The 144,179-nt window shown below is 43.8% G+C and overlaps 2 protein-coding genes and 3 long non-coding RNA genes across 7 annotated transcripts; 4 read left to right on the top strand and 1 right to left on the bottom strand.

The window, feature by feature from the left end:
• Nucleotides 1–41,306: 41,306 nt before the first annotated feature.
• LOC309341687 lies at nucleotides 41,307–47,540 on the top strand. The gene is made up of 2 exons (XR_014156533.1): nucleotides 41,307–42,006; nucleotides 46,508–47,540. It is a non-coding gene; the product is annotated as an uncharacterized lncRNA (long non-coding RNA).
• A 6,004-nt stretch (nucleotides 47,541–53,544) lies between these two features.
• LOC309342055 lies at nucleotides 53,545–54,984 on the top strand. Its single transcript, XR_014156691.1, has 3 exons — nucleotides 53,545–53,612; nucleotides 54,185–54,226; nucleotides 54,674–54,984. It is a non-coding gene; the product is annotated as an uncharacterized lncRNA (long non-coding RNA).
• Nucleotides 54,985–57,188: 2,204 nt separating this feature from the next.
• On the top strand, nucleotides 57,189–70,198 carry LOC309342034. The gene is made up of 3 exons (XR_014156680.1): nucleotides 57,189–57,391; nucleotides 68,697–68,800; nucleotides 69,783–70,198. It is a non-coding gene; the product is annotated as an uncharacterized lncRNA (long non-coding RNA).
• Nucleotides 70,199–81,411: 11,213 nt separating this feature from the next.
• RPS24 (ribosomal protein S24) lies at nucleotides 81,412–88,767 on the bottom strand. 2 transcript variants are annotated; one of them, XM_081864452.1, is made up of 7 exons: nucleotides 88,678–88,767; nucleotides 87,984–88,049; nucleotides 86,213–86,422; nucleotides 84,447–84,557; nucleotides 83,746–83,763; nucleotides 81,993–82,016; nucleotides 81,412–81,495 (listed from the first exon to the last, which is right to left on the bottom strand). In XM_081864452.1, exons 1-5 carry the CDS (start codon nucleotides 88,678–88,680, stop codon nucleotides 83,758–83,760), a joined length of 396 nt encoding a protein of 131 aa, XP_081720578.1. In that variant the 5' UTR covers nucleotides 88,681–88,767; the 3' UTR covers nucleotides 81,412–81,495; nucleotides 81,993–82,016; nucleotides 83,746–83,757. The 2 variants fall into 2 exon arrangements, with proteins under 2 accessions (XP_081720578.1, XP_081720579.1); XM_081864453.1 differs by lacking the exon at nucleotides 83,746–83,763.
• Nucleotides 88,768–89,771: 1,004 nt separating this feature from the next.
• POLR3A (RNA polymerase III subunit A) lies at nucleotides 89,772–141,654 on the top strand. Of its 2 annotated transcripts, XM_081864204.1 has the most exons (32): nucleotides 89,772–89,941; nucleotides 91,872–92,007; nucleotides 92,783–92,920; nucleotides 93,783–93,954; nucleotides 94,594–94,748; nucleotides 99,029–99,268; nucleotides 100,083–100,245; nucleotides 101,377–101,513; nucleotides 102,270–102,373; nucleotides 103,295–103,436; nucleotides 104,729–104,869; nucleotides 105,368–105,437; nucleotides 106,065–106,192; nucleotides 107,074–107,212; nucleotides 110,369–110,533; nucleotides 111,435–111,607; nucleotides 112,247–112,358; nucleotides 113,481–113,599; nucleotides 116,005–116,142; nucleotides 117,418–117,588; nucleotides 118,543–118,656; nucleotides 119,061–119,096; nucleotides 122,757–122,843; nucleotides 123,341–123,423; nucleotides 128,158–128,328; nucleotides 129,818–129,911; nucleotides 130,024–130,116; nucleotides 133,434–133,598; nucleotides 136,744–136,908; nucleotides 138,071–138,202; nucleotides 139,065–139,197; nucleotides 139,496–141,654. In XM_081864204.1, the coding sequence occupies exons 1-32, from the start codon at nucleotides 89,898–89,900 to the stop codon at nucleotides 139,642–139,644; spliced, it is 4,209 nt and encodes a 1,402-aa protein (XP_081720330.1). In that variant the 5' UTR covers nucleotides 89,772–89,897; the 3' UTR covers nucleotides 139,645–141,654. The 2 variants fall into 2 exon arrangements, with proteins under 2 accessions (XP_081720330.1, XP_081720331.1); XM_081864205.1 differs by lacking the exon at nucleotides 119,061–119,096.
• Nucleotides 141,655–144,179: the final 2,525 nt, after the last annotated feature.

The following is a 144,179-nucleotide window of genomic DNA, read 5'->3' as shown; positions in this document are numbered from 1 at the left end:
GGTAGAAATTTTGGTGATTTATGGGGAACACTGCATTGTAAAGACCACCCAAAAAATGTGAAAAGCATTTTTTAAAAAAATCAGTAAGGCAGCATATTAGGCAAATAAAAAAAATATTCCTGCCTCTTCATATGGGACATCTTTTGATCAACCACCCCCCAAAAATCAACTCATCCCTAATCAAACGTTATGGTATCCAGTAATGATGTGCTGACAGGTTCTCTTTATTATGGTGAAGGAGCTGTACTTCTGCATGGCTGAAGGCAAAAGAAAGAACGAAAGTAACTTACATTATTTAAGGAAACTGGAGCATAAGTGGTGGACATTAAATAAAACAAATATAAAGTTTCATTTTAACAAACACATATTTAGTACAGATATTAAATGCTGCAGCACAATGATTTAAAATCATGACAAATCTATGGCCAGCATAGTAAATGTACTTACTGAAACGTGGGATCAAGCCAATCACCAGCAATTGTTTGATGTTTTCCTATTGAACATAATAAATAATATGTAGAGTCACCCAGGGGAGAAACCATGGTTATTAGCCGGGGCTTCAGCTTCTACAGATGTGCTGCAGACACAGAAAGAATATAAACAACAGTGGCAACATATCGTAACCGCAGCCTTGATGGGATAGCTGTTTCACATTAAATAGAGAATTGTTATAAAGGACAAGTAACTAAGGAAGTTCGCCAAACCCCAAAACTAAAAAACCACATCAGACCCTTTGATGAAATGCCCTGTGATTTCTCTAACAAATTGTTATTATCCACTCAAAATCCAATAGTCCAGTGGGAATCCCCTCGGGGATGTACTTATTTTAAACATGGTGTTGGTGGAGTGAGCAACTGGTTTTGCACATTCACAAGCAAGGGAGCAAAGGCGGATGAAAACTGCGGCCCTGTGCCTACTTACTTGGGAGTAAGTTCCATCAAACCTCACTGGGATTCACTTCTAAGTATACATGCTTGGAAGCAAATTGCAGGATTTGAAAAAGCCAGGCTATGACTCTCATATAAAGAGAACATATAAACCTATAAGGAGAACTGCAAACTCTGAGAATGTTCATTGCTTGATCCCACCTCGAGCTTTGTTCAAAGCCAGATTATCAATTAGTTATTGATTATTATAAAGCAGGGTGAGCCCAGAGGTAAGAAGCACTGAGAGATCCAAACTACAGTCTTTTCTTCCCCGCTCTCTCTTTAAATCAGATTTTTAAATTAAAAGCAAAATGAATTTATGGTGTATCATTATTCGGAGACCTTATGGGGTGTATATACTTTACTGCCTACAGATCCGACCTCAATCATATCTTAGCATTAAGCAGAGCCAGTGTCCCAAAGTGCCCTGTTTTCTTCATCCTTTTAAGAAAGGGCTCTGTTTAGGCAAGAGGTCAAAAATTGAGATGAGCTGCATGCTGCTCACAAGTCCCTCATCTGCCTATTAAGGAGAGAGCTTGAGCTTTATGGCTGCAAGGCTTATGTCAGCCAGCCATCATTAACCTAATTTATTTTGGGGGTGATGACTGATACGATGGAAACAACTTATAGCTACGTTGCCCTGACAATACCGTGTGTGTTTATTAAAAGCAAACCTGCCTCATTAAGTGCCTTCATAGTCCTCTCTCTGTGGATTCACTTAAGGAGGCACAGCTACTTGTTATCATCCCCATGATCAAAACTTTCCTTCTTAATTCTTCCAGCTTGTCTCCCTTCACAGTCTATTCTGGATCAACCACCTTTGACCTGTGTTCTTTTCCCTTCTGGCGCAGACAGACAATAGCTTTACAGAGTGCTGCAATGAGGTTAATAGAAGCAATGTTGCCTTATAGAGGGTGCATATCACTTTGGATACACAGATTTTTTAGGTCTTTGCAACGTTTTACAACTTTTCCTGTCTCCACCCCCCCTGCCCGACTTTATTCCTTCTTCAGAGGACGTCAGAAGCTTGCCATTTCAAAGCTCTTCCTTCCACTGGACTATTGGAAAGGATGTTCTGAGCTGATAAAGGCTGGAGACAGAAAATGCCTCTGAATACCAGATGCTGTTCTTATATTCTGGATCATCAGAACATCATGATACCTATTCTCATGACATATCCAGGCAAATATGTAGAAGTGGCAGCAGGATCACAGCTCAGTTGGTTGTCTGCTGCGTGAGGTTTTCCCGTCAGAGGGAAAGAGCCTTTCATATGTACAATTCTACACTAGTAGACTCCATGCAAACATTCAACTGAGTGCATATAGGAGTGGCGTAGCTTGGGTTGCCAGTGCTCAGGGCAGCGTGTAGTGGGGGGGGGGAGGGAGACAGAGTATGCATGGGCATTCAACCGCCTAATGGAGTCCATGTCACCCAGGAGATCGCAGCTACAGAGATAAGAAAAGAAGAGTTGCTCCATTGTCTAGAGAGGTCACTTCCTGGTTTGTGAGGAGAAGCCATTTTCAATGGAGCCCAGCAATGAAACCGCTCGGCTGTATTAAGGCAGCACTGGGTGTTGAATGTTTGCGCCCCTAACAATTCTGCGCCTGGAGCAATTACCCCTGTGACCCTGCCACACACAAACACACACACTATGCCACTGGCATATAGACATCCCCTCCACCATCTGCATTTATCCACTCTATCCACTCTATGACAATAGAGTTTTCCAGACAATGCTGCATTTCCTTTTTCCAATAATAGCTTGAGTGTTGTTTTTAAGCACAGGACTGTTACAAGGATCAAATGCAGTTTAGTGGGTTAACCGTGTAGGAGATCGTTCTGTTCCAGCTTTATGAACTAGCAATGATAGCACAAATATTTTCTAAAGTAAACATGAAAAGAGAAGGTTGAGGGTTTTTTAAGGCACGAAAGGGCAGTTGGGTGCTTAGCAGCCACTGGCGGAGTGGAAATGGACGTCTTATTCACATTGCTTCCTTTGAAAAGCTTCACTGAAATATTTTAACAAAAGGGGAAAATGATCCGCAGAGAAATGTGGAGGAGAATGTCTGCTTTCAGTGGAAAAATATAATATAGGTAGCTACAAAGGCTTCAATTCTAGGGTCACACTGTAGGACTTAATCTAATTAGCAGGGCTGATTGAAAGGGGATACTTGGTTCAAATGGATGCGGGGAGCAGAGAAAAGTCTGCAGGAAATATGTCTGATGGCTTAAATATTTGGACAAAAATGGCAAGCGAGGAAGATCTCCAATTGAAGTTGTAATAAAATAGGATAAAAATAGTCGTGAATCTTCCCTCCCTCCACCTCTTTGCTAACAGCAACACGGAGAGATATTCACAAAGTCCTTGACATGCAGAGTTTGGGCCCTGCACTTTGCAACTGTCACATATTATCTATCTATTGTGGTTTGACCAATTCAGTATTTAGTTGGGGAAGGCAGGGTTCTGGATGCTAGTATGTCCTGCTGCCTTAAAGGCTCCTGCACAGTTAGAGACTTTTCAAAATAATTGCCCTGTTTCCATGCTTTCATGGGTAACCTTGCCCAATAAGCAGAAAGAAGTTTAGTGTTGGGGGATGGCTAGGCGAGGAGGAATGGTTGGAGGCTACAGATGAGGAACCCCCTAGGGAAGCATCAGAGTGGGAAGACTCCAGGCCAAGAGACTGGTGGTGGGATACAGGAGACAGGTCGGAGGAGGAAGGGTGGGGGTGGGTGGGTTGGAGGCTGAGGAAGCAATAGGTTTAAGTGAGAGTGAGGCAGCAGAGGAGGAATAGGAGCCAGAGGCTGCAGCAGGTCGCCAGCAATTTGCCAGTTCCACTGTTACTGTCTCCCCTCTTCCTCTGTTCCCAAGAACCAAGAGGGTGTTAAATGCAGCAGAACAAAAGGCACAGACAGTCCCTCCTCAATGGAGTTTGCGGCTGTTGGGAAGGCGGCTGGGGAGGAGTCTTTAGGAGGACATGGGAGGCTCAGATCCTCAGTTCTGGCAACTGCTTCATCAAGCTAGTCCTGCCCGTGGAGCTCTCTGTTGTGTTTTGTCTCTTTGAATAAAGAACCAACTTCTTTACTGCTCATCTCTTGAGTTGTTGTGCTGAACAGTAGCTGAACCAGCCCTTCCATTTAGCAACCTAGGAGGTGGAGCTATGACTCAAGAAGTCTTCTGTTTGAACGTTGACTCCATCCTCAGTAAACTCATAGAGTTCACCCAAGATGTGCCACACACATTCTCAGCTCTGCTCCCCATCTTCAGTGCACCCAACACCCAACAAAGCAAGTCTTCAGGGAGCTTTTTGCATCACCCAAAACTTCTGGGTTTGCCCCACCTGATGACGTGCATGAAGATTCCACACTTTTCTACTACATATATCTAACTGAAAAGTGTGTTTTAGCTCAAAACGTATCCGGTTTGTCAATAAGCTCTCTCTCCCCCCCCCCTCCCGCCCCACTCTTTCATTTGTGCACCTCTGACTTCCTTTGACTCTCCACCCTGAGTGGCAGCCATGAAAATTACAGCAGCCATGTCAACAGCAGCGAGATACAAGACCCAAATCAGCCTCTGGTTAGATTCTAAATGGGTTCCAGCTCTGACAAAGAAATTTCCCTTACTATTCACAATTACGTCCAGAGATTTCATCACCTCTTGAGCTTTTCTCGGTCTCTCTGCCTCACCAATTTCCCATCTCTTTTCAGATCTCATCAGGAAACTCAGCTCATCCCCACTGCTTAAAGCTCTTAATTTCTCTCTCCCTTTTACCATTATTGCTTAGCCGCAATGGCATTATCTAATTCTACAAAGCCTTTTGAATTACCGTAGTTCCTATGAAAGGCACAATACAAAAACTGTAAGTATTGTACTACGCAGTGTTCTTTCTTTGTCTAGACTGTTACTTGAAGTCCACTTAGTTGTCTGTTCACCAAGACAGTCAATTTGTAATGAAACTTCTGGGGGGCTGGTTCATAGGCAAATTAGCATGTTCATCCTACCAAATCAGGCCACAGAAGTGAACCCTCCCTGCCATACACCATTTATTGTGAACAAAGCCCTCTGTTCTGCATGCAGAATGTCCTGGGTTCAACCCCCAGTATCTCCAGGTGAGAGATACTCCCTCCAGGTGAGGGAAACCCCAAATGAAGCCCCAAGCAGCTGCTGCCAGTCAATGCAGACTGAACTAATGGACCGATGGTTCCTGTCTTTTGTCCAGATTGAGTTAATTGCATTTCATGGCTCCATTGGACCAGCAAGGTACTGTGGGCAGCACTTAGTTCCTCAGGCCCAGGGAAAGGCGTTTTAATATTTAAGGTTTTATGCATGCAGGGAGAAAGGGTTGATTCTGGTGTGCTGTTTAATTTGGGCATGTTTTGTCCTGCACCTGCAGCTAGCAAAGCATGGGAGAATGAGTCAGCAAATATGTGAGAATGACTCAGCACAATCTACAGTGGAAATGCTGTTGCGTTTAAGGCAAGTTTGCGCCTTTGGCCAGAGCGCAACCTGTATCATGTAAGGAAAAACTGTATCTACAACTGTATGTAGCTGAAATGATATTATACTGTCAGTAAAGCAACTGACTCTTCCTAGAACCGTTTGGTGTTTCTCTGTTCTTTTGGCACATTCCGGTGGCAATAAGGTGGGTGCTCTGCACATGTCCCAACTAAGCGTCCATGCAGGTGGACTTGCACTACGGTCCTGGTGCTGTAGAGGCTAGTTCAGCAAGTTGCCTGTCAGCCTCAGACTGTATAACGCCACCCCCCACCCCCGCCACCCGATCACTGGCATCAGGTTCGGAGCCAGGAACCCAGACTGGCTCATTAGCTCATAGCACCGCAGCCTCCAAGTTGGTGCCCTGGTCCATGATGAACTCCAAGCATGATGAGAATTACACAGCGCCCCTGTGCAGCATTAGTCTGTTGGCCAGTTACTTGCAATATACCCCCAAGTGGGGACAATCGGTGGGAGGGGATCCTCTCTGGGGTGTTTAAATTCCCCTGCATTGGACTCTGACCATGCCCCCTCCTCTTGACCAACTGTTCCTCTGCTTTACAAGACCACATAACACCGGTCTTGAAAGACCTACATTGGCTCCCAGTACATTTCCGAGCACAATTCAAAGTGTTGGTGCTGACCTTTAAAGCCCTGAATGGCCTCAGTCCAGTATATCTGAAGGAGCGTCTCCACCCCCATCGTTCTAGCCAGACACTGAGGTCCAGCACCGAGGGCCATCTGGCGGTTCCCTCACGGCAAGAAGCCAAGTTACAGGGAACCAGGCAGAGGGCCTTCTCGGTAGTGGCGCCCTCCCTGTGGAACGCCCTCCCACCAGATGTCAAAGAGAACAACAACTACCAGACTTTTAGAAGACATCTGAAGGCAGCCCTGTTTAGGGAAGCTTTTAATGTTTGATGTATTATGGTATTTTAATATTTTTTGGAAGCCCTCCAGAGTGGCTGGGGAAGCCCAGCCAGATGGATGGGGTATAAATTTATTATTATTATTATTATTATTATTATTATTATTATTAAGCAGACCCATTGGAATGAATGGACGTGGCTAAGTTAGGTCTATTAATTTCAATTGGCAATGGACGGCTGTTGGGCCAGTCAGCCAGCCAGCCACAGCACCAACACGTGACATTAGCAGCAGGAACCAGGGCTCACAACCAGGGTCAGGGCTGAGCCATGGGCAGTGGTCCAAGGTGAGGCAGGAGCTGGGAACCAGAAGCCATGGAACAAGCCAGAAGTTCAGGACTGTCAAAAACCAGGAGGCAGGGGCAAGGAACAAGCCAGACGTCAGCACTAAGAAGCAAGATAGGAGTGGGGGCATGACCAGGATCAAAAAGCAATGGAGGCCATTCCCCCACTAACTTTAGTCGGCCCTCGGTCAGCTCCCACCTCTGCCCCTTCTTTCTTACAACCTGTCAGCTGCCTCTTCTTCCTTAGTCTTCCATGTTTTCCCCCTCGTAGAACGCAGCATGGAGGAGAATGGGGACAAAACTTGAATTACCGTATTTTTTGCTCTATAAGACTCACTTTTTCCCTCCTAAAAAGTATGGGGAAATGTGTGTGCATCTTGTGGAGCGAATGCAGGCTGCGCAGCTATCCCAGAAGCCAGAACAGCAAGAGGGATTGCTGCTTTCACTGCGCAGCGATCCCTCTTGCTGTTCTGGCTTCTGAGATTCAGAATATTTTCTTTCTTGTTTTCCTCCTCCAAAAACTAGGTGCGTCTTGTGGTCTGGTGCGTCTTATAGAGCGAAAAATACGGTAGTTGACTCTGTTTGTGGTTGGCTATGGATCGATCTACTGCGGGCACCAGCCACCACTGCTGAGATGCAAGCGTGAAGTCAGGACCCAAGGACACAGGGACACACCAGAGCTCAGGAAGGCCTAGTTGCTCAAGCAAGACCCATCTGGGAAAGGCAGCCGCTTGATACTTCTCCCTGTGTAGAAAGAGCCAACGGCCTTGCTTAGTGGGCAGACCCTTCACTGCGGGAGCTACTACCAGTAGTTCTGTGGTCTCTACAGGAAGCAGCCACAAAGATTCCTGACACACAATCATCCTTGCCTTCTCCTTGACTATGAACGAGGAACGGGGGCATCCCAGCAAGCTCCAGAAACCCTGCCACAGAAGGGCAGAACAACTGTGTTGATCTGATCTTAGTTCTGCACTATCCAGGTTCAGAAGCTCAATATTTTCGCAGGCATTTTTTTTGTACTTGGCAGGGGACATATTGTTGTCAAGAAATTCCTGAGCAGCGGAATTGTCTTTGTTGTGTTAGCCTTTTTTATTCAAGGACGTTAGCTGAAGTGCACCTCAGGGAGAATGCATGTCCAATAGCTTAAGAGGAAGATGGATGGCCGCTGACTGATGGAGACAACTTTGCAAGCTTTCAGTAGAGGCAGGGCTAGTACCTCCACACACACACACACACACACACACACACACACACACACATTTCTTTTCACCTTCCAGTTCCACATGAATGGAATCCCCCAGTTACCCTTGTGTGTCGTGCAGACTTGTAGTCGGCTTCCACTGTTCCCTTTTTTGCCTTCCTCTGACATCCTCTTCCTTTTTCCTATTTTTGCCAGTCCATTCTCATTCCTCTGCAAGAGACAGATGCTGCCAGGTGCAGCAGCCAGTACTACTCTTGCTGGGTTTGAGCTCCAAAGCTGAAATGACCCCCTGATTATTGTTGAACATCAGCCACCTTACAACCAACTTGGTGCAACCTGGCTCCCACCCAAACTGATAGCAATTCCTGCACTAACTGATAGCAACTTCTCTTCAAGCCAATGGAACATTTCCAGAAGATCTCATGCTCCCAGAATCCATCAGCTCTAGAGTCCAGTACCTGAGAGGGAGGTGATGTTACCTGATCCAAACATGTGAGTACAAGTTGGGGGGGGTGAATCAAGCTATCTGAGGCTGCTCATTTCCCCATGGGTACCAAAGAAGAAAGAGCAGTTCACGGTCATTCAGTGTCTCCACAGTAGCCAGCTCTGATCCAAAGTGCTACTCTTTTACATTCCCTGCAGTTTCATTTGACAAAGAGGACTTATTTTATTTTTTTTAATTTGAAAAGTTTTTATTGTTAAAATAATTCAGCATTTATACACACATATTATGAATATACAAGCATACAAACATACATTTCATACAATCCTTAAGAATATTCAAACATACCTACATTCAGTCCCACAGATAATTCCTTTTCCCATCACCATCCACCACCCCTCACCCCACCTTTGTGTTAGACTTCCAATCTACTCAATTGCAATTTCTTTCCACTTCTATTACTTTCTTTCACACACCTTTAACCTAATTTCATGCTTCTTTTTCTATTACACATTGTTATCCATCTTATTTAGTATTTCAGTATTTAAAACGGAACTTGTTTATTCTAATAGGAGTTCTGATTTTTCAATATGGTTTTGGATATATGGTAGTACTCCAATAATTTGGCAAGCCACTCTATTTTTGTTGGTATAGTACCACTTTTCCAATTTTTCACAATCAATAGCCTTGCAGCTACTGTTGCATACAACATTTGAAAATCAGGACTTAGATTCAGCAGTTCTACTTGCAGATATGAGGGCTTATCATCAGCCTTTTCCGGGGGTGCTCCCAAGTCCTGCAGATCTGGACTCACACATAGTGCTGGTGATGCCATGAAGTTGAAGGAACGTTCTTTCACATGTGGTGGACCTGTAAAAGGGTAAAAGAGTATTGGGAAATAATCCATAATGAATTGGGGGGGAAATGTTTTAAAGTACTTTTCCCCCCCAAAAAAAAACAGAGTCAGTGTGGTGTAGTGGTTAAGAGCGGTAGTCTTGTAATCTGGTGAACCGGGTTCGCGTCTCCGCTCCTCCACATGCAGCTGCTGGGTGACCTTGGGCCAGTCACACTTCTTTGAAGTCTCTCAGCCCCACTCACCTCACAGAATGTTTGTTGTGGGGGAGGAAGGGAAAGGAGAATGTTAGCCGCTTTGAGACTCCTTAAAAAGGGAGTGAAAGGCGGGATATCAAATCCAAACTCTTCTTCTTCTTCTTTTCATTGGGGATAATTCAGACCAAAATTCCCAGATGTCAAAAAAAGGTTATTTATGTATGCCACTATGGTGACCCATGTTTTGTTAGCCCAAAAATGGAAAACAAGCGAGATCCCAACTAAAGAAGAACAACAACTTAAGCTGACAGAATATGCGCAGCTTGCAGACTTAATATATAGAATAAGAGAACAAAAAGAACATGCGTTTAGAGAAGATTGGAAAATGTTTATTGAATATATGGGGGGAATATTGAATGATTTAGTTTTTGTAAAATATGCAGGGATTTATGATATGCAAAATGAACAATGGAAAGAGAAGAAGGGAAGTCATTGGTACTTTAAGGATGTTTAAATAAGTACTCTAAATTGTAAAACAGAAAATTTAATTAAGAAGAGAGAGACAGAGAGAGAGAGAGAGAGAGGGAGAGAGAAATGTGGACACACACACAGTATGCGGAGCAGAGATGCTTACTTGACTTCTCAGCAGGTGAGCCACTGCTGCTTAGCAGGTGGAGGCAGCGTCAGGAGTGACAGATTGGCTCTGCTATTGTATCTACATTGTGCTGCCCTCCCCAATGCCTCATCGCTCCACTTCCTCCCAATAAGCAGCCGTGACACATCTCAGCACAATAGTAGCTTCTTCTCCTGGATAGCTCCTCTATTCTTTCATGTGACCATTCAAGCCCCTGAAGGGGGGAAAAGTGCTGGGAGGATATTCAGCAGCTTTCCACAAGGCAGTCAAATTTTAAGCATTTTCATTTTAACTTTAAACATGATGTGGACAAGGGTTTTACTCTCTTTCAAAAAAATAAAAGTATTGCTGCTGTCTCAGATGGTGGTTTGCATGCTCTCAAGATGCTCTCAACAGCTATGCTTCTGAGACAGAATGCGCCACGTAAACAATGCTGCATTGTGATGTCGTGTCCTGACCAGGAGACTGGTCTCCTGGTAAAAAAAATGGCTGCCACCATTAGCCAGTACTGCTGTGCTTAGTGGCCTGCAGGCTTGAAACCTGAGTGGAACAAAGCACATGAGATCTGCGGTGTTGGGGAAGGTAGCAGTTCGGTTCTAGAGCTCATGCTTTGAGTGCAGAAGTTCCCAGGCTTGGTCCCTGGCCTCTCCAGGCTTGGGTGGGACAGACACCTCCCGCCCTCTAAAACCCAGAAGAGTGGTTGCGAGTCAATGTAGACAATACTGCACTAGATGGACCAATGGTGTAGCTTGTAGAATTGTAGAACTGGAAGGGAATCATTTGCCCAACATGGGGCTCAAACCCACGACCCTGATATTAAGAGTCTCGTCCTCTACCAGCTGAGCTGTCGGTTTTCTCTGTTCCACCTGCAGTTCCAAAGCCAACAAAGAAACCAGGCATTGCAACCTGCTTCCCCACATGGATGTCTCTCTTGTTCTGTGGATGAACTCTTGATGCTTAACCTTAACCTTAACCTTGACAGCGGCATATTCAAGGTAGCTCCCCGCTGCTATCATCATGGAATAAACAGACAGATTCCTAAAAGACTTGCAAGGTGCTCTTCTCATATCCATTTATGAGCTTAACACACTTCACGGAGAATAAAACTCTCCTCCCTGGTCCTTGACGTCTGTAACAGATTGATTTTTATAGGTGCGACTCAGAACCAGTCATAGTTACAGAAATTAAAACCACCTTCTCTCCATCCGAATATGATTTTCTTCCAAATAACCCTGATAGATATTCCTGTCTTTTTCCTCCCTCCCCTTCCCTGCTCTACTGTAAATTAGCATTTTAGGATGAAGGCACCACATTTTTCATCCAGTACACTACACAGAGAACGGGAAAGTCAGCATGCTGGAATTTCAGCTACCCCAGGGTCCATCCGTGGGATGGAGGGAAACAAAACAAAAATAGGGACTTAAACAATTCAAGGAAAGAAGCATATGTACCACAACCCGCTTCAAAAGTGTGTTTCTAGAAATGGCAGTGACTTTGGTCCTGTTTGGGGGGAATTTGGGGGGGTTCTGTGTCCAAATGAACAAATACAATGAGAAACGTGTTACTTGAAACATGGACAGAAAATGTGGACAGGAAGGGTATGTATGTATGTATGTTTCTTTCTTTTTAAACTTCATGCAGCTTTCAGAGTTATATTACACATATACATTGACAATTGCCCCAATGGATTGAACTAACGTTCCATCTTGACCACCATTCTGTTTCTGACATTGACTATCCAAATGCTTCTAGAATCTCACATATCCTCCAGTTGGCCTCTGTTATTTTCTCTTACTGATAGGGAACCCACTTAAGGACTCTATACGCACTCTGGAATACCCCATAAGGGAAAAGGAGCAGTTTTTGTTATAACACCGTGCAAACCAGGAAGTGACCTCTTCAGTCAATGGAACAACTCTTATTTTCTTATCTCTGTGGATGAAATCTCCTGGGTGATGCGGACTCTGTTAGGCAGTTGAATGTGCCTGCATACTCTGTCCGTTTCCCTCCCCTCCCACCCGTCCTCACAGTCCCGGACCCTAGCAACCCATGCTATGCCACTGAGCTGGGTGCTTGTAACTGAAAGTTTCAGTTGAATCAACTCCATGTGGCTGTTCTAGTGAACAAACTAATCTGGGACATAGGTCCAACACTCTGCATGGACAGCCATCCAGCGCCAAAGCAGTGGTGAAGTTGGAACTAGCCAGAAGATAGCACACCATACCATATTGATACTGTCTAAATAACATGTCTGATAAGGGCAAAACCCCTGGCAGCAGTAACTGCCCGACATTTTGGAGCTTGAGTGAATGCCAAAAGCCCTTGACACAACCTCTTAAATCCAAAGGGTGTTTTTTTGTTTTTGCTATTTTGCTAATTGAATTTAATTAGAATGACCACCATGCAAATTGGATTACTGCCCAATAAGTGAGTGAAATGAATCACAAGCATTGAATAAGCTAAATGCACATCTGCTCTCTCCCAGGTGTGCGGTTTTTTTAGCCAGTTTGTTTTGGAGTGGTTGGGTGGGGAGAAGTTCTTCTGAAGGCCAGGTGGCAAGATGTCAGGCCTTGAAAATAAGCAAAAGCCACTCACCAAACCATCCAAAACAAAGCGGCTCCATGGAGATTGACTAAACACTTCACCACCTGAAAGGAAACCTCAAGAACCTATTTCAAAGATGCCAAGCTGGAGGCAAGTTTACTATGGCCTTGTCATATATTTGGAAGGTGTGTGTGGACACCTGGTGTTACGACAGATGAGATTTGGCATGAGCTGAATCCCATGTGCTCTAGTTGCCTGCAGTTGCTTCAGGGAGGCCTGTATCATTGCAAAATGAGTCAGGCCATTGCCCAAGCTGCCACTGAAAACTATGGAGTTTTGAAACCTTTTCAGCTCCATGGGACTCCCAAGGATGAGCCAATCAACTCTTTCAGGAGGCCCAAAAGGACCATGGGAAAGCGACAATCCTGCTCCCACAAAAGTAATGATTCAACCCTGGAAATAAACAAAGAATCAAAATGCCTGTTTGGGGAGCCTTACAAAACAGCTTGCCAAAATGTGTACATTAGTCAAAATTGCATACAAAAAATACTATTAAAATTATTATTAATCATTAATTTTTGTTGTTGCTGCTGCTGCTATCTGCAGTGCCTGCTCTTCCCCAGCAGTCCCCCAATATGGAGAAATTTGCACTAAAACGCTGAGGAGTTTTTACAAGGATTTCTTTTCCTTTCTGCAGAAATGTGGAGAACTGAATTTAAGGTTGGAAAATGGAGAAACTAGGAGAACCAAAATTGACAGCTCCTTCCATCCCTTAATGTAGGAGGGGCTGAGCAGGAACTGCCTTTTGTGTATTGTGGATATTTATGGGTATATTTATCACACCTTTTCATTGGTACCATGGGAAGTACCAAAGGGCACACCGGCACCCGTGGTCGTCATGTTGGTTACCTCTACACTAGTTATTTTCTAAAGGAAAAGATAGAGAGGTCAAGCATAGCTGAAAATTGTACCCCCTGACCTGGAAGACCAGTCCAGTAGTCTCTAATTCCCAGATAATTCTCTCACCCATTTCTTCCTTTCCCCCACTCCGGCTGGGATCGTTATCCTCTCCCTGATGTGCAGCACACCTGGAATCCTGCTTTTCACAAGAAACTGGGGGGGGGGTGGCTGAAAGGACTGGATTGCACGGGGGTGCGGGGGGAGAGACAAGAGAAGCCACTTCTGACTCATCTCCCTACAGCAGCAGTTTGCAGAGGTAATCTCTGGGTTGCAACCTGGCAGCCCTGGAGATAAATGGTAAGTGGTTTCTGGTGAGATAAATAATGCACCGTGAGGGCTGTGCTGCTTCCCTCTGCCAGCCGTGAGAGTTTTGTTACACAAGAGACATTCTGGCACAACCGTTTTCAGAAACGTGTGTCAGGAAACTGGGGGGGGGGAGCCCTGTTTCACCCACCCACCCATCTGCTTGCGTCCCTGAAATTCCCCCATTGTTTCACTTATCGCTTCTCCCACATCTTTCCTCCCCGCCGCCCCTCCCTCGCATGGTGAGCGTAAGTGCTGCTTGTCAACGATAAGCCTGTGGCTCAGAGAGCTCCTTCAAGTGGTCTTTATAAATGTAAGTCTTTCAGATCATCCTCTCCTCCCGCATTCAGCAAAGATCAGACTTCCCATTTAAAATGGCTGATTGGGAGCTGGGTGCGGAAAGGAAGCAGTATCTCCTCCAGACTGGCTCTCCAGGGTCACGGCAGCGAGTGTGGCATTCTATTGTACAAGGAGGGGCAGAGCCGGAGGCTCTTTTGAGCACAGAAGCTATTTATCTGCCAGCCTGTGCATGGCTTGCATATTTGAAAAGCTGCTCTCTTTCTTACAGCTGGCATGTTCAGAGCCATTTATTTCCTTAGAATTTCCCCCCTCAGCATCTCTTTGCCCTACTGAGTTTTTCTCTCCCTCGCACCCCCAAATCCGAAACTACATTCACCCCAACCGCAACAGCTCGTCAGAAATACCAGGGCTGTGTGTGCACCAAACAAATGGCACCTGTGGGTGGTTTTCAAACAATGCCCCAAGGAACTCTGGGATTCCTCGGAAGCCTGGAGCTTCAGTGAGAAGCTTGGTGATGCTGGACCAGCATCCTAGTTGGAGGCAGAGGGCAGCATTCGGCTCTTCAGGAACAGCCTGGCTGTGCCTGTTGCCTCACAGTCCAGGTAAAGAGGGAGGCCTCCCTCGCTTGACTTTGGGAAGGAGGCAGCAGGGCCCCAGAATCCGGTCAGAGCATCACACCTCCTTCCCTAAGCTGGGCAAACACTTCCTGGGCTTGGGGAAGGAGGCATGGTGCTCTGATGGGGTCCAAGAGCCCTCCTGCCTCCTTCTCCCACCCAGAAAGTCCCCCCATAACATTGCATACCACCAGGAAAAAAGCACTGGTTGTAATAGCTCAGGACAAATTGAAGAGGACTTCCAAGAGGGAGCAAGGGAAAGCTTGACCCAAAATTTTCAGCAGCAGCCCTGCGTTCTTTGTAATGGGAAGGTTGGAGTATTTCCTCAAAGGAGAAGATCAAAAATGTACCGTAGCAGCAGTGGGTTCCTGAAAGAAGTACTGTAGAATGAAAAACAGTGAAGGATTATATTCACAAAACCTAATTCAAGGGGAGATTAAAGCATTTGGATTTGCAATTCTGCAGCTCTCCCTGACTTCCTTATCTACAGAGCCTTCCTGGAGCTTTTGCCCTCCCAGACAGTGTCTGCTGCTGGTGTCTGTCGGTGGGCAGGCTGAAATCCCCTTTGACTGACCAGGGCTCTGACAAGGGCTATTGTGATCTCAAGGAACGCCCGGTTCCTCCTCAGGGCTGAGCGAGCTTGCCTCTCCTTGCCCACGACTCTTGCACAACCGTCGCCATGTCAGGCTGCTTTGATATGCCAGTCACATCCCAGTCCTCCATCCATCCAGGGACCACGTACCAGGGACCTGTTAAGAATGCAAGTCACATCGGCCAGCTGGCTGCCGCAGTGAACTGATTCATGCCGGGGACTTGATGCAAATAACACGGAACGAAGGCCAGGAGATGTAGGATCCTGTCTGTACAATACAGGTGCTGTTCTTTTGAGCTGGAGCGCTCAGATTGCTCCCTCCTCTTGCAGCTACGCGGTGTATTATCGACATGGGTTCTTAGCCTCTGGCTGAAGAATGAACCTGTGCAATGCAGGAGGGGAAGCCAGAACAGGGTGGGCACTGCAGGGAGAGAAAACTAGGGACAGCAGGAGGGAATTTAATCATTAAGCAGCTTCAGGTGTGTGTTTTTTCACTGCCGTGACACAGCTCCTTTCTCTAGAAGTGATGTGTCTTCCCCACATCATTGCCAATGAATGAAACTCTTTGAGCTGCCAGTTAAATACGGACCCCGTGGAATCCACTGGGCAGAGTATGCTGCTGCCAAAATAAACAGATTTCCTTAGCATACACCGGGGTAGTCAACCTTTTTAGATGCACTAATGCATCTTTCTCGAAGGTACAATTTCCTTACCACCCACCAGTGCTCGATGAAATGAGGATTCAGCTTGTGCCGTAGAGCCCCCTACTGCCCACCTAGAATACTGAAATGCCCACTAGTGGGCAGTAGGGACCAGGTTGATAAACCCTGGCATACACTGATTTGTTCAGAGTTCTTGTCTACTGTAGGGCCTAAGCCATCAGGAATTTCCCCCATGCAAGTTTCGCTGGTGGAACTATCTCTGACTAAGAACTTTTTGTCAAAAAAGCTGTTCAACAGTGGAATGGCCTCCCTCGGAAGGTGGTGGACTCTCCTTCCTTGGAGGTTTTAAAGCAGAGGTTGGGTGGCCATCTGTCATGGATGCTTTAGCTGAGATTCCTGCATTGAAGGGGGGTTGGTCTAGATGATCCATGGGGTCCCTTCCAACTCTGCAATTCTATGAGTCTATGATTCTATCTGCAACTTTTTATTGAAGAACAGAGACCCTTTTTGGAATATTTAAGAAAAACTATAGTCAAATGAAATCACAAAGCAGGATTTGAATTATGAGCAACGGATTGAAAATGATACAATACTATATAATAATAATTTATTATTTGTACCCCGCCATCTGGCTGGGTTTCCCCAGCCACTCTGGGTGGCTTCCAACAAAAAATTAAAAATACATTAAAACATCAGTCATGAAAAATGTCCCTAAACAGGGCTGCCGTCAGATGTCTTCCAAATGTCAGATAGTTGTTAATTTCTTTGACATCGGATGGGAGGGCGTTCCACAGGGCGGGTGCCACTACCAAGAAGGCCCTCTGCCTGGTTCCCTGTAACTGAGCTTCTCACAGTGAGGGAACTGCCAAAAGGCCCTCGGCGCTAGACCTCAGAGTAATAAATGTAATAGTGGAAATATGTATTAGATATATTTTAACATATAATGCAGCAGAATCTGGGTTGGGAGTGAACCTTCTTCATTTTGTAAGAGGAATGTATATTGAATTGGGAGCTGATGTATGTAAGTTTTCAAAAATGAATAAAATTTACACACACACACACACACACACACACATGATTCTATCAGTGACCTCCCTCTGCTCTATCATCCTACACTGCCAAAAGTTTTCTGCTGTCTTAAGTGACTCTATTACATGACCTTCCCCTCCCCTGCCCTGCAATGCCCAGAACTTCCTGGATCAGTTATGTAACACAATCTCTTTCTCTCTCACATACCTAAACACTCTCTCTCTCTCTCTCTCTCCCTCTCTCTCTCTCTCTCTCTCACACACACACACACACACACAAATATATAAATACATAAGAGCCCCACTGTAGCACACCAAGGGCCCATCTAGTCCAACATTGTTTTCTCCCAGTGGCCAACCAGATGTCTATGAGAAGTTAGAAGCGGGTGGCAACGTGGTCTAAACCACTGAGCCTCTTGGGCTCGACGATCAGAGCACCTGTTGCTCTGTCCCAGCTCCTGCCAACCTAGCAGTTCGAAAGCATGCCAGTGCAAGTAGATAAATAGGTATTGCTGTGACGGGAAGGTAAATGGCGGTTTCATGCGCTCTGGTTTCCGTCATGGTGTTCCGTTGCGCCAGAAGTGGTTTAATCATGCTGACCAGATGACCTGGAAAGCTGTCTGTGGACAAACACCAGCTCCCTCAGCCTGAAGGCGAGAAGAGCACCGCAACCCCATGGTCGCCTTTGACTGGACTTAACTGTCCAGAGGTCCTTTACCCTTACCTTTTACCTATGAGAAGACCATAAGCAGGACCTGAGTGCAGCAGAACTCTCCCCTCCTGTGATTTCCAGTGAATTTCAACTTTAGTTATCATTGCACTTTAACCCTCTTGTTTCTGTCAGTATCACATCAGACTTGGCTTTCAGTCCAGATAGCGCACTGTTTATCTCCAACTCGCAGATCAAAATCTAGAAAGGTTGATGTTCCTTCCCTTGGGATAACAGGAGCCAAAGTTTCCAAGCACTTATTCTTGGGAGCTGCCTTGAAGTTCCATCTGAAAGGTCCAATTTCCCTCTCCCTCTCTCTTTCTGCACTTTCAGTGACTGCTAGCAGTAGCTACCATCTCTCAGCTCTCCATCTGGACTTGCAGTCATGAGCACAGCCTCTGCCCTACAAATCTGGCTCACACAGGCGGTCAGACATATGGAGGAGATCCTGATCCCAGGAACCTCTGGGATTTCCATTGTGCGTTTGAGTGACAAATCTAAACAAAAGCAGCTACAAAAAGAGAGAGAAAGATCTGGGTTTGGGTGGGTTTCTATGCTGCTTTCTTGTACCCCAAGCTCTGGACGTTTTACTATGTAAGAAAACAACTGCGGGTGTCAGATAAACCTTGTGCTTGTCTGCAGTCAAGACCCCAATGAAAGCCAGTGCAGTCCCTGTGCAATAACAGCTCTTTCCATATGGGGCTTTTCTCCATAAGGCTAGATAGAAGGGAATCAACACATTCACAGCTGTTTTGCTGGCCCAAGACACTGAAGTTTCCCACATCTGCATTGTCTCCCACAGCATCGGACCAAAAGTATAGGGGAAATGGCCTCTTCCAGCCAAAATTAAGAGCTGGTTCGCTCATGAATGTGCATTACCTTATTTTTCCAAATGAATCCCAGCTGTGAATCAGTTCTTTTAATCTTCTGTCCATGGTGATGTGCCTGTAATGCTTCCGCACATATGTAAGTTGCCACAGTGCTGAAGTGATCAAATAGTGTACACTGAAGGGTGTGGAACCTGTGGCCTTCTAGATGATTCTGGATTACAGCTCCCATCATCCCTCCTCATTGATCATGCTGGCTAAGGCTGATGGGAAGTGTAGTCCAACTAGATATAAGGCGTCATATTGCTGTGCACACATACATACCAGGTGTACACGCATGTGTGAACAAGCCCTTGGTGAGTGAATATGTTAACTAATTCCACTGAAATGCAATACTTCTGAGGTGGATATGGACATTCTGTCTCTGCTATTAAATCAGAACAAGAAAGAACCTTCCATGTCATTCCATTGCTGCCACTCCCAAAATAAGGTAAGTCTGTCCCAATTCCTGAAAAATCTAAATGGAAAATTGGAAAATTGGACCCCCCAAATTTTCCAAATGGAAAATTGGACCCCCCAAATAGTATTCATCCATATCTCTGTTCCACCATCTACTTATAAGCATATTTAGATATTTAGATAAATAATTAAACTGCCATTGTGTGGAAATTTGGCATTAAAAAGAGTCGTCAACAGGCTCATCACAGCTATCTGCCAATCACCCATTCCCACCACCCTTCTGAGTAATACCCCTCCCCACCTTCTCACTATATAGAAGGGTCTGGAAACTTCTGTTTCAGTGTATCTGAAGAAGTGTGCATGCACACAAAAGCTCATACCAAGAACTGACTTAGTTGGTCTTTAAGGTGCTACTGGAAGGAATTTGTTTTGTTTTGACTATGGCAGACCAACACGGCTACCTATCTGTAATTAAAAATCCAGCTATTGAAAACATGCAAGTAAGGAAGCTACTAGTCCAGAGATGGAAAGAAGGGTCCCTACCAGAGAGGAATGGCAAACTAAGCTGTTAGAGTACACTGAAATGGCAAAACTGACTGGAAAACTTAGAGACCAAGAAGACAAGAAATTCAAGAAAGAATGAGAAAAGTTTATAATTTATTTAGGAGACCATTGTAAGCAGATGAAAACATTAGCAGGATTTTAATCTCACTTGCAATGTAACAAATACTATGGACAATATAGACAGACATAAAATACAGATTATGAAATAATATGCAGTTGAAAATGCTGACATTCATAGAGGGGAGGGAAGGAAGTCCCGAGATTCAGAGCAATCTCTTTATATGGAAGCGTATTTGGTATGGTTATTAATTCATATTTGTAAATTCAAATAAAAGTGATTTTCTACGAAAACATGAAATTAAGATGAGAATAGAATATTCTGGTGCACAGCCCAATTTTCAAGTGGCAGGAGGCTCCACGGATGCCAGCCCTTACCTAGAGTTCTCTTTCTTTGGAATGAATGTCAATGGAGACTGTGGTGCCCATAGGATATATGGTTTTATTTGCACATGTATATAACCTGAGCATAGGGCTTACCTGGTGGAGGGGCTCACAGCATTCACACGCCAGCAAATCTTCCATCCCCATTAGGTTCCCAGGGAGACCCCCCCCCCAAGCCAGAGCTTTGGGTCCAGCAGAGAGCAAGACAGGTCTCCATGTCTCTAGCTTACAGAATTAGCCCAAACTCATACATACTCTGGCTCTTCTTCTTCTGCCTTACATGGTGATGTCGCTTCTAACTGTGGGGGAGGGTCACCTCCATTTGTCGCTAGCACAACTGGGAAACTACTTTGGACATGTAAATGGAGGTACTCAGTGGTTAAGGACATTATCTTTCATAGAAACTGGTCTGACTAGTTCAGCAGCCTCTTCTACTAGATTCTAAACCTTACTAGATATAGAATTGTAGGCCTGGGACTTCCGGAGGCGGCGCAAAACGGCAATGGCGGTCCTCTTTACTCTGTGAAGAGGGGCTCCACGAAAAAGGGTTGTCCACTGCGGCAAAGCGGAGACCCACCAAGAAAAACCACAGGCAGAGTGAGCCTGTGGCCGTGGGACTCGGCGGGCACCAAAAGCCCCCCCAGAAACGAAGAAGGAACCTCGTAAGGGGCTCCAGAACGTGAAAGGGGGAGCGGCGCTGTGAGTTCATCGCTCTTTTCGTGGATGCAAAGCCGCGCTGCTGCTGCCGATGAGCGCTGACCTTTCTTCTTGAAAACATCGAATTTGACAGCTACATACCCGTGAGTAAGGGGTACTAAATTTTGGACTAAATTTATGGATTTTGACTGAAAACGGGAGGCGAGTAACAGGAAGTCCGTCTTCCGATCCTGCTAACTAGATCAAAGCAAGGGCTCTGAAGTGCGCTGTAGCGTCCAAAAAGGATCGTAAAAGCAGAACAAAGGCGCATTGATAGACTTTGTTTTTAGAAGTCAAAAGGGAAATTTTTGTTAAACCTGTGGATTCTATTTTCGGAACTTTCTTCCTATTTTTGAGCTATACGGAGTTAAAAGGGACAACCTAGTCGTCGGGCTGCCAGAGCGTAATAGAGAACTGTCAAACTGCTGATACTGTTGCTGAAGTCTAAACTGTTACATAGACTGAGATACTAACGTTTAAACATTGTTGCTGGGACCATTCTTGACACCTTGTGGCCTTTATTCAAGAAATAGAAAGCCTTGGGAACCTTCCTTTTGTACTCAGGAATTACAAAGACTTAATACGGGGAATATAGGAACTTCAATGGCGGAAAAGAGTTCTCTCCTTTCTTGAAACTCTGAAATACTCCCCCTAGAGGATTGTGGAGACATAGAGGCCTGGGAACTGTACTTTATTGAGACTTCTTGTGGTTTAATTGTTTATATTTTGGACTTGTCTCTCTCATGGAATAAAAGACAATTTGACCTTGAACTGAGGCAGGTGTGGAATGAGCGGCCCAGGGAAAACAAGAGCAGCCAAAGCTAAAGAAAAAGAAAAAGAAAAGAAATCTGTGCAACTTGTTCAAACAACTTTAACTCATCAACGTAGATCATCTGTCCCAACTGTGCTAACAGCACAGGAGGTGGAAATTGAGCAGCCTGCTACAGAAGATATGGCAACTGGAGGATCTGAAACAGTCCTGAAACAAATTTTGGAGCAACTGGCAATTTTAAACCAAAAGGTGGACAATCAATCATCAAAAATTGACCAAGCTACATCCTCTATTAGTAAATTATCTGATCAGGTTTCCCAGCATACTCAGGCAATTGAGAATTTGCAAGGAGCTACGGCTGAAAATTATAAATTAGCTGTGGAAGCCAATCAAAAAGCAGAGCAGGCAAACCAAAAAGTTGATGAGATTAAGGGGGAAGTAAGGCCTCTGAAAAGACAGGTAGGGGAACAACAAGCCTACCTGTCACTGGTTGAATTGAAAAGTAAGGAAAATAATCTCAGGTTAAGGGCCATCCCAGAATTGGAGGCAGGTAATTTAGAGGGATTTCTGATACTTCTGTTTTCCAAATTCTGGGGAATTGAGGAAGACAAAGATTTCAAAATCGTGACGGCCTTTAGACTGGGAAGATCGGTAAAGAAAGATAAGGCCAGAGACTGTTTGGTTATTTTGAGATCAAGAGAGGAAAGAGATAAGATATTAGGCCTACATTTTAAAAAATCTTTGGAGATAGAAGGTAAAAAGGCTGAAATCTACAGAGATATACCCAAACATCTATTGGATCTCAGGACCACTTACACAGACCTGACCAAATTGTTAAGACATAACGCAGTTCCTTATAGGTGGGAGTTTCCACAAGGACTATCAGTTACCTATAAAGGAAGGAAAGTAAGAATCAAAACACCTGAGGATCAGCAGAAGTTCCTACACAACCACGAGGAGGACCTCCAAAAAGGAGCTGCAGCTTCTTGGCCACCACCACCATCGGGACCACCACCAAAACCTACACCGTCTGGATCTGGACCAGCACCACCACCTCCGGGATCGGAGGAAAACCTAGACACCCCATTGTAAGACCCACCAATTAAACCAGGATGTCTCTGCAGCTTCTCAGCTGGAATATAAATGGTGGAAACTCTCCGGAAAAAAGAAGAAAAGTATTTCATATTTTGAAAAAAGAACAATTGGACATTATTTGCTTGCAAGAAACACATGTGACAAGGCTCCACAGAAAAGTGTTAATTAATAAAAGATTAGGCCAAGAATTTATTTCTTCGGATAAAGTCAAGAAAAGAGGAGTGGTGATATATGCAAAGGAGAGCCTGTCACCGAAATTTTTATTTAAAGATGAACATGGCAGAATTTTGGCGATTGAAATTCAGACACAAGGAGAAAATTTTTTGATATTAGGAATATATGCTCCAAATGAAGGAAAATCGGAATTCTTTAGGAAGCTGCATGAGATTATGCTGGACTACTTAGACTATAACAACATCATTATGTTGGGCGATATGAATGGGGTCGTATCTGTAAACATGGATAAGTCGCAAAGTGCTAACATAACGAAAGATGGCAGACTACCTAAAACTTTTTTTGAAATGACTGACAATATGGACTTAATTGACATATGGAGGGTTAAGAACCCCTTAGGAAAAGAAGGAACTTTCTTTTCTGAAGGGTTACAACACTTTGGAAACTAGGTAACATGATAAAATGAAAGATACAATAAGTTTTGAAATAAGTTAACAAATTGCTGATGTTTTGTATCACAGAGAACGCAGAGTTAGGAAGATGTGGGGAAGTCCATTAGATGTGCTGGAAAAAAGGATCATGGAAATTTGCAATTTCTCTACTTTATTTTCTATATCTGTTTTTTATTCTTTTTTCTGTATTTTATAAACTTAATAAAAATATTATAAAAAAAAACAAAAAAAAACAGAAATAACATTTTCGGCAATACATTCGTCTTTATAGCTGCTATTCGGCCCAACAAGGAAAGTTTCAATCTTGACCATATTTCCAAGTCTTTTTTAATTTCTGACCAACATTTCTCATAATTATCTTTAAACAAATTCAAATTTTTGGAGGTCAGATACACCCCTAGGTATTTTACTTTTTTAACCACATTTAATTCTGTTTCTTTCAGGAACTCATCTGTTTCTGTAGTTGTCAAATTTTTTGCTAGAACCTTAGTTTTTTGCTTGTTCAGCTTAAATCCCGCCACCCGACCAAAGTCAGAAATTAATTCTAACACTCTTTTAGTACTAGAGATTGGCTCCTGTAATGTTAATACCAAGTCGTCTGCAAAAGCTTTCAGTTTATATTGTTTCACTCCGACCTCAATTCCTTGTACAGACCGGTCCTTTCTAATCATGTTCAATAGCACCTCCAGGACTGAAATAAACAATAGGGGGGATAGGGGGCACCCCTGTCGTGTCCCTTTTTCTATTTTGAACTCCTCTGTCACCACATTGTTAACAATCAATTTAGCTTTTTGCTCTGAATAAATTGCTTCTATTCCATTTTCAAACCCCCGCCCCACTTCCATCCCTTCCAAATTTTTCTTCATGAACATCCAAGAAATGTTGTCAAAGGCTTTCTCCGCATCAATAAAGATTAAAACCGCTCTAGTATTAAGATTTGTTTGTAGAAGTTCCAAAATGTCAATAATGTTTCTTGTATTATCAAACAAATGCCTACCGCGGAGAAAGCCGGCCTGGTCCCGAAAATGTTATTTCTGTTCCAGGCCCTACAGATCGTGGACAAAGTGGAATGTTTTGGAAAGTGGCAGAAGGATATTTCCAAGTTTGTTTGGCAGGGCAAAAAGCCCCGAATAAAGTTTAAAATACTAACTGATGCGAAAGAAAGAGGGGGATTTGCCCTGCCAGACTTGAGGTTATATTATGAATCTGCAGCCTTCTGCTGGTTGAAAGATTGGATCTTATTGGAAAACACTGATGTCCTAGATCTGGAAGGGTTTGATAATGCTTTTGGGTGGCATGCATATTTGTGGTATGACAAGGTTAAAGTTCACAAATTGTTTAAAAACCATATTGTCAGAAGAGCAATTTTGATGGTCTGGACAAAATATAAGGACTTATTGGAGAGTAAGACTCCGAGGTGGCTCTCACCGGTGGAGGCCAAGGCATGTAAGAGACTTAACATGGAAGCCTACTGGCCCAAATATTGGGAAATAATTGAAAAAATTGGAGACAATTGGAGGTTGCTGAGCTTGGAAAAATTGAAAAACAAGGTGCGAGATTGGTTGCACTATGCTCAAATCCAGGAGGTTTTTAAAGTGGATAAAAAGGTTGGATTCCAGGTGGAAAAATCGAAATTAGAGACAGAACTGTTAGAGCCAAAAAATAAACTACTTTCGAGAATGTATAACTTGCTGCTTAAATGGAATACACAGGACGAGACAGTCAAATCCGCCATGATAAAATGGGCACAGGACTTGGGGCACAACATTATGTTTGAAGACTGGGAAAGGTTATGGAACACCGGAATGAAATTTACGGCATGTAGTGCCTTGAAGGAAAATATTATGAAAATGATATACCGGTGGTACATGACCCCAGTCAAACTTGCTAAGATATATCACCTGTCTGACAATAAATGTTGGAAATGTAAAGAGGCGGAAGGGACATTCTTTCACCTCTGGTGGACTTGCCCGAAAATGAAGGCCTTTTGGGAGATGATTCATAATGAACTAAAAAAGGTACTTAGATTTACCTTACCTAAGAAACCGGAGGCCTTTCTTCTGGGCATTGTGGACCAGAGAGTACTTAAGAAAGATAGAATTTTTTTTATGTATGCTACCACAGCAGCAAGGATCCTGATTGCTAAGCATTGGAAGACACAAGATTTACCCACGCTGGAGGAATGGCAGACGCAGTTGATGGACTATATGGAACTGGCCGAAATGACTGGCAGAATCCGAGACTTGGGAGAAGAAACAATCGAGGAGGACTGGGAAAAATTTAAAGACTATTTGAAAAAACATTACAAGTTGTATGAATGTTAAAAAATGCACTTTTTAGAAACTCTAGTTTCAGCAATTGTAAATTAATGAAATGGAAATTAAGGTACAAGAAGTCAGAGGTGGAATAATGAAATAACTTTATTATGTTTAAGCTAAAACGTATAAGATGTGGGTTACAACACTTTGGAAACTAGGTAACATGATAAAATGAAAGATACAATAAGTTTTGAAATAAGTTAACAAATTGCTGATGTTTTGTATCACAGAGAACGCAGAGTTAGGAAGATGCGGGGAAGTCCATTAGATGTGCTGGAAAAAAGGATCATGGAAATTTGCAATTTCTCTACTTTATTTTCTATATCTGTCTTTTATTCTTTTTTTCTGTATTTCATAAACTTAATAAAAATATTATAAAAAAAAAATAGAATTGTAGGCCTGGAAGGAGCCCATGGATATAATCTAGACTGACCCCCACATTTATAGAAATAGACTATTACTGCCTACCAAAATAATAATTAGAAAATTAAAGAAATTTGCTTAATACAGCAAATAACCAACTCCCATAAATGAAAATGGGACTATAATGAATCAAGAAACAGAAACATATAATGAGATTACAATATAGAAGTAAAATTTAGCAACTGAAATATGAGATTAATAGTTAAAAGCCTTTATTAGCAGTTATAAGATTACAATACTTCAGAGGTTGTATTATCAGTCAGCAATTAGGAGGATGACATGACTTAACTATAGACAAGAGATTTTTGACTTAAGCTTAATTAGAAGACTTTAACTTTAACTTAATAAATCGAGAAAGATTTTTATCAAGCTTAGCCAAAGCTATTTGCATCATAGACAGGAAGTAAAGAGGCAATTGTGTGGCACCTCATAAGATAAGGTGATAACTGAAAAAGGGGGTTGGACTCGATGGCCCCTGTGGTCTCTTCCAACTCTATGATTTCTATGATTCTATGATTCTAAGCTCAAATCCTCCTTAATTCTTCAAAGGCCACAGATGTTTGGGAGATCATGAGACCAGGTAACTAAAAATGCAAGCCTTCCTCAGCATACTACACATGTAAATTAAGCTCCATTAATAAGGTTCTGTTCGGGTTATCAATTTTGTGGACACAAGATTAGCCTCCATTCAGAGCAGGGCCTTTTCAGCAATTGCCCCAATGTCACAAAATGCTTGATGCTCACTTGATGAATCCTGGAGGCTCACTTTGACTCACTGTTTGCCTTTTTCCAGAAGCAGGGAAAACTATGGTGGCCACTTCTATATTGCCAAAAAAGAAGACTAGAGGGCACGGATTTGCATAAAATTTGCACGTACCAGTTTTTTAATATAGGGCTAAATTGGGGGGGGGATAGAAATCCAATACAGTTTTTATTTTTTAATTTGGGGGGGAGGGATACAAATATACCCTTTCCCCCAACCTGAAGACATAGTTCAGATGTAAACAATACTAGCCAAATTTATGCAAGTGGAAAGAGACCGAAAGTTGCTAAAAAGAAGGAAGGAAGAGAAAGATCAGACCTATTGGTCTGTTCTGGCAAAAAAAGAAAAGAAAGAAGAAAAATAAATCCAATACACTTCACCACAGTGGGATAGACTGTGAGCAGGTGCCCTGTGTGCCTACTCAGTCTGCTGTCCGGGATCTAACTGCTAGTGAACAACAGCAGGGTGCCTGCTGTCCCTCCTAGTGCTTCATCATCTTGAGACCAGACTTGGACAGGACAGCCCTTCAAGCAGAGGATCTCTCCAAACAGAGGACAGTCTCTTGATGACTCTCCAGAGAACACTGTGCACTGCAAAGGAGGACACATATAGATGAGTTTGAGGACCCTTAGGAGAAGGGTTGTAGCTCAGCGGTGAAGCATCTCTTGGCATGCAGAAGGTTCTGGGGTCAACCCCAGGAATCTCCAGGTAGGGCTGGGATTGCTCCATCTGAAATCCTATCGGGAGCCTCTGGCAATCTGTGTAGACGATACTGAGCTAGATAGCCCAAATCATGGGTAAGGAGGAACCTCTGGCCAGCTGGCTGTTGGGCGTTTGGGAAGTGCTGCACAAAATGCAAAACCCCTTACACAACAACACTTCCCAAAGGTGCAACAAGCAGCTTATTGTCAGGTGTTTGGGGAGCAAGTGCAAGTTGACAGGTGTCAATCACCTGACATCATTATGGCATTATGGCATCAGAGGATTGTTCAGTGGGTGGTCCCACCCCACCTGTCAAAGTTGGCACAAGTGAGGGAGATACAGGTATGGCCAACCAAAATTATTTCCTGCACCTAGACCAAATAATCAGACCAAATATTATAAGGCAACTTCCTGTGTTCCTATCGGACTCTGTTCTGCTCTGAATAACATTGCTGGGGGGCAACAGAGTCCAAAAAAACCCCAGAATCTAAGAGGAAACAATTTGGGTTTTACAGACCAGTTCCAAGACAGATTAGGGGGATTCTATCCATCACTAGTTGAGATGGGAGTGCAGACTCTATACACAAAATCTCTGACTCATCAAACTGCAGGTTCTGCCATTAAAAAGGTAAAGGGACCCCTGACCATTAGGTCCAGTCGTGGCCAACTCTGGGGTTGCAGCGCTCATCTCGCTTTATTGGCTGAGGGAGCCGGCGTACAGCTTCTGGGTCATGTGACCAGCATGACTAAGCTGCTTCTGGCGAACCAGAGCAGTGCACGGAAACGCCGTTTACCTTCCCACTGGAGTGGTACCTATTTATCTACTTGTACTTGGACGTGCTTTCAAACTGCTAGGCTGGCAGGAGCAGGGACCCAGCAACGGGAGCTCACCCCATCATGGGGATTTGAACCACCGACCTTCTGATCGGCAAGTCCTAGGCTCTGTGGTTTAACCCACAGCACCACCCGCATCCCAGTTTCTGCCATTAGGCACGTACAATTCAGTAGGCTCGGTTCCTGAAGAAGCAGTGACTGTGTGAAGGCCAGGGGTGGGAACATCAAGCTCAGTCAGCTCCCTCTCCTATGCAATCTTCCAGACTGTGTGGAAAGGGATGGCGTGGGAGGTGATTCTGCTAGTATTTTGGGAACAGCAAAGGGGAAACTGGGGAGCAGATGAAGGAAGTCAAGATCAAGCCTGTAGTCTCTCTCTGTCTGTCTCATTTAACATTCCCATGTGTTTTCTTGCAGCTGAACTAATCTCAAACACTCCTATTGTTTTGCCCCAGAACCTGAGCAAGACGCTGACATTTCAAAGAAGTGGACTGACTTGCCACCGCTAGCACATTATCAATGTAGTGAAACACTAAGGCGCCAGGGCAATTGTTAGCTGCTCCGCGAAGCATGACATCAGAGGCCTGCTGATGCTATTTGATCTTCCAGTTTGTGTCTGGCTAATGCTCATGGCATTAAATATCACACAATTCACAGGGACGAGAGCAGAGCAAAACTCCACTAAGTAGACATTTCAACTTCTCCCTGTTATTGACTCTCTGTCCAGAAGCTGGTGTGTGTTGCCTGGTACCCAAGTCACTTCCAGATGACCTGATTATTGACCATTCATCCTGTTTTGTTTGCACAAAGCTTTCAGGGAGGTGATGTGATGTCTGCTGCTCTTTGTTGAGCATTCATTTGGATTCCTTTGTGGGGAGGTTATACCACACGCAGGTCTCAATCTCTGAACACAATGTGTTCTCGGGAAATCATTTGTTAGGCAAGCGTTTGCATGACAAATGGACTGTTTCCCCTGATTCCTAAGGAGAATTTCTAATACATTCCCAATCATGGAATTTTCACCAGAGAAATGTTAGAGGGCATGCTGTCTTCATCCCTCAACTCTAACGGCAAAACCCTTACAGATCTCCATCAGCGGTTCGAGTCTAATGCCCCAGGCTAGAAGAGCAACACCCCAGGCAAATGAAGAATTGGGATTTCTAAGGAAGTCTGTTAAAGCACACTCTTCCCCAGACAAAGCACAAACCTCAGTTTTTCCACAGATGACAAAAAACAGACGGCAGGCCTCTTAGTATTTATCAGTGCTGTGCTGAAAAAGTTTCCTGCATTCTCTCCCCCCGCCCCCAATCCTGGCAAAAAAAAACCCTGCATTCTCCATCAATTAATGAGAAAAGAAATTGCATTGAAAAATTAACAACAGGGAGAGAAAATTTAAGTGAAATTCTTATGGATTGGTTACAGGGGTTTCTTCATGCTTAATGATGATGATGATTATGGTAATTTATTATTTATTATTTATACCCTGCCTATCTGGCTGGGTTTCCCCAGCCACTCTGGGTGGCTCCCAACAGGATATTAAAAACACGCTAAAAATCAAATATTAAAAACTTCCCTAAACAGGTCTGCCTTCAGATGTCTTCTCAAAGTCAGATAGCTGTTTACTTCCTTGACATCTGACAGAAGGATGTTCCACAGGGCGGGAGCTACTACCAAGAAGGTCCTCTGCCTGGTTCCCTGTAACCTCACTTCTCGTAGTGAGGGAACCGCCAGAAGGCCCTCAGAGTTGGACCTCAGTGTCTGTGCTTACTTTACCTTTAAAGGCTCTTTTTGAGCATCCTTGCCTTCATTCTACAAGTCATTTCATGGGTGGTCTGTACTCTGTGACCTTCCTGGGTGCCCACCCTTCAATTAAAAGCCCACAGGTGGACATCATGACGCAACTCTTCCCACAGGGCCTTATTCATATCAGAAAGTACAGACCTGGCCAATCACACGGGGCTTAAGCTTCCCAGTCCTATTTCCTTCTGGCTGAAATAAACACATTCCCCAGGCAAGACCATACTGCATACTTTGGCAGAGAATGCTCCCACGTTTTCCCTTTTCTGTGCAGTTGCCATCATGGTAAAAGTGGTGAAAAGTCACCACTTTTTACACAACATTCACAGGGCACATCACATTGCATTCCAATGTTTTGGAAATAATTCTTAGGGGTGGTTGGGGTTTTTTTTACATTTCTGGTTATTTTGTGTGTGAGATCAAAAGCAACGATAACAGCAATCTGCCCAGTGTGGACAGGGAAAGCAAGTTGGACTTACCGTGCCTTTAAAGTTAAGCTCCATTCCTTTGCATAACAGCTTGTTTTATTGCCCCCTGTTCATTTTCAACAAACAGCTTCTGAATTGCCCCAGTGCCAGTTTCCCTTGCCACAGAAGAAGGCTTTAATGAAAGCTTTTTGGCGCTCATTGGCCGGCTGGTCTCACCCCCTGGGGAAAGCCTGTCCAAAACCTTCCTGCATTGGTCATTCGCTGGCAGGCGGACTCGTAATCTGGTGAACCGGGTTCGATTCCCCGCTCCTCCACATGCAGCTGCTGGGTGACCTTGGGCTAGTCACACTTCTTTGAAATCTCTCAGCCCCACTTACCTCACAAAGTGTTTGTTGGGGGGGAGGAAGGGAAAGGAGATTGTTAGCCACTTTGAGACTCCTTTGGGTAGTGATAAAGTGGGATATCAAATCTAAACTCTTCTTCTTCTTCTTCTTCATCCACCCCAGCCATTTGCCAGATCACCGCTGTGACACCACCCACCATAGAAAGTGAACAGATCATTATTCCTCCCCCCCTTTTTTTTAATGGAGAAATTGCCCTTTGTTATGCTCATTGCCAGCCTGACAACAATGCAGGTCTCCAGGTCTTCAGCTGCTGCAAACCTTCCTCTTCGCTGTGGGGGAGAGAGATGGACTTGACATGCACCACAATTCACCATGCTCAAGCAGTCCTTCCTTTCACAAGAAAACCTTTTCTCAAAAAGGCAACTCTGTGTTGTTGTTGTTGTTGTTGTTGTTGTTGTTGTTGTTGTGTGAAATAACGCTGTGATTTTCATAATGCTGAAATTGCCCTCTTTCCTAAAGATCCCCTGTACTACTGCTCTTGCTTCCCCGTTGTGGATTCTGTGAAGAACATCCTTGGAGATCATTTGTAGTTATAGTGACAGGGCTTCAAAGACCATTGGGGAAAAGTGTTCATATTAATCTAAAAGAGAGGGAGGCTGGGGAGCAAGAGGGAAGCATTCGCTGCGCTCCCCTTTCATTTAAAGGAACGGTTTCCTACTTTGGCACCCAGCTCCTTATTTACATTATTCAGATGCCTTCTTGTGTCATCAAAAGATTATTATTTTTCCTTACTGCCTTTGCTAACAGCTTGTTTCAGGCAACAAGGGACCGGAGGGGCTCTGAATAGAAGGTGCAGCTTGTATGCTTTGCTTCGGCAGGGCCTGAAACCAGGGGAACTTTTTATGAAGCTTTTGGATTTGTTTGTGCATATAAATGCTCTGCCTTTCTTTCCGCTAACAAATGGGTTTTCTAAACATTGCCTGTTGTTGCTAAGATGCAGGTGCGTCAGATGCAATTTCTGAAAAAAGACAAAGATGCTTGAACATCTGGTTATCTTCCATAGCTCTCTCCAGTGACCATGGAAATGAGATAAATAAAATTGGAAGGGGAGGGGCTGGCCACCATCATAGCTGTGTGTATTTCTTCTTCTTCTTCTTCCTGTTTTCTTCACTTAAATGTTTTAGATAATTTCCTTTCCTTTTTAATGTTTGCGGGTCTGCAGAGAGAGAGAGTGGATATTTTGCCTGGTGAAAAACATGGCTTTGAAGTACTTACACAGTGTTCTCAGCTTTAGGTTGTGCTGTAAGAGAGGAGACATTGTGGACCCTCTCGCAATGAGCAAGGCCCAGCCTGTGAAGCTGAAATAACTGGAGAGGACAACATTCTGGGATTTAAAAATTGGCCACAACTTTATTGGTTTCAGATGTAGGTTGGACTTGACTTAGGCCAAGGTGTGTGTGCCTCACAGCACCCCTTGTGGATGGCTGTGGCATGACAGGGTCAGGCTCAAGATTAATGGGTCCTCTGCAAGATGCAGGTCTACACGGAAGACCCTCTCAGGCAGCTGAAGGAAGCTCTATGGCCCATCTTCTGCACACCTTGGCTTTTGGACAGAGACTTCCGACTAAGGCATGATGGAGGACAGCAACAACCGGGAAGAGATAGACGTACCATTTTACAAGGACAGGAACAAACATGACGGACAGAATAATTGCCACACAGAGAAAGAATAAGGATATAGATTGAGTGCCTCACTTGTAGTTCCATAAATCATTTAATGTGTCAATACACATGAGATAAATTGTTAATATTGCAGTTGTTGTTTAAGGGATTGTTATCTTGACTGGAGTGTAATTGAAATTAATAAGATTTTGGAATGTAGAAATAAAGAAAATAATCAAACCATCAATTCTAGCACACGGGGGGCAACCTAAATTATATAATTTGGTATCTGAATGATTGGTATTAGTAACTGTATTATTATTTGGCATTGTTATAATGAGGCTATTATTGGACTGTAATTGAAAACTAATAAAAATTGTTATCGAGAGAGAGAGAGAGAGACTTCCGACTAGACCCCTGTAATGGGGTATCCTGTTATTGCACAGTTCTGAGGTGGGAATGATGTTTGACTAGAATAGTTCTTGGGGTTGGATGCAGTCAGGATGGTGTTTCCAGGGGCAGAGGAAGGGGGGGTGCAGTGGGTGCAGTCCACCCTGGGTGTCACCACTGAATGGGGTGACAAAATGCTGGGCAGCACTCACCTCAGGGCCTGCAGCACACCTGAGCCACGTGTCTCTCCTGGGAGAGACGCAGTGGCTTGGGCGCGCGTAGGCTCCGCGCTGCCCAAATGGTCTGCCCACCGCCTCCCCCCCCCCCAGCTGTAGGGCAGCTGCGTGGGAGGAGGCAGGCAGACTCTTGAGGCCCCATCCTATATGGGGCTCCAAGCCTCGTCCACTCAGCCCAGTCAGAAGGCCGGAATGGTGGGAGAGTCCGCCAATCCACAGCGGCCAGCTAGGGTTTTCCCCAACGGCCGCCTGCTTGACCCCAGCTTTGCTCTCTAGGAATGGGAGCAATCACAATGAGTCACAACAGCCGCCCACCCTGTGACTGGGTAAGCAGCCATTATTCCACAATAGACCATCTCCAATACTTAGTAGATACCTCATCTTTTTCTCATCTAGAATAAATTCAGGTGCCTATTAATGTTTAGGAAAGAAGAAAGGGGGAGACAAATTGAGAAAGGAAACACATTTGCCCCTTTGCTCCACCTGACTCATTTTCCCCAGTGTGAGGGATCAGACGGGAAAGGAAACAGCCCCTGCCAATGTTTTTCTTCTTGAGAATCTTTCTCTGTCTTCTGCTGTTTTCTGTAATGATGGCAAAAAGGTCTGCCAATCTGGTGGTGGTATATATGTTTCCCCATTGTAATCCTTGTTGCCTCAAGGTGCAGCATGGAGAGATAATGTATACCCCAAAACATTTGGAGAAGGGGCGTAGCTCAGTGATAAGTCACCAACAGAAGATCTCAGGTTCAATCCCTCACATCTCCGTGTAGCGTTGGGAAAGACCCTGGTCTGAGATGCTAGGCAGCTGTTGCCAGCCAAAAGAAGAAGAAGAGTTTGGATTTGATATCCCACTTTATCACTACCCAAAGGAGTTTCAAAGCAGCTAACATTCTCCTTTCCCTTCCTCCCCCACAACAAACACTCTATGAGTTGAGTGAGGGTGAGAGACTTCAGAGAAGTGTGACTAGCCCAAGGTCACCCAGCAGCTGCATGTGGAGAAGCGGAGACACAAACCCGGTTCACCAGATTACGAGTCTACCGCTCCTAAACATTACACCACAATTGCTCTCTCTCAGAAGAGATACTTTTGAACTCTAAGGAATAATGCTCTAACTTGGTGTGAGAGTACTTCCTATGTCTGATAGCTCCCTGAACTGGATCCCACTCCTGTCTCCTTTAAGGTTGCCTCCAGACTGTCAGTATTATACAGGAGGCAATCAACTGTACACTAGTAATTTAAGTTTGTGCAATTAAAGTGGATTAAAGTGTTCTGTCACAGTAGCACAACAAATTCCCTTAAGAAACAACAACCTTTTTGTGTTGAGGGAAATTAATGAGAAGAAATACGTACACCGTTCGAGCAAACCAGTTCATTATTGTATAACCTCCCTGCAAACAATCGAAGCAAATGTTCAGTAAAGACCCAGCATAATCTAACCTCAACATAAGCTTTGTGCAAGCGAATCAAGAATGCCCAGTAAACAGTGAATGACGACAACATATCCCTTCTCCCTGCCTCGGTTTCCCCTTAGGGCTACAACTCCCTGCCTCACTTTCCCTCCCCAAGACTGCAATGTGTTCTTTCTTCCTCAGTTTCCAAACCCAAGAAAGGTTCACAATACTTGCCTATCTGCCCTACCCACAAAGACCGCCCTCTCTCCCACCCACAGCTTCCTCGAAAAGGACAACCTCTCCTTCCTCTTTCCCCTCTCTGGTTTCCCTTTCTCCGTCTCTCACTTTCTCTCACCTGTGAGAAAAGTCATAAAGGGACCCCTGACAATTAGGTCCAGTAGCAGACAACTCTGGTGTTGCGACGCTCATCTCGCTTTACTGGCCGAGGGAGCTGGCGTGCAGCTTCTGGGTCATGTTGCCAGCATGACTAAGCCCTTCTGGTGAACCAGAGCAGCGCACAGAAATGCTGTTTACCTTCCCACCGGAACAGTACCTATTTATCTACTTGCACTTTGAGGTGCTTTCAAACTGCTAGGTTGGCAGGAGCTGGGACTGAGCAACGGGATCTCACCCCGTTGTGGGGATCCGAACTGCCGACCTTCTGATCGGCAAGTCCTAGGCTCTGTGGTGTAACCCACAGTGCCACCCGTGTCCAGAGAAAAGTCATACCTAGACCCTAAAATGTTCAATGCGTGAATAATGTTTCTTGTGCGCTATCGTAGCCTAAACCTCAGGCTGAATGCTTGTAAGGACACGAATGCTAAACACAAAATGTAGTTGTCATCCTCAGAGTCCATATTCCTTTCTTGCTTGGGTGTTACACATTATTCAAAATTATGCAACATAACCACAGTTACTTTAGCCTTCCTGACCCCATATACTGGCGCACACACTGATTTTTGCTTTCACGCTACACAGTTTCACAGAGGGAGAATGAGAATTGCATTCCGGGTAATCTTCCCATAAAGAAACATGTTTATTTAGGCTGGCAGTGTGGAGAGATGCTTTTAAAGTCACATCAGTGCCCCGCCACCTGTGGCAAGCTGCTTGTTTTTGCAACAGAAGAGTGCTAAATTTGTGGATGAGTGGCGGAAAAATTAATTAAAACTTGCTTTGGAAAACAAATGTGTCCTCCAAGTGTCTCAGGAAATGTATGGGCATCATCAAATTCATTAGCTGTTAAAAAAAAAAAAAAAGCAGGAGGGAAGATAAAAAAAAGATCTTTTAAACTATAAATGATGCATGTGTGCATCCCCCCCCCTTAAGTTATTCAGATTCTCTTGGACCTTCCACACAGTTATAAGGCCCCTGGAGTGAGGCAAACATGAGCAACCATCTGTTATTTTTGCCTACAAAATGGCAACTTCTCTCTGCCTCCTGCCCCCCCCCCCACGCTGAATCTTTGATAGCAGTCAAGCAGTGCCATTGAGTGACTGCCAGAATTGGGGGGGGGGAGAGAAAGAGAGATCTATATAGATTCAGGCTTCCCCCCACTCCTTCTCACTCCCCCTGCATAGTAAACGGCCGCCCCAAACCCAAGGAGTTTACTTACCTATTTACTTATTAAAAACAATTTTTGTCTTTTCCCCTTTTTTATGATGCTCTCATTTAAATCACGGCAAATGAAAGGAAGTGGCAACTGTTTGGGGAGGGGAATGAACGCAGGGAAGGGGGAGAGCAATTGAAGAGCCTCCTGAGGGAGCATTTGTAGCGCCAAAGAGAGGTTCATTTTCTACAACCATCTGTCATGATCTACTTGGAGCTATCTTTTCCCTCTCTGTTTGTTTTCTATCCACAATCCCACTCCCAAATATGTATTGATATGAGGGGGGGGGAACCACCCTCATGGGGCATAGTGGACTCTCAAGAACTAATACCACAGCTATGGCAAACATGAACGAAGGCTGCGTACACGCCGTACATTTAAAGCACATCCCTCCCACCGCCCCCAAAGAATCCTGGGAACTGTAGTTCACCCCTCACACAGCTATGATTTCCAGCACCCCTAACAAACTACCATTCCATGAATTCTTGGGGCAACAGGGGAGAGAGAAATGCGCATTAAACGTGTAGTTTTTGCATGTTCAGTTGTTGTGGTTTTCTTCTTTGAACTGTTGGAACACTTTAAGTCTTGTTTGTTATACATTTAAAAATAAATAAAAATAAATTGCTATGGGTGGAAGGTCTATTTAGACCCATGCTTCTCAGTGTGGGGCACATGTCTCACAGGGGGGCAATTTGATTTTTAAGGGGGGCAATTCGAGAATGAGTTTTAACAGTTAATGGCCTCTTAGGCTTCCTCCACGTGAAAAGTTCACTTTTTTAATACAGTGGTACCTCAGGTTAAGTACTTAATTCATTCCGGAGGTCTGTACTTAACCTGAAACTGTTCTTAACCTGAAGCACCACTTTAGCTAATGGGGCCTCCCGCTGCCACTGCGCCGCCGGAGCACGATTTCTGTTCTCATCCTGAAGCAAAGTTCTTAACCTGAAGCACTATTTCTGGGTTAGTGGAGTCTGTAACCTGAAGCGTATGTAACCTGAAGCGTATGTAATCCGAGGTACCACTGTAATAAGAATTAGATGCTTAAGGGGGGCATGGCCGAAAAAAGGTTGGGAACCACTGATCTAGACCTATTAGTCCTTACTTCTAAAGGTGGTGATATGACTTGAGTGCCAAATGAAGAGTCCACCACAAAGCTCTCTCGGTGACGTTGGGCCGGTCACTCTTTTTCAGTCTAACCTACCTTACACGGTCAGACCTTCCAAGTCTATAATTCGAAGCATCCCTATTTTCCTAGAACAGTCCCGACTGACAGAAGCCACCTCGGTTTCTGATTTGATCCCAAAATGTCCCGCTTTTCCCTAGGACATCCCTATTTTCATTGGAGAAATGTTGAAGGGTATGGAGTTAGCTGACTGCCGAGCCAAGGAGATAAGTAGCTATGTTGGAACCCATTAATTTGTTGGAAGCTGCCCAGAGTGGCTGGGGTGACCCAGTCAGATGGCTGGCATATAAATAAACAAATCATCATCACCTTTAGAAGACATCTAAAGGCAGCCCTGTATAGGGAAGGTTTTTTTAAAAAAAAATGCTTAATGATTTATTATGTTTTTATGTATGTTGGGAGCTGTCCAGAGTGCCTGGGGCAGGGGGCAGGAAGGCTTGCCGGGCATGGGCCAGATCACTCCCGCTGAGATTCTCCATGGGCTGGACTGACGCAGCATGATGCCAGAAATTGCATCTGCACATGTCCAGGGAGCCGGAAATCGCTTCTGCGCATGCCCGGGTGCCGAAAATCACTCCTGCGCAGAAGCAATTTCCGGAGCTGCAGAAGAGGGTCCCCACGCCGCACTGTGCCCGTTTAGCGCAGCGTGTGGGAACTTGCCAAGTGGGCGGCTCGGTTCAGGGTGGCTGATGGGCCAGTTAAGCTTCCGGCCCATGGGCCTTAGGTTGCCGTCCCCTGGTCTTGGGCAACCTAGTCAGATGGGCTAGGGGTAAACTAATAAGGGCCGCCTTCAGATATCTTCTAAAGGTTATATAGTTATTTATCTCCCTGGCTCGGGGGTCACATACCTCCATACCCTTCAACATTTCCCTGATGAAAATAGGGTGGTGCTGTGGGTTAAACCACAAAGCCTGGGACTTGCCGATCAGAAGGTCAGCGGTTCGAATCCCCGTGACGGGGTGAGCTCCCATTGCTCGGTCCCTGCTCCTGCCAACCTAGCAGTTCGAAAGCAGGTCAAAGTGCAAGTAGATAAATAGGTACCACTCCGGCAGGAAGGTAAATGCCGTTTCCATGCGCTGCTCTGGTTCGCCAGAAGCAGCAAGTCACGCTGGCCACATAACCCAGAATCTGTATGCCGACTCCCTCGGCCAATAAAGCGAGATGAGCACCGCAACCCCAGTGTTGGCCACGACTGGTCCTAATGGTCGGGGGTCCCTTTACCTTTAAGAAAAAGTGGGACGTTCGGAGATCAAATCAGAAACTAGGACAGCTTCTGTAAATCTGGGACTGTCCCTGGAAAATAGGGCCACTTGGAGGGTCTGTTGTTATTCTCTAAAATATCGCAGTTGGGAGGAATCAGTTTTTCTTTGGCTTAACAGCTAATGCTGATGCTGCTTCATTGGAACATGGTTGCTTCCTTAAATGAACATTGCTGGCTTTTGGTGGCTGGTGACTACTAGCTGTAATGTACGTCACCAGCAGGGGCTGGAGAGAAACACTTTGCCAGCTAGTATATAACCACTAGGGAAGGCAGAAGTCTGTTTGCGCCAGGCTAGCAAGAATCAGGCATTGTCAAAGTCCAATGTGCTTCTGCTTACAAAGCTAATGCTAGGAACCTGCCTATTCCCAAATATTACAAGCTTCCAATACTCTTGCCTCACAAGGAAATGGATACCGTGAAAGGTCGAGCCTTGTAAATTCCTACCACTCAGAGAAATTGAAAACAGCATAATACACTTTCCAAAGTCTGGAGTCTTGGCAAGCGTACGCAATGCTTAAACATTGTGATAAATTTACATTTGTTTGTACCACATCAAACATCATAAATGAAAGCTTTTGTTGTAAAAACTGAAGTACAATTTGGTGTGCTTCACCTCTTCAGTTGTGCTATTAAATCATTTTTCCCTCTTTCCAGAGATACACATGTTGAGGCATAAGGAGCAAACTGTTGACAGATGGCGCTGAAACACCACAGTCCCATAACTGAGGTTTATTTTCACACAGCCTTGCCAGTTCAAAACCTAATTGCCAATAAAACAATGCTGTGATGGTGCCACATCTAATTCCGTCATATATTTCTCTAAAGCTACCCTGAAATCTACTAGCAAATCCTCATCTCCCAAACACCAGTGTTCCCTCCCATTTTCATTTAAAGGAAGGGCCATAAATCTAGGAGCAGGAATAATATTCTGAATGAGAACTTGTTCACTGGAGCCCCAAAAGAACTCTTGTGTGGTTCTTGCTTGGGCCATTGGTAGGGTAGAACAATATTTGGCCTTGGCAAACACGTGCTTGTGAGTGCTTAACCCTTCCCTGCCTTCTGTTTCTCTCTTGTAGGTGCCCACTGAGGCCATTCCCCTCACCTAGTATCCATGTTTACTTCCATCTCAAAGCCCGACTGAGTGGAAACAGACTACAAAAGTGGCTGTGGGAGAAGGTTTTTATCAGGGAGAGTCAGTAGGGATGGGTTAAACACACTCTCACACTGACCACTGATCCTTCCCTGCAAATGCCACTCGTTTCTGCATTAGTATTATGAAGCCAACACTGGATTGGGAAAATCGTGTCTGCATTGTAACATGAAATTCAACCGGACCACCAGCTACAGTATTGTTCTACGTCACTGAATATCAGTTGCTAGACACCACAGGAGCCAATAGTGCTCTTGTGCTCAGCTCCTGTTTATGGGTTTCCCACAGGAATCTGGTCGGCCACCGTGAGTTACAGGATGTTGGACTAGATGAGCCTTTGGCCTGATCCAGCAGGCTCTTCTTATGTCCCTACTCATTTGCAGAACAGATGCAGCTTGTTTCCTTTCATCTATGTGGATATTGGAGGGTGGTATCCAAATAAACGCCGTTTACCTTCCCGCCACAGTGGTACCTATTTATCTACTTGCACTGGCATGCTTTTGAACTGCTAGGTTGACAGGAGCTGGGACAGAGCAATGGAAGCTCACCCCTTTGCGCGTATTTGAACTGCCAATCTTCTGATCAGCAAGCCCAAGAGGCTCAGTGGTTTAGACCACAGCGCCACCCACATCCAAATAAACAGTTCTGCTACTGCAAACACTTTTGGTGTACAACAGAACTTCCTCTCCCTCCCAGCCTGCTGCACCCTTGAAATATATTCTGGGGTTCCCTCCAGCCCTCCAGAGTTCAGTCAGACTACACAGGGAGAGGAGAGAGAGTGGGTTTTCTGTTGCGCAGCCCAAAGTGTTTGCACAAGTAAAACTGCTCAGTTGGCTGACGCCTTATATCTTGTCCTTCAGCCAGCAAGGCTCCCTAAAATGAGGTGGTTCATTTTAGCAGGGAAGAGTGCTGCTGGGTATTTTGGTAACCTTTATTAACAGCACACCTTCTCTCTCACAGCACCACTGCAGTTTTCCTGAGTCTTTCCAGTTTCAATGGAGAAGGTTTTGGGTGTGGAAAGTGCTAACTAGATTTCAGGGGAAGAGTAAAGATCAGCATCAGGAAAAAGGGAGGAAAGAGCAACATGGGGAAGGAGCTTGGAGTGAAGATATGCCCATCCAGTCTTGCAAATCATTCACTCCCATGTTTTCCCAAATCTGCTCCTGGGGTTTGGGAACTGCCGCCACCCCATAGCAGTTGTGTGGGGAGAGGAGAGGGGCAAAGTTCTGTTGTGCAGGCAAAAGTCGTTGTGCTGATGGCTTGTTGAATACAACTATGCAACTGAAGCTGTCATGAAATGGAAGCGGCCATTCCTCATCCAAAGTTCCTGCTAACTGAATGGCAAACTAAACTGTTGGACAACACTGAAATGGCAAAACTGACCAGAAAGCTTAGGAACCAAGAGGATAAAAACTTTAAGAAAGAATGGGAAAATTTATAATTTATTTAGGAGACCACTTTAGGCAGATGAAAACATTGGCATTAATCTCACTTGTAATGTAATAAATACTATGGACAATAAGGATAGATATAAAATATAGATTATGATATAATATGCAATTGAAAATGTTGACATTAGGACCCACGGGGAGGATGGAAATGTATATGGTTTTGTTATAAATCTATATTTGAAAAATAAAATAAAAACGATTTAGTAAACCACAAAGTACCTTCAGTCAAGCGCTCCATAGAAAAGGTTACATTAAAGTCTACAGTATAATCTAAGATTGAACTCCATAGATATCTTTGTAATGGCCAGTAGGATTTGATGTTGGAGGTGATATTTCCTTAAAATAAAGGATTTGAGACAACCAGACGAGATATTCAGATCAAGATGTCCGATCAACAGCTTATCCTTAACACAAAGAATATTACATTGGCTAATCCCTTTTGTAAAAATGGACTCATGCTTCAGTATTAATACACACAAGTGAGATGGTATCTTCCATTGAATTAAATGGTGCTTGGGGTTGGTTTGGTACTGGGATTAGGTTTTTTAATTACATTAAACTCCTCTTCATCCCTAGAGTATGAGATCAAACCTGCTAGTGAGTCAGCTTCATTGTTTTCTAGTTGTGGAGTTTTATTAAGCCTCTTCCATAGTCATGGAGATAGCCAAGGTCAACTGCAAGCATGACATTCTGATGCCATGTATGATGTCATAAATGGGATAAGCTCCAAGTCTTGGCAAAAGGAAAGCAAGTTGACAGTCAGACAGAGGCTTCATGCTGTCACGATGAGTCTTCGGTGCATTTTGCACCAGCCAAAGCTTCTGAACATAGTTCAAGAGCATCTCTACACAAAGGGCACTGTGTCCATGAAGTTTTAAGCATGGGGAAAGCAAGAGGCTACAGGTATTAAAAGTGTCTGTGTAAGGTAGGAAGCATCTGAGAAAAGGCGTTAGAGATGGAAATACCAATGCAAATGCCAGACATCCCCAAGGCACATAATCCTGTTAAACATGAAACAATTGGTCACTGGGGGGACCTTTAGTATGTGATCTTCTATTACTTGCTGCAGAATTTCTTTCTTTCTCGACTCAAAGGCCTCTTTCCCTTAACATGCTGGGCAACCCTGAGCGTTTGAAAGATTGAGTGTGAAATTTAGATGAACATTAGCACGATAACAAAATGTTTAATGGCGGAGAAAGACTATAGTGGGGTTACTGAGGTCTGCAGAGGAGTGGGGTGGGGTGGGAGATGAAGTGGATGTCAGAGAAATGGAGGCTTTGGCTTGCAGAAAAGACAGCCACTCATCAACAGGTCAACGCATGTAGTGTTCAAGGACCCTGTCTTGAAACAGTTTGAGCAACGTCATGGGCAGGGGGCTTCCAGCTGCCCCACCTGCTGCCTTTGGAAGCCTGATAGGGGGACTGTGAGCAACATCATGAAAGAAGTGTTTCTGAGACCAAGGGGCGATTGTCCATCTCACTTCTTGTTTTGGCCATTGCCCAGGAGGTTTAATGTAATCTTGTTATATCTATAGTGCTGAAATGTAAGGGGGCGGTATGTTAGTATATTTGCTATCATGTCGTTGTTTTATTATGTTATTATGAAAGTGTTCTTGTGGTGGCTGATTTTGAGATGTACTACAGTGGAACTTTGGTTGTTAAACGTAATCTGTTCCGGAAGACCATTCGGCTTCCAAAACCTTTGACAACCGAGGCACAATTGCTGGTCAGCAAAATCCATTGAAAAAATGGAGAAATGTGCCTCAGAAGCTGTTGGACTTCCAAGACGCTTTCAAAAATGGAAGCATTAACATCTGGGTTGTCGGCATTCTAAAGCTGAAGTGTTCGACTTCCAAAGAGTTTGACAACCGAGCTTCCACTGTATATTCCTGCTTTCTTTGTTGCAAGCCACCTGGAACATGATTCTTTTTGTGGAACAGTGGTATACAAATAAAATAATGGTGGTGGTGATGATTAACAGAAATATTATAGCACAACCTCTCCAGGATAACTCCAGGGTAGAGGATTAGTTGAGGCATTAGTATTTTATTTCAACAACCCCTTTCTTTTTTTAATAGTGAAAAGTTTTGTGTTGACCCTTAGACCTTTTTCTGTTGGCTATTTAGCAAACAGACATATTAGAAGGGGCCTCCTCTCTCACAAACTCACATGTCAGAGTCACCCGCGGTCCCAGCTCACAAGAGACCAAAGTCCGCTCCAGCTTATGTACAAAAGCTTTTATTGAAGAACATTATTAGCTTCACATCCGAGCTCCGTGACTCTACGTCTGTTACCCTTAGACCGCTGAAGTCCCCTCTGAGTCGGTCCCTCCTCTACACCAGTTTAAGAGGCTTTTACTGGTCCACCTCTTTCTCTCTTTCCTTTTCCGCAGGGTCTTTCTGCCCCCCTGTGTTCTCTCCCTTCGGGACTCTTCAGAGGCTGAATCCTCTGCCGCCTCCTCCCCCCTCCTTCAGGCTTTGGGACCAGGCTCCTCCCCAGGACTCTCTTCATTTCCGCGCGCCTCCCATTTTGAACTTGGCGCCCGTACGTTACTCCTGACCTTCCCTTCGACAGTTACACTGCCCTCGATACTACTTTCCTCCCCTTCCGGCAGGACGTTTTGCCCTGATCTCCTTCCCCTCTCTGCTTCCTTTTCTGCTCCTTCTGACACACTGGTCACTCCTCCCCCCTCACTCCGTTCCAGCGGAGCAGCCGGTCTCGCTCTCCAACTCCCACTGGGGGTTCCCCCTTCGTTTCCCTGCTCCTGACTGCTTCCCCCTCTAGCTCCCCTTGGCTTGACCAGAGGGGCTCCCTTTTGGGAGTCCTCCGATTCACTGGACGGACTCATGGACAATCTTGGGTCATTGTCATCCTCTTCCTCGTCACTCTGGAATCCTTCCCCCTCACTCTCTGTTTCCTCCCTCATCTGCGCCTCTCTCCCTGAACCCCTGACATCACACATACACACCAAGCAGTTGTTTACTTCATGTTCATTCTCACTCGTTTTTAATCCTATGCAGCAAGCCTCAAAACATCAGTGAGCTCCTGACAGCTTTAATTGGTTCAGCCAACAATGTGACTAGCATCCTGCCTGAACAAACCATGAATGGCATGAAGAAGACAACAGTAAGCGGGGCCTGCCCTATTGTTCAGCAGAGTGAGGCATTCGCCTCAGGCGGCAGATGCTGGGAGGCCACAGTGACAGCCCGCCCAGCATTTTCTCCTGAGCCTCCTAGCCATTCCCACCTTTGGGAGATCAGAGGTGTGTGCCTTGCACCTTCTAAACTAGCCTGCTGACTGCTATCCCATTGCCCAGTCAGCTTCTGTACATTTAGGTTGCCATATTTCAAAAAGTAAAAACCAGGACACCCCAAAAGTTGTTGGGCACGATTTTTCAATTGATTTGATTGACAAAGCACTGCCTTTCGGAAATCCCCCCTCCCCAACATCAGTTCCACCTTTGAAATTCTGGTAATGTCCAGGAAAATCTGGACATATGGCGGTGTGTGTGTGTGTGTGTGTGTGTGTGTGAGAGAGAGAGAGAGAGAGAGAGAGAGAGAGAGAGAGAGGCTTTTCCTCTGCCTAAAGCAGCAAAATGTATTGGGACAGTCCTGATAGTAAACACAGTGGTGACCTGGTTAGATATTAATATTCTGCTAGGCCACTTTTGGGAATGTGCACTCTTCTTCATTATGAAAATACATTAATATCTTACTAGTCCAAACTGCTTGGAGGGGAGCATCCAAAATGAGTCATGAATTCACAAACAAACAAACAGGAGTTCTGTTTATCTAGGCTTGCATTGACATGGTGGGCCACTTGATGAATTTAGAGATTATGCAGGGGATTTCAGTTTGCCAGGGTTTGATCATGTGGATACTCTTATATTTTGCTTTCTCAGTCTTGGACAAAAGTGTAAAAAGCAAGAAAATTAAAAAGTGTTCATAGAGGAAATAGTTTTGGAGTCAAGTGAGCCATTGGAAATGGGCCCTTTGAAGATGCAGCCCTTCAAATAAGGGTATTTATTTATTTTATTTTTAAGTGGATTAAAAGATTCCTCCATAATGTTGCAAGGTGATGTCAAACAGGCTAATTTCTAAATGATAATAATACAGCTATTAGAACTTGGAAACCATACTGTCTCACCAGGAAGCCTATGTAATCCCAGGTTTGTTGTTTTTCTTCTGTTCAAGTGAACCCTGACCACTTGGGCTGCTCATGAAAGGCTCGCTAAATCTGGTATTGCCGCCTGCTTGGGTCTGAAAAACAGGGAGTTTGTCAAGCCCTTGGCAGTTCAGAAGACTTGACAGGTAAACAAGGCCATTTTGTATTGTTGCAAGTCTTTTCATGTGATATGCTGGTACCTCTTTTTTGTACGGTAGGGTCTCCACAATCTGAACGCAGCCAGCTACATTCTGGCAGTCACCCAGAACCACTCCAAAACAACAGAGATATTCTTGCAGTCCTCCAGAAGCATGGAGATACTCTGGTAGTCTTCCAGAGATACTTCTTAGCACATTTCATCATCAAACTGCTAGAGATCTTCCAAAGCCAGCTGCTGTCACATCATAGCATGTTTGGTGTTCTTAGAAAACATGCAAACATGTTTGCGGGGGCTGATCTTTCAAAAATGGTGGGGAAATGAGTGAAAGCTCTAGGTGGGTAGAGTCACTACTTACAGGGATGAACCTCAAGATCTTGTTTGCAATATGAAGGGCATTTTCAGTCTTCCCTGTTGTCCAGCAAGATTTAAAGTGTATTTTCTTGAAAACCGTAATACAATGATTTTTGTTCTTCTACATATTAAGTATGTAATTGATGCACCTGTAGAATTGACCGTAAAATCGGACAATTGGAAGTCATCCCCACTGAGTATTATTGATGGGCCAATTATAATGGGTCAGTTATACTGCAGCAGTTAGTTTCCTAAAAGGGCAAGAGACACTCAGACAGGGGAAAAAAGAAGTAGAAGTTCGAAGTTGTGCAATGTGAAGAAGTACTCCGGGTCCTTTGGGACAGGGATCACATAAAGCTCTGCAAATGAAATTATACTTGGATGCATAACATTTATAGCTCTTATCCCAGTTACAGATAATGCAACTCAAGAGTAATTATATTGGAAGTAAATGACCTGAGACTAATTTTGTTAAAAAAGCAAGATCAGCATCAATATTTAGTTGCAGAATAGGAAGGCGGGGGGCAGGAATCAGTGCAAGGAACAGAAAGAGACTCTTGGGGATACAAAGGCTGAGCCGAAGCAAGGGGACAGGGACAAAGCATGGAAAAGTTGAAACCTTACCAGTTCGATTTTTTATTGTGGGGGGATGGATGATGAGCGTAGGCCTCTGTTCCCCCACAATTGTTTGGTGGAATTTCAGCAGCAACCTCTCTCTTTTTAACCCATATTATTGTATTTTCACAATCTAGATTTCTTTCTCGTTGGCCAACTCCGCATGGCCCATTGACATATTAGAGCCATGAGAAACCGCTGTTGCCTTTCTCGCTGTATCTACGGCTCCAGATGCAGTTGAAATTGGCTGTGTGTACTTCACGAGGGCTGGTGTGACTTCTGCGCATCAGAACAAGGCGACGTGATCTCAGACAATTGGACTGTTGCGCTACGAGGATTCTAGGTCAGCTCTCATCAGGCACTGCCTGACCCCGGGTCTGTGCGAGGAGCTTAAACGTTTCAGAGGGATGACATGGAACGACGGCAGCTCGGCGAGCACAATGAAAAGCCTGCGGTCAAACCATGGCCCCAATTGAAGTCCGCGGCAAAGCTCCCATTGACTTCCACCGGGTGAGATGTTCACCTCAAGGCGCCGGGGGTTAACTGCCGGCTGCACGTTGATTAGACCTTCTATGGTTGATTTCCTCAGCTTGCCTGGAGGGATGATTTATGGCAGCTAGGCTGCTGCTCTTCATCTGGGTCTCAATTAAATCACATCAGAGGGGCAAACACCTCCTTGCCTCCATCTTGGTCAGAGCAGTAAATTTCCATGGCTCACTAACAGACCGATACAAAAGGATAATGTGGTAAGCTTACACAGCGATGCCTGTCCTTTTTGAAGGTAGACTTGAAAAGACCAAAAATGATTGTCATAATACATCATCACTAAAGGTCTTTCCCTCCAAAGGATCTCCTGGTTTTCCTGTCCAACATCCTACATTTCTCTCCATTAGTGAGGTCATTACTTCTTCTTTTTTAAAAATGATGTTATTTGATTTTACAGGTATGGAATACATATCCATATTTAGAGATTTCTCTGAATCTCCCGACTTCCCCCCATCCCCTCCATGGGTCCTTTTGTCAACCTTTTCAACTGCATATTATTTCATAATCCATGTTTTATATCTCTCCATGTTGTCCATGATAATTACAACATTACAAGTGTTATTAACATCCTGCTAATGTTTTCATCTGCTTGCAGTGATCTCCTAAATAAATAATAATTTTTCCGCATTCTTTATTGAAGTTTTTGTCTTCTTGGTTCCTGAGCTTTCCAGTCAGTTCTGCCATTTTGGTGTACTCCAATAGCTTGATTTACCATTCCTCTCTGGTAGGGACCGTTTCTTCTTTCCATCTCTGGGCTCATAGCATCTGTGCAGCTGTTGTTGCATACATAGAAAGTCTTTTCTGCTCCTTTGGGGTCTCAGTACCTACAATTCTTAATTAAAAAAGCTTCTGCTTTTTAAAAAAAATAAATGTTATTTTAAACATTTTTTCCATTCATTATATATCATTTCCCAAAATGCTTTTATTGCCTTACATGACCACCACATATGATAAAAGGTACCTTCTTCTTTACATTTCCAGCAGGTATTTGTACTTGTTTTATACATCTTTGCTAGCTTACTAGGAGTCAAACACCACCGGTACATGATTTTCATATAATTTTCTTTCAGCGTACAACAAGACATGTTCATTAATTTCAATGTGTACGTAAAACTTAGCTGAATACCACCCACCTTTCCCCAGAGGTGTAAATGGTGATTATTTACTTTTTTAGAGGAAAGAAAAAGGATTCGTAGAAAATTGGGAGCTCAGAAAATAAATATAGATGTGTTTTAGTACGGCTACTAAGGTGGAATTTAAAAAAAAAATCAAGAAAGGAGGGATGGGAAGTCAATAAGAAAATGTGTAACAAAAAAAAGAGAGGGGTGTGATTGGAGTTATGCAATAATTTGAAAGATTTAATAAAAATCATTACAAAAAAGAGACTACATAAAGATGGAAGCTGAGCCCACTTACTACGCTTTTTGGCTCCAGGCACTGAAAATGAATGTTCTTCATATCTGCACACTCCTCCATTGTCTCCTGAGACAGACAGATGGCAACAGCTAACCTACATAGCTCCATCCAAGGTTCTGTTTCTTGGTTATGCTAGAGTACGATGGAAAGCTGGAAGCTCACCTTTTCCCTTTTTATTTTGCAAGAGAGAGAGATTATATAGTTAAAGGGTTTAATTTGCCTCTTAAAGCAGGAACAGTTTTGAGTTATTGGCTGGGATCTGAAGAACTAACCCCTTGCTCAAAAACGGCTTTGGGTAGATCTGTCACATATTGCTTTTGAAGCTGAATGAACTCTCCAAAGCCGCTTTTGATATACAGTGGTACCTCGGGTTACAAACACCTCAGGTTACAAACAGTTTGGGTTACAGGCTCCACTAACCCGGAAGTAGTACCTCAGGTGAAGAACTTTACCTCAGGATGAGAACAGAAATTGTGCGCCAGCAGCACGGCGGCAGCAGGAGGCCCCATTAGCTAAAGCGTTAGCTCAGGTTAAGAACAGTTTCAGGTTAAGAACGGACCGCTGGAACGAATTAAGTTCGTAACCAGAGGTACCACTGTATAACATATGGGTGACTGTTTTATAAGGGGTGATGGGTAAAAAACCCACCAATAGCCACATAAGTGGCAGGGACTTCGAATGCTGAGAATGTACACAGGGATCTGACTGAGACAACAGAAGCATCGTTTGGAACAAATCCTCAAAATTCCCATTTTCCAGTAGCTGGGAAAGCAGGAAATTCACATGTTGAAGGGGGTGGGGGGAAGAACAGCTCTGGCCAAGCTTTCCTTGTGTTTGAGGAAAGCAGAATTGACTGGGTGGGAGGACAGGAAGGGTTGCCAGCAGTGACGTCTGTTGCCCATTGCTCATTGGGTTTGGTAGGATGGAAGGCAAGGAGCCTACCAGTAGGTGAAGCCAGAACCAACTAATTCTGGTTTTGCCCCCATATGCCTCCCTGGCAGTTAGTGGGCCAATATCCTATTCACCCTAACAGACAAGGCTCCATTAGTTGCCCCCTTCCAACCCCAATAAAGCACTTGTGCCTTTGACAATAGGTATTTGTGCTCAGGCGCAGACAGAATTGTAGCTCCAAAACTGCAGAGACGTTTTAATGCAATTACTGGCTGACCAAATGATTTAGCCCCTGTGAAGGCCGGGCAGGCTTTAATGCTCTCGTGTGCATTCAAATCAGTCACTTCCTGGCTGTAATTTTTGCTTGTTATCCCTTGGCACTGGCCAAGTCAATCAATTCTTACATTCAGAGCCCACCGCTGCCATTGCCGCTGCTGCTGCCGCTGCTGCAAGATACAAAATAATGAAGAAAAAATAGGTGGGGTGTTGAAGGAGGTGAGCCAGACTGAAGACACTGTGATGTGGAATGAAAGTAAAAGCCGGATGAGTCGAAACCCCTCAGGGGTTTGCAAGTTAGAATGGCACAGCAATGTTCAAATCTGGATTCACATGATTCACATCCAAATGTGTGTGTGTGTGTGTGTGTGTGTGTGTGTGTAGTTGGGGGAGGGTGGCAGTAGTTTTCTAACATTTACAGTAAATATGAAAAGAGGGTTATCAAGAGGTGTTTCATTTAGACTACACTAACCAGCAAGGCTATGGGCTCCATATATGAACTACTTTTCTGTGGAAGCACTGAAAAAGTGTGATGTGGTAAAATATCAAATTTTAGCACCACAGAATTTATGGGCAAGATCCACTGCAAGAAGCACTCAAGTTAATCCCAAGAGGAAAGTAAAGCAGTGACATAGCGGGGGGGGGGGGACACACAGGGATGGTTGCTGCGGGCACAAAATTTTAACATTCGGTGCTGCCTCAATACAGCTGCATGCTGGGCTCTGTTGAAAAGGGTTTCTCCATGCAAACCAGGAAATGACCACTCGAAACAAAATGACTCTTCTTTTATTATCTCTGAGGCTGTGAATTTTGGGGTGATGTGGACACTGTTAGGCAGTTGAATGCACATGTGTTCTCTGTTTGTTTCCTTCCGCCTCCATGTGGCCCTGGGCCCTGGCAACCCATGATCTGCCATTGTAGTTAAACACATGATAGGCAAGGCAATCCTTGCAGCAGAGGCGGTGTGGTGCTCACCCAGCCTCTGGTCAGTCGTGGCTCTGCTGTTTACCAGAAGGTTGAAGGGGAAGGTGTGGCAGTGGTGAGTTCAATGCACTGCAACCACATGAATGTAGCCAATCCAGGACTCCTGCTAGTGTGTTTGCACTGCACCAACCTCACTGCAGCCTCACTCCCTCACCCTCCTCATAAGCAGCAGCAATGCGACTGACTGGAGGTCAGGTGAGCACTGCTGTCCCACCATGTCATCCACTACGGGGCAATCCCATGGTCCCATTATGCTGGCAGCTGCCAATGTCACCAGAACATTAGCATAATGCAGTTGGGATCCTGGGCAGTCCCAGCAGCAAAGGTGGCAGCAAAATGGCACTTCTGCAAACAAGAGCTGATGCAGCAAACCTTACAAACACTTTCCCAGCTTCCATGGCAATTGTCAGGAATGAGCCAGCTCCTAGTGAAACTTTGCAGCCTGCTACAGAAGCGAGAGGCTTAGATTTGACTCAGGCTGAGCAAAGAACACAGCAGTCAGTGATGAATCCTCTGGACATTGGAATGCGGGTTGCCAAGGGAACAAATGAAAGTGGGCTGGAACATAGCCAAAGTTCTCAGGAAGCTCAAACAGCCGCAAACAGACACAGAAACAGTCTGTCAGAACAGGAAGAGGCTGCAGCTAATCCAATAAGTCTGAAGGGTCAGCGAATGGGAGGGCTGCTAGACAGGAATCAAAACAAGAGACATAAGGGGCAATGGTTCAATATATTCTGTAGAAACCGGAAGGAGACTTCAGAAGGGCCATCTTGAGTGATAATGCCAGTGGCTGCGTTAGAGCCGTCCGGAGCTATATGTTTGTTTTTGCAATAAATCCTCCTTTTTAATTAACTAAGCTTACTGTGTTATCAAGCTGGGAACCTGGACTCGTGACAGCAATGCTGTTGCCTCCCACCGGTCATACTGTCCTGTGCTGAAAACATTCCCATATGGATCCCTGATACTAGAGCTCCACTGGTGCAAGAGGTCAGTCAATATCCTATCCTTATTCAACCAGTCCGCATGGAGAATAGATTTGCAAGGCAAGTACTTCCTGTTGTCACCAATGAGGGTTAAAGGTACTTCAAATTGCCTGGGTTGTGCCCTTTGTGACCAAAACTGGAATTGTGGAATTTGTGTTTTTGAAATGCGTCCTTTGCAGGAAACAACAACAACATGCTACAAAATCCAAAATAGATAATTTAAAAGTTGGTAAATGGGTTGAATATTTTGTGTGATTGTCATCGATTTATTTGTAGCTATTCAACAGACTTGTAGCAAAGACACTGACCCCCAAATAAACACCAGGCTCAGGCAGGAGCAGAGCCAGCCCAACACAGTTTGCTGCCTGAAACAAAAGAGAAGATGGAGCAATGCAACAATATTATCCACCACAGCTGGAACAATGGGGCAGCTTATGAAGTGCAGAGCTGGCTAGCTAGCCCACTAGGGAAATAATAGGAACACTGTTGCCACATCACGGCCTCTGACACATGAGGCATTCTGCTTAATGTTCGCACTGGAGGGAGGAAGAGGCCACTTGGTTTTATTCTGAGGAAGGTGCTTTTCAAGGGCTGCGCAGAGCAGCATCATTCAAAAGAGGAGCCTGAAGTATCAGTCACTTCTTTCAGAATCAGGAGAATAATGAAGAAAGAAGGGGAGGCAGATGGGGAAATGCCAGTATGAAGATTTATGCAACTCTAAGGTGATTAAGTAGCAATTATGAAAGCTGACTTGCAAATATTAGCATAAAATGTCCTTCCTGAAGTACTTAAATGCCTAAATGCACAAATCTCTTTGTGCATTCCACATTGGCCACAATATGTACACACATCTCAAATCCCAAATGTAAAATGTGGTCCCACTGCTGGTTTATAAGGACTGTCAGTCAGCCATGTTTATCTATTGGTAAGCAGATCCCTGCTCCAGCCCATTTCATAAATAACTGGGAGTAGTCAGGTCGATTTCCTGCATGCCCTCTAAATGTCGGGAAAGCAAATCTGGACACCATATTAGTGACGACATCATTCTTGCACATCACAGCTTGGAAGACACAACCTTTCCTAGGCCTTAATGCCAATGTGGCTCCCTCCTTATTGCCCCATTGTGATCCTTCTGTTTTCATGGATTGCCTGTTTTCTCTTGGCTCCATGTATCCTTTGGAAGGACCTCTAAAGCCACAGCTTCCCACTTCAGATGTCATGGGAAATGGCAGTATAAGAAATGGATTGTTATTATTTTTGCTGAAGCTGGATGTACGAGGAGAGGACAGGAGGGGTGAAGAGGAAACAAGCTTGTTCCCAATGCAATACAGCAGGGTTTACTCTACTGAAATGGTTACATTTGGATTGGGCCTAGGACCGCCATAAATTCTTGCTGCTTTTGCCACAGGTTGTGCCACCCATGCAGCAAATATTCTGCTCCTATTTTGATGTCATTGCAATTGATGAGATGGATATTTCCTACAGAAAAGCAGGGGAAATCCCACTGTAACAACATCCAAGCACAGCCCTCTGTTCACCACCTGCCTATGCACACCTGTAAGATCAAGATGATAGGTGATGATTCTAACCACACTTATTTGGAAGCAAGTTCCATTGCAATCTCTGTACAATTCAATGCTGTTCAATGTGCCGGTTCCCGTAACCAAAGTCCTTGAAGTGGCAGGGTTACTGGAAAGGATTCACCTGGTTCGTCTCTTCAGGAAGATGAGGGGGAGAGCTAGTAGGTCTCTCTTCCTTCCCTCGCTGAGCATTCAACAAGGAACAAAAATGAGTGGGGATGGGGAGCCGCTTCTTCCTGCTGGGCTGTACTGTGGGGAGTTGCAGTCGAACTAATCGGATCCATTGCTTGTTCGACCTACTCACGATGTGGCACATCCCAAAGCAGAAAGTGTGAGATCTGGCAGAAGCAAGCCTGTTTGGAAGCTGGAATATGAATGGTCCAAGGATACTACCTTTCCCAGGGTTCAGACTTTCTCTGAAGAGATTGTGCATGTATGTGGGTGGGTGGGGGGCAAATGACTCTCTCCTTCCTCGCTATGTTCTGAGAACCCATGAGGGTGTCCATCTCTGTACCTTCTTGCATGTTCCTCAAGAGCATGGAGAGGGCTGTCTGATCCTCCTACAGGTAAGCTATAGGTGCTTGCATAGGTGCCAATTCTAAAGGGCCCAGGTCCCTTCGGGGCCACCAATAAAATATTTGCCCCCTCCCAATGTCGAGGACAATCAGGAGCAGAGGTAGTCAAACAAGGAGCAAGTGTGGTGTGGCATGGCTTCCATGGCTCCTTCTCCTGCCACAAAGGGAGGGAAAAGCATCCACAGGCCAGTGGTAGGAGGAGGAGGAGGAAGCCAAGTGCCCGAGAAGAGGAGTCATCGGCCACTGAAGTTGTGCCCCCACAGTATTTGGTACTACCCCCTGACTCCTCCTAGCATCCCGACATCACATGCATCATCAGCACCCCTAATCTTCTGCTCAAATCGGTGCCTCTGGCGCATGGTTCATTCTGACTTATTCTAAGGAACCCAAATCCTAATGAATCTATTGCATGGCTTTCTGCGAGTTACAGTTCATAGCTCAAAAAACGGAGCGATCCATTGTCAATTAGAAAATTAATCCATATGGCTTTGCTGTTGATACATTAATACTGTCAAATCCCAGCGCCATATTGATCTGCATGCTTAATTATCTTTTGTAAACAGAGCATCCAGTACCGACTTTTGAGTAAAGGATTATTGGAAAAGGTGAGAGATTTGTTGATACATTCTGAAGTCTGGAGCTCAGGGGCGGTCTTTTAGACATATGTCAAGCTCAAGGGATAGCTGGTCCCTAAATGTCGGGTTAGCACAACCTTTGACTGAGCATGCTGAACACAACATCCGAGCCATGAACTGAAGCCGATTTGGTGTTTCTCAGCATCCCTGTTTGTATATTAGTCTGCTGAGTGGCACTTTGGCTTAGCTGGTCCCAGCTTATATTAAGACAGTTCTTAATTCTCAGTTTTATTATTCTTCTGTCATTGCTAGCTAAAGGGGACTAACATTCATTGGAATAATCAAAACAAAAATGCTGCTGAAAATGCTTTTTTAAAAAAACAACTGTATTTTGTGATCTGTTTACATTAATATTTAATTTAAAGTAGTTTGAAGATTAATGCCTGCAATTTTTTTCTTTTCTTTTCTTTTTTTAAGCTTTATTAACCAAAGATGCTAGAGGATAGCATTTTGCCCTTTGCACCGTAGAAAACCACGCCGAGGGGGGAAATGTGTTTGTGGCTGAAATCCTACAAAACCATCCCTTTCCCATCCTCCGCCCCTCTCCTCCTTGCTAAATAATAATAATAACAAAACACCAATCCATGGGGTACTAACAGGGCTCTGATTAAATATTCTGTGTCATAATTTATGCAAAAGCAAATCCCAACAGGAATCAGGAGCTCTGAAAAATCTGTTGTGAAATAATTATCCTGAATGACATTGTCGAAATGGTCCACAAGGATGTTGTCAATAATACATTACACAAAATCGGTTGGAAATAAACCTTGAAAATTACATGATATTCCTGGAACCTTGAAAGAATTATCTGTAAACAAATTTAATCAGTTTGATGTTATGCATCCCACTCAACCTCTTATTATCTGATCATCTAGGTTTTAGAACACTATGGGGAGTTGAATGACAATGAGCAGCATCTTGTGAGAGATGACTTGCCGATGCTTGTGTGTGCTGGTTACTGAGCTACCTGATCACCTTTCTGACCTACTTTTAATTTGCATTCCTGCCTTGTTGCTTGGATGCCTTTGGTGACACCCACTAATGGGGACATGGCTGTTTGTTTTACTCCCCTGACAAGAAGGTAGCTTGTTAGCCAAGGTGTGAACTTGCTCCTTTGCCTATGATTTGCAAAAGTGGTTACCTGATTTTGTCTGTTTGGCATTCTCTCTTTGTTTGCTTGCTTGAAACATGATGTGTCCCATGATTAGTGATAGATACTATTATGGGAATGAAATTTGGTATACATGGTCAGGACTAGGGCTGGGCAATATCTGTTTTTCAACACTGCAATATACTGACATATCACAATGTCTGAAATAAGGATAGAGCCGTGTAGAGGCATTGACTGGCTTTACAGTTTTTCCTGCATCATGATTTTTGCCAGCACCTGCTATGGTGATTTTCTGCCCCCTGCAGAGGAGAGCTAAGCCAGCAGAGTTAACAGGGGCTGCAGGAATCATGATTCACAATATATTGACAGGTCAAAAATTATGAAACTGATTATCACGATATGGAGTTCAGATCGGTTTTGGACGATATATTCCCCAGCCCTAGCCAGGACCCAGATTCTACATTTCAGATTTAAATACCAGCACAACTCACCCAGCTGTTTTCAAAGGCTGGAGCAAAGTAAAGATATTGTTATAGATCTTGGGGGGGTAACAGAGTTTGGGGGTGCAGGGGCACTTATAATATGGTTACCAAATGTCCCCATTTCCTGGGGACAGTCCCTGGATTTACAAATCAGTCCCTTATCATTTCCACTATCATTCTGACTGAAGTTGAAAAGTGTCCCTGGATTCATTGAAAAAAATCTGGTAACCTTAACTTATAACTGCTAGAGCAAGTGAGTGTTGGAAATTAATAAGTGGTAGAATTTGGATAATATTTGACGTATTGAAGGGAAGATGCCAGGCCAGGCATCTGAGGTAGAAATGGCTAAGAATGACAAAAGATTCTGGAAGCAAGTCTTTAACACATCAGTGAAAACCATCATGGCAACGAGATTCTTTGCCAGTGGACAGAATGGGGGGGGCGGTCCATGGTTACTGTGGATGGAGAAAGTTTAGGATTTCAGCTTCCAGGACTAGGAAAACAGGGGAGGGGGCAGGCTGCGCCCAAAGAAGGTGAAAGTGTTATGTTACACAAGGCTTGGGGGCGGGGGGGGAGGGTTGGGTGGTTGGGCAATGGTTCTTGGGAAGGAGAAAGGTGGAGCCAGAACTCCAGGCAGAGGCCATGCAAGGCAGAACCATATTGGTAGGCTGCAACAGACAAGAAGATTGTAATGCTCTGAACTCTCTCCAAAGTAGACCCAGGTGTAAATATGTGAATAATATGGGACAGTATGGAACAATATGGAATAGTATGGGATGCGGGTGGCACTGTGGTCTAAACCACTGAGCCTCTTGGGCTTGCCGATCAGAAGGTCGGCGGTTCGAATCTCCACAACGTGGTGAGCTCCCATTGCTCTGTCCCAGCTCCTGCCAACCTAGAAGTTCAAAAGCATGCCAGTGCAAGTAGGTAAATAGGTACCAGTGTGGCAGGAAGGTAAACGGCGTTTCCGTGCGCTCTGGTTTTCATCACGTCCCATTGCACCAGAAGTGGTTTAGTCCTGCTGGCCACATGACCCAGAAAGCTGTCTGTGGACTAACGCTGGCGTCCTCATCCTGAAAACAAGATAAGCGCCACAACCCCATAGTCACCTTTGACTGGAATTAACCATCCAGGGGTCCTTTGCCTTTTTTTACCTATGTGAACAATAAACCATTTCTCTTAAAGAAACCAGTCTCCGCTGTGCCTTGATTTCCCAATGGAAACATGACCAAGCAGGGTGCCAGCTCTACTCTAGGAAGCTCCCTGTGTGACTTAGAGCCCTGATTGTGACTTCACGTCGAGAACATCAGAAAGTAAAGGAGGCTCTCTACACCAGACCTTTGCCATCACATTCATGCCAGCTGTAAACTGAGTAAAACTCACATGCCAGAGGGGGTGGGGCTTGGCAGCACACTGCTGTTCACCCTCACATGTTTACTTACACATAAGTAAAAGGAAGACCCCAATAGGGCTTTTTGTGTATGGTGTTCCCTCTTGGGTTGCTTGCCAGGCCTCCTAAGATCCCAGGAATATTTTTGGAAGGTGGGCAAAGCAAAACATGTTTCGCTGTTTTTATTTTAACTACTTCTTTAGATGTTTATCTTGTGAACCACCCTGAGATCTTTCAAAGAAGGGCGATATATCAATCTAAATAAAATTTAAAATAATAAATAATTAAGGAGGGCACAGAGCGAGGAGGCAGGCTACTTTCTCAGAAAATTTAGAACAGCGCCTGTTTGCCTCATGTCTCAAGTTCTATAAATGCTAGAAACTGGCTCTTTTTAAAAGGAAAAAAGGAAAGCTGATGATTATGATTCCATACCCTCAGACATTTCTACAATGAAAGTAATTCCATTCCATAATGATAATAATAATAATTTTATTATTTATATCCTGCCCATCTGACTGGGTTGCCCCAGCCACTCTGAGTGGCTTCCAGCATATATAAAAACATAATAAAACTATACAGGGCTGCCTTCAGATTTCTTCTAAAGGTTGTATCTCCTTGGCTCGGGGGTCACATAACTCCATACCCTCCAACATTTCTCTGATGAAAATAGTGATGTCCTAAGGAAAAGTGGGACATCCCGGGATCAAATCAGAAACTGGGATGGCTTCTGTAGATCTGGGACTGTCCTTGGAAAATAGGGACACTTGGGGGGGGTCTGTGGTTCATGGGGGTGCAAGGAGGACTGCCTCCCCCATGGGTGCCCATTGGGCTGGGGAAACCCACTGAAATCCTGATACGTCAGGTCAGTCCTAAGTCTGGCTTTCAGTCCTTTCCGTCTTCAAATGTAAGCCCCCCCCCCCATGGCTGTTTCGTTCAGTAGCTTTGTGAGATGGGAAAGGAGTTGGGCATGCAATCATTTCTACATCAGCAGGCAGACTTGCTGTGCTAATCCTTTTCTGAATATAAACTGGGGAGTTCCGCTGCAAAAAAAATTGCATGCATCTTAATTTAGATTTGGGGGAAACGGTGACGACCTTTGGGGAAACAGTTTCGTTGATGGTAGGGGTGGGAAGGAATTTGGAATGGGAAGGAAAACTACATTATGCAAGCATTTGGGACCCATTCCTTGTGGGATGGGCAGATATCCTCTCATACCAGGATATCCATCAAGCGTGGGTGGCTTTTGGTAATGGGTATTTTCACCTTTAGGCCTGGGGACCGTGTGGTGACCTCCCTAACCAGCATGATGGTATGCCAATGGGATGGCAGCCATCATTTAGATGTTGGCCCTGATGACATGGGAGCTGTAGTTGCACGGTACTTGAACCAAAAAATTGGTTGCTAGGTTTCAAAGTGACTTTTTTTGTGAAATGCTACTTGTTCTAAGCCCTAGATAGGCACACCTGTGTAGCCTCAATGTGTGGGTGAGATGGTGGCATCAGGAGGAGGGTTTGAGATCTGGTTCCTTCTCTAAGGGCAACACTTGCTTTGAGTCACAAGCAGGAGAAGTTTCTTGTCTTCATGTCCTGCTTATGGGCTTCTGATGGATATCTGGTTGGTTGCTTTGAAAACAGGATGCTAGACCAGACAGACCTTTGATCAGATCCAACAGGTTGCATGACGAGTTCCCACCTCCCTCCAGCGGAAATAAAGACACATGACACAATTATCTAGGTTAATGGACTAACTGGCCACAACTTTATTGGCTACAGGTAATGAGCGGTATTGGCTTAGGCATTGGTCCTAATCGACTATCCAGCTTCAGCCTGTCTGCTCGAAGTCCGGGAAGGGTTAACCACCAGTAGGGGGAGTCCTGCTGATGCACATCAACTAGGAACTCCCCCCGGGGTCACTGCTCGGGGGCGTGCCTTAGGCCCTCACCTCCATAGGCTTCGGACAGAGCCACGCCCCCCGGAATCCTTTATCGGATTACCCTTCAATATGTGGGGGAGGTGATGGCGTTTCCTTCCCCCTCTTCCATCTACATAATAATACCCCTACCAATGCCTAACCGCCAATGCCAAGGAAGTTGTGATGCTACGAGGTAGGCGAAAATCCAAGTGGCTGGTGCCAATTTGACAAGTGGAAAAAATTCCTACCAGGCCCCTTAACAGCGACCAACCGAGGTCCATAGCAAGGTCAAAGGAAACCTTAAAGGGAGGGAGGGTGGGAAACCGGAGCAGGTGAAGCGGTCGAAAGAGGGAGATCCCCAGCCGCACCAGCGCTAAATAGGGCAGGCCACACACCCCAAGCCAGCCGATTCCCTCACGTGGAGGGGGCATGAAGCCCGCAACCCCACCTCCTCTCTAGCTCGGAAGTGGCTTTCCTTCTTATGGTCTTCTGTATTGAGACACAAGCCCCAGTGAGTCCCAAGGGATGCTTATAAGGCTACAGTGCAGACGCAAATCCTGTTTTAAATGCAGTTCCATTCCACTGAATAATCCTTATATCTTCCACGATTTCTATAGCGCAGTCTCCTACTTAATGTTACGGAGAAATACATCTTTCAGTTTTCTGGGATGCTTTTTCTTTTTCTAAGGACAAAATTGCAGTTATTTGCTAGGCCACTGCCTGGTTTTGTGGCTAAAAAGAGGTCTGCAAGGGGCGCCGGTATCAGATGAAGGACACTCATTATAAGGAAGGGCGACGCTGGGGCTAATTCCCATGTCATCTAGATAACGAAGGCAACTCGGCAGGCTCTGCCCTTTGCCTGCCGCATCTCCGTCCCCAAGACCATGCTAGATAAAGGCAATAAAGCAAGATAATAACCCAGGAACCTGTTTGCCAACCTGTGGTCACCTACAGATTTAAGAAGAGGGAGGATGAAAGCTGGGCTAACGTCCTCCTTTCTCACAAGACTTGAGAAGTACCTTTTGCCATTAACATCAGAGGATAATGAACAAATGCAGCAGGGACATTGGTTTCCTTTCTTTCTTTTCAACATCGTTTATTACCTTTATTGGCACACACCTCTCTAACATCTGCATACACGCTGATCCCACAAGCCCAAAGGTTAGAGAAAAAGAGTTGTGTCCACAAAACAGATTGCTGGTAGTCCTTGGGTCAGTCATGCAGTTGGGTGAATCAACCCCTTTCCAGGTGGCACCGGATGTTGGGAGTCTGGTAAATACATTGCAGAGATGTGCGGAAAGAAAGAGTCTGATAAGACTGCTGGTTGGAAGGATGATGAAAGCTTCTGGTGTATCCCTCATAGCTGGGGGAGAAAAGCCATTCCAAGTGTAGGTTTTGCCTGCTTCTTGGGAAAAAAGCAATGACAAACCTAGACAGCATCTTAAAAAGCAGAGACGTCACCATATTGTCAGGAAAGCATTGTTTAATGTCTGGATGAAATATAAAGACTTATTGGAAAATAAAACCCCAAGGTGGCTTTCACCTATGGAAGCAAAGGCCCTGAAAAAGCTTAACATGGAATCTAACTGGCCAAAATATTGGGAAATTTTGGAGCAGGAGGGAGACAAAGTGAAATTGCAGAGTTATGAGAAACTCAAGGATAAGGTGCGAGACTGGTTACATTATTTTCAAGTAAGAGAGGCCTACCATTTGGACAGGAAAATCGGTTTCCAGGTGGAAAAATCAAAGTTGGAAACAGAATTGTTAGAACCCAATGCTAATATATTGTCGAGAATGTATAATCTGCTGTTGAAATGGAACACTGAGGATGAAACGGTAAAATCTGCTATGATAAAATGGGCACAGGATGTTGGTCATAATATCATGTTTGTTGACTGGGAACAGTTGTGGACCACCGGTATGAAATTCACGGCATGTAATGCCTTAAGAGAGAATATTATGAAAATGATATATAGGTGGTACATGACCCCAGTCAAACTTGCAAAAATCTACCATTTGCCCGATAATAAATGTTGGAAATGTAAAGAAACTGAAGGGACATTCTTTCACCTTTGGTGGACGTGCCCAAGGATTAAGGCTTTCTGGGAGATGATATATAATGACTGAAAAAGGTGTTTAAGTATACCTTCTTGAAGAAACCAGAGGCCTTTCTCCTGGGTATGGTCGGCCAATTGGTGTCAAAGAAGGACAGAACCTTTTTTATGTACGCTACAGCAGCAGCAAGAGTACTTATTGCAAAGCATTGGAAGACGCAAGATCTACCCACCTTGGAAGAATGGCAGATGCAAGTAATAGACTATATGGAAATGGCTGAAATGACCGGCAGAATTCGAGATCAAGGAGAAGAGCAGGTGGAAGAGGACTGGAAGAAGTTTAAAGCCTACCTACAAAAACACTGTAAAATTTTTGAGTGTTGAGGACATTGAAAAGGAAATGAAGGGGTTCTAGTGACTAAGTTAAATAAGACTACAAAGGGAGGGACTAAGAATGAAAATGAATAAAAAATGATCTTGCTGAACTAATTATTACATAGAATACAAGATCAGGAGGCGGGTGGAAGTAAGGAAAATAAGGTTTTGAAGGGTAAAATTGGAAAGTGAGTTTTTTTATGCTAAAATTTCCTTTTTTTCCCTCTTTTTTTTGTCTATATTCCTTTTTTTTCTTTAGTAATGTTTGTGGACTTTTATGTTGGAATGGAAATTTGCTTTTTTGTTCTTTTTTTGTGTAAAACTTAATAAAATATTATTTTTTTTAAAAAAAGCAGAGACGTCATCTTGCCGACAAAGGTCCGTATACTTAAAGCTATGGTTTTCCCAGTAGTGATGTATGGAAGTGAGAGCTGGACCATAAAGAAGGCTGATCGCCAATTAGAGTTGATGCTTTTGAATTATGGTGCTGGGGAGGAGACTCTTGAGAGTCCCATGGACTGCAAGAAGATCAAACCTCTCCATTCTTAAGGAAATCAGTCCTGACTGCTCACTGGAAGGACAGATCCTGAAGCTGAGGCTGCAATACTTTGGCCACCTCATGAGAAGAGAAGACTCCCTGGAAAAGACCCTGATGCTGGAAAAGATTGAGGGCACAAGGAGAAGGGGATGACAGAGGACGAGATGGTTGGATAGTGTTTTCGAAGCTACCAGCATGAGTTTGACCAAACTGCGGGAGGCAGTGGAAGACAGGAGTGCCTGGCGTGCTCTGGTCCATGGGGTCACGAAGAGTCGGACACGACTAAATGACTAAACAACAACAACAACAAGCTGGAGCAAAGAAGCCAGCACAGTTGCATGGAAACTCACACTTGGACTAACTTGGAGGGGAAGCAGGAAGGAACAGAGAAAGAATAAGAGGGGGAAATAGGTTTGAACTTTCATAAAATCATAGAGTTGGAAGAGACCACAAGGGTCACCTCATCCCACCCCCTGCAATGCAGGAATCTCTTTGCCCAACATGGGGCTTGAACCCAAGATCCCTGAGATTAAGAGTCCATTGCCCTACTGACTGAGCCTCTTTTATCGCTGCTACCGCTCTTGGGGGAGCTGCTTCACTTCTGATCCCATTCATTTGTAGAGGAGGTTGACAAGGACACCCTGAGCCTTGACAATGCCTCAGTCCCTGTCACTGAGATCTTTCTGGGAGGGGTGCCTGACATGTCTCTCTTTTGCTCTGCGCTGGTGGCAGAAGGGAGGCTACACCTTGTAATCACCATACCCTATTTTTGAGCCTTTTCCTCTCGGCCTAATCTCACACTCACACAGCAGGAAGAACGGGAGGGGAAGTGGCTCCTTCCCAAGGAATGCAGCTCGGTTTCAAGTTGCTGATTTGGTTCTTTTCTTCTCCTTCTCAGAGTTCATGCTGAGGCTGTGCCGGTAGCACCCGCCGTAGCCGTTCGAGCTCGCTGGCCCAGTGGGACTAATTACTGCATTTACAGTAAAACATGCAAGGAAATGTATCTCCCTATCTCTGCATAGCCAAGATTACTGGAGGATAACCTACTACATTACACAGATTAATACTCCAGTGAGTAAATTAATCCTCAGAATTTCACTCACTCCTTGTGGCTTATAAATTTTAATTGGCTCTAAACTGCCACATGAATTTATGTGAATGTCTATTGATGCAGTGGAAGAGATCAGAAATTACTCTATCAGCCTTCGAACCTTCAGGATAAGAGAGCAGGCTACGCTGAGACCAATTTACAAACATATATTAAATGTCCATAAGGTGGGGATTCAAAACTTTTACATATTACATAAATCTCGGAATTAAGAGGAACAAAAGCACTGCAGAGAGGAAGACAAAGGCTGCAATTTAAATGGACATATTTGCTCATTGTAGCTATGCACCAGTGTCTCCCATCAGCACATCGCCACAACTGAGTCAGTGATCTCAATTACCTCTTGATTGCTTAGATGGCTTAAAAAAAAATTAAATCAATACAGGATAAGTTTACCAACAGATATTAGTCAGGATAGCTAAACAGAGTATCTCTGTTCAGAGGCAGCATCTGGATGAGCTGAGTGAAATTTAGGGATAGAGAACTCATGGTCCTCCAGAACTGGCCAATGTTAGGGGTGGGGGAGCCAACAGCATGTGAGGGGCCACCAGTTCCCCATTCCTAGTGCAGTTTATCTCTATCCAGTGGGGACAGGTAGCTCAGATGGCCAACGCAGAGCCACACTCTCCTTTCTCTCTGGGAGAAGGGAGTGTTGTCCCATACCCAAAGGCCTGGCCCTGGCACGGCTTGTCTCCCTGCAGGGCATCTGTCATGGGGCACCTGGTTGTGCCCTCTTGTGCCCTCGGAATCACATGCCCAGGGCCGCCACCCCCACAGCCTCAGGCATGCTATGCCAGTGCTCAGAGAATCTCAATATTCCAACAAAAGAAAGTTCTTAGACTTGACGTCAGGGAGAACTGTTTGGAAACCATTCGTTTCTGTTGAACATATAGGAGTCATGGTTCTCTGTACACTCCCCAAATCCATGGTTTCCTTTTCCTCTCTTCATCCTCATTCTACACCTGCTCATCCTATGGCCCACCAAGCCAAACACAGTCAACCAGCTTTCTATGGTGCCCTGTCAGGTGCTCGACAATCCCCTATTCTTGCAATTCCAGGCAGACAGCAAAACCAGCAGGTTTCACAAGACCCCTGGGGGCTGCCAAAGAGCATATGGCCAGAGAACCACATTCAGCTTGAAGGGTCAGGTGTTGTGAAAGCCCATTGGAAGAGGTGAAAGGCAATGGGCTGTTGTCACTGGATTTTGTGCCAAGATCTCCCTTGGAATCTATGGGGGAAGATTTCAGTTGCTACTCATCAGCTTGTTTGAGGTGTGGGTTTTTTTATTATTTTAAAAAACTGCTAAATTGGGGTGATTTTATGGGAAGGAGACAGTCAGCACGGGGAGAGGAAGAAGAAGCCTCTTGGATCTGAACAATGTAACTGCTTTGGACTTTGGAAGAGAAGGAAAAGAGTGATGATGTTGATGCTCATGTTTACTGGAATTGTGCAGACAACCAAGATTATTTGGTTCATTTCTAACTTTAAAAGCTGAGGGTCTTAATTAGTTAGATTAGAATGGCTCATTGACTCTGGTGAGCTTAAGATAGGCTATCAAGCAAACTGCTGGAGACCTTCAATTGCAAGAAAGGGGTCTTGCTTTTTCTTCTCTGTACACTTTCTCATCCACTATAGAAAGATCACCCAGTGCCATCTGTCGGGGCTTGCAACAGGTTCAGATGAAATGGCCAATGCCTTGTGCAGTCATATCATGAAGGATGCCAGCTGGAAGAATGAAGAAAGCATAGCATCATTTGGGCAAGACTAACCTTTGAACGAGACCTTTGGGATATTTGATCTCATCTCATGTTTAACTAGCCCCACTCCATCCTCAGCGGTCCCCCTTTTCTCAGTGAGTGTCTACCCCCATCACTGCCATGGTTTCTAGCTGCCAGGCCTACCATTGCTGCCTTTAGAGCACATTTGAAGCACACTCTTCCCTCAAACTGTAAAGGGTTGCTGGGAACTGTAATTCTGTGAGGGGTAAATTACAATGCCTGAAATTCATCGAAGGAGTTTGTGGTTCACCTCAGGTGTCAAAATGTCTTGGGCCGGCCCTGACTCTCACTGTCGCTGCTGGATGGATTGGTGGGAGTTAGGAGTCCCACAGCCTCTGGAGGGCTGCAACCCTACTCTAAGACATACACAAAAGGCCCTTGAACTTCAAGAGAAGTTTTAACTTTCTGTGGTTCACTGAGCATTACAAATATGTGTAATTGAGCCTTTGTTTCCTTGTGAGTAAAATAAAATAAAAATGCTTTGGGAAGTGGGGCTTTGAGTGTGAAAGTGTCAGGGGAGGTGGTGCCTTACCCTTTTCTCATACCAAAAGGGTTTCCCCAACTCAGTTAATCCAAGTACTTCTGTACTACAGACAAATGTTGTGGTCTTCAGGTTTTGCTGCCAGCTATGGAAGCTCCCAGTGCCTTGTTTGGCAGGCCTTGCATTTATTGTTTCCAAAGCAAGTAAGAACGTTTTTACTCTTTAGTCAGAGATATATAGTCTGAACTCTTAATGTCACCTTAATGTTATTTGTCTGGGCCTAAAGAGCTGAACTCTGAATTGATGGGGTTTTCATTTCCTCTTACTGAGATATAATTAATGCTTCCTGAAACCAGTCAGGCTCAGGATATTTTAATTCAATTGTAACTATGCAAGGCTCTCTACAATTAACTCCACGAAGCAAGACCAGCCAAGTGGGTGCATTACTGTTCCATTTTGAAGTAAAGGTGCAGAGTTACTATAAAAGAGGGAGCTGCACAGACAGAACAGGTGGTGCCAGTTGACCTAGGGAAGACATGCTTAAGAAAAGCTGGGAGCCTCATAACACCAGCTATCTTTACAGCTCTAGCAGTGATTAGAGATAAATGAATCTGCCAATTTTGGTTTCTCCTGGTTTCTCTTTTTTTTTCCCCCAACCGTAAACTCAATTTGCCACATTTCCACATCAGTTTGCTAGAAAAAGAAAGCTGTGATGAGAAAAATTGTCAGCATATTCTCATCCTAATACATGCCATTGTTTTCTTACTCCATGCATTTTTACCTAATATGTGCATGTTTGCAAGTGGTTTTCCCATATGTAATGCACTTCTGCATATTATTTTCACAAAGGTATGCATTTGATAAGTTTTTAAATGGTCTTCTTGCAGACTCTTCAAAGGTCAGGTTCATGTGCTTTCCCATACACCAGTCAGAAAAGTTGCGTGGGCAGTAAAATTTAGCTTTGTGATAAAAATTCCTAGCTTATTGGTATAGGCACTCAAGAATGGCTGGTGAGAGCCATGCGGCTGAGCTGGAGCAAGTAGCTCAGACCTGTTTACACGCTGAATTATAAGGTAAACTGAATACAACAATAGGCTTGATTACCTATATCCTCCCAAGGCGAGGAAAAGTGACAAAGCTAAGCCTGGTAGAACAGCTTACTCTATGGTGTTAACCCCTTCATGCATTAATTAGACTTACGTAGGTTATATGAGGCTGGTTGTCCCACAGGAAGAGCAAACGACTAGTGGCAAGAGGAAGAATGTAAGATCATAAGAATAGCCTTCTTGCTCTGGCCAATGACCCATCTAGTCTAGCATCCTGCTCTCATAGTGGCCAACCGGATGCCTGTGGGAAAGCAGGGAGCAGGAAGAAGTGGACCCACCCAGGTTTTGGGGTCCGCCAAGATCATTTTGCCCAAACACCTTCACAAAAGATCCTGAAACTAACACTGACTATACATAAGCAGACCAAAGGGAGCAGGAGTCCCACCCATCCATCTGGGGGGACGGAAGTACTCTGGGCTGCTTCTGTTTCCTGCTCGACTGGTTGACCAACTCCCAGTCTATCCCTGGTGGGAGAAGAAAGCTAACATTTTTACTGGGAGGGTTTCTGATTTTCTTCCATTTTTGTGACTTATGAGGCACACAGCCGTGCGATAGAAATCTCATCGCTTACCCTTATCTAAAGGATATCCTCTAATTTGATAGGAAAGTGCAGGAGTGTTTTGAAAAATAGATCTCAGCACAATTTACTGCAGATGCCCTTCAAGCCTCTGCCGGAGGAATCATTTATCAAATATGCGAGAACATGTCACAGCAAGGATTTCTGAGCCTTATCCTAAATTGCGCTTCATATATGGATTAATGAATGAAGTAATAAATCAGGAAAGATTGCTGGTAGCTCTTGGTTCACCGGCTCTTGTGGCTTCCTTTCGAAGCATCCTCTCCCGCAAGGCAGCGAGGCAGAGGGTGCTGGGAGTGAGAGGACTGAAATGTATCGGGTTTCCTCTTCGTACTGAAGATTGCCAGTCCTGTTGGCCCTTTCTCTTTGGCTGAAGATCAAGGTAACACTTGAGAAGCCGTGAGACTGGTCAGGAGCAGGGCCGGATTTAGGTTTGATGAGGCCCTAAGCTACTGAAGGTAATGGGCCCAGCTGTCCTTTGTCAACAACAAATTGTCACTGTTTTTTGTGTTGAATATATGCTATATGGTAATAGGTATCTAAAGCCATTTGCAACCAGTCCATGCAGAATGTAGGCACCCTATACAGTGCTACCTTGGGTTACATACGCTCCAGGTTACATATGCTTCAGGTTACAGACTCCGCTAACCCAGAAATAGTGCTTCAGGTTAAAAACTTTGCTTCAGGATGAGAACGGAAAATGTGCTCCAGCGCAGGAGGCCACATTAGCTAAAGTGGTGCTTCAGGTTAAGAACAGAGTCATGTTAAGTACGGACCTCTGGAACATTTACTTCTGATAGAAAACAGCCTTGACGCTTTCCCATACAAGTAAACGTGATCGCAACTTACCTTCACAAAATTGGGGAGGAGGACAGGTTCCCTTTGGCTATGGACCTGAAAAGCAGGCATCACACCGGAAGCATGAGGGAGAAGCAAGATGGACGGCTGACCCAGTGTTCGACTTCACAATTGTTATATTAATTTTGAAGATGGGGAGGAGTCAGAAGCATCCTAAGCAAAGTGGCTGCCTCAGGCAGCAATTTTCTCGGCACCAAAATCTATATATGCATAAAACCACAATCATCTTACCCTGCATCTAAGGTGTTCAGTGCAATTTCCTTTTTTATTTTTATTTTATTTTATTCTCACCATAAACCTATGTGGCAGGTTTGGTTGAGCGTAGGGATGAGGTGGGAATTCGACTCGGTTTGCATTGAAAGGCAAACCTGCCTAATTCACACTTCCCAAAAGGATATGAGAACCTAAAGGCAGGAGCAGGGACCGAGCAATGGGAGCTCAAAATTTGCACTTTTCTGAATGTTGCACTGCAGTTCTCTAGCTAAGTAATACATACAAAAATACATATGTGCTGCAGTGAAGTGTGCATAAAATATTGCTTATTGCACAGTATCATTGTTTTGCAAAAATGTTTGCGTTGGGCAGAATTGCACACGTGTATTAGGAGAAATTCACACTGAAAAAAGCTGAATTATTGGCATGATCTTTATCTTTTCTTTTCTTTTTTAAAGACTCTCAAGCTGATGTGGAAATGTGAAGGACTGAACTTCAGTGAGGAAAAACAAGGAACTGAAGAAAACCAAGACAGAGATTCACACATTCCTAGCTGCCTGAGGTAAACTTGATGGCTGAACAGAGATACATCATTTTTATTCACTACACCACACTTTCAAAGACAATACAGACTGACAGCTTATGGGAGGCTGCTCCAAAGGATAGGTGCCTGATTCCACTATCATACGGAACGGAACTGCTGATAAGATATCTGCTGGAGGCCCAGGAAAGCAGCCATGATCCAAGCCCCCAGCCAGTGGTTCTCAACCTGTGGGTCCCCAGATGTTGTTGGACTACAACTCCCATCATCCCTGAGCTCTTGCTAGCTAGGGATGATGGGAGTTGTAGTCCAACAACATCTGGGGACTCACAGGTTGAGAACCGCTGTGGGCCCTAGCCAAAACCAGGAGCCATACAAAGGAGTTTAGAAGCACTTGATCTCTCAAGACGTTAAAACCAAAGCTGCTAAATTACTTTGATTTACTCCTCTGTGTTTACGTGGCCCCTCTTTGTGTGCAGTAATTTAGCCCTTGGAAGGAAGCAAAGGCAATATTACAACCATAAAAAAAATACACTGGACTTGGTAGTTGTCTGGGACTATTCCTGAGTCTAAAAACCAATGCTTTTGTTTAAAGTTAGCTTTGCTGGTGCGGCATTGATCAAGCTGTCTAGAAATAGTAAGAACATGGAAGTCATGATGTTTTATTTATTAATTATTATTTTACCCTTCCCTTCCTCTCAAAAGAGCCCAGGGCAAAATATCATCATCATCCTCCTCATCATCATGTGGTTATTTTGAAGATGGAGAGCACTGTGGAGGCATTTCCAATAGTCAATATCAGGGGACCATATGCTGTTTCTATGGAAATTGCTTGTGAGCTGGCGGGCGGATCATTACCTAGCTGCTAGGGGTGTGCAAAATCCCACAACTCTGCCCTAAGCACCAGACAGGTTTTGTTTTCGTCTCTCTCTCTCTCTCTCTCTCTCTCTCTCTCTCTCTCTCTCTCATTTGCATCCCTTCTCTTTTATCCGCATGTAAACAGGAGCGCCGTGTTCTGACAGGTTGTCACCAGCCTCATCTTTATCCTGAGGGCTACTACTGTGAAGTACAACTGCTCCCGACAGTCCCTTTCATCTTGTCTACACAGAGTTAAGGAATAGGCTGAAAGATTTCACTGCGAGAAGCATGTAAAGCCCACTTTAGCATTAATGCAACAACCCTGGAAGAAGCCGAATGAGAAAGCCCCCAAGTGTGGCATCCGTCGCGGGAGCCTTAAGTTTGTCACAAAACAGGCTGCCTCCACACTTAATGTCGCAAGTCTCCAAAGGGCTTGGTTATCATATCAAGTGTTTGTTTTGTTCCCTCAGCTCGTCTGTGTTTGTTGTGAGGGAAGGAAAGGTGAAGAAGAAAACTCCTCGAGGAACGGCAGAGGAGCCAAATAAACATCCTTTTAAAGTATTCCCACCCACCCCGCCTTGCATCGTCAAAGCTTCATAATCTGGGCTCAGGGAGGCTAGAAATCAGGATTGCCACAGTTCCCCCACATCAGTTGCCTCCCGCAGAAGGAACACAGCTTGGCGATAATTTAAAATCAGAGATAGCATTGGTTTAGCTGCCTGGTATTTGTTCCAGGGTTGCTTTGTTAACATTATGAGAGTTCCTAGTCCTCATTGTCGTTGTGGAGCATCTGAGTAGGTTTCCATCCTGGTTGTGGGCTTTCTGTCCCCAACTAGCTCAGGGCATTTCAGAAGCGACAATGGGAGCACTTACTGTCACAGAGCTTTTGTAAATGTGGTTAATGGCAAGATGGCACATGAGAGAAATCCATAAATCAAATCATTCCAGTCCAGTGCATGAAGGACCCATGAAGCATTACCTCCTGCTGAACCTGGAGAGGAGACCACCTTGGATCATTGATGCTCCCTGCCTTGAGCTCTATTAAGGAAAGGTGGGCTAGAATCGATAAAAAGAATAGCCAAAGTAGCTTTTTGCTTTAACCATCACATTAAATTGCTTCAGATGAGGTTGTTGGCAGTGGGGGTCAAACCAAGGCACATTTAGCTTAGCTGGATCAACCACAAAAGGAATAGGATCATAGGAGGTTCTAAAATGCAAAGGGCAACCAGGCAAGGACTGTTAATAATCTGTGCATGCCATCAGTGTGTAGAAGGAGACTCACACTCCCAGTGGCCCTGCGCCTCCACATGCAGGTGTTACCTTCAGACAGTCTTCCATGTGTTCAGAGTAAGTGCAGAAGAGGGAGTAGGTCCAGGTTTCTTGGTCCCAACGCCGATATCCAGCTCTATCCATGCATTCTGTGTGACATCTGCAAAGGGTTTCACACATAGGACAGGACACACATAAACTCCTCCCCAAGCAGGGCCAGATTTAGGTCTGATGTGGCCCTAAGCTACTGAGGGTAATGGGGCCCCTTATATGTCCAGCTGTCCTTTGTCAACAACAAATTGTCACTGTTTTTTGTGTTGAATATATGCTATATGGTAATTTATGGACCCAATAGGCATCTAAAGCCATTTGCACTTAACAAAACATGTACAGTATTTTATCAAAGTAATTGTTGAAAAGTCCATGCAGAATGTAGGCACCCTATATATAGAAATGAGCAAACCAGTGATATTTTAGGGAGCAGGCTAGCAGGCGGGACCCATTACTTACGTCATAGGAGCTGACACAACACAAAACACTGTTGCTGTATGTAGGTTTTCATAGAATCATAGAGTTGGAAGAGACCACAAGGGCCATCGAGGTTTTGTTTTATTTGTTTTTTATCTTATATTTTGGAAATGTACATCCAGGGTTTTTTTTCCTTTAATTTTTTAGGGGGGCCCCAAGGGAGTGGGGCCCTAAGTTATAGCTTGTTTAGCTTATACGTAAATCCGTCACTGTACCCAAGCATGGATGGTGAAGGGCAAGGCAGGTAGAGCTGATGGGAAGGGTAGGGGAGACGTGTTTGCATCATGTTATGTTGCTTTGCCCGACCCAAATCCAACAGATGAACCACAACACAGCAATCTTTCAAACCTAGCCCTTCTCCGGATTTTGCAAAGAGCAGTTCTCCATCCAAAAGATGTGAACTGGAGGGGGGGAGCACATGTAAGGTGAAAGCGCACATTAAAATGCACCTGTTAGCAAAAAGAATGAACCAAAATGAATTCAATTTAGAGAAAATTGCTTGCCAAATGTATACATTAGGCCAAGTACACATACACGTGGAGAAAAACGCATTTGCATTTTCCTAGTGTCTTTTTTAGGGACGCGGGTGGCGCTGTGGGTAAAACCTCAGTGCCTAGGACTTGCCGATCGCATGGTTGGCGGTTTGAATCCCCGCAGTGGGGTGAGCTCCCGTCTTTCGGTCCCAGCTCCTGCCCACCTAGCAGTTCGAAAGCACCCCTAAGTGCAAGTAGATAAATAGGTACCGCTTTATAGCGGGAAGGTAAACGGCGTTTCCGTGTGCTGCGCTGGTGCTGGCTTGCCAGAGCAGCTTCGTCATGCTGGCCACGTGACCCGGAAGTGTCTCCGGACAGCGCTGGCCCCCGGCCTCTTAAGTGAGATGGGCGCACAACCCTAGAGTTGGACATGACTGGCCCGTACGGGCAGGGGTACCTTTACCTTTACCGTTACAGTCTTTTTTTAAAAAAGAATTGCAAATGTATGTGTAAGTGAGGCAAACTGAATTTAAGATAGGAAAAATCTGAAACTCTTGGATATGGCTGTCCCTAACGGAGGGTGAGGCAAGGAGACATGGTCCTTCTCCCCTATCTATAGACATGGAAGACTGTCTGAAGTGGACTTTTGTGTGCCCAGAATCTAGGTGTCTACAAGTAGCTCACAAGTACATAAATTGTGTGGGCCTGGGGGCCCTTTTCTGGGCTAAGAGCTGAGAATGGAGAGCTAACAGATGCAATGACTGGGCACATGGAGCCAATCAATGCACAGTGACTGGGGAAGAGCAGGCAAGTTCTCAATCTCCACTCTAAGGGAATTTCCAGACTGTCAGGGTGTTCAGGTGGGATTCAATTACATAACGCCAAATACATGTTGTGTGCAATTCTAGTTGCTTGGAAGGCCTCGCACAACAAACTTGCTTCATCCAAAGATCAGACTTTTTTCAATAATGAAAGGATTGGACAATACACTGGAAAGTGCAGGATATGACCCTCGCTTAGACACATTATCCAACTTCCCCACAAACAAATCAGAACAAATCAAATAGCCTTGCAAGCAAATCAGGATGGATGCTCAATTAGGTCACAGGGATGCACCTTTTCATGTTGATAGTGTGTTGATGCATTGCACAATCAGTCCTGGAGGAACATCCCAAACACCCTAGGTGCACCTCAGGATAGGTACACCTTCTGAAAGGGTTAAAGGTAAAAAGGTAAAGGACCCCTGGACAGTTAAGTCCAGTCAAAGGTGCCTATGGGTTGCGGTGCTCATCTTGCTTTCAGGTCGAGGGAGCTGGTGTTTGTCCACAGACAGCTTTCCGGGTCATGTGGCCAGCATGACTAAACCGCTTCTGGCACAACGGGACACCGTGATGGAAACCAGAGGGCACGGAAATGCCATTTACCTTCCCGCCACAGTGGTACCTCTTTATCTACTTGCACTGGCATGCTTTCGAACTGCTAGGTTGGCAGGAGCTGGGGCATAGGATTTGAACCACTGTGGTGGGGATTTGAACCACCAACCAGCAGAAAGCACAGGGTGTTAAGGTATGGCAAAGGAACTCTGCTGTGGTGATGGTGCCAAGAATATTTCTCTGCTTTAAATGGTGGTTGGGCCTGCCAAAATAAGCTCCTCTTCGCCTTAATGACAAAGAAAAGAAAAAAGGGACACTAGACTCTCACTGAATGCCTTTATTTACTCTCTCGTCTGCCCTTTGCATATCCCAAGTTTCAGGGAGGAAGCACCGTGTGTGTGTGTGTGTGTGTGTGTGTGTGTGTGTGTGTGTGTTATAACACCCTGGTTCTAATGGCTTAATCCTCTAGGTAAGGATGGGAAAACGTGATGGTGTGGTGGGAGAGACGAGAAAACCACATACGCACATACAACTTTCGAGCAAATGGGCTTGAATATTCATTAAACAACATTTAAATTAAAAACCCCAAACTCTGAAAAGCAGCAGCATATGGCCTGCTTTATTTCGCATAAACCGAAGAGGAGGTTGTGCCATTAGTTTCTGCAGACATAACGTTCATTACAAATGAAGTATGTTTTCCTTTAGGGACTGCGCCTCCATTTCAATAAGCTACTATTCCCTGCAAAGGGAGCTCAGTAGACTTTACATGTGAAGTACTCTCAACAAAGCTCTTCAAAATGTAAACAAAATTCCCATCAATCTGCTGCTGCCGGGGGGGGGGGGAGAGATGGGGGAGGGGGAAATGAACAAATGAAACTCTTTTAATAGCATTTTTTTAAATATAAAAAAGAAAGGCTTTCAATTGGCAATATTTCATCATGGATTGGTAGGCTCTGTTATCCTTCTGCTAAGCCCTCTCTCCCCAAACACACATACATCCTCCCATTGGATATTAGAAGCAATTGTTCCTTGTTGCAGAGTTATGGAGTCCCCTGCTGGATAAATACCTGCTTTGCTCCCGTTGAAAATGTATTTTAGTCCCTTTTGTAAATCTCACAACATTTTGAGGGTACCCAGGGGCCTGAAATTTGGCAAGTAGTCCAACATCAGAAGACTCCTGCTGGATCAATCCAAAGACCAATCTAGTCCAGAATCCTCTTCTCCCAGTGGCCAGCCAGAAGCCCCAGTGCGGAAAAACACAAGCAGCACTCTCCCTACCTGCAACAGCCGGCAACCGGTATGCAGAGTTAGACAGCCTCTGACAGTGGAGTCCTGATATTAAAAAGATAAAGGTGCCCCTGACCATTAGGTCCAGTCGTGACCGACTCTGGGTTTGCAGCGCTCATCTCGCTTTATTGGCCGAGGGAGCCAGCGTACAGCTTCTGGGTCATGTGAACAGCATGACTAAGCCACTTCTGGCAAACCAGAGCAGTGCACAGAAACGCCATTTACCTTCCCACCGGAGCGGTACCTATTTATCTACTTGCACTTTGACGTGCTTTCGAGAACTGTCTAAAAATTGGGACATGTTTCATATCAGTTGATAGGTGGTCATGGCCCACAAGTCCGAATGCTCCATCATGCAAAGAAAGTATGACCCTTCCTTGGTTCATGTTTTCTCCTTGAAGGGAAGCATAACTTCACACCGAGTAATTGCATTGCTTTTTAAGAGTGCTGGGGCCCTCTCAAAGCATGGGGGGAAAGAAAAGGAATGCAGACAGGTCTGAAACTTGGTTTGTACTTTGCCGAGTTGGGTTTGTTGCTTGCTCTACTGAGTGCACGCATCTCAACAAGCAAGCAAAGCCTCAAGCCTGTAAACGGCAGGACATAATTTGCTTTCTAAAGACAGTTTTCCTGTAGTATGTACCCCTCAGACACTCTATATTTTTTCTTTTCTTTTCTAATAATCCAAGTTATTTCTGTAAAATGATTGTAAATACGAAACAGACAGTGAAGATGCAGTGGAACAAAGTTAAAAAAAGGTAAAGGACTCCTGACAGTTAAGTCCAGTTGCGAACGACTCTGGGTTTGCGGTGCTCATCTCGCTTTACTGGCCGAGGGAGCCGTTTGTCCACAGACAGTTTTTCTGGGTCACGTGGCCAGCATGACTAAGCCACTTCTGGTGAAACCCAAGCAGCGCACAGAAATGCTGCTTACCTTCCCGCCGGAGCGGTACCTATTTATCTACTTGCACTTTGACGTGCTTTCAAACTGCTAGGTTGGCAGGAGCTGGGACGGAGCAACGGGAGCTCACCCCGTCACGGGGATTCGAACTGCCAACCTTCCGATCAGCAAGCCCAAGGCTCAGTGGTTTAGACCACAGCGCCACCTGCGTCCCGGAACAAAGTTAGCCACAGGAATATTGACCACCTTGCCGTTTCTAATTGCACTTCATCTACAGATAATAGTCTGAAAGAAAACCTGATTTTCAAAGGCAGTCTATTAAAAATAGTAAAACGTGAAAAACAACCTTATAAGATTATAGCAAGCCCCGGCCTTAAGAAAGGAGCCTGAAGTAGGGCAGCTATCACTAAGATTGCAGCCTCTGCAGATGACAGATGTAGCAAGGTCAGCAGGAGATATGAAGGTGTCTTCAACACACAGTAGGAACAGCATTAAAAGCCTCCAATTCATCAATACCTTCCACATAATTGCTTCACCTCCCACAGGAAAAAGGGTTACCCACAGTATCATCACAGCACGAAGCTTGCAAAACAGCATGGTTTTTGGGTTGTTGTGGGGTTTTTTAATCCAGGTTATGAAAGGCTGATACTTATTTGGGCTGTGCTTTAAACACACATTTGTTCTGAAGAACACATTTGATTTTCAAACTGGGAGAATGTGAAAAGGAGATACATAGAATTGTTTGTAATACTTTGATTTTTCCATTTCATTCTTTAAAATCTTCAAACCAAGTCCATGATGAACCTTTAAGAAAATCTGTAAGGCAGGCCAGGATGAGAGGCATCCCACAGGTTTATGGGCGAGCTGACATTTGAACCTCATAATTTACATTCCTAACCACTACACCACATTTCTATCCCCATAGCCACAAAATTGTTCTTAACTTGCAGGTATGGGGCATCTCCAGACTGTCGCCATTTTGCAGGAGAGATTAAAGTGCACACTTGGAAATTTAGCTTTGCACTCTGGCACCCTGGCACAGCAAACCCACATTTGAAAAAAGGAGATTGTTTGCTGTTAGGAAAGTGATGGGGAAAACACATTGAAAGAGATAAAAAAACCTCACAAGCAATTCCGGATGAATACTCATTGTCATATAGCTTATGCACAAATAAAAACAAATGCTCAGAGAAGACCAGATATAATCTAACTTCTGTGTAAATTTTGAGTGAGGAGATCAGGATGAATGTTCAATAAATAAGTTCTCTCAGAGAACCCATCATCTCAGCTTATAACAGTCTCTTTGGCTCATAATAGCAATCCTTTCTGATACCTTTTAGAACAGCCTTCCCCAACCTGGTGCTCTCCATCTGTATTAGACCACAAATCCCATCATGCTCAGTTAGCATGGGGTAAAATCAGAATGATTTGCCTAATGGATCTTGCAGCACCATAAATTCCTCTGGTTGTTTAAAAATCAGAAAGGATGAAAGCACAAGTCTGTGCCTCACTAAGTTTACCAACTCCTCATCTGGAGAGATCATTTGGTTCTTTAAAACCTCCAAGACAGGAAGGGTTTTCACAGGGGCAGCCATATTCCATTTCTTGAAATACTTCATCCTTTATTGTGAAACTCCGCTGTTAAACAGGATCATGAGGCCCATGCCTGGAGAGGACTCCTTATGTGGGAAGAATTGCGCCAGATGAAGCCCTTCCTCTTACAGTACTGAGAATGGAAAAGGCACACTGCTAGACCTCTTCACAGCAAACAGTGCACCTCAAGCGTCCTCTTCAGGCATTGGTTGAATGCGGCAGAGCTATTTAGCCTGTCCTCCCAAGCTCACCCTCTCTCATAAGAGCCCTTTGCATCCAAGGAGCTTTCTCAGCCATATATATGGCTGCAAAACGCCCCCCACTGCAAAAGTCCACCCTCATCGCAATAGGAGCAGGAGTTGTACCCCTCGTGACTTTTCCCTCAGATTAGGCTCAAACAGGGATTAGGTTCCACAATGCAAATGGTTACCGGTATTTCTCAGGTACCTGAAGCCAAACTGCCCTTCCTTCCACCAACCAGGATAGTGGGAGAGCTCTATGCTACCAGTTGTACCACAACTCTCCTCCTGTCCTAGGCCCTGTGCAAATTTTCCCCGATCTTCAATCTGTCTTTTAGCTCTCTGCACAGAAGCTGTGCCTGTGGGGGAATACTGCTTGCTACACTAGTACATTCCTCTGAATCGGCAGGTGCCAGTAACTTATTTTCTCTACACAGCTACCAATTTGACTTTGCACCAAATCCATTGGTCCCTTTTAAATGTTTATTCAAGCCATTAATACTGTGGAATAAGGATGAAACATTAATACATTATTTTTTTAAGAATACAACCAAGCGACCACTCTGCTTTATTTAATACAGTGGTACCTCGGGTTACAAACACCTTGGGTTACAAACACTTCGGGTTACAGACTCCGCTAACCCAGAAGTAGTACCTCGGGTTAAGAACTTTACCTCAGGAAGAGAACAGAAATCGTACGCCAGCGGCACGGCAGCAGTGGGAGCCCCCATTAGCTAAAGTGGTGCTTCAGGTTAGGAACGGTTTCAGGTTAAGAACAGACCTCCGGAACAAATTAAGTTCATAACCAGAGGTATCACTGTATATTAAGAATTTGGGAGACTCCCGGTGTTGCTGGACAGCTCTCATCATCCTTGCCCATTGGTCATGCTGACGGGAGCTGGAATTCAGCAACACTGGGGCGGGGGGGGGGTAGGTGAAGCCATGGTTTTATATTGCTGGAGAGAACGTGCCTTCTGCAGTATTGTTTAAAGAGAGGCTGCATCTCTGGCTTCAGCTGCTGGTGTGGTTACACTTCCCTCTAGTGACAACTAGCAGAATACAAAATGCTACTTTTAAGTAGAACTGCATTTTACTGGATGTATGGAAGTGAGAGCTGGACCATAAAGAAGGCTGATCGCTGAATAATTGATGCTTTTGAATTATGGTGCTGGAGGAGACTCTTGAGAGTCCCATGGACTGCAAGATCCAACCTATCCATTCTTAAGGAAATCAGTCCTGAGTGCTCACTGGAAGGACAGATCCTGAAGCTAAGGCTCCAATACTTTGGCCACCTCATGAGAAGAGAAGACTCCCTGGAAAAGACCCTGATGTTGGGAAAGATGGAGGGCACAAGGAGAAGGGGACAATAGAGGACGAGATGGTTGGACAGCGTTCTCAAAGCTACCAGCATGAGTTTGACCAAACTGCAGGAGGCAGGAGTGCCTGGCGTGCTCTGGTCCATGGGGTCAAGAAGAGTAAGACACGACTAAACAACTAACAACAGCAGCATTTTACTGTCTTTTAAACTTTTCCTGCCTTATTCTCCAATACAGCTATTCCAACTTTGGCTTATAAATTTCATAGAAAGCTTACATTTTACGAATGTGAAGTTGAGCAATGTTTTACCAAGAGCAAGCCAAAGTTTGTTTCTAATATTACTGCTAGTGGAAGAGAGTATTGGGACTCTGAACTGCATAAGGAGGACTAACCAGCCTGTCCTCATGCAACTTTTCTGGCATATAGTACTACCAAATGTTTACCGAGAGCACATCAAAAGGTCTTTTTTGGTGTGCAGGGGAGAAAGAGGTTAGCATCCTTCTGTCTCAGGAGACAATGAACGAGGGCACCCTTGCAGGGGTAATAAACTGAATTTTCCTTTTTTAAAATCAACATTTTCCAACACTATTGCTTGGATCCCTCCTCTGGAAAGACGCTTGCAAGAGGTGTAACTTGTAAGAAGTCATTTGCTGTACCAAAGGTTACCCACAGTAGCCGTAGACCTCAGAGCATCACACATTAGCAACCTTCTTGAGACCTAACCTGACAGGCCATGTTAACCCATATAGAGATGCAGTAACAGGGGAAAACTTTTTTTTACCTGCTGGATTTCCTTGCAAGAAGTTGGAAATCTTTCTAAGCTGCTCTCACAGGAACATACTGAACCCAAAGCATTGTTTGACAGGAAACATGACACTACTAAATCTAGTACTGTATTTTTTGTTCTAAGACTCACTTTTTCCCTCCTAAAAAGTAAGGGGAAATGTGTGTGCGTCTTATGGAGTGAATGCAGGCTGCGCAGCTATCCTAGAAGCCAGAACAGCAAGAGGGATTGCTGCTTTCACTGTGCAGCGATCCCTCTTGCTGTTCTGGCTTCTGAGATTCAGAATTTTTTTTTTCTTGTTTTCCTCCTCCAAAAGCTAGGTGCGTCTTGTGGTCTGATGCGTCTTATAGAGCAAAAAATACGGTAATTCCTGAACTCAGGAGCAAGACACTTCCATTTATGTGAACTCACAAACAGAAAGTACATTGGCTTCAACAAATTTAAAACCTAAAAGTACACTGGCCACATGTGAAAAAGAAGCTGTTTCTTCTATAAATAACTATTCAGTCTTTTTTTTTTTTTTTGCCGTTTCCTTCTCAGCAGAAAAGCTACCCCAAATATGTTGACACAAGTGAGTGAGACGCTTCAAGAGGTAGCACATTGGGAAAATCTGGTGTGAAGGGCTAATTGCCATTTTCTTAGTAATTAGGTCCCAGAGGCATCATTACCACATCAGATCCATCAACTGAAAAGGAATTTCAAAAAAAGTGAAGACTCTTGCAGCTGCTGAAGAGATTGCGCCAATGCTGAAGAAGTTATAGGTTGAGTTCCCTATCGAGAATGTTTTGCTTCATGTTCCATGTGTGATTTTAAAAATATCCTTTCAGAGGATCCCTTTTGTATCAGCTCATCTGCCAAGGAGCACCTGAGCATCAGCCTGAGAAACCCACTGCAGCATAGAATTTTTAAAGGCATGTTCTGTGACAGTTCAAGTTGGAGGCAGTGACAAGTCTCTAGTCCTCATTGTTATAACCGGAGAATGAGACCCATAACACACCACTCTCTTGCAATTGAACACTGCAGAAAGATCTGCAGTACAGTGGAACCTCGGAAGCCGAACATCTTCGAACTCTTAATGTTCGGCTCCTGAACAACTGAAAACCAGAAGTAATTGTTCCGGTTTACGAATGATTTTCGGAAGCCGAACGTCCATGTGGCTTCCGATTGGCTGCAGGAGGCTCCTGCTGCCAATCGGAAGCCGCGCCTTGGTTTTCAAACTGCTCCGGGAGTCGAACAGACTCCCGGAACAGATTAAATTCCAAAACCAAGGTACATCTGTAGTGTGGAGGAATCTTTCAGTGCATGTGTACCTACCATGGATCTCTCAAAAGAACCCTGGGGTTCCTCAAACTGCTTGAAAACCACTTCTCTGCACTATCACAAAGCACTGTGGGAAACTTTTGAGGCAGGGCGAGAAGAAGGGGAAAAAAAGCATTGCCATTTACACCAGTAATTCCTTATTATGCAGCTTACATAACTTTGAGGCTGAGGAAACTTCACAGTACTAAAGATGAGAGCTGTATATTATGGGTGGGAAGGAGTACTAGGAAAGCTGATTAAGAGACAAAAGTAGCAAGTGGAAACAAAACAAAACAGGGAGTTCCCTGAAAAACTAGGTCTCGGGCAGAACTACATGCAGAGTTGACACAGGTAGGGTTGTGCAGGAAATATTTGGGGGAGCAGGGCAGACAGGGGAATTCTGATGGCTTGTTGCTTGTACTGTCAATTGTACCACTGTGACCTATAAAATCTAATGAAAGCAGCATGCAAGGTCAGAATTTCACATTGAGTTTTGATCCAACAAGCCAATTCTCTGGCTGTATGTTTCTAGGCTAGTGTAACCGTCTTATGCATAAAGCCTAATTCCCCACTCAATCCCTACTCAAGGTACAAGACCTTCCAATCTGATTAACCGCCAGGGCAACATTAACAGATACTTTTCTTTCTTTCTTTTTTTTTAACCTACAGATCTGAATTATGCTACATTTATCAAGTAAATTCTAGAAGCCCATCATTTGAGTTTTCACACAATTTATTTGACCGGAATGCAACACAACAGTACAATCTCCATATATTTTCTGGCTGGATAATTTAATTTCTGTAAAGGAAAGGGAAGAGAATGTCAAGTCAATATCGTGCACTAAATATACATTCGTTCTATAAAGCTAAGGAATTCTCCTCCCACCAACTGTAAGTAAATTAATTTTGACAAGCATGTCTAAAAGGGATTTTTCAATTGTGTGGCAATATCAATCCAGCCAGTTGCCACAACTGTTAAGAAGACCCTGCAAATAATGTGGGGTGCATTTTAACTTTGACTTGTCTGCCCACCTCTTTCCCCAACCCTTGAAGATGGGAGGAGTTAGGCTGTGCTGAGGAGCCAGATCACTCCCCACAATACCCTTCAAGGAAGAACTACTCCCTGCTACAGATATTTATGATAGTTACTGTGACATGCACCTAAAGGAGGTTTTTAAAGAACTGCAATGAAGGAAGTTAACCATCAGTTATCAGACAGCCTTCAGGAAGGATGAACTTCTGAAGAGACTAGCAATAAGCAGGTCCCTCAGCAATGAAGTATGGATGTAGTTTTACCTGTTAAAATCCACTGCTGGCTCACTGTAAGAAAGGGAGAAAAAGATGTCAGTACATCTTTAATCACATCATTTTCATTTAAAAGACAAGACAACCCCTTTAGGCTATGTACCATTGTTTTTACACTACTGGATCACACCTATTTCCATACCTTACATGTATACAGAATTAATTTTAGTTGTAGCCTTGGGCTAACTAAAGAATCAAGCCCAGAATCTTATTAGCAGGCTTCCTGTTTCAGTTGTGTCAAGATCCAAGTTTGCAGCATAAATAGTACAGCGATGAAACACAAAGGATTAGGTGAGAAAAAGTCAAGTTGCAGGACGATTTTGAAGGTGAGAGAAAATAGCCACAGGTAGCTTAGGAGCTGGCTGCCTGTCAAGTGAATAGCTTAAGAAGCAGTTTGCCACAGTTAAGGGTAAGTTGTTCGCAACTTAAGGGGGATTATTGCAAACTAGACAAAAGGCAAACAATTCCTTGCCTCCCACTACTAAAAAGCTTCTCACAAAAACCCAGGACACTTACTAGATAAACACACATCAATGTACAAGCCTAAGTGGTATGATAAGGTCTACTATACAAGGATTCAAATACTTTGTGTGCATTTGCAATGATATTTAGAATATACAATTGCTGATATGCAGCAGTGAGCCACACTATGTGAGCTATGTAACAGCATCAGGCCATATTCCTCTCTACTCCATAGCTCAGCAGACTAGAGAAAGCAATGTATATGCACAGAAGTGCACACCCACGTGGCCTTGATTTGTGGTACACATTTACCCAGAGTTTAGCCACTAGAATACAGGAAAGTATAAACTGAGGGATTTGTGGTCCTGATCCCCACTCAGTTTTCCACCTTTACAGGCAGATCAGCAGCGTCGTTAAGTTTCACTTTAAGTTATACATGAATGGAACAGTTCCAAGGAAGACTTTACAAACTATGAGATAGGAAAAGTGCCTTGTGAAGGTATTGTGATGCCTAAACCTACGTCATTTGTTCTCATATGGTTGTAAGCCAATATTGAAGCAGGCAGGCTCATGATGTAGCATCACAGAAAAGGAGAAACAAGGATGCTGGTGTGAAGAGCTCCAGAAGCAGTCTTGCACCTGAACCAGTGCGGGGGACACCTGGATAATGGGACTGTTCTGTGCTTGTGGTGAAGCAGGAGGTACATTTAACTATTTGAAAGCCTCAGATAAAGGTTAAAGCCTAGAACAATATGAATTTTTAGTGTATGAATTGCCAGTTGCGTTTAAAAAAGAAAAGAGGACTAAATCCTCACCATTCAATAGAAGGGAACAGGATTTCGAGTGTTTTAGTTACCAACTTGTTCAGCTATATAAGCAGTTCTCACATGTAAATTCAGCCCGCAATGTAGTGTTTTTATAAGCAGAATATTTGCCTTGGTGTATGGTTAGCCTGAAGCATGAAGCTTCATCACGCTTTCAAGAAGGTTGTTGCACACTAAGTGAGAACATGCAACATACATTTTAGACATCTAGGGCCACACTTGTTCTCAATACGGGGGATGCTACTCATTTTATACATGTTGTATATTAACTACAGCACATTTAAGCTTACAAACCTGCCTGATACTACAGCAAAGTATTTCCTACTGGAAATTAAAATCTATAGAGGCAGGAAAACTTTGTTCCAAAGCAAAAACACACAGACAAAGCAAGGGAGCATTAGGAAGTCAAGCAAGTGATGCATAATACACGCAATCACATCCATGCTTATTCTCGGTACCTGCTAGGCACTTCATTTCTGATCAACAAGAATCCCAAGAAAGTAGGAAAAAAGGTGAAAGTAAAGGATTACTACTAATCAAAAGATTGAATTTACAGTAAGTCAGTCATTTAATAAAAAGTTTGAACTCAAGGCTATTTAAAATCCAAATTTAAACCATGCTTATGTTAAAAATGCCTACTGGGTTTAAGTCTGATTTCTGCACTGTTATATGTTTCGCAAAACTTGTATTCAACTTGAATGCTCCATGTTTCAACTCCATTAAATGCCAGCAAGTGTTTTTCTATTTACCTGTACCCACTTTACTGAGGGACATTTCAAGTCTCATTTAGTTGCCATTAATATGTGCTAATAATTTGGAGGATAAGGCAGGACAGGATGGGGTCAGGCAAGATCTACTTTAGCTACGCAAGAGGGAAAGGGTGGGAAAAAGACACTCCAAAACACTCCATCTTCAGATGAAGACTTTGGAGACGAGGTACTGTTACCTTTTTACTTTGTTATCTACTAAGTAATGAGAGATGCACAAAAGCTAAACTACTTGAGAAGCTAAGAACTACGCAGCATCTCAGCGTTACCTTCTGCAATCCAGAAGTAAAAGTTGAAATTTGAAAGAAAAGGAAAAGGTTATTTTTGTCATGAAACATTCAATATAGTTACAATAATGACTGCGCTTATGAGCACTGATGGGTTGAACTTACTTTCTTGCCAGCTCCAACATTTGCTTTAGCTGTTCCTCTGACTTTCTTCATCCTGTTCTTACGTTCTTTACGCTGTTTCCTTGAAGTCTTTTTCTTTTCATACAAACCATGCTAGTAAAAGGAAAGCAAAGTAAATCACTCAAAGTACACACTGGCATTTAACCTTGGACAGTCATAGCATTGGAAAGGATCTCAAAAGACATCCAGTCCAATCCTGCTGCCAGTGCAGGAAATCCACTACAGTGGTACCTCAGGTTACGAACTTAATTCATTCTGAAGTCCATTCTTAACCTGAAGCGTGCATTCCCTACATAGGCCTCCCGTGGCCCCGGAAGCGGATTGTGTTCATATCCCGGGGCAAAGTTCGCAACCCAGGACACCTACTTCCGGGTTTGCGGAGTTCGTAACCCAAAGCGTTCATAAGCAGGGCTGTTCGTAACCCAAGGTACCACTGTACAACATCCCTGGTAGGTGGACATTCAGCCTCTACTTAAAAGTGTAACAAAGTAGAGCCCACCAGCTTCCCAGGCAGTTGACTCCACTACTGAACAGCTTGTAAAATGCTTTTTCTTCTCATTTGAACCCAATAAAGTCATACCTTGGTTTTTGAACAGCTTAGTTCTCGAACATTTTGGCTCCCGAATGCCACAAACCCGGAAGTGACTGTTCCGGTTTGTGAACTATTTTTGGAAGCCGAACGTCCGATGGGGCTTCCGCGGCTTCCTGCAGCCATTCAGAAGCTGCACTTTGGTTTCCAAACATTTTGGAAATTGAACAGACTTCCAGAATGGATACTGTTCGACTTCCAAGGTACGACTGTAATTCAAGTTGTGGCCTTTGAAGCGACATAAGGCAAATTCACTCTCTCATTTATATGACAACCCTTCAAAAGTTGAAGATGGCTCTCATTATTATATTCTAAACTCTAATCCAAGCTCAACACACCCAGATCATTTGAACCTTTCCTCACAAGACTTGGTAGCCAGGCCTTTTATGATGTATGTAGGCACACTAAAAAGTGGCGATGTTGAAAATTTCAGTAGAAGAAGAAGAGTTTGGATTTGATATCCCGCTTTATAACTACCCGAAGGATTCTCAAAGCAGCTTTCCCTTCCTCCCCCACAACACTCTGTGAGGTGAGTGGGGCTGAGATACTTCAGAGAAGTGTGACTAGCCCAAGGTCACCCAGCAGCTGCATGTGGAGGAGTGGGGAAGCGAACCTGGTTCACCAGATTACGAGTCTACCACTCTTAACCACTACACCACACTGGCTCCTAGAAGACTGTAGTGACAAGTCTTTATAGGAACAGGAAGTTGTTACAAGTTAAACATGGGAGAATTGTGGAATTGTACACAGTTGGAAGGGATTACAAGGGTCTTCTAGTCCAATCCCCTGCAATGCAGGAATCTTTTGCCCAATGTAGGGCTCAAACCAACAGCCCTGAGATTAAGAGTCTGATGCTCAACCAACTGAGCCATCCCAACTGAGCACAGCATCTGCTTTGCATGCAAAAGGTTCACTGCAATGAGGGGACGGGCAAGATACACATAGATATAAATAAAATACTGGTGTAATTGATATCAACCTTCTTAATACCACTAAGTACAACAATAGTTTAAGATACCATTTTAAAATAAAAAAATTCAACAGGAAGAGCGCATCTTTAACAGAACAAACGCTTCAAAAGGTCCCAGAAAGAAAGAAAAACCATTTAGCAAGACCACCCCAGTCTGTCCAAACAAGGTAAACAACCGAAGGAGCCTACCCTGGCTAGTCTGTGCTTTGGTTCATTTTTCTTTGCATAGTCGAGGGAATCGTAGATCATGCCAAAGCCTGTTGTCTTCCCACCTCCAAAATGAGTCCTGAAGCCAAAGACGAAAATGACATCTGGGGTTGTCTTGTACATTTTGGCCAACTTTTCGCGGATTTCGGTTTTGGGAACAGTGGCCTTTCCAGGATGAAGAACATCTATCACCTATAAATACAGAATTGACAAAACATTAAACACTTTTAATGTATTGGCGGGGGGGGGGAGACACCTATGAATGCAGAGCTTCACAAAAGTTACTATTCATGAGCTACTTTACTTTGTCACACACATGTAGGCCTTAAGCATCCTCTATGGAAATCCAGCTGTCCCCAGCACTGATGTTATTCAGGTGGCAACAAAAAAAACTATATTTACATACTTTTTGCACATAGTGCCGATGGCAGTCCTGCAAAAATCTACTGGGTAGGTTTCACCTAATGTCAGTGGAAGAACCTTAAAAGGGCTTCTTTAATAGAGCTTTCCTCCCCTCCCCTCAAAATTGGTTCCTAGGAGTTGGGAGAAGCCCCAAGTAGCATGTGCAGCAAAATGTTCTCTCTGGCAAACCAATGTGCTGGTGCAGTGGAAACATCTAAAATAGCAAAACGAATAAATTCCACCAGCTGATTGTGCTATACTGGTTTTCTTTATATACAATGCATTTTAAGGGCTTTTCTGTCATTTAAGACTGCTTCAGTATCACAAGAAGTGTAAACCACAAGGCAAAACATGCACATCAGAGTACAAGTTGCTCCTAGCACAGTGGTAGCAATGTCCTGTGTGGGACATATATATTAGGATGCAATATAAACTTTTGAACACGGGAATGAAAACCAGTACGGAAGCATTTGTTAGGGGAAAATTCAGGTTCCACTGCCACATTCTGGAATATAGCTAGCAATTTCTTTAGCTTCTAGTCTTCCTGTACAAAGCATTCTTAAGTTCAGAGTCTATTACAGCTAGCTTCAGTCGGAAGGCAGGATCACTGGTGTTCAAATATATATTAGCTTATGAACTAGAAAGTTAACAATACAGTGGTGCCTCGCAAGACAAAATTAATTCGTTCTGCGAGTCTCTTCGTCTTGCGAAGCACCCCTATTAGCGGCTTAGCGCTATTAGCGGCTTAGCGGCTAAGAAAAAGGGGGGAGGGAAAAAACTTGCAAGACTTTTTCGTCTTGCGAAGCAAGCCCATAAGGAAATTCGTCTTGCGAAGCGCCTCGAAAAACGGAAAACCCTTTCATCTAGCGAGTTTTTCGTTTTGCGAGGCACCACTGTACATTCAACATATAAATGAATAAAAGATTGATAAATCTGAGTAGCCCTTGTTTACCCTCACATAGAAACATTGACAAACTGGCTGGGCCATTCCAGCTTTTCAATGCACTCCTTGCTATGCCACAGTATGTTATCATGCCAAAAAATAACATTAACAGTGGGGGGAGCATGACAATTATCAGATATTTTAGTAATCTAAAAGAAAACTTCTCGATAACCATTCAAGAAACTTTGCTTATAACTGCAAATCAAGATATTAACACAGTAACAAAAACATATCAACACACTGTAGCATCCCAAAATATAATGCTATATTACTAGTTAATCCAGGAAAAACACTGCAGTCACTAAATTTACCAACCTCAGCTTTAACACAGACATAGACTTTATGTATGCGAAAATTAGGCTACGATTATGAATGAAGCAAATGAAAGTATTAACACATCTGCCTCACCATCTGCTTACGCTGAAGCAGCCTGTTGGTCATGAACTTCCTTGTTCGGATGGTGACCGTGTCGTTCTGCAACAAAAAAACAAAATTCAAAGACACCGTGTGCATTAATGTCTGCTAATGCAACGATTTGAAGCTACCTTAAAGTGCCAAATTTCAACTATTTTTCAAGGGAGGGGTATAAACTGCTACCTACCCCCACCCTGCCTCTGAAGTTTAGGCAGATATGAAATAAAACAGTAAGATAAAATAGCGATTCATTGAACTGGTAGCCCTTCCATAAATCCGGCGCCCTCCAAGTGGTTGAGATTCCCAAATCTCATCAGCCCCGGCCAGCACGGCAAGGGATGATGGAAACTGGGGATACAGAAACAGCAGCAGCAGCTTGGGAAAAAGCTGGTACAGGAGAGGGCATTTTGATAACACACACACACTCCGCCATCCCCGTTTATTGGTAGACCAGGCCGCACACTAAGCCCGAAAGCAGAGCGGTGGAGGGGGGGGTGCGCCGTTCAGAGCGCGAGCCGGGCCCCTAAAACTCCTTCCTCCCGCCCAATAACCGACCCAGCACAACCAGAAAGCCCCGCTGAAGGGAGTGCAGTCACTCCGAAGGCCAGCGGGCAAAGGATGGCGCGGGGCTAATTCGGATTGAAGCCGCCTCTCCCAGGGAACTCGAGGGAGCCCGACGAGAACTCACCATCTTGGCGGCGTCTCCGGCAAAAGGAAGGAAGGAACTTTCAGCAGCCAATCATATAGCGGCGCTCGCGCGGAGGAAAAGGAGGCGGGCCTTCGCGTCCAAAGGGGAAGGCACAGAAAACGCGTCGACGGAAATCGACGGGGGACCATAGAGACTTCCGAGTGTCGGTACGGATGCCTGAGTGGCCTGTTTACTAAGGAAGAAAAGAAAACTCGTTTCCAAATCGCTGACCTGCGTGTCGGCTTTTCTTTGTATCGTGAGGACAAACAACGTGGGCTCTAAACGCTTTAAGATTGGCTGTCATAAGGCACCGCTCGCCTGCCAGCTAATCTCACAGCTTCACTGATAGATGACTGTTTTATATTGAATTTCTATGCCGCCTTTCGTCCGAGGAAACACAGGGCGGTTTACAGTAGAAAAACACAAAAATTGCAACTTGCTGTAAGAATGGACAACAACTATTAAAGGATGACATGGATAATAAACAAGATGTGGCAATAGGAAAAAGAGATGAACGTATGTTCGCAACGGGAGTGAGAAGCCTGATTTTAAGAAATTGTATTAAAGTCATTTGGACGGATTTGTAATAATTTGGAAAACTAATAAGAAATATTATTAAAAAGAAAAACACAAAAATACATACCATAAGAACAAACGAAAGCAATAAACACCTTCCCCCTGCCCAACAATGCACACACTTTAAAAGGCCACAATAGATGGTTTAATCAGCCAAAGGCCTAATTAATGAAAGGGTGGGGAAGCAAAAGAATATTTTGCAATACCAAGTACCAAAATGAGCAACATAGCTGTGGTTGCAAACCGCCCTGCGATCCTCGGGTGTTGGGAGCCGTAGAAATTCAACAACAACAACACCAACACCAACACCAACACCAACACCACCACCAACAACAACAACAACAATAATAATAAAACTTTCTCTGGTCTGGGGCGGCTGGCAGGTGGGACCCCCCCGCGCGCTCTCCTTCCCTTTCGTTGCACCTCCGGCCATTAGGTGGCGCTGCGACGCCGGGTGGATGCGGCTCCGAACGACCCTTCGCGGTTGGCGGCGACGCACGACGCACGACGCACGCGCCCGATGCCCTTCTGCCGGCTCCCGAGCGCAGCTCGCTCAGGGGAAGGAGGAGGCGGCGGCGTTGGTTCCGCACGGCTCCGCTCTCTTTTCCTGCGCTGTCCCCGGGCGAGAGAGGGGAACCGCCGCCATGGTGAAGGAGCAGTTCCGCGAGACGGACGTGGCCAAGAAGATGTAAGCGGGGCTCGGGGGGCGGCGAAGAGCAAGCTTGTCAAGTTTGGGGGGCGAGAAAAGCGGTTCCTTGGAGGGGAATAGTCCAGAGGCACGGAAGGCACCTCGCGGAGAGCCCCTTTTGGAAAGCAGAAGGGATAATTTATTTATTTTTTAATTATTTTTTGAAAATGATTTTTATTTGCTTTTACAAGCGTAGAGTTATAACAATACCAAGTAAATACCCACACCTAGAGATTTCTCCGAATCTCCAGACTTCCCGCCATCCCCTCCATGGGTCTTATTGTCAAGCATTTTCAACTGCATATTATTTCGTAATCCATATTTTGTATCTGTCCATAATTGTCCACAGTGGTTGTTACATTACAAGTGCTATTCGAATCCTGCTGTTGTTTTCATCTGCTTGCAGTGGTCTGCTAAATAAATTATAAAATTTTCCCATTCTTTCTTAAAGTTTTTGTCTTCTTGGTTTATCCTGGGATAAATCTATTTTTGGCTCAGCCAAAAAAAGAAGGAAAAGGAAGTATTTTGGAAATCTAAATATAAGCAATTTTGTTTACATTAGATGGCTATATTTTCTGCTTGCACTTTCTTTTTTGCAAGCGTAGCTTGCCCTGGGGCTTCATTAGGGTGGGGAATAAAGTAAAATAATACAAAAAAGTAATTTTCTGTAGTATTTAAACATGCCTTCCTCTTGTACTCAGCATTTTCCCTTGGTTGTAGGATTCTATGGTTCTATATTATGCATGTTGACTTGGCAGCAAGTCCCATATAAGTCTGCATGAGATTTGCATCTTTATACAGAGTTTCTTCAGCCTGTGCCCTCAAGAAAGTACTTCTTTACACAGCACATAGTTAAAACGATGGAACTTGCTCCCATAGGATGACCACAAACCTAGATGGCTTTAGAAGAGGATTCTCCACAGATGATGATGATGATGATGGAGGCAGCAATGCTTCTGAATACAATTAAGTTCGTAACTAGAGGTACCACTGCACCAACCAGTTGCTGGAAGTCACAGGAAGGGCTCAAATATTGCTTGCCAGTTTCCCACACGCATTTGATTGGCCACCGTGAGAACAGGATTCTGGACAAGATGGGCCCTTGGCCTGATCCAGCAGGCTTGTCTTACGCTGGATAAAATGTAAAATACCAAAACAAAAGATAAAGCAGCAGGACATCTCAGGTGGTTGCTGGTCTCTTCTGTTGAAACCAGCAGGCTGTTTTTATGTTCTTAAGTGAGTAGACATCAGGGACTTCATGCTTTCTATCGCCTGTGGCTGTGCTTCTAGGAGTTTCAGCATCGCTATCCACCCAACAACATTTCTGAATATTATCTAATGGCAACTAGTCACAGAAATAGAAGCTTCTGAGGCATAATCATTTGTGCTAAAATATTTTCTTTAAAAATCTACTTTTCCACAGTGTAGCGTAGAGTGAGCTCCCACCTCTTGCTTCTTGCCTCACTTCACATTATGACAGATAGACTACAGAAGGGAAGAGGATAAGATCCAGCTATTAAACTCAAGTATCCTTGCTGTCTGTGTACATGAGCACTTGTTTATGGTGTCGGGGTATGTGCAATACTCAGGAAAACATGTGTTTTTAATTCACTTTTTGACTTAGTCTTGAGCTAGCCAAATAAGGCTTCGTGTCTTATGTGAATTGTACATTTAAGGGAGACTCTTGACCAATATTGGAGATTACAATGGGTGGTCTGTTGGGGTCAGGCCACTCATAGCTTTATATGCTAAAGTCAGCACACTGAATTGTGCTTAGAAGGCTGCAAGATATAAATACAGAAGTCTGGTGTGCTGGATTCTTGGTATTGCTTACTTGTCAGAGGCAACATTCTGTATAAGCAGAGACTTCAAAATAGTCATCCAGGGTATCTCCATTTTGTGATATATCTGGTGGTGTTTTCTGTTCTAGAAGCCACATCTGCTTTGGGATGAAGTCTCCGGAAGAGATGCGACAGCAGGCTCACATCCAGGTGGTTAGTAAAAACCTATACAGTCAAGACAACAATCATTCACCTCTGCAGTATGGTGTACTGGACCATCGAATGGTAAGACCTTTTGTTGTTCAATCGTATCCCACAATGCATATTTCTAGTTAGAAAGGATCTGGGTTGCAGGACTTTGAAAAAACTCAACCTGTGGAACTGCTGTCAGGCAGAGGAGATAGGAGAGAGATGGGTGACTTGACAATATAAAACAGCTTTGGATGCTTACATTCCAAAAGTGTTTCTTTGTGCACCCATTACTTTCAGATCATATCAGTCTTTTCTAGTGTGCAAAATGTATGTCGATGAAAAACTTAACAGAACTTGAGGTCTAGAATTGTAGGCTAAAATAAAGCTTGATTTCTGTAGTCTGGTTTTCTTTTACTGAAAAGAAGAGAACTTGTTATGCATGCTTATTTGTGGCTAGATAATTGTGTATGGATGCGTGTGTGTGTGGACTTGTGAGAACTAAGATCCTTGTGACTTCTAAGATTACAATGGATTAATAAAGCCATATACTGCCCATGACACATAATTAGTAGTGGGGTGTCTTAATTCATCAGAGAGCAGCTTGACAATATCTTATCTATTTAATTTGATTTATTAAATTTCTGTACTGCCCCTCATCTGAGAACCACAGTGCAGTTTACAATATAAAAACCCAAAAAATACATAACGTAGTAGTAAACAAAAATAATAGACACAGAGAAAGTGTGTGTGTTTAAAAGATTGTTTAATTAGTCAAAGTCCTGGGAGAAGAGGAATATTTTTGCCTGCCATCTAAAGATATGTAGAGAAGGTGCCACTGTTAATTGTTTTATGCATTTCTACTCCCAAGGGTACAAGTGAGAAGGATCGTCCCTGTGAAACTTGTGGAAAGAATCTGGCGGAGTGTTTGGGTCATTATGGCTACATTGACCTGGAGTTGCCTTGTTTCCATGTGGGGTACTTCAAAGCCGTGATAGGCATTTTGCAGGTAAAGTTGCATTTCATGTCAAGGACTGGAGATGACAGAGATTGAGGGACACTTGACATGCTGTTCCTGTTGTGGGCCATTGCCTGTGATGATGTCCTCATCATCACAGAAAGGTTGTTTTCTGCTGCTCCAGAGAAGCGGACACGGAGCAATGGAGCCAAACTACAAGAAAGAAGATTCCACCTAAACATTAGGAAGAACTTCCTGACAGTAAGAGCTGTTCGACAGTGGAATTTGCTGCCAAGGAGTGTGGTGGAGTCTCCTTCTTTGGAGGTCTTTAAGCAGAGGCTTGACAACCATATGTCAGGAGTGCTCTGATGGTGTTTCCTGCTTGGCAGGGGGTTGGACTCAATGGCCCTTGTGGTCTCTTCCAACTCTATGATTCTATGATTCTTCTGATAGGAGACCAGGGTTCAAATACCCACTCAACCATGAAGCTCACTGGGTGACTTTGGGTCAGTCATTCTCTCTCAGCCTCTCCTACTTCTCAGGGTTGTTGTCAGGGTAAAATGGAGAGGAAGAGATCTATGCATTCTGCCTTGAGCTTACTGGAGGGAAGGTGGACTAGAAATTAATTACAGTACTGTGCTTACCCGATGTTCAATATATAAAGTTTCTGAGTAGTTCTTATTAATGAAGTGCTCAGTAGAATAGACTCCCCCCCCCCCAAGTATTCATATAGATATTTGGGCTTTTGGCCTTTCCTTAGATTTACTGCATAGCATAGCTTTGAAGAAGAATACATGACAGGAAGCTCAACTCCTTCAACCTTCCACAGTGTCCCTGTATGTGCATATAAATTTATGGAGTGTTCAAAGGTGTATTGGTTGACGGCAAATTGTGTTTTTTGCTTCTGCTCTAGATGATTTGTAAGACCTGTTGCCGTATCATGCTGACCTTCGAAGAACAGAAACAGTTTTTGGATTATCTGAAGAGACCTGGCTTGACCTACCTCCAGAAACGGGGTTTGAAAAAAAAGATCTCTGAAAAGTGCAGAAAAAAGAACACCTGCCCATATTGTGGGGCTTTTAATGGTGAGTGCATTAATCTGCCCTTTGGTCCTTAAGCAACTTGAGTCTGAAACCGCTTAAGAACTTGAGACCCCACTGTCTGATCAGACAGGGGACCACCTGGTCTAGCATCCTGTTTTCACAGTGGCCAGCTAGATGCCTATGTGAAGCTTGCAAGCAGGGATCCAAGGGCTCTCTCTGCTCCTGCAGTTTCCAGCAGCTGGTATTCAGAAGGGTTCAGAAATACTTCACGGATGGATAGGAAGTATAAGACTGCCTCATATTATCACGGGTATTTGATTATAGATAGTGTCTTATTTTTGTTGTTGAGATTTGCTATGTGGTTGTCACTCTCGGCTTTTAAAATTGTTGCTTGACATTAAGAGTCGCTGCAGTTTCTTGGTTGCTGTTTTATAATCGAGATTATGTAATGCCTGAAAAAAACCAATTTGAACCAAACATTCTTAGACTTAGTGACTAAACCACAATACAGTAACCTTATTCTACTGAAGGTTTTGGTCGGTGTGTCTCCTGCGCTCCTCATTTTTTCCTCTTTTTTCCTAATTCTGTTTGTAAAACATTGAGCATGACTCTGGAGTGCTGACCGATGTAAAGTATTAAAATGCAAAAATGTGTGAGCAAATTTTCTGGATCTTCTTGTAGGTACTGTAAAGAAGTGTGGCTTGCTGAAGATAATCCATGAGAAATACAAGACGACGAAGAAGATAGTGGACCCCATTGTGTCTAACTTCATACAGTCCTTTGACACCGCTATAGAACATAATAAAGAGATTGAATCCCTACTGGGGAAAGCCCAGGTAAATAATAAGAAACCTGTGCAGTCTTGTATTGTTTCAGTTTTCTCTTCCTTTGGGAATGGGGATTTCTCTTCAGTTGAAACAAACCAAGGATTTTTTTTGCAAAAGCATTTCTTGATGCTTAGTGCCTAGAGGATGGTAGCCTATCTTAGTCATGTTTTTGCTCTGCGGCAGGGTGGATTTGATTTAAATTGATTTAAACATTAAAGCATATGTATCCACTTTTGTTAACTGATAATAATATAATAAAAAAATTATTTATATCCCGCCCTCCCCAGTCAAAGCCAGGCTCAGAGCGGCTAACAGCAATAAAAGTAACACAGCATTCGAAAATCAATATTCTATTTTTATATATATATATAATTTTTATTGGGTTTTTACATTTTATAACAACAAACACACACACAAAGACAAAAACACACAAATACAATTACATACCCTAATTTTCTTTACCCACTTTCATTGACTTCCCCCCACCCCCTCCTCTTACATCCCAGTTCCAATAATTAATTCAGCAAGTTCTTACCTAACCTCTTAAACATATTCATATTGCTTTTAAAAATTTAATTCTTTTTGTTTATCTATATTCAACTTATCCAATTCTCTTATAATCATTAATTTCTTTTTTTTTTAAGGTCGATCTAACTTCCCTTCCACAAATTTTCCCTTTATTATATTAATTATAGGTCACATTGACCAAATAAAACAAATCATAACATTTTATAATTCTATTCTCTCTCCCCCCCCCCCGCCCCGGTTTCTGTCCCTTCCCAAACCAATGTCCAAAAAAACAAACAAAAAATAGTTCTTAGCCCGGATTCCTCACATCCGAGGCGTCTGATTCTCTGTCAGTCCCTCTCTGCCAACTATATTGGTAGTCCTCTTTGTTGGTCCTAAGACCCCGAAGGAGTTCAGTCAGAGTCACATCATATTTTCTTTCATCCAGAATGTTAAAAAGTGTTTGCTGCGAAGGACCATCTAGTTTTCCATACTCAAGAGGAAAGTCCCAATCATGTTGCTTTATTCTTTTTAGTTTTAATATTCCAAGTACTCCAGGGACTTCCCTCTTCTTCTTTCTCATCTTTCGCAGGTTTGTAATCCAAAGGTCTTCTTGCTCATACTCTAACAATGTAGATTCCTGGTTGATATTTTCCACTTGTAGTGTCTGAACTCCTTCTTTCTTCTCTGTCAATTCCAAAGGCATCTCTTCCTGCTCAGCTGCAGAGTTTTTGTCATACGTCTCCTTTGTGCATTCAGCAGAGTTGTTTGTTTCAGAATTCAAGGTCATAAATACTTTACTCAGAGCCATACTCTGCTCTTGCAGGATTCCCACGAGAAAGAACATTTTTTCTATCTCCGCCAGTAATTTTCCCTCTGCAGCCATTGTAATGTCACTAATTCCCCCTAGGGGGCTTTCAGTTATTTAGTAGTCCTTTTCCAATAATCTGTTACTTTGTTATTATCAGTACTTTGTTTCCAATCGCCTCAGTTCAAATGTATCACCTTTAATTCAAAGAGTTGTTTAATAACAAAATTCTTTACTTTGTCCGCCCGTTTGACAGCTTCTTTGACAGCTGTCAAACCCCTTTCACTTCTTCCTCCGGCACCCAAATAGGACACTCCCAGGTTTTTGGGGGGGATTACACACAAAGTTCCAAAGTTCCTCCCTTTCTCTCCAGCACAAAATCTTCTTCTATCAAATTTGTGAAAAACTTTTAAATCATCAAAACAGTATTCATTCCGCCTTAATTCTCCGTTCCTTGCTTTAAATCGTCTATAAGTAGAGGGGGTGCGGACTTCCCTTTAACACATCCCCCGATCGTGCCGAATTCACAGGATAGAAAATTTTTAAAGTCCAAATTCCACTACTCACGGGTCCTTTGTTATCCAGTCCAAATTTTGGGAAGAAAGTCAGCGCTCTCCGGCCATGGCTTGCGGCTTCGCTCCACTGAAGTAGCGGTCTACTCTCAGCACCACGCCACTCTCCGTACCCTCTCCGTAGCCTTTAAAAAGGCTCTTCGTGGGTCGGGGAGGGCGCTTAAGGTGCCCACCGAGTCACCAAGTCCGCAGGCTTCCGCGCCTGCGGTTTCTGAGGGTCCCCGTGTCGCTGGCACGGCAAGACCCGTCTTCAGCAGAGCTCGGAGGGAATCCGCCATTAGCCGTTCGCGCTAACCCGGGTTAAAATCAATATTCTAAAATCAATTCAAAATCAAATGGCAACCACTGGGCCAGAGTTCTACGAGGATCGCCAGAGGAGGGGGTCAGACTGTGCCTTGGCCAAAGGCCTGATGGAACAGCTCTGTCTGTGGTTAAACAATTTTTTTTTTAATTAGCACACATGAAAATCTTAAAACAAATCCTTATTTCCTGATGGATAGCCTTTGGACTATAATGTAACTTAAATAGAAAACTATATTTAGAAAGATTTTTTTTCTCGAAAAGCATTGTATATTAAAAATCCGATTTAAATTTTTTAAAAAATCCAGTTATTATTTTATAAATCATTGATTTCTATCCGCCCTGCTCTGCAGTGTTCAGTAGCAGACAGCACAGCAGGGTTTTGCCTTTTATTCAACCTCGCTCCCACCTAGACACTGCTGCATACAGGGAGGGATAAGTTTGGTATGGAGCATACATGCCAGCAGAGCCAATCTGGTGCTTCTGCTACCAAATTTGCACCGTATGAACCTCACCACTTCCCTGCCCCTCTCCACCCAGTATGCAACAGTGATTCAGAGGGAGGGAGGTCAGGTAATGGACACAGCCTTCCTCTGCCATCCGCTACTCGTAGGATTTATAAAACCAGTGAAGTGCCTTCTCTTGTCTGCCCAACCTACAGATGGTTCACAACACCTTAAAAGAAGTTGGAGAGATTGTAGCGTAGCAGCTGAGTGCGTGGCTTTCTTGCAAAACCCTAGATTAAAAGCATTTCCAATTTAGTATGCAATCTTACACTTACCTGGGAGCAAGTCCCATTGAACTTAGGCTTACTTCTGACATTTGCATTGTTGCAGGGGTTTTTTAGCAGCAAGCCTGTAAGAGCTTGACTGCGTGCGATTCATGAGAATTTGGTTTGAGATGGTCAGAGTTGGGATTCTCAGGCTCTAGGAATCACTAGTCTAAGGTGGTCCCTTATCATTTCTGTCATCAAACTCTAATAATGGTTATTTGCCATGTGTGAGAGATGATGAGTGGGTGGTAACAAAAAGCCAGACATTCTTATCTTCTTGTCATGGAGGGAGGAAATGAAGCACAGGAGTCTGTGAAAGTACATGTGTTGTTGTACCAAAATCACTGAGTTATTGTGTGGGCTGAATCACTATAAATCTTGGCTGCCGCTCGAAGAGCTGAATGTTCACTTTGCACAGTCTCCCAACTGCTGTAATTGGCTGCCTTGAATTTTGTCAAGGAAAGCTTTTAGCCTTGTGTGTCTCTTGCAATTCCATTAGATGCCCTGCCTCATACTCTTAAAACAATTGTGTCTGGGCAGCAAGTGTACTTGGCCTTCATAAGCAAATACGCAGTCTAGACTCTGGGTTCTGTGTGTTTAGGAAGCCACATATACTTGAAGTGTGTGGCTGCAGTAGTTCAGGGGTCAGCAAACTTTTTCAGCAGGGGGCCGGTCCACTGTCCCTCAGACCTTCTGGGGGGCCGGACTATATTTTGGAAAAAAAATATGAATGCATTCCTATGCCCCACAAATAACCCAGAGACGCATTTTAAATAAAAGGACACATTCTACTAATGTAAAAACATGCTGATTCCCGGACCATCCGTGGGCTGGATTTAGAAGGCGATTGGGCCAGATCCGGCCCCCGAGCCTTAGTTTGCCTACCCATGCAGTAGTTGTTAGCATGTTCTTTCGGCTGACTGGAATGTGTCCTTGGACTATGACAATGCTATTCCTTGCCTGGAACGTTCATTTGCACGTGTGTAGAAACCTCTGATTTATGTGTGGCTGGCTTATAGCCTACTGTACAAAGTACAGTACTTTATACCATTGTTCTACCCACTTTTTTTGTCTAGGGGATGGCCCAATAACTTTAGGAAATAGGCAAAGTTTGAGAAATGTCTTTTTAAGCCTTTGTGTTCTAAAGAAAGTAAAGAACACATTTGTGATCCTTAAAACATGAAATGCTGCCACAACATTTTGCCCTTCCTTGTGGTTTTAAAGCTACTTGACAAATCAGTGAACAAGGCATTGCTTGAGTCTTAGCCAGAAACTGAGTTTCCCGTCTTGCAATGATAAAAGTGTGATTGTAACCTTTTACGTTTTGTAGGAGAACTTGAATCCTTTAGTGGTTTTAAATATCCTAAAGAGAATTCCCGCAGAAGACATCCCTCTGCTTTTGATGAACCCCGAGTCCGGCAAGCCTTCGGACTTGATCCTGACACGACTCTTGGTCCCCCCACTCTGCATTAGGCCGTCTGTGGTGAGCGACTTAAAATCCGGCACCAACGAGGATGACTTAACGATGAAGCTGACGGAAATAATTTTCCTCAATGATGTGATCAAAAAGGTGAGTTGCCCTTTAATTTTATATTTGTGGTTAAAGTAGGTATGGATTGTGCTTCTTAACAGTGCTTTTTAGAATGCTGTCCTAAATTCATATGCTATTAGCTTTTGAATTTGTAGTAAAATGCATAACTAGTTTCCATAGGAGACACCTTATTTTAGGCCCTCTTCAAACTGTGAGTGCCTGAGTTTTGTTGCATTCTTATTCTAAGCGTATATATTTGAGGTTGGTCTGGGCCTGGGATTGCCATAAAGTTCCTGACCTCTTAACTCCTTTCCTACCATGCAAATCTCCTATCCCTTCTGCTTATATCTATGGTGTAATGTTATGTCTGCATCAGGCATCCTTAATGAGCTTATGGCTGGGTCAGGGATTGAACCAGGCTCTTCCAAAATCAGCAAATTCACAAATATATATATATATTTTTACACAGGAGTAAAACACAGGGAAAAAGCCATTTCTCAGCCCCAGAGAATTCTCTTTTTGGGCAACCTTGCAGGGGTTAGGGTGCAATATGTTCCTAATCAAAGATCTTAACTGCAGCTATAGTACATTTGGTCTGGTAAAAGTTCTTAGTTCTCAGATATTGAGTTCACATCTGGAAGTCCATATTCGGAATTGCTCTGAAATGGTTACTACTCTGGTTATTTTAGTTCTTTCCTTGTTTTGCAGTAAAACTTTGTGAAAGAAATTTGATTTGGTATTCTCATAAGAACATCGTTACATCCTTGCAGAACTTGCCGAATGTTCCCTAGAAATATGGAGTTGCTTTTGTTGAAATTTCCTTTCTTGAATTGGCTGTTTTGTTGTTGGGCAGCATAGAATATCAGGAGCCAAAACTCAGATGATAATGGAGGACTGGGACTTCCTGCAGCTGCAGTGCGCTCTGTACATCAACAGTGAACTCTCTGGCATTCCTCTCAACATGGCACCCAAGAAGTGGACACGAGGCTTTGTTCAAAGACTGAAGGGAAAGCAGGGTAGGTGTTTCCGCATAATCTCTGGCTCCTGCAGCTATCACATCTGATCATGTGAAATCCCCTTACGTCATGTCCACGTAGCCCCAGTATTGGCTAGTCTGACAGAAGCTCTTTCTGGAGTCTAGTGGTGGAATCTTTTCCAAACGCTGTTCAGGATTACATTTATTTCTTGGATTTTTATCTTGCTTCCCAAAGCAGTTTTTAGGGGGAAGTAATGAATACAAACACATTTGTGTGTTGAGCTCCGTTACCAACTGCTGAAAGTGGGATATAGACTATCCCTCTGGGGTCATGTATTGCAAATGGTGCGGTTATATCATAATGGTCCATATGGGCTTTGTAGTTTTTGTTTGTTGGACTTGCCAGGCAGACTCTGCAGCTGACAAGGTGCTTGGCAGCAGGCTACTAGTGTATTTGTGCACATTAACACTTGCTAGTGAGTTTTAACCCTTTTATTTCCTGATGTAATTGGTAAATCTAAATGAGCACAGTTGAGTCTGCTATATTTTGTGCTATGGAGGTTGCTATGCATTATACCTAATGTCCTCTGTGGTTTTGCCCCCACCTTAATTTCGCATCCTTCTATATACCAATACATCTCTGCCTATGCCATTAAATCTTCCAGCTCAATCCTTAGTCATCCAAAGGTCTGTTACTTGCTAGCTTAGATAACTCCACCTTTGTTATCCGTTATACCTGTGTAAAACTCTCTTCTAAGAACATCTGCACAACAACACTTCTCTCTCTCTCTCTCTCTCTCTCGTCCTTCAAATACCTTCTTAAAATTCACTTTCTCCATGAAGCCTTTGGTTTAACCCTCTTTGCCATCATCACTTACTGAAATGGAGCTTAAATATATTCAACAGAATTGAATGCATATTCTCCTACTTCCTTCGTCCCCAGCTACCCCATTGCTTATTCCTGGGTTACATTTTCAGACTCTATCCTCCTTGCAGCAGGAACACATTTTGTTTTTTAAACTGCATAAAGCACTCTGTACATTGATAACACCAAATAAAAATAATAAAGAATAATAACTTCAGTTTATTTTCTCTGTGGAAGATCAGAGATTTTTTTTCTTGACCGGCTTCAACTTTCTCTCTTTTCTCGCCTCCCTCCACTTCCTTTAAGGTCGGTTTAGAGGAAACTTGTCTGGAAAGCGAGTGGACTTCTCGGGCAGAACAGTGATCTCGCCTGACCCAAACCTGCGCATTGATGAAGTGGCTGTGCCTGTTCATGTTGCAAAAATACTAACGTTTCCTGAGAAGGTAACTGGGAGAAAATGAAATCTCCTGTTGTGTGGTGCAGTCCCTTGCTGTAGTAGCTTCCAGAGAGTCTGCACATGGTTCTATCAAGATCAGATCTCAAGCTTTGTTTGAATCACCAAGTGGAATTAAACACCCTTTTGACTTAGGCTTTACTTGGGAAAGAGATGGATGTCAGACTTGCTCCTGGTATCATTCCATGTAAAGGACAGGCCCATGTCCTGTTGACAGAAATTTAGCTGTATGTTGTCTGTTCCTTAAATTCAGAAGCTAATCTGGTATCTTCACAATAGCATTCTCCCCTTCCCCCCCCCCCTGCTCCTTGCACTCTTGCCAAGCTGAAAGGTCTTGTAATGTGTATATTTTTATAGATGACATCCAATAATCTTGAAAAGAGTTGTAGTATGTGCACAAGAATAGGGCTAGCCCAAACATGGAACTTAGCAAGTCCTTGAGTGCTAAAATTCCAGAAGTGTCTCCTCCTGGCATCTTGTCAGTTGTATGATGTAAAGGGATCGCCCAGGGTATTGAGGTATTACCCTGTTACAAAGGAGTGACAGGCATTTAAAATAACAGCAAGAAAATGCTATATTGACTTAACTCTTGATCGTTTAATATGTTGTTGTTTGTGCTGTCTAGTATATAATGCAGAGAAAATCACATAACTATGATTTACCCAGGGCAGCAAAAATTACTGGCAAAGCTCTGCACAAGAATTGTGCGAGTTTTTCGCTTTTAACTCGAGCATTCATATTACAGGTGAATAAAGCTAACATTGACTTTATGAGGAAACTTGTTCGGAATGGTCCAGAGCTTCATCCTGGTGCCAACTTCATTCAGCAGAGGCACACACAGATGAAAAGGTGCGGCCTTGTATCTGAAATAGACTCATTTTACTTCAGTCACTTGATTTGAAAGTTTAGGGCTTGTTTTGAACATACTGAGAGGCTATCTGGATCCCCCCCCCCTTTTCAGTTTCACTGATTCTTGCCTAAGACGCTAGTCTTGTTTGTGTAAACATTCAAAATTTTTTCCTTATACAATTCACTAAGTACTTGCCTTGAAAAGCAGTGGCACATCTGGTGGGCAAAACTTAATTTTGATCCAGTTGCTGTGTGCGTGTGACCTTCAAAAATAGGTCTTCTGCAAAAGTGTGTTGAGGGTAAGCTAAGTCCCCTTCTCTTCTCCCATGAACTGCTGATAATCATAATTACTAGGACTAGGGGACTAAGGTCTGCAGCCTTTCAGTGCGTAGGTGAAGTGATTAGAAACACTGAACTAAAAAGGCACAAAGGAACACACCCCAAGTTAACTGAGCAACATAGGTTCAAAAGTCAAGAGTTGTATAATGTGAGTCCTTATAAAACTGCAGCTAGCAAGTACTGTCTTAAGAGATACTCCTTCTCACACAAGAGGGAATACCCTTTCTGAGAGTGAACAAGTATGGGTTGCAGTGGGCAGCATCTAAAAATGGATGCTTTCCCCCCTTCCAAAATCTTTATTCATACATGTGTCTTAAGCGTTCTTTAAATTGTTGGTGTTTTCTGCGGCCGTTTGCACAAGTAGATTCTCACCCTCCCTCTAACTTTAAAAAGTTACCTTCACTATTGTAAAATGGTACGAAAAAGCTTTCAGCTGTGATTTCCTTTCTTATCACTGAGGAAGCTCAGCAGTCCTGTGGAAGAGCAGCTGTATAACTGGAAAACAATCATTTCCTCTAAGACTGATTATTTCTTATGATAGATTTCCTTTCTTTCTTTCTCTCTCCCCCTCCCTCCCCCCAGGTTTTTGAAATACGGAAACCGTGAGAAGATGGCTCAGGAACTGAAGTATGGGGACATTGTGGAGAGACACCTCATAGATGGCGATATAGTCCTGTTCAATCGACAACCCTCTTTGCACAAGCTCAGCATCATGGCTCATATAGTAAGCATATCACTGCTGTGGTTCCCTGGGGCGTATTTATTTTTATTACCGTTCATCATCATAATTGGTCACCTAACACATACATTCATTAGTTCTTAAGGCTTTCATGCAAGAGTATTATTCTTCTGCAAGAGAAAAGGAGCTTGATCACTGATTTCTGCCTGCCAGGCTTCAGGTGTGATCTGTGTGATTTTTACATGATCCAAATAGTACATGTGGCCTGCTACCTTCTCCAACTTGAGTAGCTATTCCACAACTTCTGTAATTTCATCTGTGTGGTATGGCTACCATTGCCCCAGATCCAAGCTAAGTAGAACATTATTCAAGTCAGATAAGGAAATGATCATGATTTGGCTGCTATTGAGAGATTCAGAGGGCAACAACATGAGAACAGGCCTTTTCTGTGGTGGCTCCCCATCTGGAATGCTCTCCCCAGAAAGGCTCACCTAGTGCCATCATTACATGTCTTTAGGCTCCAGGTAAAAACACTCTTATTACCCAGGCCTTTGGCCATTAAATAATCTATGGCCTGTTAGATTGGGGGGGCTGTTATGATTATTATTTTATTATTATGTTGTGTATTATGTTCTTAATATTGCACACTGCCTTGGGATTTTGACTAAATAAATAAAATAACCCTAGGATCTTCTCCATTTCGCAGGAGAAGAGTTGTCATTCACAGAGGAGTTCCTTCTGTGATCACACCTCTCTTTCTGGACCATATTAGTCAGTTAAATCTAAAATTCAGGTTTCCTGATATGTGCCTGAGCAAAGCTGGCTCTGTGAATGCAGCAAGGTGGGATAGTAAAATCACCTTTGGGTTGCAGAGGAGCGGGGAGTACATTTTTAATGCTTCTCTGGTTCAGACGCCCAAACCTGTCTGCATGTATAAAACTAGCATTTTGGTAGGAGTGGGGGATGTCTCTAGGCCAGTCTGTTTTACTCTCTAGGCCAGTCTGTTTTACTCTCTAGGCCAGTCTGTGCTTTAGGTACAAGCCCAGATATCCTAATGCCATCATGTTTTCTCCTGTCTAAGAGTTGGGTAAAGTTATGGCTCACAATGCCTACATCATTACATTATCTTAAGCCTCCAGCAGTGCCAGGCAAAAATGAAATAAACTTGTCATTTGATGCAGCAAGTCCTCTCTCTTTTTTTGTAAAACTGAAATTATGTAAAAGCAAAAGCACAAATTTTCCAAGCGTTTTCCAAATGATACGTTCTGAATTCCTTGTATGTTTTACACAGTATTTTTTCCCCCCTCGATTTTTTTCTTTTGATATGTTTTTTCCAGGCTAGAGTAAAACCGCACCGGACTTTCAGATTTAATGAATGTGTCTGTACACCATACAATGCTGACTTTGATGGTGATGAGATGAATCTTCATCTTCCTCAAACTGAAGAAGCCAAAGCAGAAGCCCTTGTTCTGATGGGGGTAAGCAAAGTACTATTACGTACTATTGCCTGTTGAGATGGGGCAGGTTCACTGCCCGCTGCCTGATTTCTTTTACTAGTTGAAACCTTTTAAGAACTGCACAAAGTCTGCATTTTGCTAACTGCTTTCCTTCATGCTTCCACTTTGTGAGGAAGGGGAAGGAGTCGGAGATAAGTACAGAGGAAAGTTACTTAAAAGAAAACAGGGCAGAGAAACTGCTGAGGGCCAGATTTAGCCTGTGGGCCACAGTTTCGCCCCATGCCTTTTGTAGAACAATCTTGTCAGGATGGAATCATGTCTACACTGACTAGGCAGTAAAGCCCTATCAAACCCTAAACAGATTTATTGCATTAAGAAAATGCACTGGAATATAACATGTGTTTATATATGTCGCAGGGAGGAGTAGAAAGATCTTGTAGTAGTATGATCATGTACATTATAAGAGTTTTTGAAATATTGTGCCGTGTTTCCCTAGTTAATATATCTTCCTTCATCTAGACTAAAGCAAACTTGGTAACACCAAGAAATGGAGAGCCCCTTATTGCTGCAATTCAGGATTTCCTTACAGGTCTGTATTTGAAGTCAAATATGTGTTTACCTGTGTTATGAGACACTCATTTGTTTTCAAGACCTCTTAGATCTTCCTTGCTCATGCGTGATAGAATAATACCTCCTTGCAAAAAAAAGAATTATTACCATGGTGTCATTGTTATGGTGGTGCCTCTTCTGAAGAGGACTTTCCCTGCTGGGCATGCCACAGAGATGCATGGGTGTAGAGGTGACCAACGATCTGCAAAGGAGGGTTCTGTATGGACTGCAGGATTGCATCAGTATTGGAACTTCTTCACTGAAGACCTGGGCCTAAGTGTGGCCACTGCTGAGATATTCTTAATCTTTCCCTTGTTGTCTCTAGGATGTGTACAAGGAGAGATATGTGGTAAAATATTTGCCTTCATTGTTCTCTTTTTAAATACCTTTTGGTCTTTCTAGCATCCAAAATGCAACCTGCATGAAATTTATTTATTTATATTAATACAGATAATTAAGATGCATTTTTCTTTCACGCCACTGCAGTTCCATGTGATCTGATTACGTTTAAATGTATTGCCAGTATAGTGTATGTTACTCAGTGCCCTTTCTAGCTTATCCTCTTATACGGAAGTGTTTGCGTTGTGTTCTGTATTTCCCATTTTAGGGGCTTACCTCCTCACCCTCAAGGACACTTTCTTCGATCGAGCTAAAGCTTGTCAGATTATCGCTTCTATTCTGGTTGGCAAGGATGAGAAAATAAAAGTTCGCCTCCCACCGCCAGCAATTCTCAAGGTATGGAACATCTTGGAGCAAGAGTGCACACTTGAGTTTAGTCAGTACTAAATTGGCAAGGTTCTTTTGCCTGGATGTGGAACGGGTCTCCCTGGTGGTGTTGTATCAAAAAGCAAGCTCTGAGGAAGGGCAAGAGGCCTTTTTGGAGGGTGGCAAAGTCTCAAACTGGACAATAGCTGAAGACATCTGTCTCCCCTGTGACACTAAATGTCTTGCACTGCAGTTAATATACCATGTTGGGTTTCAAAAATGAATGTTCCCATCGCTGTTGCAGATAAAAATTTCCGTTGACCTTCAGCTGAGCACACGCTGCTTCAGTTATCGATGTAATTCTTACTGGCGAAAGGATAACCATAAGGGTTTCCCCATTAAATGAACCATCTCTGCAGTGCTTGGTTGCAAATTCTGATTACAAAGAGACGGGTCTTCTTCCATTTGGTGGAAGGGAGCAGACATATTTGTGTGGCTGTATCTTTTGACCTCTGCCTCATGGATTGAATAAAGGGCAGGTTTTAATCTGTGATTAAAGCTTCAGTTGATTGGTTTAATCAATTTAATTGGTAGAGATTGAAACCGTGGCACCATCCCATTGCTTAGAATCATAGAATTGAAGAACTGGAAAGGGACCACAAGGGTCATCTATCCCAACCCGCTGCAGGGCGGGAATCTTTTGCCCAACGTGGGGTTCGAACCCACGACCCTGCGATTAAGAGTCTCGTCCTCTACCAGCTGAGCTACATGTTGCTCCTTGACCTGGAATAGTTGAAAAGAAGTGGAAGAGTGGTTTGGAGTCCTAAAGTATAATGTTTTTGCATGTTCTAGTTCTATAACTTTAGTGGAAGCTCTTCTGCTTGTCTTCATAATCCTTTGTCCTCTTCCAGCCTGTAACCCTGTGGACAGGAAAGCAGGTCTTCGGTATCATTCTGAAGCCTAGTGACAGTTGTCCTGTCAAAGCCAACCTTCGAACCAAGGGCAAGCAGTATTGTGGCAAGGGAGAAGACTTGTGCAGCAACGATTCCTGTAAGTGGAGGTAGTGGGGAAGCCTGAGACTTGGCAACTGTAACTTATGACATACTTACTGGCCACTGGGTTTATTGGAGATTTGTGGTTTCTTCTTCTTCTTCAATTATTATTATTATTATTATTATTATTATTATTATTATTATTATTATTATTTGTACCCCACCCTCCCCAGCCAAGACCAGGCGCAGGGCGGCTAACAACCAATAATAAAAACATGTTGATTAAAATACAATTTAAAAAGATTAAAATACAACCTTAAAACATTAGGATGCAGCCTCTTCACAGGAGGAGAAATGAAAAATGGGGGGGGGGAATCAAACTTCTTCTACGCCAAAGGCCAGGTGGAACAATTCTGTCTTACAGGCCCTGCGGAAAAAATCAGATCCCGCAGGGCCCTGGTCTCATGAGGCAGAGCGTTCCACCAGGCCGGAGCCAGTGTTGAGAAGGCCCTGGCTCTGGTTGAGGCTAATCTAACTTCCTCAGGGCCCGGGACCTCTAGGGTGTTGCTATTTATGGATCTTAAGGTCCTCCGTGGGGAATACCAAGAGAGGCGGTCCCGTAGGTACGAGGGTCCTAGGCTGTGAAGGGCTTTAAAGGTCAAAACCAGCACTTTATATCTGACCCTGTACTCCACCGGGAGCCAGTGCAGCTGGAAAAACACTGGGTGAATATGCTCCCATGGCAGAGACCCTGTGAGGAGCCTCGCTGCAGCATTCTGCACCCGCTGGAGTTTCTGGGACAGCTTCAAGGGCAGCCCCGCGTAGAGCGAATTACAGTAGTCAACCCTGGAGGTGACCGAAAATACTTTTCAGATTATTAGCCGCATCCTTCTCCACACACCCCACGCGTGCTACTTGTCCCTTGAATGCTTTCCCTTCCCTCCCCACTTAAAACGTGGTTACAAAGCACAGATCCACATGGATCCTCAGGATTTTTGCACTGGGTCACCCCAAGTTCACCATCAGATCACATAGCATATCCATGGCTACAGCCTGCACCAAAAAACACACACGCACCCACTGTTTCATGGGGCTGCAATGGCGCAAAAACGTGGTTACAAAGCATGGCTCCACATGGATCCTCAGGATTTTTGCATTGGGCTACCCCAAACTCACCGTCAGATCACGTCTGTGGCCACAGCATGAACCACAAAAATCATACATCCACTGTTTCATTTAGAATATTTTTTTCTTGTTTTCCTCCTCTAAAAACTACGTGCATGTTATGGTCAGGTGCGTGTTATAGAGCGAAAAATACGGTAACTTAACTTGCTCATTTATTCATCTTCTTTAAATATATATTGTTATGAAACTGCAGGTTATTACAATAATCCTGCCAGTGTTTTTAACTGTTTACAATTTATCTGTAAATATTCAGTAAACCATTTCCATTCTTGTATAAAAAGTTTGTTATGTTGATTTCTTATTCTTCTGGTAAGTTTCACCATTTCTGCATATTCCATAAGTTTTTGTATCCATTCTTCCTTTGCTGGGACTTCTGCTTCTTTCCATTTTGGGGCAAGTAACATTCTTGCCACTGTAGTCGCATACATGACTAAATTTCTATACAGTTTGGGTAGTATAGAATTCCCATAATTCCCAAGAGAAAAGCTTCTGGGTTGTTTTTTTACAAATGTTATTTTAAACATCCTTTTCCTTTCATTGTATGTCATTTCCCAGTAAGCCTTAACCTTATCACAAGACCACCACATATGATAAGAAAAAAGAAAGAAGAATTGTGCTTTTAAGGTAGCAAGTGATAGTGTATCTTCCAAGGACCTTTTAAAATTATTATTTTATTCGGGACAGGTGAGATGTTTTCAGCAGACCAAAGAAAGTAACTTTGTGTACATAACACAACTTAAGGAATTCGCTGGCTGATAGAGGAAAATGGATCGAACTCTTTCTGTACCACATCAGTTTCCAAGCGTTCACAAGCCTCTGCTGTTTTGGTTTCTGCAGTTAAAAAAAAAGAGAATAATTTGCACCAAAGTGGCTCCCATACATGGTGGACGGATGGGCCTCAAGTGGTACACGTCTCTTTTGATCTGCCTTGAAGCATCTGCAACTAGAAAAGAAATTACTTGAGATCTGTCATTTCTAAGGAAAATTATCACTGTTTGGCAAGTGCAGTGCAGATGGCTCCTTTCATAGGAGCTGAACATTGGGCAAAACTGAACAATCTGACTTTGTGGGGAGGGTTGTTTTTATTTCTGAAACTAACTTAACCTTAGACCATTGTTCTAGTTGAAATCAAACTGTTAAACAGTCCCTAGATTATTTTTGGAATGAGAACAATGTTTATGAGGTTCTCGATTTGGACAAATGCTTGCAGCATGTTCTACAAAGAGAGGTTTACTTCGTTGGCCTTTTGTTGTAGAAAATACTGCTTAGACTCGCTTTGAAAGTCTTCTTGCTGCCCAAAAGCAGATGTTCCCAAGGAAGGTGTGGACGCCCGCAGCTCAATATTGAACCAGAAAGTCCTTTGGAGGATGCTATAGACCCCAGGCGAAAATGCACATCCATCTTATAGGTGCATGTTGAATGAAGAGACAGTCCTGCTTGTCTTGTCTATTAAATTAGCAAAGCCAGCTTTAGCTTTGCAGTCCTTGACATGTCAGAATAAGAAAAGGACTCCCCTTGTTTGAGAATTAGAGCTCACATACAGAAAGCCAGGCTCTTGTTTGACTGTGCTCAGTTATGTCTCTGTCCTTGTTTCAGTCTCTGTATTTATTCTTGTAACTAGTTTTAATTGTAAGAGGTCCCATGACCTGCATGGTTGAGAATTTGTGTTTGTTTATATGCCCTGGTGGCCTTCAACTGTTACAAAATACGAAATGACTGAAATATGCTTGGATTCTACCACCCACCCTCTCCGTCTTACAACTTGAGTTCTCATCGTTTCTGCATCTACCGTATAGGTTTCTGGGTGTGTTAAAGCACTGTTTTTCTAATTTGCAAACCAGGAACCACAACCGGGTAATGCCCTAATGTACACTAGGTTGCATAAGTAGCCCTGCCACCATTATTTTGAGAAGAGTTTCTTTAAGAGAAGGGATGAAATGTTGCCATTTTGGGGCTAAAAGTGGTCGTGAGTCTGAAAAAGCTGAAAATGGGAAGCTTAGGTTGACAAGCTTCTGACGTTTTTTTCCAGACGTTGCAATCCACAATAGTGAGTTGATGGCTGGCAGCATGGACAAAGGAACTTTAGGGTCTGGATCCAAGAATAATATCTTCTACATTTTGCTGAGAGATTGGGGACAAGTGGAGGCAGCTGATGCGATGTCACGGCTAGCCAGACTTGCTCCTGTCTACCTCTGTAAGTACCTTGAAAAGTGGCTTTCTGGTAATTTCATTCATTTTTTATTGCACTATGTTTCTATCCTGCGCTCCTTCCAAAGAGCTCAGGACAATGTGGTGCACAGTTCTTCCCCACCCCTGTTTATCTATCCTCACAACAACCCAGAGAGGAAAATTAGCTGAGAAATGTTGACTGAAATATCCTTGTGAGTTTTATGCCTGAATGAGGAATTGAATTCAGATCGTCCTAATTTTGACACTGTAACTGGTATACCACAATAGTTCTAAGAAGAGCCTCCACAGCTGACACTTCCTAGTCAAAACTGGAGTCAATACTAAGGTCTGGAATTTGTGTCTCCCTCTTCACTGAATTCACTGGGACCATGGCATGGTGGAGCTTAGAGTTGGATAACTTTTTTAAAAAGAGTCATTAAACTGCACAGGCATTGTACAAAGGAGGTAGTTGTTGTTCATCCCTAGTGATGCCACAGGTGCGTTCCAATAGATGCCACTTGTTTAGGGAAGAATTGTCTCTCTCTCTCTCTCTCTCTCTCTCTCTCACACACACACACACACACCCCAGTGACAAGATAATCAAATTTGAGTGCAGGAAAAGTACTGGCCTTGCAACAACAAAAATTATCTGGGTCCTGTGCAATGAGCACATAAGCCATAACTATGCCTATCAATTTATTCTCTGGAAAGGCCCAAAGAGACACAATGTCAAAATGTACCACAAGCCAGCAAGACCATTTACTAAAAATGCTACACTTTTAAAGCTAGTTCTGCTAGTTTTAGGAAAATCTAAACATATCTTGCATGGATAAGAAGTTAAACCCTGAAGTAACCTCGGATAAAATTCTCCGTGTGGCACTCAGTGAGCTGATGTGTACATTTGGCTGTTGTTTCCAAACACTTAGCTAATCGAGGATTTTCAATTGGAATTGGCGATGTGACTCCAGGACAGGGGCTGCTGAAGGCAAAGTATGAACTTCTGAATGCTGGGTACAAGAAATGTGATGAATATATTGATGCTTTGAAGACTGGCAAACTGCAGCAGCAACCTGGCTGTACAGCAGAAGAGACATTAGAGGTGAGTTGTATACCATCTGATAGAGAATTACTCATTCTTAGCAATGAATCAGAAGTCATGTTGTGTGCTGTTTGCTTATTTACCCTCTCAAGGGTGAAGCATAACTATTAAGATTCTGATTCAGCAAGTTGATTTGCTGTGATTTGGCCAAACAGTCCCAAAATGTGAAGGGGCCAAATCACAGTAAATCAATTTGCTGAATCAGAATCTTAATCTTCCCAAGGTTCCCAGGGAAAGAAACCTTCCCAAGGTTTCCCAGGGAAAGATTGCCACTTCTTGCTTCACCATAGGTGAACCCTCCTATCTCCTGATGGTTGAATATAGGGTTTCCCCTACCCAGGAAACAGGCACCTCCCAACAGCAATAAGTGCAGGAAAAAGAAAGAGGCAGTTTCTGGCCTCCCTGAATTCTGGGTCTTCTGAAGCACCAAAGGGGCCAGGCTGGGCCAAACCCCCACAGAAAGCCAGCACGTTTGTGAATTTGACAAAATTCTTGGTCGTGCCTCTGTTGTTGCAATGATCAGCCTACAGACCTTTCCTTTGGGACACTCTGCTTTTTCTTAGAATTTGCAAAGATACAACAATCTCTTTAGGGGAATTCTTGAAATGGTCAGCTTATTAATTGTAAGTCTCCTCCCAGGCGCTGATTCTGAAAGAGCTGTCTGTGATCAGAGACCATGCTGGCAGTGCCTGCCTTCGAGAACTAGACAAGAGTAACAGCCCCCTCGTCATGGCTCTTTGCGGTTCAAAAGGTAAGCTTGTGAGGACTTTAGAAAACAAATGGCTGCTGCCCACTTGTTCTTCTTTTTCTGTTGCCAATAAATAAAGAAGGCAGCAAAAGGTTATGGTTGCGGTTCAGACAACACTTAGCTCTAGAACAGGAAGCACAGGTTTAGATGTAATTCCAAGTGCATGCAGATAGTCTTTGAACCTGAGACAGCCCATATGACCAGCATCTATTTGAATCTGAATTGCATTGCCTGTTGGTGCACAGTTAGCAACCAAAGATCAGTGGCATTCCAATGTTATGCATTGTGGAGGCTGGCTTAAATGGCATGCTAGCAGCATGAAACACTGCACAGGTAAGTTTTGCTTCTGGTTTTTACATGGCAGCACCACATTTTAATTCGGAAACTTTCCCATGTCATTTCTATACCTCCTACATAGCACAGTTGCTTAAAGACCAAGCAGCTGCATCTGAAATTTGCGTTCAGTTGTTTGCTCTCTGTCCAATCTAGATAGATTGTTCTTAATTCATTGGGCTGTCATGTATGAGTGGGAATTTTGACTGCTTTTTTTTTTCCCCATGCAACATTGCAAACTGGTTCTCCAGCTCTGGTTGAACTGGCATGTCGAGTGCCAGCCCTTCCTATGTGAGGGTTCAATCAAACCCAACGCTCCCTGTTGGCATTCTGATAGGATAAGAATTCCATTTTGGGCACTTCGTGTGTGTTTTTTAAAAAAGGTAATGAGTACTAAAGCTTTTTGCACAGATCTGCATTAAATGCAAGCCCAACGTGATTCATAAATAATGGGGCACTTCTACAGTGGGTTGTATCCAGTGCTGCCACTTCAATTGTGCCACAGAAATTTTGCACTCTCTCCTGCCCTGCACACCCTCATAATCTGCTCCAGATTTTGAAAATGTGCACGCACATTCTCTTTTCTCTTTAATTTTTTTTACTAGTTTTGGTTTAGATTAGTTTGTCTTTTTTGTTGTAATGTGAAAAGTTTTAATAAAACTTAAAAAAAAAAAAGCGAATTTGCACATACAAGTAAAGTAGAGTGGGGCAGACCTCCATCACACAGTATGATGCTTTGGAACATGAGGCAAGCTGTGACCTACCTCTTTCTTTGTGGCGTTGTGTTTTTAGGCTCCTTCATTAACATCTCCCAGATGATTGCTTGCGTAGGACAGCAGGCTATCAGTGGCTCACGGGTGCCTGACGGCTTTGAGAACCGATCCTTGCCTCATTTTAAGAAGCATTCCAAGGTGAATAGCATTGCGGGACCTAAACAACCTTATGAAATGGGAAGGTGTGGGTTTGAATACTAAATGAAGACGGAATTTCTGGTGCAATGTAATGTCTGAACCGTTCAAATCTTGACTGCTGCGAACTCACAGGCTAATTTGCCTTGAGAAAACCTCCCTCTCTGCTCCTGCCTCCCTCCTCCTTGCACTTTGAGGATAATACAAATGACCTAACCTATAGGGTTGCCACAAGGACCAAGGCATGATAATGTGAAATAATTTGCTCTTAATTCAATTGAACAAGCTGAGTCGTTTGCTTTAGACTACTGGAGTTTAACTCCATAAGGATGTAACCGTTCCAGTGGGCAACTTGCCCAGATCTTGGTCTCTTCTCCCTCTCACTCCTCTTCCTTCTCCCCAGCCGCAAGTTGGCAGGCATCAAATTTAGAGCATTCTCCTCCTCTGTGTTGCCTATTATAGCTAGTTCTCTTCCCCACTCCCCGGGAAGCAGAGGGACCTGTGGCTTCTTGTATTGGAATTGGAATCCTCTAGAGACAACCAGGAATTGGTGAACTAAAAGCAAGAAAGTCGGGGGGGAGGTACTGCCGGTTATTTTGTACTCCATTCATCCTTCACTCTTGGCCATGTTGGCTTGGACCCATGAGAGCTGGGATCGAGCAACATCTGGAGGGCCATCAGTTCTTCACCCTTGGTGTAAGGGGTAAATACAGGACGTAAATGTTGGGAATCGGCCTGTGGTGAAGGAATTCCAAGAAGTTCAGCAATCACGCTAGATCGTTGCTATGGAAAACAATTCTGTGAACAACTGTTAACCTGTAGGAAATACTTTGGTAAGAGTGGAGCTTTTACTATAGGATATTTTACTGTGTGCATAAGGGCCACCCCTCCATCCTTTCTTGGCCTCACTGGCACTCCTAGGAGATGAGTTCTCACATTTTCTAGAGCTAATAATTTCATCTGTTCGTGCAGCACCTCTTGAAGAGGTACAGATAATAGCTGTAAAGATAATAGCTGTATTATCGTACCTGTAATACTGTATTTTTCCATGTATAAGATGTTTTTTGTTTGTTTGTTTGTTTGCTTGCTTAAAAACATTAGTCAAAAATTGGAGGTTGTCTTATACAGAGATGGTGAATGCACAGGGGTTTGGACTCTGGTGTGGGTGATTCTGGCTCTGGCCCGATTTTTAAATTTTGGATTAAAAAAAAATAAGGTAAAAGGGTAAAGGACCCCTGGACGGTTAAGTCCAGTCAAAGGCAACTACAGGGTTGTGGCGCTCATCTCGCTTCAGGCAAAGGGAGCCAGGCGTTTGTCCACAGACAGCTTTCTGGGAACGGCCATATAACACTGGTCTTGAAAGACCTACAGTGGCTCCCAGTACGTTTCTGAGCACAATTCAAAGTGTTGGTGGTGACCTTTAAAGCCCTAAAAGGCCTCGGTCCAGTATACCTAAAGGAGCGTCTCTACCTCCATCGTTCTGCCAGGACACTGAGGTCCAGCGCCGAGGGCCTTCTGGCAGTTCCCTCACTACGAGAAGCCAAGTTACAGGGAACCAGGCAGAGGGCCTTCTTGGTAGTGGCACCTGCCCTATGGAACGCCCTCCCACCAGATGTCAAAGAGAAAAATAACTACCACACTTTTAGAAGACATCTGAAGGCAGCCCTGTTTAGGGAAGCTTTTAATGTTTAATAGGTTATTGTATTTTAGTGTTCTATTGGAAGCTGCCCAGAGTGGCTGGGGAAACCCAGCCAGATGGGCAGTAAAAATAATAAATTGTTGTGGTGTTGTTGTTGTTATTCCGGGTCATGAGGCCAGCATGACTAAACCGCTTCTGGCACAACGGAACACCATGATGGAAACCAGAGTGCACGGAAACACCGTTTACCTTCCCTGCTGCAGCAGCACCTATTTATCTACTTGCACTGGTATGCTTTCGAAGTGCCAGGTTGGCAGAAGCTGGGATAGAGCAATGGGAGCATACTCTATCGCAGGGATTCAAACCACCGACCTTCCGATGAGCAAGCCCAAGAGGCTCAGTAGTTTAGACCACAACGCCACCCACATCTCCCAAAAAATAGGGGTTGCCTTATACATGGGAAAATACGGTATATGAAGTCTGAAAGTGTTCTCATGGTTTGCATGTTTGTTTATTATAATTTATATATAATTAACAAGGAGCTAAAGGTGGCATGTATGGTTGCCCATCTCTCTTTATTCTTACTGCAACCCTGAGAGGTAGGTTGGAGTGAAAGACAGTGACTGGCCCAACATCACCCAGGATGCTTCATAGTGTGCAACTTGGGTCTCCCCGGTCCTACTTTGACATTATTGGCCACTGCACCTCATTGACTCTGACTTCATTTTCTACTGCAGCACATTTCAGGTCTTTTTCTCCCCTCTTGCAGCTTCCAGCAGCGAAAGGTTTTGTTGCCAACAGCTTCTATTCTGGCTTGACGCCCACTGAGTTTTTCTTCCACACCATGGCTGGTCGAGAAGGCCTGGTTGATACTGCTGTAAAAACAGCTGAAACGGGATACATGCAGGTAACTTGGGGATACTTTGCTGTGGGAGGAGACCCTCTTAGTGTAGCAGAACACTCATGAGCAACTTCTATCCGTTACATGTAAAGGTTCGTTTTCCTTATCTAAGTCAAGAAAATAACTAGCATTCCTCTCCCAGTTTGTGGCCTCATTCTTCCTCAAGGTTCAATTCTGATGATGAAGAAGGAATCCTGTATCTCTAGAAATGTCTATACTACATCTATAGAAAGATTCCTATATCTGTAGACGTATATTGTGATTGTAGGAAATTTTGTTGGTCTTCCCTTTACAGTGGTACCTCGGGTTAAGAACCTAATTCGTTCTGGAGGTCTGTTCTTAACCTGAAACTGTTCTTAACCTGAAGCACCACTTTAGCTAATGGGGCCTCCTGCTGCCGCCGTGCCACCACTGCACAATTTCTGTTCTCATCCTGAAGCAAAGTTCTTAACCCGAGGTACTATTTCTGGCTTAGCGGAGTCTGTAACCTGAAGCGTATGTAACCCGAGGTACCACTGTATGTCCAATTTGTCTTTTTACCATGAGGGACAGCCTTGCAAAAACAGCAAACATTTATTGCAAGCTGTCTATATTCACCAGTGTTAATACACATGTAACGTGTTCATGACTAGAAAGAAAGACACCAGACTCCTTTCATTTTATCCATTTTTTTCTGTCTGGTTGCTTGGAGTCAATTCTTTCTATTTGCAGCTAACCAGCTAAGTAGTCATTTGGAAACCTGTGTGAGGCTGTTTCATATGAGAGGATTTTTGTCTCATCAGCTGAATTCTATGCAGCAAAGGAGCTCAAAACTCCAGATTATCCCCCCCGCCAAAAAAACCCCATCATACTTGGTCCTGCCTTCATCCCTTCTACAGGCTTCAATGCTTAGAAATGTGGGATGGGATGCATTTTTTTCAAATAATCTGCTTTTAAAAAATTGAGACTTTGATCAAGAACATTTAATGAGATTTATCCAAGCCAAACCAGGTAGCAATACCTCAAGAATTGTACCTTGAATGCCTTTAATGCAATATTAAGTGTTTGAAATGTTCCCTTAAAAGATTCAAATGGAGGGGGACTTTCAGTGTACTGGACTGCAATGGTTCCTATTTATTACACCACAGGTTATATTTCCAGACCTGTAATGACTCAAAATGCAGCACAGTTGCTCATCCTGCGTTTGGCAGTGCGAATTGGCCACCCCACCCACATTTTAGAAGTTTTGTAAACTACATTACTAGATAGGTCCTGAACGAGTTGTCTTCCCTTGCTTCCCAGAGACGGCTGGTGAAATCCCTTGAAGATCTGTGCTCACAGTATGACCTGACTGTCAGGAGTTCTACCGGTGACATCATACAGTTCATTTATGGCGGAGATGGCTTAGATCCTGCAGCTATGGAGGGGAAAGATGAACCTCTGGAGTTCAAGCGTGTCCTGGACAACATCAGAGTAAGTTAAAACGGTATCAATAAATGTCAACATACTACTGTAGCCTTATTAGACTTTACCGATTGGTGGGCTCTGCATTGCTCCCGGATGGGAGGAAGGAAGTCAAATGACACCGAGGGTTGGTTCAGAGAAAGAGTTCTTTATTTCTGCTCTCTGGAGCAGCAGAAAGGCACTCGCGTGGTCAGTCCACAGCAAGTCCAAAGAAATGAGAAATTTCATGCAGTATATATATCCTCCAGGCACCCTCTCCCCCTTCCCCAGGAATCCAGCCACGTCAGCTTGTACACGCAGGTTGACATCACAGATGTCCCTGCTCCAGCACTCTTAACCATAAAAGGGTTTTCCTTCCTGTACTCTTATCTTGGAGCAAGAGGTCACCAACTCCAAGAACACACTCTGGCTCTGTTCCCGGAGTAGGTCTGTGCATCAGAGTGTGGTCAGGACGTAAGATAAGACCTAGACATGTCATCTCTACTCCACTGGAACAGCCAAGGTCATTCCTTCACTACAAAGCTTGAAGGAAATCTTCATGTTGGATTTTAGTGAATGGACCTTCCAGTCCTCGTTTCAGCATCTACCAATTAAATATGCTACAGAATTCTTAATCTTGTATCTGTTTTCTTCCATCTGTCTTTGAGCTTGGATGACTCAGTTGGTTAGAGTGTGGGTCTACTGACACCAGTGTTGCAGGTTCGATTCCCTGTGTAGGACGGCTGCATATTTCTGCATTTCAAGGGGGTGGATCCTCAGGGTCCCTTCCAGCTGTACAATTATATGATTCTAATGGAGACTGGGGATCTTTGTAAGAATTGGGCTTTTTGCCCTAAATGATAGGATAGGTTAAAAAGCGGGAGGGGAGTTGGGCACATCCAGTTTGAAAGCATGTTAAATTGTCTGAAGGAATTAAATTGAAAAGGCCCTTGTAATGTGTCTGTGTACTCTTTGTTGTTTAAGGCAGTGTATCCAAGCCGAAGTGAGCCAGCACTTAGTAAAAATGAATTGGTGTTAACTGCTGAATCCATCATGAAGAAGAACGAATTCCTTTGCTGCCAGGACAGCTTCCTACAGGTGATGTCTTTGCGTCGTTTTCTTTTTCACACGATCATTAATCCTTTACAAACTGCTCTCCCCAGAACACAAAGCAGCACGATTCAGTAATCTTACATTTTTTCTGCTTCGGTAGCACCATCTCAGTTGTTAAATAGACAGATTTTGGGTTAAAATGCAGGTGTTTGTGCTCTGCCTTCTGAGGAATTGTTTTTACTTGCCAGTTAGGAACTGATGAGGTGCCTAAATATTCACTTTTAAAGGCAGCACTTTCTTGTAAATATGAGCCAGGGCTCTGTTGCTTTGATTTTCCGTGACTGGCATAATTATTGGTTTGCAATAGCAGGGATTTGGTTCAGAAAGAGCAATATTTCAATAACAGCAAAATACCTATTACTTTGTTTTTTTCCTGTTCTTTCTTGAAGGCGTTTACTGAAACAGGTTATGCAGTGTACAATGAGGTAATTGTAGCATGTGTGTGCACTATGTAGAACTTTATAGTGGCGACGCTTCTGGAATTGAAACTGTTTTGTATTACTAACCCCCAGTTCATATGTTCATTGGTGCTGGAACTTCCATCCACGGCTATTGGGTGGTTGCTCGAGAGCAATCAGGCAAGATCCCTCACTGGTCTTTTCAAAAGCTTTATTATCGGTGCAAAAACCTTTACAGCCCTTTGGTTCCACTGCCAACTCCTCAGTTCCCCAACCTTTGGGATTCTCCCCACAACACGAGGATCAATAAGGCACTGGACACACACCTTCCATGAACTTTCCTTCTTTCATTCAGATCTAGTGATCCCTCTCCCTGAATGCTGTTCTGCTCTGCACCACCCAAGCCACTTTCCAGAGTCCCTGGGACTCCCGTCTCACCCTCAAAAGTCCTGCTGTGTCAAGAAAAGCTTTTGTGGACTACAAGAAGTAATTTCAGATTAATCAGGAAAAGCAGGAGAGGCTCACTGAATTGCAGCTGAAGAAACAGAGCCCCAATCTAAAAGACTTCCGTTTGCTTACCTCAAGGTCCTAACAGGATTTGGGAGCCTGACTGATGAGGCTACTTCCCTATCAGTATTGATCCATCAGCTGTTTGAGTCGATATAATTCATATTTCTATGCTGCTTTTAATTCAAGTGAATCACAAAGCAGCCTACAAACAATAAATAACAATAGCAGAACAGAACATCACAAACACAAGTTTTGGAGGTTTACTATTTATTTATTCATTTCATAAAGCTCATACACTGCTTGATTGTAGGAAAAACCTCAAAACAGTTTACAAAGAAGATAAAACAATGATATTATCACAGTAAAAGTTTACAAAACAGACAGAAAGTTAAGCAACAATACAGTGGTGCCTCGCAAGACGAAAATAATTTGTGGAACAGGCATTATGGGGTGCATTATGGGGTAGTGCCAATTCTGCTGATCAAAGTGGTCAAGTGGACATATGTGGGTGCTCAGGTGATCTCGGAGATAAACTGTTACCAAGTGGTTAAAGGCTTTACATGCTACTAGTAACACCTTGAACTCTGCCCGGCAGTAAATCAACAACCAGCGCAGATGTTCAACGTTGACAAGTCCTTATTCGTGTCAGCAACCGTACTGCAGCATTCTGCACTAGCTCCTGGATCAAGCTCGAGTGAAGCCACACATAGAATGTGCTGCAGCAATCCAGTCTGTCCCTTCAATGCCTCTGCTGTATATAATGTTGTATTCATGTTGTTTTACTTTTAAAATTATTCAAATAGTCTGTACATGTAAGGTTCCCTGATGAATCCTCACCACATATACCTTATATTAAGGGAGCCTGCTCTTTTTATTTAGAGTTCTGCTTCCACCATTGTTTCCACCCAATACCTTACTCAATTTTTTAAAAAAATCCCTCGCACACTGTTGCTGGGTATATGTATGGGACAGACAGCTCAAGAATTTCATGTTTGAGAATTAAAGAGAATTCGTTAATGCTTATTTACAACATAATATAATGGATTTGCTTATTGGTAGACAGCAAAGTATTATACTATCAGATATCACTACCGATTGAAGAAAATAGTACATTAACTGTAACAGTGTTAGTGTTGCTTTAAGAAGATTCCCATGAACTTGTTCTAATCCTTACATGAAACCATTAACCAATTACCTTCTTATCTCCACCTCAGTTAACTCACAAGTTTATTCAGAGAACTTCACTGGAAGTCTTCTCTCTGGTCAGGAATTTGCCTGTTGCTGGATTGAGCCCTCCCGAAGGCGGCTGCTGGAGGTTTCTTCTCTCTTTTGGACCTCCTTAGCTTCTGCCTTCAGTGATTTCAGTTCTCGCATGAGCTTCTCACTCTTCCTCCTCCCCAAATGTTGCTGCTATTGCTTTCAGGCTCTGTCTCCAGGCTTCCTCTTCCTCCTTCAGAGTCACTTCTTGACTCAGCTTCCACAACTGAACCCCGCAAAGAGTGTGACAGGGCCGGCCCGCCCATGAGGCAGGCTGAACCAGCTGCCTTGGGCATCAGAATCCAAAGAGGGGGTGCCCCCCTCGGCCACCAGTGGAGAAGCGGCTTCCGGCGAAACGTCGCCGAAATCTCAGGAGATCTCGTGTGCTCCGTGAGATCTCACTGCAGCCCATCGCTGCTTCACAGGTGCCACCACACAAGCCAGGTGAGGGGCGCTTTGGCAGTGGGACACCACCATCCCGTTTTGCCTCAGGCGGCAAAACGCAACAGGTCCTGTCCCCCCCGAGTGCTGAATCTGCTTCTACATTCCATGCCAGCTAGAACTCTCCAACCCGTGTATTTGCACTGAAATTCTGAATGCTCATTGGCCTATAACTGTGGACCGTTGTCAGGAAGGAATTTTCACAAAGGGACCAATCATAAACCGACTTATTTTGGATGCTCCTGCCTGATGCATAAAGGTTGAGGTGCACTGATTAATTGAAACCTCACATTTTACATAGTTACCTCCCCTTAGCAACTGCCACTTGGCAGACTGTCAGCTGAACTCGCATATAACGTTTACCTTTCTGGCTCTAGCCAAGAGTAAATGGCTGGTGTTTTTCCCCTCTTTGCGCATTTTCATACTTTGTGTGTGTCCCTATTATCACAGTATTCTTGCATTTAAACTGTACCTCATCAAAAATGTAGTTTCTTCACAACAGGTGATAGCAGAGGTACCAAAAAAAAAAAAAAGCAGACGAGAGAGTGAAACCCCAGTAGAATAGCTGCAAACTATTCTCAGCAGTTGCTGAGGGAACCAAGTGGTGATGGCCTTATCGTGTCAGTCAATGGGGGGCATTTCTAAGTCTCCGCTGTTGCTAGGCTAACTTTAAAGTACATTTTCTGAAACTACAGTAGATGCAGCAGTTATACTTACTCCTCTGCTTTTTGAATATGTAATTGAGTGAACTTACGAGTCTGACATTGAAATCTGAGGACATTCTCCATTGTAGCAGAGGTTAACGTTTTGTTCTATGGGAAACGTTTCTGGTTGTTGACAAGGTATATTGAAACGATAAAGAGCCAGGGAAAGCTTGCTTTTTTCTTCTTCGTTGAATGTCTGTCTTTTGCAAGAACTTAGGTGGCAAAGAGAGAAGAGCCTCAAAGGATGATCTTGGGGTTCAGTCAGGTTAGAGAAGCTCCTCCAAACACACCTTCTTATCTCTTGCTCCTTTCTGATGTGTCCCCCCCCCCCTCCGCCAGTCCCACTGAATTTTGTGCATCTGCTTTTTGCATTCTGTTAATACAGGTTCCCAGGTCTCTGTATGTTAGAGAAATCTTGGCATAAGAGAAATATTCCAGAATCTCCTGCTCCTCCTTTCCCCGCCTCTCTCAGCTTTGTGAGATGTATCTAAAGTCAGAAAAGTCCCCAAAATTCTAGCAGAGAGAACATCTGTAATCACTTTATTGCTTCTTGGCAGGTAGCTATTTCAACTGCTTTCCAAAAGCAACTTGAAGTGTGCAGTTGTGGCATGAAATGCATTTTTGAGTCACTTTTATGCTTTACGGCTTTTTTACTAATGCAAAATACTGCCAGATGTTTATAAGCTAGGAGTCTCCATAGTAGCCGGGCTGCAGAATATAAGGCAGAGAAGCCTTAAAACGTGCATTTTATTATTATTTTTTGCTGTTGTTGCAGGAAATTAAAAAATTCATCAAAGCTATGTCCGAGAAGATCAAGAAAACCAGGGACAAGTATGGCATTAATGACAACGGCACAACAGAGGTAATGCCGCTTGTGGGTTGTGTGCTAATTCCATACCCTTTAACAGATGAAGATAGGGGCATTATTTTTTGCATGTAAGCTTGTGTAATACACCCTTAATTCCCTTAAGTATCTCTGCCAGAACTGCCCATTCCTACTGTCATTCCATAATGCCGGACAAAGCGTTGCACCTTGTCTAATAATCTGCAGCAACCTGTCCTACACTTGTTTCTGAAGCAGGGAGGTTCGGAAACTCAATACAATGCTTTTATTAAAAAAAACCTAATCCTTAAAGTTTAACCTCCAATGATTCTGGATATATGTACTGAATAACAGCTGCGGCTTAAACATATTCCATAACTTACTATCTTGCTTACTGCAGGGAAGGGGGGAACAGAAGTGAATATCACTGTTGGTTTTTTCCTCTGCGTTTTCATATTGTGCACTAGGGGAATGCATAATACATGCCCTGTCTATTGAATTAAATTCCTAACTGTTCTGGCTCTTTATTGCTTCAGCCGTATGTTTTGTACCAATTGGACCGGATTACTCCAACCCAGCTGGAGAAGTTTCTAGAAACCTGTAGAGAGAAGTATATGAGGTATGGATAATTCTTCTCCCCCCTCCCCTCCCCCCCCCCCCGCGGTAGGAGCAGTGGCGTAGCGTGGGGGGTGCCAGGGGTGCCGGCCGCACCGGGCGCAACTTGGGCAGGGGCGCACTCGCACTAGCAGCTCTCTGCCCCTACTAAAATCCACTGGTTAGGGAGCCCGCGCTCGCTCGGCTTGGCGAGGAGGTCGCAGAAGGGGGAGAGCAAAGCCTTCTGCCGCTGGCAAAAAAAGGAGAGGAAGCCGGGCGGGCGGGCGGGCTGGCTGGCTCGCGGGGGTCTGGCTGCGCCTGCTGCTGCCGTTGCCGCTGCTGCCGGGCTTTGACAGCTTGGCGAAGCGGAGGGAGAGGTAATTGCGTCTCTCTTTCCACTGGCCGCCTGGGTAGTGAGCCGAGCGGAGCAGGGAGTCTGGCGAGGGGGCGGGAAGAGACTTTCCCCCCTTTTTCCCACCTCGCCTGGTCAAAAAGGAGAGCGGAGTCTCCTCAGGGTGCCCTCAGGCAGGGCAGGGCAAGGCAAGCAGAGCGAGGAGGAGAGAGAGGGGAAGGGGGGGGGAGCAGCCAGGAAACGACGCGGTGTGGAGGGGGAATCAATTAAGGAGAGAAGCCTCGCTGCTGCTGCTGCTTGGGAGAGTAAATTACTGTACTTGCCTTGCCCCGGGTTAGGGGGCGCAAATTATTTGCCTTGCCCCGGGTTGGGGGGCGCAAATTACTTGCCTTGCCCCGGGTGCTGATAACCCACGCTACGCCGCTGAGTAGGAGTGAATGTCATTTGAACTGATTTAGCCAAATCTGATTATAAGTAGGTGAGAAACTGATAGAAAGTATTCTCCTGCTTCTTGGGCAGAAGTTAGGAGGTCTGAAGCGGGAAGCAAGTTTTAGCCAAAGTTCAGTTTCTTCCCTCAGATGTTTGTCTCAGTGTCAATATAGCTAAATAGTAATAGATCTGCAATTGTTACATGATTCATGCTAAAATGGAAATGACGAACTTCCCTCAGATTGATTGTAAAGTTGCCCATCTCCCCTGATACATAGTTAAATTCCTTGCATACTTACTACAGTGGTACCTCAGGTTAAGTACTTGATTCGTTCCGGAGGTCCGTACTTAACCTGAAACTGTTCTTAACCTGAAGCACCACGTTAACTAATGGGGCCTCCTGCTGCTGCCGCGCTGCTGGAGCACGATTTCTGTTCTCAACCTGAAGCACTATTTCTGGGTTAGCAGAGTCTGTAACCTGAGGCGTATGTAACCTGAAGCATATATAACCTAAAGCGTATGTAACCCGAGGTACCACTGTATTTCCCCAAACCTAAAAAGCATTGCAGCTTCCCAGACTAAAGGATCATCCCTTTCCTACCCACCCCCCACCCACAATTACATTGTTCTGGGGTTTCTCCCAACCCCCAGAGCCCTTGGGGGGGGGGGAGCAGAAGGGGGAAGCCCCATTGCAGAAGCCTTCACGCATGGCTTACACTGAGCGGACTCATTAGGTCAGTGGTTCTTAAAGGGTGATGGGCAGGGCAGGATGGCAAGTGTGGCAGAAAGATTCAAGGACAATCAGTATTATATTTTGGGAATAATTCATGTTCTTGTGTAGCTAGCCACAATGATTTCTATTTTCCGGATGTCCTGTCATCATATTGTAAAGTAGTTGTGTTCTGTATTACAAATCAAGCATTGCTGGGAGTTGTTTTGTTTTGTTTCCCAATTTATTTCTTACCAGTAAAAAAATTGGGCAATTTTTTCCTCTGAAAATGCATCCCAGAGAAAAAAAGTTTGAGAACCACTGCGTTAGGTGAATCCACCTTCACCCCACCCACCCGCCGTAATTTTTTGTACTTACGATTTCTCCAGTAGTAAGAAGCACACGTTTTAGTTCTTGCAGTCCAACAAAATATAAATGCAAGCACCTGAGATTTCCCAGTAATACTACTACTGAAACGAAGGGTATTATATAGCAGGACATTTCCTGGATGACATTCAAATTTATTATTATTACAGTATATATTTAAACAAATGTTATTACATTGAATTGAACAGTAATTATGAAACATGACAATTGCAGCGATGGGGGTCCTGCTGCCCTCTAGATCAGGCACCCCCAAACTCAGCCCTCCAGATGTTTTGGGACTACAATTCCCATCATCCCTGACCACTGGTCCTGTTAGCTAGGGATGATGGAAGTTGTAGTCCCAAAACATCTGGAGGGCTGAGTTTGGGAATGCCTGCCCTAGATGCTGCTGCAATGCAGCTCCCATAATCCCTGATCATTGGCAGTGTTAATGGGAGTTGAAGTCCATTAACATTTGGAGGGCCTCAGTTTCCCCATCTCTACATTGCAGTGAAATGCTATAAGTAGTCTTGCCTTTGGATGTGCTGATTGCCTTCCACCCGGTGGTAGCAAACTCGGAAGGCTCCAGATTACGAAACGGAAGGAGATCTGAAATTATCCTAGGCCTCAAGTTCTCCAACTATGGACGGCTGCTGCATTAACTAATAATAAATCCCACTACACAAACTATTAAGTTTAAGCATGTTGTGCCTATGGTTTCTCTGTCATTTAAGTTTTGTAATAGGAGGTATACTGTATAAGAATAATACTTGTTTTAAATGTCTGTGCTAACTTTTAGCCCGTAACAACATAAAAGCAACTTCTATGAGGAACAGCAGCACTAAAACCATATTGAAAATGTATTGCAGAAGCAGCAAAAGGGCACATAAAACACTGAATTGCGAATGAATTTACTTGTGTGTAAGATCACCCAAAAAACAGGACTATTGGGAGAAGCAATTTCCCTTCCCGGCCCTCATGGAGTGGATATTTTGGGGTGGGTTGATTCCACACACACACACACACACCCCAATCTAAATATTCTGACTCGGCATCAGTGGAAAGGAAGTTACCTTTGTTTCCGAACTGCCTTTATCCTAAATCTTGACATTGGTTTGGAGAAGGCTGAGGCTTTTTTTATACTGGAAGAAGACAGTACTAGTCTTGAGGCTGTAACTGCTCTGTGAGTTGATTTGCTTTATGTAGAGAAGGTCCATAATATGCCGTAGGATTGTTTCGCTGGGATTTAACTAAGGGTGACAGCTGTCCTCTGATCTTCTACTTGCTTCGTTGCATAAGGTCTCTCGCTAAGCATATTGCTGCTGTGACTCTGTGCGTCTTGGAGCCTTAGCTTTGCCCTGCCAGATGAGGATGGTTAACAAATGGGATTTAAAATAATTGTTTGATGTTGACCTCCTTGGCTGAGATCACTTAGCCTGTGCACAAGAAAACGACAGTGCGGATAATATTCATTGGGGTATTCAGATCCGGGCTGGTCCAGTGACCTTGGTAAGGGCACCAATTGAATCTCATCTACCAAATGAACTCATGTTGATATAATAAGATACCTTTTTCATGTCATGGGGTTCATAGCCTTGATGCTTCTAGTGTTCACTGTCCCCGTATTGTTATTTGCTGTCAAATGGTTGATATGTTTTATTATAGGGTAAAAAAACATTTTGTCTGCCTTTGAAGGCATTTCAAAATAGGGTAATTATATACAGCAGACCCTGATTGTTCCTGGAGGAGTTGAAGGATGTTTACAGATTTATCTGGGCAGCCAATTTTCAGAAGGACAGTCCACAGGGCATTACGATTTACATTGTCGAAGGCCTTTGTCAGGTCCAAAAATGCCATATACAGGGGTTGGTTTTGCTCTCTGCATTTTTCTTGAAGCTGTTGAGCAGTGAAAATCATGTCCACTGTCCCCCTAGAAGGCCGAAAACCATTTTGGGATTCAGGAAGGGTAGACTTGGATATTGTTAGGAGACAGTTTGCTAAGATCCATGCGAGAGTTTTGCTGGCCGCAGCTAATAAAGAGATGCCTTGATAGTTTCTGCAATCCATTCTATCACCTTTTTTAAAGAGGTTGATAATTTTGGCATCCCTAAAGTCTGCTGGGATCTCTTCTCTCTCCCAGATTTTTTCGATGAGCTTCTGAAGTTGTTGTTTAAGTTCAATTCCACCCACTTTGAAGACTTCAGCAAGTATCCCATCAGGTCTGCTGGCTTTGTTGTTTTCCATTTAGTTAATAGCTGTACACAATTTTCCCAGATTTGGAGATACTGCAAGCTCATCTCTAACTTGTTTTTGCGGAATTTGTGAGAAGACCTCAGCAGCTACGGGGGGGGGGGTGCGCGGTTAAGGAGATGTTGGTAATGTTCTTTCCAGCGCAGTGCAATAGCTTCTTTATCCTTTAGAAGTGTGGTACCATCTACTGAGCGTAGGGGCCATATGCCATGAGGCTTATGAGGGAAAAGTTTCAAGCAGCTGATCTTGGGACTTTGTGATTCTGAAGGATCAGGGAGAAAAACAGAATGTGTATTAAATGCACAGCTCTCCTGAACACCTGTGCTTTCACTTTCTTAAAATAGAGTGTTTGACCATTGTATAATATATAGTTGAAAGTGTGCAGCCAGTGCCTGATGAATTCTTAGAACGCAAAAAAAGGTGACGGAAAGATTTTGAGCTGTCTGTGCTCCTAGGCTGCGACACAGCTTCCTGTCTTCCACCAGGGTTTAAAGAAGTGGGTTTTATGATTCCATAGTGCCACACTGAACCTTCTGGGTTCAGAGAATGGGGATCTTGGTCCTTAGAGGCCAGCTCAGCCAGGAACTCTCTAGAGTAGACTCGCAAGTGTGAAAATTAATAAATTCAAAAGTTTTCTTGGTTTTATAACCTAGGGCACAGATGGAACCTGGCTCTGCAGTGGGAGCTCTGTGTGCTCAGAGTATCGGAGAGCCTGGCACACAGATGACTCTGAAAACTTTCCATTTTGCTGGGGTTGCCTCAATGAACATCACGCTAGGGGTGCCGAGAATCAAAGAGATCATCAATGCCTCCAAAGCCATCAGGTACTGAAGCCAGATTTTATTCTCATCTTGATATTTGAATGGCAGATTTAATTATAACAGGGGGAGGTCTCTCTCTCTCTCTGTCAACTTGCTAGCTGGAGTCAGAGTCTGGGCACTATAATAAACAGAAACTGACAGGAGCAGGATAACTACAACATTTGATCTATCCAGTAATTCTTGCCTATGACACAAACATTTGTTGTAATGTCTTCTGAAAAGGAAACAAGTTTAGTAACTCAACTTCTGCTTGCAAGTTGCCTACTGTGGGGGGGGGGGGAGAGAATAAGCTGCAGGATGATATCCCTTATCTTGGATGGCTGCTAAATGCTCTCATTTATAGGGGTTCAATGTATTTGTTGCTCTATTGATCCATCAAAATGAGACCTTTTTTTTTTTAAAGGTAGAGAGTTATTTGTTAGGCCTACCTGTTGATCAAAGCACAAAAATAACTGAACCTAAAAAGTTACAGTGTACCGTATTTTTTGCCCTATAGGACGCACTTTTTCCCCTCCAAAAATGAAGGGGAAATGTGTGTGCGTCCTATGGGGCGAATGCAGGCTTTCGCTGAAGCCTGGAGAGCGAGAGGGGTTGGTACACACCAACCCCTCTCGCTCTCCAGGCTTCAGGAAGCTATCCCCCCAGCCCAGCAAGCTCCAGGAGTGATGGCGAGGTTGCGCACAACCTCGCCATCTCTCTGGGACCTGTTCTGGGGGCTGGGGTCGGGGGAACCTTGGGCTTCCCCCGCCCCCAGCCCCGCAAGCTCCGACAGCGATGGCGAAGCTGCACGCAACTTCGCCATCGCTCTCGGACTCTCCAGGCTTTGCGCAGCTCTCCGCAAGCCGTGGGAGCCCGGTGCTGGGCTCCCACGGCTTGCGGAGAGCTGCCTGTTCTGGGGGCTGGGATCCGGGGAAACTCGGGCTTTCCCCGCCCCAGCCCCACGCCTGGGAGGGAAATAATTTCCCCCCCTTTATTTACCCCCCAAAAAACTAGGTGCGCCTTATGGGCCGGTGCGTCCTATGGGGCGAAAAATACGGTACTTGCCATTTGCTACCTCAACCTAAGGCAGCAAGATAAAAGGGGGTCAATTTAGTAGCTGATTGCACTATAATTAGTAGACTTGATTAACGAAGTCAAGATACTGTGTGAACAAGGTCAGGGCTCATAAGAGGAACCTCCATTCACACAAAAGTGTTGTGCTACGTCTTCCAAGCTATGAGCAAGATTCACTATCCTTGAAATAATTGGTTTGGGATTCTTCTTACCGAAAAGCAACAAATTTCAGCAGAGTGAGTTAATACCACAGCAGATAACTGCAGAGATGTGGTTTATGGATTTTTTTAAGATTTTAAACATACAGGCATCATAAGTTGTTTTGGACAATGTTTAGTTCTCGATATATAAAATAGAATTATTAGTAATGTTCATGGTATGGAAAGGAAATAAACCAGTAAGCTTTTCACAACGATATGCTTTTGCTACTTATCTATAGTACGCCAATTATCACAGCCCACCTTGACACGGACGATGATCCAGACTTTGCCCGTTTGGTTAAAGGAAGAATAGAGAAGACACTACTGGGAGAGGTAGACGGTGCCTTATTGTTGCTTAATATACAATATTTCCCATTATGGTTCTGCACTGCTGTGGTGCTTATTAAACAATGAGCATGGTTGAATCTCTCTTTTTGACTTTCAGATTTCGGAGTACATTGAAGAGGTTTTCCTTCCTGACGACTGTTTCATTCTCGTCAAGCTTTCGTTAGAGCGTATTAGGCTGCTGAGGCTGGAAGTGAGTGTGTCCCCCTCCCACGGATACTGTGTTCAAGAAACTGATTTGCCACAGGGGTGCCTTCAGGCAGGGCAGATACCGCAGTGAAAATTAGCGTGGCTTTTTCTGTAGTGCTTTAATTTATTCTAGTTATTGCTCTGTGGTACCTTCAATATGTTAATTGCTTCTGCAGCATGCATCTATGCACATTTTCAAAGAGAATTAATGTTCTCTGCTAGTTTCCCCCAACCAGATTTGAAGTGAGCAGGGAGCAGATGGATCAGTCTAGCTGTCTTTCTATTTACAGCCTGTGTCAGTTTCACACACATTTATTCATAGGAACATAGCTACCTTATAGAGACTTTGACCATTGGTCCATGTAACTCAGTAAGGTCTACATCGATTGGCAGCAGCTCCTCATAGTTTCAGACTGGATACATCAAAGCCCTATTTGGAGATGCTTTGGATTGAACCTGGAGCCTTTGGCAAAACAGATGCTCTCCCACAGAGCTACAAAACCCTAACTCTCTTCTGATTCCTTTCCATGTTAATCCGCATTTATTTATTTTTTTTAAAAAGCCCATGAACAGTACAGTCATACCTTGGATCCCAAATGCCTTGCAAGTCGAAAGTTTTGGCTCCTGAATGCTGCAAACCCGCAAGTGACTGTTCCGGTTCGTGAACTATTTTTGGAAGCTGAACGTCCGACGTGGCTTTCGTGGCTTCTGATTGGCTGCAGGAGCTTCCTGCAACCAATCAGAAGCCGCGCTTTGGTTTCCAAATGTTTTAGAAGTCAAACGGACTTCCAGAATGGATTCTGTTCAGCTTCCAAGGTACGACTGTAGTATCTAAATTCATATTTGGATATCTATGCAGAATATGTATATATGTGGTTTATATCAACATGCACATTTCAGGATAAAAAAATAGAAATCTGTATGTTGGTATGCCTTTTCTTTTGAGATGAGAACTGCGTTGCAAAATTTGGAAAAATGCAAAATCCAAAGGATAATTGCACTCCGATTTGCGTGTTAGTCTGGAGGTGTGAATTAGGTCAGCTTGTTTGAAAATCCAGACTAAATGAAATTTTCCTCCATCCCTAGCTGCACCAGGATTTGTAACCCCAGAATGCCTGGTTGTTGTTTCTCATATGCAGAAGCATCCAAATGTCATTTACACCTGTGGTCCAAAGTGGTGCATCTTAACAATAATCTGCACCATGTAATTACTCTGACCATGTAAGCTGGCTCGTCAAACGTGGCTTGCAGCTGCTGCGCAGACAATAAATTTCTGATGAAATTCTGAGCAGGCAATTCCTGGAGTGATTTGCACTGATCTCTTTAGGGCATGTAACACTAATATTGTCTCAGATCCAAATAATGCATCAGTTTCTGCTCTCTTGAGGGCCCCGCAGTTCATCCACCTCTGTAATCCCTGAGCCCATATGGCCCTAAGTAATCTCTCTTCAACAGCGTTGGGTTGCTCTTGCCACTACGCTTCTCTTGTTGGTCCAAACATGGCAACGGGCAGTGAGTAGCTGCAATTCATGGTGGTTAGGTTACGAGGCAGTGGCTAGCCAGAGATGGTCCAGTGAGTTCCATGGCAGAGCAGGGAGGGACGCAGGTGGCACTGTGGGTTAAACCACAGAGCCTAAGATTTGCCGATCAGAAGCTTGGCGGTTCGAATCCCCGCGACGGGGTGAGCTCCCGTTGCTCAGTCCCTGCTCCTGCCAACCTAGCAGTTCAAAAGCACGTCAAAGTGCAAGTAGATAAATAGGTACCACTCCGGCAGGAAGGTAAACGGTGTTTGCGTGCACTGATCTGGTTTGCCAGAAGTGGCTTAGTCATGCTGGCCACATGACCCGGAAGCTGTACGCCAGCAACCTCGGCCAATAAAGCGAGATGAGCGCCGCAACCCCAGAGTCGGCCACGACTGGACCTAATGGTCAGGGGTCCCTTTACCTTTACCTCCTCTATTTGCATCTACCGTGCCAAATGCAGTTGCCACTCACTGCTTCAGAGGGACAGGCTTGTCTTGGACTTCCTCAAGTGGGAATGGACCTCCTGATCATTGAAAGCAATGTGGGCAAGTTCCTCCTCAACAGTGCCTAGGCAGGCTACCCGGAGACAACCTCCACCTTACCACTGGTGGTAGGCCTGAGAGCCCCACCATCTCCACCATGGCCCGCTACTCGAGGACCCCAGCCAGCACAGCATCTGACTGAGCTGGCTTAACAATAGGCATGATCTGCATGTGTGCATTTTAATGAACTGAACAGAGTGAAAGGTTATGAGTCATGGGGGTGCAGAGATTGTGTGAGTGAACTTAGTGCTTAGCTTATATTTTAATTGCTATTTTGTTAATGTTTTTAATATTGTTTTATAGATTCTAAATGCTGTGTTGATTTGTTAATCATATGACTTGCCATAATTGTGAGGTTTAGCTTATTTTTTTAGTTGCTGTTTTGTTTAGTTTTTTATAGATTGCAACTGTTTTATTGATAATTTGTTAATTATTTTATATGATGTATGCTGTATTCACAATGTGCTATTATGTTTTATTGTGTTATGGTTATTTATTGCTTGTTAGCCGCTTTGAGATTCATTTGAATGAAATGTGGCCTAGAAATACAATCAATCAAATCAATCACCAGTGTTAGCCAGATGAAATTAGAGAGTTCTGACCTCCTGTTAATTTCCCTGTTTGAGGCTGAAGCTACACATGGCACAGAATGAGTTGGGAAAGTCCTGCAATGGTAAAACAGCCTCTACTTCTTCAGCTGTAGGTACCACTTTCATGTGAGCGAGTAGTCAAAGGACCTCTCTTACAATACATTAGCATATAAGGAAGAAAGGTTTAGAGCAATCCTCTCTTAGTTCAGTACATCCTTTTTATCTGTACGAGGTCAATTGAAATGGCACTCAGCACAACCAGTTGCAGTCTGTGCAATATGTAGAATGACTGTAATTCATTCACCCAACTTGAGGAGCATGGGGGGGGCCCGTACCTGGGAGTCATTACTTCCAACATTACATTGAAAATGTAAGAAGAGGGTGTATGGCTCAGTTGTGCCGCCCAAAGCCTCCCTCAGGCTTCAGTAGCACGAGGCTGAAATGGACATTCACATATATCAGAACTGAATATTTTTGGGGCTCCTGGGCAGTAGTGAACATCGCCTGGCCGAATAGAATAGCATCTTGCGAAGGCCGTCAAATAATCGCTTGCAGAGCTTTTGCCAGACTAGTGTTTTGGACACTGTGTAACAAATTGCATGCCCGCGGAATTGCGCCCAGTGTCGAAATAATTATGCAAATAACAAAGTGACATTTGTGACACAGGTTAATGCGGAGACTGTGCGGTATTCTATTTGTGTCTCGAAGCTGAGAGTGAAGCCTGGGGATGTAGCTGTTCACGGTGAGGCCGTCGTCTGCGTTACTCCCCGAGAGAACAGCAAGAGTTCAATGTACTATGTCTTGCAGTCTCTGAAAGAAGAGCTACCAAAAGTAAGGACTTTCCACCTTCCGTGTGTGATGCTCGACAACAAATGTATGTGCTCAGATCACAGCATTCAAAGAATTCACTGCATTAGTGTGAGAATTCTTGAAAACCTCTGCTAAGAATACCCCCGTTTCATTTCTTAGTTCTTCCGTTTTTCCCCTGAAGAAGCTTTTGTAATTTGAAAACATATTGGGCATCTTGTACCGTTATAAAGTTGTGCATATTTAACAGAAGCTGATCTGGGTATCGCCCTCTTGCTGTTGGATGAGCCTATTTTATATCATGATCTATATTTTGCGTGTGTTTGTATGTATATGTAGAGAGATCAGATTTTATTACATACCATTTTTCAGCCCAAAGGCTCCCTAAGCCATGACCTGCATTATAATATTATATATGTATATATATATATATATATGCAGGTTTTGGTGTCCTCGGGTGTCTTCCCGTGTAAAAGTTGGGGTGTCTAGGCGACGTTTCGACGAGGTCTCACTCGTCATCTTCAGGCTGGTGCTTTCGGCTTCTTGTTACTGGAACAGAGCAGGATCTCAGTGTTTGAGTTCCTATAAATACTGTAGAGGGGGTGTGGTGTATAGCCTCCAATGTTCTGGGCAGAGAGGAAGTTCCCAGGCTAGTGTGCCTTTTCTTCTTTTGTTCCTTAATTACTTGAGAGATATCTTGAGTGATTTCTTGAGTGATATCCTGAGTACCACTTAGGTGGGTCATTAGGTGTGGATTTGTTGTTAAAGTCTTTGTGTCTTGACCTCTTGAACTTTGTGAAGAGTTTTCCTGAGAAGATGGCTGTACTATACTTAGTTGTGCTCTGGCTTGGCTTCGTGTATAGGGGCGAGCTGTGGTTTTGTGGCTTGTGTCAGCCAGATCTGTGTAGGGATTGCAGGGGGGTGCAGCATCCGGAGGTGCCACCATGGATTGGCTACTGGATGGTGTCTGTAATTCATCTGTGGAGAGGGTCTGGGTTTGGGTCTGGTGTGGTTGATTGGTGTTGGCGTTCTGTGTGCCTCTGGATCTGGTGTCAGTTTTTGTGGGGAGGGCTAATTTCCAGATGTCTGGCAAGCGGGATGTGTCGTCACGCTTGTTCATGTTGTGAGGGTGTTTCTCTATCTCGATGGCTTCCATGATTATTCTCTTGTGGTGATGTTCCGTGTTAAAGAGCAATTTGGAATCTGCAAAATTAATTTCGTGTCCTGTTTCTTTCATGTGTTGGAAAAGAGAGGAAGTTTTTTTCTTCCAGAGCACAACTAAGTATAGTACAGCCATCTTCTCAGGAAAACTCTTCACAAAGTTCAAGAGGTCAAGACACAAAGACTTTAACAACAAATCCACACCTAATGACCCACCTAAGTGGTACTCAGGATATCACTCAAGAAATCACTCAAGATATCTCTCAAGTAATTAAGGAACAAAAGAAGAAAAGGCACACTAGCCTGGGAACTTCCTCTCTGCCCAGAACATTGGAGGCTATACACCACACCCCCTCTACAGTATTTATAGGAACTCAAACACTGAGATCCTGCTCTGTTCCAGTAACAAGAAGCCGAAAGCACCAGCCTGAAGATGACGAGTGAGACCTCGTCGAAACGTCGCCTAGACACCCCAACTTTTACACGGGAAGACACCCGAGGACACCAAAACCTGCATTCCTGTACCCGTGAAAATCTACGAAAGCATATATATATATATATATATATATATATATATATATATACACACACACACACACACACACACACACACACTGTAAAGTACAATAAAATGCCTTCAGTCATTCAAAAAATAATACTGGAGATCACAGGGTAATTCTTTGGCGATCACTCATGGGCGAGTAAGGTTGTCTTCCATGAACACGGTATTAACAGTGAGCCCGTAAGTTACTGTGGAGGTCAGTTCTGGATCCACACAGCCTTTCATAGTGGGGACATAGGTTTCTGGGCGGGAGTTGATCACGGTGAGGATTTGCCAAACGTGCCTTCCTCTTAGCTCGTTTCTCCCTTTCAGTGTAATAAATTAGGTGCTAAACCTTCAGGGTACTGAGTTAGTTTTACTGAAGCTCTTTGGGAAGTTCCTCTTAAGGATAACTTCACAAATTTGCTTGAAGGAGTGATAAGTGGTGGCTTCTCTTAATTACAGTGAGCACACTCACTATTTTGTCAAAGCAGTGAAGCCTTTGGTGCCCATTGGCTGAGTAGTAATGGTGTCACAAAGAAGAATGATGTCACAAAGAAGCTGAGCAATAGATGGAAGCTTAGGGAAAGAGAGCTGAGGGCTGGGGTTTGCTGAAGGAAAGGGAGCCTGACAGGCTGAAGAGACAGGAGCTGGAGGAATGGGGTAAGGAGAGAAAGAGGGTGGACAGGAGAAGGGGACCCTTGAAGAGGATGCAGAGGAGCCAAGGAAATAATGAAGAGCAGAGAGTGGCATGCAGGAACCAGGGGAAGAGGAAGAAACCAGTGGGAGGAGGTGTTTGAAGAAACTGATTCTGTTTGGTTGCAATTGCATTGAAAATAGCTTGGCCTTTCAAAAACAGCCAGTTCCCTACCAAAGCCAGTTCCTTTCCTTTCTAATAAAGAAATCAAATAACTACATAACAAAAACAGTTGAGTGCCTAATTGAAGTAGACTGATCTGTGCCGGATGCGTATTCTTTGGGTTGCAAAAATGCACACGCCAAGTGAAAAGGCTCAAAGTACAGAAGTCCCTGAAGTCCATCCTTTGTAGGAATTCTGTTTTTATGTTGCAGATTGTGAGCCCTAGTTATGTGGACTCCTTGCCTTCGAGTGTTCTGACTGCTTTCCTTCGCAGTCACAACACACATCCGTGGAACTCCCAAGCAAATATGAAGAGCCAGGGGTGGAAACTAACCTGTAGTCATCCCAATGTTGCTTGATTTCAGTTCCCATTATCTCTGACCATTAGGCTATGCAGGCTTGGGACGAATGGGATCTGGGAGTCACCTGCATCTGGAGGGCTACAGGTGTGTCACTTCCAGTTTAGGCAATATTAAACAGTCACTGTAGGAAAGAGCAAGGAGGGCAAAGAGTGGGGTTTTGATTGCGATATCTGGTCTAGAGCAAGAAGCATTTATCAGGGTATCTGTCTTCTATACACTGTTTTTGATTTCCTTTCCTACATAAAGGTGGTTGTGCAGGGTATCCCGGAAGTGTCTCGCGCTGTCATTCATATCGATGAGCAGAGTGGGAAGGAGAAGTACAAGCTGCTGGTGGAAGGTGACAACCTGCGAGCTGTCATGGCCACGCATGGAGTCAAAGGAACAAGGACTACTTCGAACAACACTTACGAGGTAGCCATCAAGAGGTTATTGGCGATATGAGCTGGTGGTGTGTGGCATAGTGGTTGAGTGATGGAGCCTGTGGAAGTTCTTGGTTCAAATGTCACCTTTTCCATGAATTTCCTAGGTCATGGGGAGGCAAACTAAGGCCTGGGGTCTGGATCCGGCCCAATCACCTTCTAAATCCAGCCTGCGGACAGTCCGGGAATCAGCATGTTTTTACATGAGTAGAATGTGTCATTTTATTTAAAATGCATCTCTGGGTTATTTGTGGGGCATAGGAATTCGTTCATTCCCCCCCCCCAAATTATTCTCCCCCCCCCCACAAGGTCTGAGGGACAGTGGACTAGCCCCCTGCTGAAAAAGTTTGCTGACCCCTGTCCTAGGTGGTCTAAAGGCAAGCCATGTTCTCTCAAGACTAACTTCTTTCCCCCCACCCCCAATCTACAATATGGAGTTAATACAGATTGCAGCAAGGTAATATAGTGAAACACTCCGAACACTCAGAAAGCGTTATTATTATTATTTATTGAATTTATATACTTCCTATACCCAGGGTCGTTCACAGATATAAAACCACAAAATACATAATAAAAATAAAAGCAACAACCCAATCGCTCCCCCCCCCAAAAAAAACCACATTTTAAAAGGGCATAGGCTGTCAATCAGATCAACCAAAGGCCTGGTTAAAAAGGAACATTTTTGCCTGGCACTGTAATGAAGGCGCAAAGCGAACTTCCCTGGGGAGAGCATCCCACAGACAGGGAGCCACTACAGAGAAGGCCCCTTCTTGTGTTGCCACCCTCCAGACCTCTCAAGGAGGAGGCGCGTGAAGAAGGGCCTCAGAAGATGATCTCAGGGTCCAGGTAGGTTCATATGGAAAGAGGCAGTCCTTGAGGTATTGCAGTCCGCAGCCATTTAAGGCTTTATAGGTCAAAACCAGCATTCTATTGGCATCCTAAGTATGATAATGAAGAAAAATGCTACCACTGGAAGCTACTGCCTGTAAGGAGGCAGGGGCAAGCTCGGGTGCAAGCCAGGGCAATTTTTAAGCCAAAATATGTGGGAATGATTGTAGTTTGGGGGAAGGAGTTGCTTTGGAAAATCACAGTGCTTATGTGCCAGCAGAATCAATGTTTTGCCACTTCCCTAAACCACTAATTGAATCCACTAGGTCGAGAAAACCTTGGGCATTGAGGCCGCCCGGACCACCATCATCAATGAGATTCAGTACACTATGGTAAACCATGGTATGAGCATTGACCGGAGGCATGTGATGCTGCTGTCTGACCTGATGACATACAAGGTTTGTTTTATTCCTTTTCATTGTTTTGCCACCAAACTTGGCCCTCCTTCCCTCAAATAAATGTAAATGAAGAAAATACCAGGGAAACACCTATACGAGTGTTGCTTGCTGCGATATCCACATGGTTTATCCCTTCTTAGGCACCTGCGTAGCAAAGAGCCTCATGTTGGGCGTCCGTTTACTGTACTGTACAGTATATCTTCTAAGCCCAAATTAAGGTTTAGGGTGGCTGTTTTTCTTTTGGTCCAAGTAATCAGGAATATGTGAATCATTCAGATGTGGCCTTCCAGGAATGTCCACACATATTTTTCCCCCTCCCCCCACTGGCGTACCCAGTTTCCTTCCTCTCTGCCCATCGCCACAAGAGTGAGCAGTGTGGGCAGAGTGAGCAGGCTGGTCTGTCAGCTGCCACTCTGCAATACTCTTTCCACTTGCTTTGTTGACTGGGAGAGATCAGCCTCTGCTGCCAGCAATTGCAAGAGACATTGACACTTCCCCACACCTGATTGGCCACCAGCCTGGGAAAGGGAAGTTGGCACTGAAGAATCAGTGGCCTAATATAATAGAACAATAAGAAACTAATCATAGCAGGTCTTAGGCTGTTGTATATGTAAAAATATGTTATATATGTATATGTTGTATTTGAGAGGAAGCGGGCAAGACAATTGTTCCAAATCTCCTTTATTAACAACCGTGCTGGACAAATTATTATGCATCCATATAGCTATCAGTGTACACTTGCCCAGGACAAGAAATGCAACTTCATCCACCATATGGAATTGCCTTCCTTGTACAGAGTCAAAGCCTTCGTTGAGCATGAATTAGCTTATGAGGTTCTGCTGTCTTCCTTTTCTTGGACTAGGGTGAGGTTCTGGGGATTACTCGGTTTGGCCTGGCAAAAATGAAGGAGAGTGTATTGATGCTTGCTTCGTTTGAGAAGACGGCAGATCACCTCTTCGACGCTGCATATTTTGGGCAGAAGGATTCAGTGTGTGGTAAGTGTCTTGGGTGATGAATCTTGCCACTAAGCACAGCTCTCTAAATGTGGAGCATGGCCTTTTTTGCTGTTGCCCCATAGTACGGAATGATCTCTCGTCCTACTCCTTTTTTCACCATGGCCTTGACGTAGTGAAGTTGGTTTGCAGGTAATAATTGCTTTAGATCAGTCTTCACGATTGTAATATGTAATATTACTGTAGCTAATCTCTTAAACAACCTTTGCTTCTTTAAGTCCATGATGCACATTGCATGGGAAATATGAGGCTTTAATCGTTTTTTCTTGATCTTCTCTAGGCGTTTCTGAGTGCATCATTATGGGTATCCCAATGAACATTGGAACTGGACTTTTCAAGCTGCTGCATAAAGCTGACAAGGAAGCAGACCCCCCAAGAAGGCCTTTAATTTTCGACAACCCCGATTTCCATATTTCCCTTACTACGTAGCAGCTGGAGAGCACCAAACAGCAAGCAGATGGCATATTTTAAACTGGAGCTGCATGCCTCTCTAAGTAGGGTTTGGAGGCTGGATAAGTGAGAGATCATGATGTGCGCAACTGATCCACCACTGCTGCAGGCCTTTATCTTTTGTGTACTTAATCCGCAGTGAACTTCAGCTGACGGCATTTGGTTTTTAAAAGCAATAATTTTCCTGGCTACATCAAAAACCTGTAACATGGATTGTGGGACACCAAATCCCTATGAAAGGGAAGACGCTTAACGTTTTTGCCTGGATTTCTGTCAGAAGCATTAGCTATAGTAATAGGAAAGATTTCTGCTGCTTCTACCAGCTGTGATAAACATCTGTCAGAGTGTCCAAAGTAATTTCCAGTTGGGTTGATGTCAAATAGGTTGTGTTTGCTGTCATATGTAGTGCATACCCTTTTCTGTTAAAGTTTGCTTCCCAAGTACACTTTGTGTGGCGACTTCTTAGAAAAAAAGGGGGGGTAGTGGCCCGAGAAATTATTTATATTTTGGGGCCATTTCACACAACTCCATTCCATGTAGATTCCACCACAGAGTAACTACAGAAAGAGAGAGGAAGACAGAGGGGTGGGAATCAAAATTGGCTCTAAATGGTAGTGAATTGAATGGGGAGGAGCTATTGGGGGGTTAGCATTGGGATCATGGCCCACACTGATTTTATTTATTAGGAGATTCAGAGAATGATCTTACCTGCTAAAGTTCAGGCACTGATACACTGACTATTTCTCCAGCCTAATTAATACACAGTAGTGTTATGCTAATGATGAGCTAATGGGAATGACTGGGAATTGTGCAAGTGAGGGCTGATGGACACACACACCCCCTTTCATTCTAGTAGACATTTCTTGGGTTTACTCCCCAAAGCAATTGCATTCTGTAGGTAAGAAAGCTGCAAAACTCACTTTTGTAATATCTGACACTTTTCATATTGCTGAATGTTGAAGAGTTTGTGAGTAAAGTTTTTAAGTAAATGAAGGTACTTGGAACCCTTCAATACTTTTATAGCAAGTAACATGATGGGGAAAACTAGATGAGGAAATGAAGGCAATGCCCCTCTCCCCCCCCCCCTTATTGTTTAAATTATCCCTTTTTGGTTCATATTGATTCATGCGTTTCACGTTGGTCCTAAACTACCGTACATTGTTTATCAGAGCAAATGTTTAACTGATTCACAATTATATTTGTATGTGCTTGTTAGTATTACCCCCAACATAGGAATTAAGGTCATCTTCTGGTTTGTTTGCTTTTTTGTTAAAGAAAAATGATAATGTACAGCAAATTGCATGATTCTTTTTTTGCTAGGCATAAAGAAACAAATTCTGAATACAAAGAAAGATAATACGAAAAAATAGTGATAATAAAATAAAATAAACAAAATTGGTAATGCAGCCAGAATAGCATTCATGACCACTCATTTGCTTATTTTCTGGATGCCTTTTTGAAGGTGAAGACTGTGATGGAGACAGTACTTCAGAGCCTTCCAGATAAAGCCAGACTAGAGTAGAAGGCAGTCCAGAAGATGATCCAGATCTAAACGTGAACTACCAAATCTCTCCTACCGCTAGAGGGAATTGAGTGTAGCAACTCATATAAAAACTGAGCTGAGCTGTTAATAGCACCATGGACTAAAAGGTATGAAGCTGGAGTACTAACGAGATGATTCCCCCCCCCCTAAATTCACTACAAGCTACTCTGTATTTGGGAGGCTATGGGGCAACAAAGACCACTGTGTGATTGCAGTTTGTGCTTTGTATGGCAGTTTGCAAACTCTTCTTTGAGCCAGTAGCGGGTCTGAATGTCAGATCACTATCCCCAGTTTTGTGAATAATGTTATACAAGGCAAGTTGGTACTCAGAATCCAGAAGCTTCCAAAAGAAAGTTCCCTTCCAAAATGTGAACAGTTTCATGTAGCATGGGAAAATGTTGCTTTCTTATACTGTACTGTAGATGTGAATAAAGATAATTTTTCAAGGTGTGCATTCAGGGTCATTTACTGATGGAATTCTCTACCTAAAACTGCTGTAAATATTCTTAATAAAGCATAACTATTTGAACATTCATGCATACCTAGGGTACCCTGAGACCATTTTGTTGCATTTATGTAACTCGCTAGATCATGCAGAAAGATTAATCCTTTCCAGTAATGTAAGGGCTGATCCACACATGAACGTTATATGATTGTGGCAACTTTAAGTAATGACTTCCTTGTCTCAGTAACAGATGTGACACCCCCAGCCACAACCTCCATTTGCCTTATTTACAATGTTTCTCATGAGCTGTTCCCCACAATTTTGTGTCGATTCATCATGTGATGTGCTTCTATCATGTATGAGCCAATCAAAGGATCTTTTCTTCCGGCCCTGCATGAATCAGCTGACCATACTCTGCTTGCGCACACACACACACAATATAGTGCAGAGAATGATCATTGTTTGTAGAGATGGTGGCTCCCAATTCATAATAGTATGCGCCAATAATTATTGTCATTAAATTTAATACGTTGATTGGAAATGAATCGTCATCTAGCTTGTCTCTACATTTCCATTCAGTGCTGCTGTCAGCTGCTTTGGGGTTTAAAAAGAGATTGTCGAGCCAGACCCCTCCACCTGCTAAAACAAGGGGTGGAAGAGTGGAGAACATCAATTCGACAGGTCCAGATTTTAAGCTGCTGTCACGCACACAGAGCATATGCAGTCTTCAGAAGATCCTTCCTGCACAGAGGATTTGTTATGGGAATTGGGCCCTTGGGAAATGACAACACAAATGAAACTTCAAGTAAAGTTAATAGGTTTTCTGCAAACTTTAAAAAAATAAAAACAACTAAAAGCAAGTCAAACACAAAACAGATTATAGAAGTTGGTCAAAAGGGATGTTAATTTCTTGAAAACCCAAAGCTCTGACAAACTCCTTTGGGGGTGGAGTGGTTTCTACACATTTCAAACACCAATTTAACTCGGTGTTCTGTAATTCAGCAAAAGGATTTTGCTGTTTTGTCTTTGTAAACGTACAGAGGCTTTGCAAAGATGCTGTCTTAACTAACTGGTCTGTTGGGCTTAAATAAGGTATTTCTGGTGTGTGTAAGCTCTATGGCAGCAATGTCTACAACTTCAGCACATTTCCTTGTTTTCTGGAAACACTGGGGCAAAAAGCTTTGGGTCCACAGTATCATTCTCTAGTGATCTTTTCTGGTCTTCCCTCCCATACTGCTGCTTGTATAATCTAGCCTTGACACGATACTTCTATCTAAATCTTTGCATTCCCATCTCATACCCTACAGTTTCCTGTTATATTTAGTGTCCTCCCCTCCCCATCCTTATTCTTTACAGAGAACTTTTCTGCCCTCTGGCCTCACATTGGATGTCACTGGTAGAGACAACACTTCCCCAGAGCGGAGCTACATTAACCACATTGTGCCACTGGCTGACTTTAATTCAGCCATGCAGGTTCATGCTGAACTCTTTCCCTCCGGGGCAATTTCGCCACTAAAGGAGGGCGGGAGTCCTTTTGTGTATTGCAAGCTGGAATTTGATTGCCATCACAGCTATGACTATTGACTTGAGTGATTTCCGGCTGTAAACGACCGACTGTGCTGGGAAGCGAGCTTACACTCGGGGTGACGAGATAGAAAGAGACCCGCACATTTGCCTCAATAGCGTGTTGCTACGTTCGCCCCATGCTTACCATAGTATCCAGGATGCTATGCTGACAGTACTATAGGGTGGCTGTTTATGCATCAGCAAAAAAAAAGATGGACTTTGTCACCAAAAGGGGGACAAAGTAAAAATATCAAAATTCATATGCTTATATATCTAATTAGGGGACGTGGGTGGCACTGTGGTCTAAACCAGAGTGCCTAGGGCCTGCCGATCAGAAGGTTGGCAGTTTGAATCCCCGCACGGGGTGAGCTCCCGTTGCTCGGTCCCTGCTCCTGCCAACCTAGCAGTTCGAAAGCCTGTCAAAGTGCAAGTAGATAAATAGGTACCCCTGCGGTGGGAAGGTAAAGGGCGTTTCCATGCGCTGCTCTGGTTTCGCCAGAAGCGGCTTAGTCATGCTGGCCACATGACCCGGAAGCTGTACGCTGGCTCCCTCGGCCAGTAAAGCGAGATGAGCACCGCAATCTGAGTCGTTCGCGACTGGACCTAGCGGTGAGGGGTCCCTTTACCTTTATGTATCTAATTGCATGCAAACTCAGAATGATTGTAATTTAGATAGAGACAGGTATTATGCATGTCTGCTGTCCAGGTACTAACTTGAGGGGCAACCCCTGTTTATGTTTCCTTATGTCTATCTAAAAGAGACTTCAGTTGAACAGCCTTTCAGGGAGAGGACTTTAGTCTGTAAAGTGAGAAATACAGCCATACTACAACCCTCTGAAAAGATGGGTAGGTATATTGTGTCATTCATGGCCTGGATGTTGGGGGCAAGGCCCAGATGAGGTCGTGGGTATGTATCAGGTGAGGGATGGGGGTCAATAGAGATAAATATTTGCCATCCCA

This window comes from Podarcis erhardii (genome assembly GCF_964252035.2).
Source record: "Podarcis erhardii genome assembly, chromosome: 5".
NCBI classification, from domain to species: Eukaryota; Metazoa; Chordata; class Lepidosauria; order Squamata; family Lacertidae; genus Podarcis; species Podarcis erhardii.
Note: the sequence above shows the minus strand (reverse complement) of the source record. Positions and strands in the feature narration are given on the sequence as shown.

Excerpts from the sequence above, each read along its gene's own strand:
- RPS24 (XM_081864452.1), bottom strand. Across the intron at positions 86,423-87,983 it reads TGCTTCAGCGTAAGCAGATG|GTGATAGATGTTCTTCATCC; the intron begins GTGAGGCAGATG and ends CTGTATTTATAG. Across the intron at positions 84,558-86,212 it reads CAAAGCACAGACTAGCCAGG|CATGGTTTGTATGAAAAGAA; the intron begins GTAGGCTCCTTC and ends TCCTTTTACTAG.
- POLR3A (XM_081864204.1), top strand. The coding sequence starts at position 89,898 with ATGGTGAAGGAGCAGTTCCGCGAGACGGACGTGGCCAAGAAGAT. Across the intron at positions 104,870-105,367 it reads AAGCCCTTGTTCTGATGGGG|ACTAAAGCAAACTTGGTAAC; the intron begins GTAAGCAAAGTA and ends TCCTTCATCTAG. Across the intron at positions 110,534-111,434 it reads ACTTGCTCCTGTCTACCTCT|CTAATCGAGGATTTTCAATT; the intron begins GTAAGTACCTTG and ends CCAAACACTTAG.